The sequence below is a fragment of the Lepidochelys kempii genome, chromosome 4, assembly GCF_965140285.1.
Source record: "Lepidochelys kempii isolate rLepKem1 chromosome 4, rLepKem1.hap1, whole genome shotgun sequence".
NCBI lineage: Eukaryota > Metazoa > Chordata > Testudines > Cheloniidae > Lepidochelys > Lepidochelys kempii.
The window spans coordinates 99,206,377-99,328,272 of NC_136383.1; the positions used below are offsets into that span (position 1 = coordinate 99,206,377).

Consider the following 121,896-nt stretch of genomic DNA (forward strand, 5'->3'; position numbering starts at 1 on the left):
AAGGAGCTTAGAGAAACCTACTAAAAGACAAAGGAGGCAAATGGTCACTCTGGGTTAGAGCCCCATACATGCTGCTTCTATGATCAGCTGCATGGCATTCTAGGGGGGGACCCTACCACTACCCCATCACTGTCCGTGGACACCTGCAAGGGAGAGTCTCACGCAACATGGAGGAGGATTTTGTGGATGAGGAAGAGGAGGAGGAGAATGCGTAGCAGACAAGCGATGAATCCGTTCTGCCCGGCAGCCAGGACCTTTTCATCACCCTGGAGCCAATACCCTCCCAAGGCGGGATCCCCGACCCTGAAGGCGGAGAAGGCAGCTCTGGTAAGTGCACATTTAACTACAGTACAGGGTTTTAAAGCAATAGTGTTTAATGTTTGATTTGTCTTGAAGAATTGGGATGCATTTGCGGCAAGTACAGCTACTGGAAAAGTCTGTTAACATGTCTGGGGATGGATCGGGAATCCTCCAGTGACATCTCCATGAAGATCTCCTGGAGGTACTCTGAAAGCCTTTGCAGAAGGTTTCTGGGGAGGGCTGCCTTATTTTGTCCTCCAAGTTAGGACACTTTACCACGCCAAGCCAGTAGCAAGTAGTCTGGAATCATTGCAGCACGAAGCATGGCAGTGAATGGTCCTGGGTTTTGGTCACATTCAAGCAACATTCAGTCTTTATCTTTCTGTGTTAGCCTCAGGAGAGTGATATCATTCATGGTCACCTGGTTGAAATAGAAGAATTTTTGTAAGGGAACAGTAAAAGGACCCCGTTCATGCTGGGCTGTTTGCACTTGGCTAAAAGGGGTCATCCCAAAGCCACATGGGGGGGAAGAAGTGAAGGGATCATCCCAAATAGCCATGTGGAGGGGTGGGAGGAAGGTGTGTGCTGCACATCCACCCGCAACCCCTCCTTTTAAATGGCAAACCCAACAGGCATTGCTTGCTATGGGAAAGGAGGATGCTGCAGTTTGAAAACATTCCCACATGTTATGAAGGCATTAGAAGCCAAACCCGCATACCCTTTGGCTTACCATGGCTGCCTGGAACCCAAATTCTGTTGCTCAGCTGTATGTGATGTGTCACCATACCGGCAGGCGCTCAATATAAAAGGCAAAATGCGACCTTGTACCTAAAGCACATGTGCTGTCTGCTGTGAATTTCTTGATTCACTGTGAAAGTGTCTCCCTTTTGTTCTCAGAAATGTATCATCTTAAATTTTACTCTCCCTTTTTACCCCCCTGCAGGTGCAAATGTTTTTGTGCTCCCCCTATCATCTCCATCCCTGAGGTTATTGCAGATTAGAAGGCGAAAAAAACGCACTCGTGATGACATGTTTTCCAAGCTCATGCAGTCCTCCCACAACTGATTGGGCATAGCTTAATGCATGGAGGCATTCAGCGGCAGAGGCCAGGAAAGCATTAAGTGAGCACGATGAGAAGAGGCGGGACGCAATGCTGAGGCTAATGGGGGAGCAAACGGACATGCTCAGATGTCTGGCGGAATTGCAGGAAAGCCAAAAGCACAGGCTGCTGCTGCATCTACTGTACAACCGCCTGCCCTCCTCCCCCAGTTCCATATCCTCCTCACCCAAATGCCCAAGAATGCAGGGGCGGGAGAGGAAGAGGCGGCTCTGGGCACCCAGCCATGCCACTCCAGAGGATGGCCCAAGCAACAGAAGGCTGTCATTCAAACAGTTTTGATTTGTAGTGTGGCTACAATAAGCAATGTGCCCTTGTCCTTCCCTCCTCCCCCACCCCACGCTACCCCCCTGGACTACCTTATCAGTTATCTCCCTTTTTTTTTTCAATTAATAAAAAAAATGCATGGTTTCAAAACAATAGTGACTTTATTTCCTTTGCCAGCTGTGATTGAAGGGGGGAGGGTGGTTGGCTTACAGGGAATTAAAATCAACAAAGGGGGCGGGTTTGCATCAAGGAGAAACACACACATAGTCTGGCCAGTCATGAAACTGGTTTTCAAACCTCTCTGATGCGCAGCGCGCCCTCCTGTGCTCTTCTAATCACCCTGGTGTCTGGCTGTTCAAAATTGGCAGCCAGGCGATTTACCTCAACCTCCCACCCCACCATAAATGTCTCCCACTTACTCTCACAGATATAGAGCACACAGCAAGCAGGAATAAGAATGGGAATATTGGTTGCACTGAGGTCTAAGCTAGTCAACAAACAGTGCCAGTGAGCTTTTAAATATCCAAAGGCGGATTCTACCACCATTCTGCACTTACTCAGCCTATAGTTGAACTGCTCCTTACTACTGTCCAGGCTGCCTGTGTATGGCTTCATGAGACATGGGAGCAAGGGGTATGCTGGGTCTCCAAGGTTAACTACTGGCATTTCAACATCCCCCAACAGTAATTTTCTGGTCTGGGAAGTAAGTCCCTTCTTGCAGCTGCTCAAGCAGCCCGGAGTTCCTAAAGATGCGAGCGTCATGCACCTTTCCTGGCCATCCCATGTGGATGTTGGTGAAACGTCCCTTGTGATCCACCAGTGCTTGCAGCACCATTGAGAAGTACCCCTTGCGGTTTACGTATTGGTTGGCAAGGTGGTCCAGTGCCAAGATAGGGATATGCCTTCCGTCTATTGCCCCACCACAGTTAGGGAAACCCATTGCAGCAAAGCCATCCACTATGACCTGCACATTTCTCAGAGTCACTGCCCTTGATAGGAGAACGTCAGTGATTGCATTGGCTACTTGAATCACAGCAGTCCCCACAGTAGATTTGCCCACTCCAAATTGATTCCCGACTGACCGGTAGCAGTCAGGCGTTGCAAACTTCCACAGGGCTATCGCCACTTGCTTCTCAACTGTCAGGGCAGCTCTCATCTTGGTATTCCTGCGCTTTGGGGTCGGGGAAAGCAACTCACAGAGTTCCAGGAAAGTGGCCTTATGCATGTGAAAGTTTTGCATCCACTGGGAATCATCCCATACCCACAAGACATGTGGTCCCGCCAGTCTGTGCTTGTTTGCTGGACCCAAAATCAGTGTTCCACTGTATCAACCAGCCCCACTGCCGCTATGATGTCCCAATTGCCACATCCGGTGCTTTCAGGAACTGTCTGTGTCCATGTCCTGCTCACAATCATCCTCGTGCTGCCGTCTCTTACCCAGGTTCTGCACATACTGCAGTATAATGCGCGAGGAGTTTACAATGTTCACAACAGCAGCAGTGAGCTGAGTGGGCTCCATGCTTGCCATGCTATGGCCTCTGCATGGGTAACCCAGGAAAAAAGCACGAAATGATTGTTTGCAGTTGCTTTCACGGAGGGAAGGAAGGAGGGGAGACTGACGACATGTACCCAAAACCACCTGCAACAATGTTTTTGCCCCATCAGGCATTGGGAGCTTAACCCAGAATTCCAATGGGCAGCAGAGACTGCAGGAACTGTGGGATAGCGTCCCACAGTGCACCGGTCCGTGAGTCGGTTCTAGCCATGGTAGTGAGGACGCACTCTGCCAACTTAATGAGCTTAGTGGGGACATACACAATCGACTGTATAAAATTGATTTCTAAAAATTGACATATAAAATCGACCTAATTTCATAGTGTAGACATACCCATAAGTGTGTATATATACAATAATGTTAGGAGAAAACAGTTCAATAATTTTAGTGACTAATAGATTTTGAACTGAATTTTTCAAGACCTGTTTATACCCCTTTTTTGTATATATTTTCTATAAACATTTAAGTGAACAACTTCTGCTGCCTTAAAAACGAGTGGAAACTAAATTTAAAAGTTGCATGTACAAAACATTAATAGAAACCAAATTTTAAATTATCTTTGGTATGCATTTAACACAGACGTGCTTGTGTGCTTATTCAATCAGACAGCAGAAACAATCTGACTAGATTTAGCTGACTTGTCTCAAGTAAGCAACTTGATTTTTAAATCTGCAGTTAACCAGAGTTTAAAAATACTGGACAAATGTAAATAATGACTAAATTTAAGAAAATGGTCTTCTCATGGAATTCCGTAGGCCGAAAAAGCAGATACATTAAGCAAATATATTATTCTTTTCAAAGTTTGTGCCTAGATCTAACATATAGCAAAATATTTATTATCCCCTGTCATAAATATAAAGGGAAGGGTAAACCCCTTTGAAATCCCTCCTGGCCAGGGGAAAGCTCCTCTCACCTGTAAAGGGTTAAGAAGCTAAAGGTAACCTCGCTGGCACCTGACCAAAATGACCAATGAGGAGACAAGATACTTTCAAAAGCTGGGAGGAGGGAGAGAAACAAAGGGTCTGTGTCTGTCTGTAGTCGTCTTGGCCGGGGACAGAACAGGAATGGAGTCTTAGAACTTTTAGTAAGTAATCTAGCTAGGTATGTGTTAGATTATGATTTCTTTAAATGGCTGAGAAAAGAATTGTGCTGAATAGAATAACTATTTCTGTCTGTGTATCTTTTTTGTAACTTAAGGTTTTGCCTAGAGGGGTTCTCTATGTTTTTGAATCTAATTACCCTGTAAGATATCTACCATCCTGATTTTACAGGGGGGATTTCTTTATTTCTATTTACTTCTATTTTTTATTAAAAGTCTTCTTGTAAAACACTGAATGCTTTTTCATTGTTTTCAGATCCAAGGGTTTGGGTCTGTGGTCACCTATGCAAATTGGTGAGGCTTTTTACCAAACCTTGTCCAGGAAGTGGGGTGCAAGGTTTTGGGAAGTATTTTGGGGGGAAGGACGCGTCCAAACAGCTCTTCCCCAGTAACCAGTATTAGTTTGGTGGTGGTAGCGGCCAGTCCAAGGATAACGGGGGTAATATTTTGTACCTTGGGGAAGTTTTGACCTAAGCTGGTAAAGATAAGCTTAGGAGGTTTTTCATGCAGGTCCCCACATCTGTACCCTAGAGTTCAGAGTGGGGGAGGAACCGTGACATCCCCAAATGAAATACTTTAGGGGGAGATTAAAACAAAATCTTAGGAATAATTTGGTGAATATCTCTTACTTCTATATAATGTAGTTAGCTTAAAAATATGTTGACAAGTTTGTCATACAGCTAAGAGTTTAAGAGGTGCCACCCTGTGGTAACAAAGAATATTGCTCCACTATGGTTGGGTTCTTAAAAAAAAAAAATCTATGAGCTATTATTTCAGGACCATAAAACCCTGATCTAGAACCAAGAATAAATAAAAGTGGTGCCTACAGAGGACTCAGATATTTTCTTTTTGGATTATTATGGGCTAGATCATGCCCATCCTACATGCTGCGGCAAGAGAATAGATGGCATCCTGTACCACAGTTTCCTGAGTGTAGCGGGGAAGCAGGCTGCCTGGAGCCACTACATCTCTTTTGTGGGGAAAAAGAAGGGAATGGGTGAGCCTTGACTCTAAAATGCCTGGTGATGTAATTCCACTGGCATAACAGGGAAAATTCACAGTGCCAGACCCGATTAAGGGTACTCCCTCATATGGAGCAACAGAGTCACTGTTTCACCATCTCCCTTCCAGACTGCTCCAGGGAAAGCGTGACAGTGCAGAGGCAAGCAAAGAGTAGCAAACTGGAATGTCACAAGCTATCCCTTAATTAGTTATAGGCATAGTTTTCTCCCTACCTGGAACAATGAGGAGACCTGTAGGAGGGAGATACTGAATCACAATCTACATCTCAGCCCCTGCAGGCTGCTCTAGGGGAAGTGAAACAAGGTGCTGCCCTTTACTATGGACTAGATTCCAAATAGAGAGTCTATCCCTGTGCTTGCTGTTAACTGTTCAAGGGTTCCAAGCTAATTCGTGTGCGTGTGTGGGCGTGTGTGTGAGAGAGAGAGAGTCCATCCACCTTTTTTCTTTTTTAATTTCACACTTGACTTGGCCATAAAACCCTCTCTGAAATTTTCTCTACAGGCTTTCTGACCAGAGAGATGCTTTTAAAAATTTAAATTATAAATCAAAACAGAAATCTCTGCCCAAGATTTTTTAAAATGAGCATAAATTAGGGCCTTGTGTCCATATTAAGGCACCTACAGAAACTTTTTGAAAAACACTGAGCACCAATCCGTTCCCATTGATTTCACCCAGATGGATCCAAAAGTACTTTCCAAGACAGCATACTGTATAGGAATTATTTCATCGCTGAAATGTAGCCATCACCCAAACAAAGGAAAGGCTCTTTAAGTCAGAGCTAGAACTGCCATTATAGTATGTTCATAAATCACCTCATTGTGCACACATGATCATGTATAGTATTAACTGATACTAAAAACTTGCAATCCTTCACGTACAATATTGTAAGTAAATATAAAACTTTAACTGTGAAATGTCTTACTTTTCTCATTCTCAGTGAGAGGTGGGTCTCAACTCTCAAAATAGCTAGATAGAACTAGAAAACAATGGGTGAGATTCTCTGCATTGTTCTGGCCAATTTTCCATCTTCTTTTGTCCCACCAGTGATGCAAATCACTAGCTGGGAATTCCTCTTGTGCAGGGGAATCTATGTATGGTGTAACGTTGGCATGGTTGGCCTTATCCTTCCAGATCCTGGTCATCCCAGCTTAGTACGAACAAGGGGCATTTTGCTGATGCTGTGACACTGATATGGTCCTTAGGGGCTGTTACCAAGCAGTGTAAATTGGAGGAGTTCAGGGCTGCTGTAAATTGTGCTGCGGGCTGAACTGCCCCCGAAGTTGTCCCTAGGATCAAGGAAGAAGAGAGATGGCATAAAACCACCTCTGTGTCTACCCCCAAACCATGCTCCTGCACTGAACATAGATGGGCCTGATCTCAGGATCAGGCCCAGGATAGCAATACCTCTTAAATTTTACAGCACAGGCCTTTCAGAATCTGGACCCATGTATGAAAATGAATTTTGTGGTTGACTATATCGGAATCCTTTGGATAAGGATTTTCAACTTAACTCCACCTCTATTTCCAATTTTGCTTTTAATGTTATTTTTTAATAATTTTCTTTTATAGCATTTGAATGGAAATAAGACTAAATGAGAGTTTACCAAACTTACTCTCTGTTTCAAAGGTGAAAATCAGGAGTTATATTGCTGAAGTCAAAAGAGTTACAGGGATGTAAGTTTGGGACTGAGCCTGACCTACCTTGTTTGAATTTTTTCACATTCCCTTTTGTGTCTGTTGTTCTGGCAGGGTCTATCAGAAGCAAGCTCCCTACAGACGAGGGCACATCAACTCAAAGTGGCACCAGACCATGCCAGGACAACAGATGTAAAACCTGCAGCCACATCTCCGCTGCTACAAGGATCAGTACCACGCATAACACACCTTTCAAGACCCATGGATCCTAGATATCTCTATCACAACATGGCATACCTCATCCGGTGCACCAAATGCCCCAACATAGATGGGTGAAGCCAGACAAATCACTGTGCTCTCAAATAAACTCAACACAGAAAAACGATAAAAGGCAAAAACACTGTACCATCCATGGATGAAAACTTCAAAGTGATAACTCCATAGCAGACTTCTCAGTCCTCCTCCTCAAAGGAAACATGCACAATACCTTCAAAAGATGAGCCTGGGAACTTAAATTCATGATTCAGCTAGCCACTAAAAATCATGGTCTCAACAGACACTGGTTTTATAGCTCATTAGAATAATTTGTAGCCTACTAATTATCCACTGTCCTATGACTGCAGAGGTGTTAATTGCCCTCTTCATTTTAAGTGGTTTCTTGCAACATATGTTAACCCCTTATGCTTAACAATCTGTCCCTCCTTGTAATGAGCTGTGACATTATTCTGGTTACCTTTCCCAGACCTGAAGGAGAGCTCTGAGAATCTCAGGAGCATGTCTCTTCTGCCACCAGAAGTTGGTTCAATAAATGTTGCAAAGTCAAGCCCTCCCAAGTTCGGAAATGCCAGAATTAAGGCTGCCTCACGCAACTTTAATTCAGCCCTCTTGAGCATATAAATTATAATATAGACTTCAATTAATTACATGATAATCATACTTTTTTTCCTGTTGGGCCATTGCCTCATTTAATGCACATAATGGATGGTGCTCACTCAATGAGCAGCGGTTTAATATTTTGTTTTCTCAATGTGTGGTCCCATGGTTTTTTCACTGCACACTACTTGAACCTTGCTCTGAACACACTATTCATTTCTTCGTGGGCTTTTCTATCGCACTCATCTCCATAATAGCTAAACATTTCACAAACATTAACTTATTTTCATAACATGCGTGTGAGAGGAGGGGATATTATTATCATCCCCATTTTATGGATGAGGAACTGAAGGGAACCCTTCCATTAGAAAACTTTCAGCTGGCTCAATCCCTGATGCAAAGACCATCCCTTTGCCAAATTTCAAGTCCCTGTTAGATGGGGTGTTGATCCTAGATCTTTTAGAAGAAAAGGTCACTAACATTTTTAACATGGACAAAACAATGTATTTTCTTCCTATCCTCATTCTCAGAGATGGCTGGGTTGTTTTGGCTGAAATGTTTTAGAAAAAAATATGGCCTGAGGTAGACACCTGATATGGCAAATTTCAGCCCAAACCATTAGTCTGGCAAAGTTATAAGCAACTGAAAACACGGCCTTACAATGAGCACTGTTGGGCAATCTCACTAGGCAGGTGCTACCAGACCTGCATATCACCAGCTAATTCTACATTTAGTATTCAACTTCTTGTCTGCTATTGAAAGTAACCCTGAAGTTCATCTGTTTACTGAAGGCTATGATGATGGCTCTGGAGTACTAAACAAATGCCAGATGATAAATCAAGTAAATTTTTCTTTCATAGAGCCTTACATTTCTTACAGATCTCATCAATCCTATGACCTAAAATAAATAGTGTAGTCCAAGAAGGGAACAGAGGAGATTAGGTGATAAGAAAAATGATCATAAAGGTAAGAGAAAGTGACAAACAACATTCCTGGCCTTGGAGCAGTCCACACTGCAAGGCTCCCCAGTAGCTCCCCAGGACAATTGGCAGGGAACCAGACAGGATTCCAACAGAACCCTCGCTGCCTGTAATTCAGCAGAAGTTCATTGAACTCAACTGTTTTTCGTGAGACATTTTGGATATGACCTAGTGGCATTTTCCAACAAAATTCTGTTTCACTGAAAAATTTCCAACTGTCTGTAGTCAATAAGAATAGGTTCCCCATTTGTGTAAAACTATGTGTTTAGTGCATGTGATGGGTTGGCTGTCCCTCACTGGAAGAAAAGGAGTTTTTCTGAAGCAGCCCTAGGGAGGCTGTGCCAGAGGCAGCCAATTAGAAAGGGGCTGAGAGAAGCAGCCAATCATGGCCTGGCAGGCTCATATAAGAGAGGCTGCAGGGCTGAGCACAGTTCAGTAGCTGACTGGAGCTCTTAGGGAAAAGGTGAGGCTCCTAGCAGGAGGCAGGCGCACCAGTACCTGAGCTAGAGCAGCACTATAAGCAGCGACTAGGGGAGCTAGAGAGAGCTTCTGCCCCCCTGCCTGCTAGGGCCTGTAGGCTGAGGCCCTGAGGTTTGGGCAGAAGAGGGTGCAGTCCCAGGACAATGGACTGCAGTTGCCACTGAGGGAGTGGCTGGACAGAGATTGCAGGTCTGAAGTGGGGGAATAGAGTGTGGTGCAGCTGGAGGGCAGTGCCACTGAAGGGGATGCCACAGTCATGGGAGTGGTGCAGCTCCTGGAACAAAAGTGATGGCAGTGAGGCACCACCAGAGGAGGATGTCCTGGCAAGCAGGGCTAATTCCCATGACAGCTGCCAGGAGGTGCCTCAGTGGTGAGTGAACCAGGTCACACTCACATAGATTAAATTGCCAAACCTTTTCCCCTAAAGCTGTAGAAGTCCTGCAATTTATTTATATATATAATTATTCATGGAGCTCTATAAGGGTGGTGAGGGCTCTATCCTAAACAGATTGTTCAGCTCTTGTTAAATTTGATTCCATGAGGGCTAGATGATAGGACATATCCACACAATAGGTACAGTATCACACATCCTACCTTGATATCTCCAACGTTCATCGTTCTCATGTAGGCTCTTGTGCTTTATGAGCACAGATAACTGGTGCATAAGGTGAAGCAGTTTATACTGAAGAATGTTCTGTTTGGTCTTTCTTGTATCATTATGAAGTATTTGTATACAGGGGTATCCTTATCCTATTGCCTAGTTAATACTAATGGTCAGATTTAATGCCTGACTTCCGCTGGCACCTTATAGACAAACTCTTCTTAAGTTCAGCAATACCCCTTCCTGGGGTTGGATTTATTAATATAACAAAATATTCAAAATAAATATTCTTAAGTCCCAATTGAGTCCTGCTGTGGGCCTGCCTTGACTGGAGCCTTCTCCCTGAAAACTGAGGGTTCCATGCTGGAGCCTAGTGATGCCCAGAAGCCTCCCCCTTTTCCTGCTGCTCTTTAATGGGGGAATCAGCTGATCTCTGCCCAGGTGTGCCTCCTTAGTAGCTAGGGTTGACTGGTCCCAGGCAACTAGCCATTAAGGAGTAAACCACCCTGTTACAGTCCCCGTGGTGGAATGCTAAAATTGTATTCAGTGTTCATCCACTCAATGGTGCCATGATGCAAAGGCCACCCCATGTGTAACATGACTTACCCGAACTGGTGACAACCACACCTGGCAGTGCATTAAAGTCTTTTAAAAAGAACACATCTCTTGTAGCTCCTGCCACAATGGAAGCTCTGTAGCCAGTCCATATCTGGTACAGAAGCCTGACCTGCTAGTAGCAGCCCTGCTGTGTAAAAGGAATACAGACAGTCCCAAACAGAAGAAGGTATGCCTGGAGGAAAATAGTTAAAGAGCAAGCCTCCTATGATCCCCTACTCTCTCATGGGGACTGGTGCTGAGATTAACCAGAGGAGGGGAGTGTGACCCCAGCTATACAGAAGATTGACTTTTTCAGACCAGCCAATGGAGGCTCAGAGGATATTAATGCTTCCAACTTCCTGTTCTCCTCCAGGAGGGAATCCCTCACACCTCAACTGCACATGTACAGTTGTACAGATGGGGGGGTTGCAAATTGCCCCTTCTGTGCCTGATGAGAGGCATCAAGCCTGTGGAAGTTTCATTTTTCTCATGATTTCCTGTTTTCAGAAGTGACTTAGGCACCTAGGAGCCTGAATCCTACTGACTTTCAATGAGACTTAGGCTCCTAAGTAACTAAATTACTTTTGAAACTGGGACTTGGGTTCCTAAGTTATTTGGTACTTTAGAAAATTTTAGCCTTTATTAAATGCAACAGAAGGCATGTCTGTTCTAAACTCCTACAGTTAGAGATGAGAGGTGTTTAAAAATGTGTGTGGCCTGAAAAGTAAAGGAACAGGGGAAATGGAAAGAGTGTCAGTTTTTAAAGAGGCTTTCAGCTTTACAGTTTTCTAAAAGGCAAAACGCTATTTTTATTTAAAAACAAAATTAGACCCAGATCACCTATAAGATCAAGGAAATGGAACTAAACACATTTTAGTGCTACACTCAGAGTGCAGTCTCTAACCTGGGTAATTAAGGAGAGTGATTTCTATTTCCAGATCCTAAAGTAAAGTGAGATCACTGGAGAGATTTCACAGACTCACTGGAGAAATGTGTACTTTTTGAAATATTCCTGGCATAACACTAGTTATAGCTTCTGTTAATGAGTTCCATGATCTAGCTCCACTTCTCTTCAATGTTCTGTCCCTTGAGCTCAGCAGTCTTTCCCCTATTTGTCAACTGTTTCATTTCTCCATGGAACACGGCTATCATGGGGTCAGGAAGGCGGGGTGTGTGGAAGGAGTTAGGGTACATCTAGAGTTCTATTTCAGTAGGGAGCCAGTGCAGAGATCAGAGCCCTTTTAGGTTAACTTAAGAGCTTCAAACCTTGGTCTATGAAAAAATATGATCTACAATTTATTTATTATGTGAGATTTGGGAATTGAAGTTAGGTTTTCGTTTGCCTAGACAGTTTGTGTATGAACCAAATCAAAGCACAATTAGATTTTTGTTTTCCTTACTTAATATATCTGAACATTACATCTTTAGACTTCCACAACTCAACAATAAAGCTATAAACCAAGTTAATAGCCCTCATCTACTTTAACCAGTGCCTCTCGTGCATTATACACTTGAATTAGCTCTTGTCAGAACCCATGAGAACGCAAGCCGCCCATAACATTGATATTCATTCTAATAGATGGCAAATTGCCAGGTTTTGTCCAGTTTATGTAATGTATATAGTAAACACTTGCATTGCTACTGAAATTTACCCTCTAAACGTTTTAAGTCAGTTGACATTGACGTGTGTATTAAAAAAAAAACTGATTCAAAATTCTTTTTGAAAAACAACAACCCCAAAACCTCAAATATTCATCTGCTAAATGAACTGAAACACACTGAGGGGAAATGAAGTGAACTCAGTGCTGTTTCTCTTTATCAGGGCACTGCTTTGATCATTCCAGCTGCAGAACAGACATCCCAGGCATGTCCTTGATGGCAGTGGTGAGGGATGAACTGCTCCCACACTGTGTTCCACCAAGTAGCCAGGATTAGCCCAGGCTGGGCTCCTGTGGCTGCTATTCAATCCCACTGCTTAGTTCCAGGTGGAGATGTGGTCTATGCATGCCCTGAGAGACAGCGCTCCAGCCAGCCCAGTCTTTAATCTACCCACCTACCCTAACTCCATTCTTGGTGTAGTTTGTTCATGGACGTGGGGAATCTATGGTGATTCACCTGGAGTGCTTTGGCTGGTTACCTCTAGGTTTAGGAAGAATATATAATGCATTTTGGCATGAGCAGTCAAGCAATTTTTTTCATCTTTCCTAGAGTGCTCGGAGGCTTGGGTTTGGGGTTCTTTAGTGTATTATGTTTGTCATACCTTTGAGGCAGGCACACAGATCAGAATTGTGGTTGTAGGAGGAACCCGCTTATGGTTACCAAATCTCATTAAAGGGCTGAGAAGCTTTTGGCCAGGACTTGCTGTGCTGTGTTGACTTCAGTCTTATACAGGTTGACACACCCTTCATTGGGACCCTCAACTCTCACATGAGGCAAGTGTGGGCTGGTGTCTCTGACAATTGACTAAGTCTCAGCGCTTGGATCAGAAATGAGCCTCAGATAGCCTCCTCTTTGGCGATGTAGGTCCCATTGTCTATGATACATGCCTCACTACACTACGCTATACTGCTGGGTATTTGGGTTATGAGCTAACCCATATGGTTATTGATGCAGATAAAGACACTTGTAACTGTCATATAAACCATATCAAATGTGTGTTATTGGTGAATACTTACCCAGGTCATCCCATTTACCCTTCTTAGAACAATAGTTTTCTTCCAGTCCTCTGGAACTTTCCCAGTGTTTCAAGACTTAGTAAAAATTGATATTAACAGTCCAACGAGCTACTTATCCAGCTCTTTTAAAACTCTTGGATACAAGTTATCTGGACCAGCTTATTTAAAAATGTCTAGCTTTAGTAGCAGCCTGGAGCACCTTTCTGTGGCAGGTCATGACCCAGCAGGTGCACCTGCATCAGTTTACTCTCAGTCCAGCTATAAAAAGAAGAGTCTCTACCAGTGTCCATTCATCATGCCATTTTGAGCATAATTTATTTAGGTACCATACAATAATAAATAGAACCCTCCTAATAATTGTTCTCTTAATTCCTACAGTAAAACCTAAAAATGTACAGTGACTTTTTAAAAAGCTCCTCACCCAGGAGTCAACTAGCATTCAGTTCTCACAGCCCAATAACTCAGCCCTTTTCAGCCTCCTGACACTGGATCTCTTGCTCGGGAACATCTGCAGACTAGTTTCTCCATTGGCTCTTGTCTCCTAGCGGTTTTCAGCCACCTAACACTGGCCTTCTAGGTCCAGACAGTCAGCAAACTAGCCCCTCTGCCAGCGTCCTAGCCAATTCCTCCCTATTCTCAAGGAAGGCCTGCAGAGCTTTCTGCTCTCAACAGATTCTGTCTTTTCCAGGCAACTCTGACTCATTAGGGAGAATCTGAGGAGGGAGCCCCAGGTGCTCCCTTGTCCTCTCACTTGGCCAAATTGGGAACATGGGTTCTGGCACAGGGGAACTGGACCTACTTAATTTACAGGGGCCAGCCACTCTGTGACTCTGCTGTTTATCATCCTCCTTGCTATTGAAATAGGAAGTATTTCATCATCAAATGGTGGGAATAAACCAGATATAATCACAAATACAGAACAGAAATATGTATTGAATACTTCTGCCCCTTTTGCATTATTATTGACAATTCTATCATTTCATCTAGTAATGGGCAAATACCATTGTTAGGGATCCTTTCGTTCCTGACATATTTAAAAAAAAAAAACTCCTATAGACCTTAACTCTCATGGCCATGGATTTTTCCTGTTGTCTTGTTGCTTCCCTTATCCATTTGCTATAATCCCTAACTTCTAATTTATATACATTGGTATCAGCTTCCTTTTGTGTGTGTGCAAAATAAAAATTATTTTGCATTACTACTTTCATTTCCCCTCCAAATTAGGGTGTTTTTGTATTAAACCAGTGTAACCATTTTCTTTACTGTGGGATTGTGTTAAATATTCTTAAGCAGTTCACAGTTATGATTCACATTTTTCTCTTTAAATTCTTTCTCCCACCTGACTTGGCTGATTGTTTTCAGTTTGTGAAACTGGTTCATTTAAAGCATTATATATAAAATATTACCCGTTGGGACTTGTGCTATTTTCACACCAATTTAATTAGGTCTTGATTACTTGCACTTAAGCAACCACTGATTTTTAATTCTGTGATCAATTCCTCTTTATGTATCAAGGTGAAGTCTAATATAGTAGCCTCCAATGTTGAATGCAACACTTTTTGAGCTAGGAAAGTGTCACCTATAATTTTCAGAAATTCCAAGGACTTGTTAATACTGGCAGTATGAGGCTTCTAGCACGTCATTCAGATTGAAGTCCACCATGACAACACAGCTTTTTCCCCCCTACACAATATAGAAGATAGGTGCTTAAGGAGGCAGTCATCCTGTTCTCTAGTGTGACTTTTTTTTGGTGGTCTGTCACAGACGCTAACTAATACCCCCCTCTTGTATTTTACCTGTTAAGGCAGTGGTTCTCGACCTATTTATCATTGTGGGCCACAATGTTACCTGTGCTGCAGGTTGAGAACCTTAGTGTGCCCCCCGCAAACCTGCCCACACACCCTTATGCCCAGTGCCCCCTCCCAGAGACTCCCTCCACAGAATGGGGCCAGGAGCAGAACCTTGGGCGCAAGACAGGCGGCAGCACCGGACCTGGCCACATGAGAATGGGCGGCAGCCTTTAGCACACCCATGCAGGCTGTGGGTTGAGAACCACTGTGTTAGGGCATTGATCCACAATGAGCATTCAAGATCATTTACTTCTGAGTTGTCAGTGACTTGGAAATGGGTAATGCTGTGTTTGACTGAGGGCCACTCCCTTTCTGCCCACCTAATCCTTCCTAAATAAGGTTATAAGTCGTGATTTTTACATTCCAATCATGTTTATCTTCCCACCAGATTTCAGTCCTACCAACTAGGTCAAATTTATGCTTATAAATGAGCAATCCTAAATCCAGGCTCCTAGCACAAGCAATTCAAGAGTTTGAAAGAACTAAGGGCTGGATTGTGGCTGGCCCTTGCACAGGCACAAAGGGTGCATGAGGGGAAAGAGTAAGAAACCTCCATTCTTTGTATGACCTTTGTAATGGCCTGTTAGCCCCTGCACTAAAGAGAGTGCTTCCAAGATGCAAAAAAGCAGAGGGGGAAGTAAAGAACCCAGAAGCACTGCTACTCACTGTTTATATGTATTCTTATACATTTCAAAGGGTTCAAAGTCCATTAGAAATTCTCCATCTGATTTTATACAATCCAGTCTCTGTATATATGCTCAACAGTATTGAATATTGTGCAGTGAAGGCATCATGTCAGCTATAAGGAACAATAACGTCAAACATGCCCATTTGTCCATAACTACTACAAATGGAAATCTAGTCAAGTTATTATTTTTCTTGGAATAACAGCAGACTTCCATTTCTTGCAATTAAGTGGACAAACCTACATTTGTGTAAATAACACACTGAAGAACAATCTCATAAATCCAAGAATAAAGTCAATGGGCCAATTTCATCCCTCAAATAACTTCTGGGATGAATTTGGCACAGTAGCTTATGTGCATTGATTTAGAATAGTTTATGTCCTGAAATGACTGAAGATCTGATAGTGCATTCAAGTGACTTTATATTTATTCTGTGCTTTGGAGTTTCACTTTAATGATTGAATTTGGGTGGTTTTTCTTTGTTTATCATTTTGCTTCACTCATTTTAATTAGTCATAAATTGGTAGCTTTTTAATAGTAATAAAAGTCTTGGTATATATTGACATTGCAGTATGTATAAGATAAATGTGTTGCTCCACAAAGTTCATGGGCTCTAATTAGAAGATTGAATTTAATACATTTTTTCCCTAAGTAATATTGGATTTTATACATGATTTATAAGACCTGAAAGGCCAAAATAATGTACAGTGTTTAATATTCAGACTGCAGACTGATGTTCACTGACTTTTGGGAAAGTGCAGCTGAATTTAACTTGACTGTGTATTAACTGTTCAGAAACATCCCTACTATTTCTAGAAGTAGTTCGTATTTTCCTTTTTCTGAATAAGAATTTTTAAGATGACGCTGTCCTCTTTTAGCTAGCTTATTTCTAAGATATATCTATTACAGTTTCTTTAACCTGGAAGACTTTCTAGAATGAAAGGAGGATGTTAGAGACCCCATTTCAGCAATGCATTTAAGCAGGTGCCTACGGGGGCTACTTGTGTGCTTAAAGTTAGGCATATAACTGGCCAGACTGGGACCACAAGGTATGCTGGAGGTCAGTCTTTTCCAGTTATGGAAATCAGAAGTTTCATATGTTCAGTTGTCAGAAGTTCCAAGGACACTTCTCATAGGGAGAAATAACACATAAAATGTTACATTAAATATCTTTCTGGGTAAGAGCTCTTAAACTTCATTAATATTAGTTTGTTTTGCATTTCAGTGCAATTTTGAGATGTGTTATGGGTTGGAAGTGAAAGAGCTTTATTGTGGAGATGAGGAGCATGAGAGTCCATTTAGATATGTAGGACTGGAGGGGATCTTGAGAGGTCATCTAGGCCAGCCCTCCACACTGAAGCAGGACCTGTCTAACCTGTTCTTAAAACCTCCAGTGATGGGGATTCCACAACCTTCCTTGGAAGCCTATTCCAGTGCTCAACTATCCTTCTTAGAAAGTGGTTTCTAATGATACCTAACATAAATTTCTCTTTATACCTCCTCTTTATAACAGCCCTTAAGAGTTTTCAAAGAGTTATGTTATCTGGTCCTCTCTCAGTCTTTTCTCAAGACTAACTAAGCAAAGTTTTTTTTAACCTTTCCTCATAGGAGTCACGTTTTTTAAAAAATTTTGACACACGATTCATAAGACATGTCAACTGCAGTTGGGATGGATATTGGTGTTGTCTGAATTGTTGATTTTTCTTGATTTTTAATGATTGTGTTGATAGGAAAGCCATGTGAGTAATCGTAACTATAAGAAAGATGAAAGATACATGTACATGAAACAACATCTGTGAGGGTATTAGAAGCAAAGGACCCACAACTATATGAGACTAGTAGTACAGGGAATGATCTTACAATATGAAGGGAGACCCATCTTGGACCAGCTGGTGCAAATCAGCAGTTTCATTAAAGTCAACAGAGCTGCAGTCATTTGCAGCAGTTAAAGATGTGGATCCTTTTGTGAAGCCGCTATGAAGATTTAGTTGCCTTTTTTTTTTTATTTTTAGTTGAAAAGATTTTATTTCCTTTTGCATATGTTACATCAGTAATATGATGTCAGATGCAGGAAGGTTTTTTTTGTTGTTTTCTTTAACTCTTCAACTTCTGCATTCAGAACAAAGCAACAACTCAGGATGCTTACAGAAAGGGAAAATTACAAATTAAGTGAATGCATTTTAAGATGCTTTATAGTTTTATACATTTTTCTGTATTTGGTGGCTTAAATTGATCATTATTTTCCACTTTTCAAATCCGAGTTCTCAGAAAGAAATATGGAGAAATGAAGGAAAAAGACAATTTTTTCATGAAATTATTATAGTATCTCTTATGGACTTTAGTGACACATTTACTTCAAATTAAAATTGAACTGTATACCCAGTATCCTAAGTCGTCATGTATGTAATGTACTTCTTTAAACATGACTATAATAGAATGTCAGACGCTCAGACATGGTAGGGATACAGGCCTCCTCTATTGATTCATTCTGATATCAAATGCTTGAACTCTTCATAAAGAGGAAAGTAATGACTGCTACATCATAGTGGCATATGCATCTTGTTAAACTATAGCCAGAATATAAAATGGGTTTGTCAAAGTTCCTTCCCCACTCTGAACTCTAGGATACAGATGTGGGGACCTGCATGAAAACCTCCTAAGCTTACATTTACCAACTTAGGTTAAAACTTCCCCAAGGTACAAACTATTTTACCCTTGGACTTCCACTGCCACCACCGAACTTTATCTGGGTTCCTGAAAAAACGTAGTTTGGACATGTCTTTCCTCCCAAAATCCTCCTAACCCTTGTACCCCACTTCCTGGGGAAAGTTTGGTAAAAATCCTCACCAATTTGCATCGGTGAACACAGACCCAAACCCTTGGATCTTAGAACAATGATAAAGCATTGTTTCCTTACAAGAAGACTTTTAATAGAAGTAAAAAAGAATCATCTCTGTAAAATCAGAATGGTAAATACCTTACAGGGTAATTAGATTCAAAACACAGAGAATCCCTCTAGGCAAAACCCCTTAAGTTACAAAAAAGACACACACACAGGAATATTCATTCTATTCAGCACAGCTATTTTCTCAGCCATTTAAAGAAATCATAATCTAACACATACCTAGCTAGATTACTTACTAAATTCTAAGACTCCATTCCTGTTCTGTCCCCGGCAAAAGCATCATACAGACAGACACAGACCCTTTGTTTTTCTCCCTCCTCCCAGCTTTTGAAAGTATCTTGTCTCCTCATTGGTCATTTTGGTCAGGTGCCAGCAAGGTTACCTTTAGCTTCTTAACCCTTTACAGGTGAGAGGATTTTTTCTCTGGCCAGGAGGGATTTTAAAGGGGTTTACCCTTCCCTTTATATTTACGACAGGGTTGAAGTCTCTCTCACAGGCAGAGGTAATTAGGGGAGGGATGGAAGAGGTCATGCAGGGAAAACCCAAGCCAGGCCAAGTTTGGGGAGAGAACTTAACCCTATATTATCTGATGGTGTGTCATCACTGCAGAGGGAACCTGAGTTATCTAAATTCAAGTTATTTCTCTCACGTCAACCTAGCTCAAGTGAGAGCAGCTACACTATGAAATAACACTCATGGTGCTGTATCAGCACTGGTACTGTGCACACTCGTGTGTGATACTAAGACTTCTGAAAGCATATTCCGTGGCTCTTTGTGCAGCAGTGTCCTGAGCTGCCTTATTAATTCTTTGCCAGTGAATTGTGGGAGAACTTGTCCATGCTTTCTGGACACATGAGGGAATTGTGGGATGGCATTGGAGGACCAATGGCACTTGAGTGGAGCTAGCCTGCATACATATTGCAGAGCAGTCATGTTAGCAGCTGACAATCTGTGTTAACTCTTGCTTTAGCCTATGTCCCCTGACAGGCTAGCCACTGTACTCAAGGCAAGAGTTTTTGTGTGTGGATGGGACTCGAGTGGTAACTTAAGCTAACTTTGCAGTTAAGACATGCCTTGAGTTAGCAAAAAAACAAACTACTGGAAGAGGGTACATTTGGATTAGGCACGGTGGATTTATATTCTGTTCAGAGCAGAATGGGAAGTCCATTTGCTTACTATTACTCTATATTAACTATATTTAAATGGGGATTTTAAGGCTGCATTGTAGTTGAAATATTGAAGTAGAGATAAGATATGTAAAGTAAGAATGAAATCACTCCTCCTCACAAAGACAAGACAAAATTAGACTTTTGCTCATAATTTTCCAGAAAATAAGTTCTTTTCAAAAGAAACAATGAAACACATTTCTTGAACTGCTCTACTGATTCTCAGAGAAAGAGGAGTCTTTGAAGTGAACTCAGAAATATTCTAAAATACTCAGTGTTCAGGAAAGCAGAACAAAAGAACTGTTCACTCTAGATGGAGATTCAAAACCATGGGACAGAATCTAAATATTCAGAAATTAAAAGTAAACAGGGAGTTCTGGCAAAATTGTTCCACCCAGAAAATGGCAAACATACAAAATAACTTGAATTGCCAAATAAGACTATGATTGGTATTAGTGAGTCTGGGAACTGATGATAAAAGAGAATAGAATCTGGTTTTATATGGCAATTTTGATGTTCAATTACACTGCATTTCTTCATGATGGATACTCATAATACATTGCTGTATAGACCACATGACCACTATGTGTATATTTGGATTTATGTGTATGCTCAGTGCTCGCTGTCTAACGGTCACTGTTAATAATCCCTCTGAATCTATGCAGATTACATGTGGTGTTGTACAACTGAAATGACCATTCATAAAAATGATAGTGCTACTGTTAGACAATTGTGACAAATCTTATACAAAGTATGTCATGTAAGGTGTCAATGAAAGAGTTATGACTTGCTAAATCAGAATTACCCTGTTTAAATCTTTGTATCATCACTGTATCTGAAGTTATGAATATTGGCTATATAGCTATATCCCAAATGTATTTGTTCCTGGGACAACACCCACCAGGTAAAATCTACATTGAAGTCAGACAGTTTTGTGATGATGACCCATCAAAGACACTTAGCTCTAACAATGAGCCCTAGAAGAAACTTTCTGCCCAGATACTTCTTCCTGCAGATGCTCCAGGCTCCAACGGGCCAATGGCTACCTCCTGGGAGTCATCAAGCCATGTAAGGACATGTGATATACTCGTGTGACCCTGGATTCCATCTTGTGCCAGTAATTTTCCACAAGCTGGGCTATGAGCTTTGTTTGGGACAGTAAAATTCCAGGCACATGGCAAAGGGTATAAAAGACCCCTAAAACATCTCCATCTTGCTTCTTTCCTGCTCTTTCTCTGGACTGTGGATTTACAACTGGAAGGAGCATATTGATTAAGTACTGAGGACCTTCCAATCTTTTGGACATTAGCAGAGAGATTTTACAATCCAGCAATCTCTAACATCACTGCTACAAACCTGATATAAGAACATTGCCATTATTGTATGTATAGGATCGACTAACCATGTTAATTCTCTTCTTCTTTTCTTTGATAAACCTTTAGATTTCTAGTTACTAAAGGACTGGCACTAGTGTGATTATTGACTAAGATCTGAGTTATATATTGAGCTGGTTGTGTGGCTGATCTCTTGAGATCAGAAGAACCTTTTGTTTGAAATTGGTTTTCAATAACCACTCAACATAAAGTCAAGTGTGTGGGTGGTGAGATAAGGGCTGGGATGCCTAAGGAGACTGCATTTCTAACTTCTTGTTAACCTGTGTCGTGAGATAGAAGTTTGTTTGTTACTAGCTTGTATAGCTGGCCAGGTTCTCTGAGCACCTGCCCAGTGCTTAATAGGCTGCTGGGTGGCCACACAGCTTACAGGGAACTTAGCCTGTGACCTATCCGTGACTGCATAAAAATATGCATGACAAAATGGGGAGCTGCAGGGTACCCTCCACCCATGGCTCAGAGCTGCAGGGTCCCCCACAGCACCACCAGGAACTACCGGGTGCCCATGGCAGCTTCCAGGCACTGTGGGCTGAAATCACAGACATCTCTGGAAATCAGATTCTGTGACTTCCACGACCTCCATAACAAAAGCATAGCCTTACTCATAGTTAAGCTTTATTTCCATATTTGTAAATGGAGGTCTCTTAGTCCAGCACTCTTCTCTCTCTCACACACACACTACATTCTTTTGAGAGCATAGAAATATCTGAAGTGCCAGTGGCATCAGATTGGTGGTACTTCTAGTTAAGTGTCCTATGTCTCACAGTGTCCTGTACCAGCTGCTTTAGAGAAAGGTGCAAGAACTCCTGTAGCATACAGTGATGGAATAACCTCCCTGTAGGGAACTGTTTTCCTAATCCCAGGCAATAAGAGGGTGGTTTATGCCCTGAAGCATGAGGGCTCATATCCCTTACAGGATTTTTTTATCTTAATGTAACTGTGAATGTTCTTATGATTCATATAACTCTCTAATCCTCTTAATCCTGTTGAGTTCCTGGCCTCACTGAAATCTGACAGGGAGCTCCACTGTGGCAGTGAGGCTAATTTTCCATTCTCTCTTTTATAAAATATATTTCTTCCTCTATCAACTTTAATGTGTTCCCTTTTACTGCCACTGGTCTAGTGTTCTTAATATGGTAAAAAGGACATTGATTTACTTTCTTTATGGGCTAGATTGCCATTGAGCTCTAAGCAGATGCACAGAGGTCTAAGGGCACGCAGGATTTACCTAGATCTCCAGTCTTGGCACAGGGGACTGCTACTCTTCTCATATGTGGAGTGGGGAAGAACAAGGACAGAGCCGTGGCTCCACTCTTTCTCCATATCCTGCCTAGAAAGGTGCGTGTGCGTGTGCGTGTGTGGAAGTAAACTGCACCATGTAAATGGCTGCAATAAGTTTTCTCCTTCCACCCCTCACCTTACTCTCCCAGAGCAAGACAAGAACATGATGATTGTCAGTTTCATCCCAGGGCTCCTCCTGGGGTGGCACAGCTCTGCACCAACCCATGGCTCAGGGGAAACTCTCTCAAGCTCAAATGGCCCTCTTTATTTTAGAAAAGGTGGGTGAGGTAATGTTTTTTTAACTGGATCAACTTATGTTGGTGGGAGAGAGTTTTTGAGCCACACAGGGCTGTTTATCTCTTTCTCTCACCAACAAAAGTTGGTTCCAATAAAAGACATTACCTCACCCACTGTCAGGGTTCCCTCCCCACTCTGAACTCTGGGGTACAGATGTGGGGACCCGCATGAAAGACCCCCTAAGCTTAATTCTACTAGCTTAGGTTAAAAACTTCCCTAAAGCATAAATTCTTCCTTGTCTTTGGACGGTATCGCTGCCACCACCAAGTGAGTTAGACAAAGATTCAGGAAAAGGACCACTTGGAGTTCGTGTTTCCCCAAAATATCCCCCCCCCAAGCCCTTTCATCCCCTTTCCTGGGGAGGCTTGAGAATAATATACCAACCAAATAGGTAACCAAGGTGAGCACAGACCAGAACCTTGGGTTTTTGGACACTAAAAACCAATCCGATTCTTAAAATCAGAACTTTATTATAAAGAAAAAAGTAAAAGAAGCACCTCTGTAAAATCAGGATGGGAGGTAATTTTACATGGTAGTAAGATTTAAAACACAGAGGTTTCCCCTCTAGGCAAAACTTTAAAGTTACAAAACACAGGAATAAACCTCCCTCTTAGATTATCTTTTGTTTTAGCTTGTGAATTTTCCATATGCTAACGCCTTTCCTTGTTATTACTTACAATTTATAATCTTAGATGCTTATTTCAGGTAGGGTTTTAGGAGATATGTTTTTCCTGCCCTGGTCTCTTTGTTCTGGATAGAACAACAAAAGACGCCACAAACAAAACCTCCCCCCACAGATTTGAAAGGAGCTTCTTCCCTTATGGGTTCTTTTGGTCAGGTGCCAACCAGGTCACTTGAGCTTCTTAATCCCTTACAGGTAAAGGAGGGATTTTATGCTACCCTTAGCAGTATGTTTATGACACCCACCTTGTCTAATATCCTGGCATCGGCATGGCTACAACAACACTGCAAACAGTACTTTATCTACTTCTGTGTTATCTCTAACTTGTTTGCCTTTAAATGATCTGCTACAGAACACATTTCCAGCCCCTAATAACTTCTGTTGCTCTTCTGTGGCTCCTTTTGGCTATAATCTTTTTGAGATGGGGTGAGCAGGGTTCACCATCAATTGGTATATAGAATCATAGGGTTAAAATGGACTGCAAGGGTCATTTAGTCTAACCTCCACACTCATATATAACACTCAAAAGACAAAAAGAAAAGGAGTACTTGTGGCACCTTAGAGACTAACAAATTTCCTGTCAAAAGACAGGAAATGCTATACTAAATGTTAGTACATATTGCTGAGAAATATGGAAATACCATACTAATGTCCAGTACTATTCTCTGCCTCATTCTTATTACAACCTAACAATATTTCCTCCTTTTTTTCTGTTTGCTTTGTAGAGTCTCATGTCTCAATATTGAGATCAAATTTATAGCAGATCAGTGGCGGGGAAGGTGCAAAAGTGGCTTAAATCTCATCTTTGCTCTGCCTGATCCTGGTGCAGCTGTATGAAGGGCTGCTACCCCTGTTATGAAGTACTGCTGCCTGAGAGGTCCTGAAACTCATGGCAGCTGCAAACTGCCACAAGGGGCCAAAAATACATCTGAAGGATGGCATGATGCAGAGTCATCTCAGAACGATGACCTCTGTCTTCCAGCTAACCTGTGCCAGCAACAGGGATGGGGAATGCCGTAAGAGCTCTTCATCACTGGAAAATCACCCTTACATGGGGGTCATTCTCTTTGGAGGAGTTGCATCAGCTTTAGGGGTCCTTGTGAAGTGCACTGTGGCTGTTTTGCACTTGAGACTGAGGCCCTAGATATTTAAAATCTTCAGGTATTCTCTTTCAGATTGTGTTTATAATAAGGTGGGTCAGAACTCATGCCTATTCTGCTGCACTTGATGCTTTGACTGCCTTATAAATTCTGAATTGCTGACTGTCCAGGTGTCTAGTAGGCCTTACGTATCTGTCTGCATATTTGTGATGCAGGAACTACAGTTCAGAAGTAGAACCAACAGAGAAACCTTACTGGAGAGAAACTAAATAGGCTGCAGTCAGAAATGTATACAAGATCAAAAGAACCTGCAACAGATTCTTAAGCCCCATCAGTATCAGCTGAAAGCACTAAAATTTCAGTTAGAAATGTACTTTAACAGACTACAATAATAACTGAAAGTGTAAGAACTGCGAAACATGCCAGAGTCAGCCTTCTGCTATGGTTGACAAGCTTATTTGAAACATTTCACTTCAACATTTTTGGCACAGCAGTAAGGTGTTAAAATGCAAATTACATTTTGCAGAGAACAGGGGAGAAACTCAATCTTTAATTGACTTTTCCTTGATTCAGAAGGTTAGAGTCTCTGCTGGAGAGGAAGTTACATTGTTTCAAATCTGAATCTCCCATCAGACAAGTTTTTTGTGGCAGCGTTCTTCTCTCTTCCTTCATTTTGTGCAACAATTTACCTTAAGAACCCTTCTTGCTGCCTGAGGAAGTCGGTACAAAGATTCACGCAGACACTGGTTATTTTTATATATATTTTGTAATATGAACATGTTGGCTAACAGAAGAAAATAAGCACTTTTTACAGCATAAAGTGCTACCCTACTTTATTTTTGTATTTATCTATAGCTCCATATTCATTTTTTAAAGAATGATAAATATTTTCTTCCTCTTATGGATCAATGATAGTCCTCCTTATGCAGGAATTTAGCATACTGTAGTAAACTTACTAGCATGTGTATGCATCACCATCACCTTCTGGATGGAATCAAAACTAAAGAAATTATGCCAAAGGCATACTTACTGTTTAACAGCAAAAAGCGTTGGCTGAAGTGGCAGTAAACTGTACTTTTTAGAGCACCAGGATCTGAGTTCTAGCCCCATTATTGACAAAAAGTTCCAAGAGGCCATGATTTGGAACATAATGACAGCTGTAAATTCCCTGAGTGCTCATGGTTTTTACAGAAGACTGTGCAAGTCTCACTGGTATAACTATCAAATCAGGATTTGCATAATCTTTGGAGATGCATTTGAGCTGTTCTTGAAATTTCTACAAGACATTTTCATATCAACATAAGCATACTTTCTAAACATTAATCAAACCTCTTAACCTCTAGGAAGCTTCTGCACTTGTCCTCCCTTTGATCCTTCTCCACTTCACTTCTTTACTTATTTTCAAGACTTGCCGAACATTTGGATAAGGTTTCTCCTTTTAATGCATAGCCCCAAATGTCGCTAGAATGTTGCTACTTTGCTGTTTAATTTCTTTTCGCTTACTGCATATCTTCACATCCTGCTTCTGTGTTTCATTTCTTACTCCTAGTGCAAAGTAATGTTAATTGGTTTTAATATTCGTTCTTTCACAGCCAGCATTCCTCTCAGTGCTTTGTTCTCTCAGGCCTTCAAAACTGTTTTGAATTTTGTTGAAGGCTAAATTCAGTCATGAATAGTACCTGAGACTGGTGGTCTGTCATAACAATATGGCATTTCATTTGATTGTTTAAATCTCAGCGATTGTGTACTGGTATATTCAACTCTTGAAAAAGTAGCTGAGGTGTGTGTCGTGTATCCTCCCCTCCCCCCCCCCAGTACCTCAATCAAAAGCAACCCTGACAGGAGCAGATTCTCTAGCTGGTTAAGTCTGCTTTGTGCTGCTCTGCAGGCTCAAAGCAAACGTTAACCTTAGCTGGTATCCTCCTAAACAATTGTAGTGGCATGGAGCCTGTGCAGCAGTTCTTTTGCCACTTATCTGCCAGGAGCCAGAAAAAGGGAGCATGGTGGAGTAGCCCTGAACCCAGATGAAGTCTGGCTACTGAAATGGCCCAAGTGGGCAGTTGCTCAGTCTTGTGCAGGTGCTAATCTTCAGGTTTTGTGCTCCGTTTTCTGCTAGGGGTCAGACTGGTGTTACCAGCCATAGGGCCAGGAAGTCACAACGGTCATTTAGTACTACTTTTGCCACTTCATCACCCTGCTGCATTTCTGACTAGTGTAACTCATCAATCTGGAGGAACTGGACAAATATGTCTTTGGGTCTAAGATCGTCTTGCAAGGTTTTTTTTTCCGTATTTTATTTAATGAGGTGGCCTTCTTTCTATTCATCTCAGGAGCCAATTCAAAATTCTATATGTTCTTAAAATTCCCAATACCTTTAGTGGGAATGAAGTCGGGCACCTTTTCTGTCTCCAATCTTTTATCCATTCATTCCACTTTTCTAGCACTGGCATCCTAACGCTCTCCTTTCAATTTCCCACAGTTGCAGCATTGTTGGTGTAAGAGCCATCAGGAGTTCCTGCAATTTGGAACTTACTGTAAAATCATACCAGTAGAGCTAGATAAATAATTCATAAGGAATTTAACAAATTTCTTTGTTTTCTCCTGTTTACAAATTGCTCATGCAAATCTCAGTTTATTGTGTTTGAAATTTTCATGAACCTCTTCAGGGAATAATTACTTGTCTATAGATTGTTTGCCAGTAGCTTGTGTGAATAGTCAGTTTGTGCTGTCTATTGGTATTGTTTCAATTCTGTCAGGAACATTTATGTATCTGTCCAACACTACAATTTGAAATCCACTCTCTATTGGATAGCTATATAAATCTTCCAATGAGGGAATGGAACCAATAGCATGTGCGTCAATAACTGACCAACACGGTCAGAACTGCAATTCTCACAACTGAATATACATTTTAAGATTTTACTTTTGGTGAATATTTCAGCTAAAACTCACTTTTGGTTAAGTAATACTTGAGTACACAAATGTTCATGGAAAACAAACATGAAAGGGTCATGAATATGGATAAATTTTAATAAGTTGCTTTCAGATTCAAACGAACATTAATTGAAAATTATTTTCATTGTTCACAAAAGTCATCTTACTACTTTCACCATAAAAGTACTTTGCAAAATTAACTAATCTTTGGTATCTTATTACCATTTAACACTAAGCCTCCATCTCTATTACAGATCTATATTTTCTCTCCTTCTTACGCTTCTTAATTTTTTTCCACTGTAGTTATTGGTGTTCTAAAGGGATGTTTTAATTTATCAGGCAGTGTCTTTACACAGTAATTTTCCGTAACATCCTGTAGTGACCATATCCTGCCTGCTATGGCTGATGGAGTCTCCTGTGGGGCCTATTTCCGATCCTCGGTCTGTTCACGTATCTGGGCAGAGTTCCTCTGGGCGGCGTCCACTGACTCCCTTGACGCCTTTGAGGAGCAGTGGGCGCTGTCTGGGGTTCTCTGCTCGGTGTCCCCATCCGGCTCCCTTCGTTTGACCCTTTGACCGCACTCCTGTCCCTGTTATTTCATTAGTTGTCCCCTGGATTTATTTGGTGCCCAGGTCCTGTGGATCCCCCTCTTAGGCTGGGGGGGATCCTTTAGCAGTGGGCGGGCTTTGCCCGCCCACTTCCCGGATCCCAATAGGATCTGTAATCCTATACATTCCGAAGGCAGATAGTTTGTATGAACAATACCTATCTATATAAAATATGGACCCAATTCTGTACCTACTTTATGTAAACTCCCACTGAATCCAGTGCAAATTCAGTATGCAGAGCAGCTGCAGGTTTAAGCACAACAGCTTGAAGTTTAAGATACATTGGATGAAATTCTGACCTCATTAAAGCCAATGGCAAAATTCCCATTGTTTTCAATGGAGCCAGGATTTCACTGAATATTTTGGTTTACTTGTCTGTGGGTAGGATAACTAACTTTCATAGCTGGCTAGGCAGCAGGTGAGCTGAGACTACTGGTTATCATACTAGACTTTGCTCACCATTGTGCTACCTTGGCCTTTCCCTCTTTACTTCCTATTTCACTCATCCATCTCCTGCATTGTATCATAAACTAGCTGGTGAGCAAACTGGGGGAAGTGTCAGTTTCCTTCCATGCCTCTAGGGCTGATTTACTTCCTGTCACTCTAGGACCCTGCTCCTTCACTGATACCCCTAGGCTCTACTTCAGTTTAAAAAATAGTAATGAGAGGAATGTTTTGTGTGATACAGCAATATCTGCTTAATGTATCTGTGACTTGGCTTCAGAAATCCTGGAATAAACTGGAAAATATTACTAAAATCCAAAATTACAGCTTGTATCTTTTCCTAAGAGTAGTGTGGAGCTTTTAAGGATTTTTTTTCTAAATAAAGCATAATTTTAAAAAACTTTTATTTTTAAAAATTATGCTTTATTTAGAAAAAAAATCCTTAAAAGCTCCACACTACTCTTAGGAAAAGACACAAACTGTAATTTTGGATTTTAGTACTATTTGCAGTTTTATAAATAGCCTTATTTAGAAACTGCCTTTAGAAACCCAATAATATTTATTTCAAAACCTCTTAGGCCTAGATCTTTGGGACCAACTGTGCTGTGCTTGATACAGCACTCAAGGGGTGGGGACGCGCAAATTTGACTTTGACATTTATTCCCATTATTCTTAGGTCAGCCAGAAACCAGTTTTGCCCCAGTACATCTTAAACAACCTCAAGACTTCTACAATACCTTCAATGGCCGCAACAGGCTCATTATAGTAACCAGGGATTTTTGGAGCACAGCAGTACTTTGTCACACTCCCTACATCAGAGGTTGTGAGGGTGAGTGGTGTAAAGCCTGGAAATCTACCTGGAAATTCCCCTATGCTGCAGGGATACTCCCCTGTTGTCTTAAAGCAGTTTGACCCCTTTGGACTAATGAAGTGTCTCAAAGGAGCCACATCACGCTGAAGGATCTGATCCATTTTTCTCTTGATATTTGAAAATGTATCAAAACTACATTAAAGCCAAAGCAGTCAATATGAGTTTCATAACACCTGTTTTCCATGCTAATTATTTTAATAACTTCTTGGATTCCTGAAAGTAACTGTTCCTTACTAATTTTGTCCTTGAAAAAAATTGGCAAGGCAATTGCCCGTGTGTTTACTTTTGAATGGAGTTGCAATTCCTGTGTCTGTTTAAGCAACAAAACTTAGCTTGTTTAGTGGCTCATTATGCCCGTAGATACTCTTTGTCCACCATCAGCATGGATTAATGTTGTCATACCTATGTGAACTGTTTAGGCTGTTTCACAGCCAGTAGTAGGAGCACAACTGGAAATTACAGACACACCCAAACATACAAATAAGTTTTTTCTGAGGCTCAAAAAATGCCGATGAGTTGACTGGTGTGAGCTGGCTGTCTTATTACAGAACTGGCTCACCCAATCCGAACTATAGTTATTTAATTCATGACTCAGAGGGGGGGAAACAAGGCCAATATTCCCGCCCCATTCCCTTTTAGGACACAAGCACTTTCCTTTCTGCTTTCTGCTACTTACATACTGGTACAAAACCAGCACAGCTTGGCCGGAAACAAAGAGAGCCCATTTGGGCTCTGACCCAAGTCAAGGAGAACTTTGTTATTGATTTCAATGAGTGTACTTACAAGCCTTACCTTACCTTAAACTTTACCTAATATATATACAGTTACCATCTGGAGAAATTGAGTGATGCTGAAAATTCAGTCCTTTCTTTTCTTGTTATCTATAGGTCATGGCTTCTAATAAGTCTCAGATTTGTAGTGATTTTAATATTGTTGCCAATTGCTGAGCACCCCACTCTCTGAAAATCAGGTCCCAGTAATTGTCTCAAAGTGGATATCCAAGAGTTAAAAATCCCAATATTTTTAGTAATTTAAGTGTTGGCAGCCCAAATGATGGGAGAAAAGAAATATAGATTAAGTGACTTGTCTAAGGTCATGCAGAAAGTCTGTGGCAGAAATGGGAACTGAATCAGATCTCCTGTGTCCCAGTCCAGTGCTTTGACCACAAGGCCATGATAATTTAGCCCCATCAAGTAGACTGTTACCTACCTACTGCTCATTTGGAAATATAATCATTTTGTTCTTCTACCTTTCTTGGATGCTTCAGAACCATTAAATGCCTAACTTACAATAAAGTGGTCAGGTCTATTTAGCTAGACCAAGGAAATAAAGACCTTGACAGCACCCCACCTTCCTGGAACAAAATCAGCGATAACTGAAGATCTACCCTTTTATCCTCAGTCTCCAATTTAAGACTTCTAAGAGAAAAAATATTTATTAAGATTAAGAAAAAATTGCAGAGAATTCCTGTCATGTTAGGGGTGTATTTGTGCATATTTGAATTCTTGATTGTATTAGAAATACTTATTTTAGTAAATCTGTAATTTAAAAGAAAATGAAAAAAGTCATTTTGTATCCACCAAAAATTTAAATAAATTTAAAAAGTGTATGGGTGAAAGTATCACCACTAACAAATTCATTTTAGATAAAATGTTTTGAATGACATTGGAAAGTTCATTAAAATTAGTATGCACTAGGGCTGTCAATTAATTGCAGTTAACTCACGTGATTGATCATGATTGATCAATTGCAATTGAGTTAATATTTTAAAAGGATTAGTTTTAATCACACTGTTAAACAATAGAATACCAATTGAAATTAAATATTTTGGATGTTTTTCTTCATTTTCAAATGTCTTGATTTAATTTACAACACAGAATACAGTGCTCACTTTATATTTTTATTACAAATATTTGCACAGTAAAAATTATTTAAAACCCCCTAGTATTTTTCAATTCACCTCATACAAGTACTGTAGTGCAATTTCTATTGTGAAAGTGCAACTTACAAATGTAGATTTTTTTTATCATATAACTGCACTCAAAAACAAAACCATGTAAAACTTTAGAGCGTACAAGTCCTCTCAGTCCTACTTCTTGTTCAGCCAATCACTAAGATAAACAAGTTTGTTTACATGTGCAGGAGATAATGCTGCCTGCTTCTTATTTACAATGTCACCTGAAAGTGAGAACAGGTGTTCACATGGCAACTTTGTAGCCAGCATTGCAAGATATTTACATGCCAGATATGCTAAACATTCATATGCCCCTTCACGCTTGGGCCACCATTCCAGACGACATGCTTCCCTGCTTATGATGTTCATTTTAAAAAAAAAAAGTGTTAATTAAATTTGTGATTGAACTCCTTGGGGGAGAATTGTATCTCGTGCTCTGTGTTTTACCTGCACTCCGCCATATTTCATGTTATAGCAGTCTTGGATGATGACCCAGCATATTGGTTGTTTTAAGAACACTTTCACTGCAGATTTGACAAAATGCAAAGAAGGTACCAATGAGAGATTTCTAAAGATAGCTACAGCACTCGACCCAAAACTTAAGAATCTGAAGTGCCTTCCAAAATCTGAGAGGGACAAGGTGTGGAGCCTGCTTTCAGAAGTCTTAAAAGAGCAACATTCTGATGCAGAAACTGCAGAACCCGAACCACCAAAAAAGAAAATCAACCTTCTGTTGGTGCCATCTGACTCAGATGATGAAAAACAACATGTGTTGGTCTGCACTGCTTTGGATTGTTATCGAGCAGAACCCACTATCAGCATGAATGCATGTCCACTGGAATGGTGGCTGAAGCATGAAGGGATATTTGAATCTTTAGCGCATCTGGCATGAAAATATCTTGCGACACCGGCTACAACAGTGCCATGTGAACACCTTTTCTCACCTTCAGGTGACACTGTAAACAAGAAGCGGGCAGCATGATCTCCTGCACAAGTAAACAAACTTGTTTTGTCTGAGCAATTTGCTGAACAAGAAATAGGACTGGGTGGACTTGTAGGCTCTAGTCTAAAGTTCAACATTTTAATTTTTGAATGCAGTTATTTTTTGTGCATAATTCTGCATTTGTAAGTTCAATTTTCATGATCAAGAGATTGCACTACTGTACTTAGGTGAATTGAAAAATATTTTTACAGTGCCAATATTTATCATATAAAGTGAGTACTGTACATTTTGTATTTTGTGTTGAAGATTTGAAAATGTAGAAATCATCCCAAACCATTTAAATAAGCGGCATTCTATTGTTTAATAGTGCAATTAATCAAAAAAATTTTAATCGCTTGACAGTCTTAGTATGATCATTAAATAAGATTTGTCAGACTATTCAGGTAAAGAAATTATGCCATTCAACCAAGCATTCATATTTTATAAAACTGCCAGAACAAACAGTAATTTCATAACTTTAACTAGTAGCTAATTTTCCATTTCACCTATGAATTACTACTTGTCTACCTTTTTGGGATTTCATCTTAAAATCAGTTACAGTAAACAGACATGTTATAGAATCATTGAACTTAAGTTGAAGATCAATTTATTGTATGGTGTAACTATGTTTACCAGTCATTGGAAGAAAACAAAGATCAAAAGACTTGACAGCATTTTTTCCTGAGCCTTTATTTTAGAAACCATAAATCAATTAATCCATTTATATTTAGGTGTGAATTGATGCCACCATTTGTTTGTCAGTTTCAGGATATTGTTGGGAACACTGGGGCATGGCCACTAGGTAACTCGAGGGGATGGAAGACCACGAGTGTCAATAAAGCCCCCTCGCACTAGGCCCCTGTGTCCTTGCCCCTCCCCCTCCTGCCTGAAGGCACTCGCAGCAGCTCTGCGTGCTAGGCCCAAGTGTCCTTGGCCCCCCCGCCTGGAGGCACACACAGCACTTATGCTAAAAATCTGCAACAGTATGTTGCAGAGTCAAACTGCCTAAAACTAAGCAAGGCCAAACAAAAAAAATATAAAAAAACAATGCTAAATAAAGCAGCTTTATGTATAGTTTAACAAATAATACAAAAAATCAAAAAACTAGCTGAAAACTGGATTGGCTAGCTATATAAATACTTGGAGCAGCTTGCTATTAAATAAGTATGCTAAAAAAAAAATGTATAAAAGCCTGTGTAACTTCCTGCTCTGGTGTGCAGAATTTAAAATTTTATTCTCCCTGTACCTTTTTGCAGCTGCAAATAAACTTTTCTGCTTCTCCACCCCGTTGTAATTATTGGGTGTAGCACACCGGGTAACGAACCACTCAAGCTGTTGTTCAGCCTCTCGGCACTGGGTGCCGGCAACAGCTTTTGGCGTCCCTGGGTGGGCCACGAGGCTGCAATTTAGCCTTGCCCGGACCCCTCCTGGAGGTCGAGGATTGCGGCGAGAACCGACGCCCAGCGCGCACCGGTGAGTTCATCGGGGGCCTCGGAGGAGACGCGATTTGATCGACCCCAGAGGGCACAACGGTGCAACGCACTCATATAGTGGAGAAGCTGTTGTGGACCACGGTGAAGAACCGGTCCCTTAGACGTGGGGGAGGAGCAGCTGCAGGGCCACGGTGAAGAACCGGTCCCTTGAATCAGGTAGGATCCTTTTAAAATCCGGATTATATGCTCTGTTGGAACCTGGGGACGCCCAGAGTTACCCTGTAGGTATGGGACAGGGACAGAGCTCAGAGGTTAGGGCACGGTGTACGCCCCTAGAGTGCATTCTAGTAAACTGGAAGGTATTTGGTGCGGATCCAATGACTAAGAGCCAATTAAAACGATTCTGTACAGTTGACTGGCCTCAATATCAACTAGAGGACCAGGAGTTGTGGCCACCAGGAGGGTCAATTAATTACAACACGATCCTCCAATTAGTTTTGTTTTGTCAGTAAATGGGTAAATGGAATGAACATATGTATGCGCATTTGTTTCTGACTTTATGTACTCGACCAGATATTTTACAGCGCTGTAATCTGACTCCAACTGGTTTGGTAGCAGCTGATGTTAGTCCCCAGACCCCCACCCCCACCCCCACTGTAATGGCAGAGCCGGTGTCCCCTTCGGCCCCCACACCCCCACCTTATAAGGGTAGGATGCCTCGGGTTACAGAGATTGCCCCCTCGGTGGTACTCTATCCTTTGCTTACCGAGACTGTTGTGGCTTGCCCAGGGGCAGACGGACGTCAGGCTACCACTATGCAAGTTTAAACCCATGTGCCATTCAATCCAATAGACTTAGCAGCTTTCAAAGCACAGGCAGGAGAGTTTTCCACCAACCCAAGCAGGTTTATATCAGTCTTTGAGGGGTGCCTCAGTAGTCACAAGCCGATTGAGACAACTGTAATATCCTCCTGAGAACCCTGTTGTCTGAGGTGGAGAGGGATCAGGTTACAGCTAAGGCAAGGGGAGCATCAGCGTTCAAGCAAAAAAAAAAAAGAAATCTATCTGTCAAGTTCCTCTCCAAGTAACCGTAAGCGGCTCAGGGCATTTCTGGGTATGGCAGGCTTTTGCAGGATATGGATCCCAGAGTTTGGACTGTGGGCTAAACCCCTGTACGACTGTGTAAAAGGAGCAGATCATGACCCCTTTCTATTGGACCCCAGAGGCTGACAGGGCATTTAAAATCCTGAAAAGAAAATTAATGGAAGCCCCGGCTCTGGGCCTGCCAGATCTCTCTAAGCCGTTTCAGTTGTATGTACATGAACAAAAGGGGGTGGCCCTAGGAGTGCTTACACAGCTGTTAGGAGCATGGAAGCATCCTGTGGCTTATTTTTCTAAGCAATTGGATCAGGTTGCAAAGGGTTGGCCGGCATGTTTACGGGCGGTCGCAGCTACTGCCCTATTGCTTGAGGAAGCCGAGAAGCTAACATTGGGAGGGGTTATGCAAATCTATACTCCCCATATGGTTCGAGCCTTATTGAATGCAAAGGGAGGGCTTTGGCTCACCCAGGCTCGGATTGCTCGGTACCAGGCTAAGCTGTTAGAGAACTCTGAAGTCACCCTACAGCCTTGCCCCTCCCTTAACCCAGCCACTCTCTTGCCAAAAACAGAGGAACAGAAACATAACTGTTTAAAAATCATAGATGTCCAGTACTCCAGCCGTCCGAATTTAAAAAATGTACCTCTCCCAAATGCAGATTATGAGTGGTACACTGATGGTAGCAGTACTGTAATAAATGGGCAAAGAAGGGCGGGTTATGCTGTTGTAACCCTCCATGACACTGTGGAAGCTGAAGGTTTGCCTGCTGGAACCTCTGCCCAGCTTGCCGAACTAATAGCCCTGACCCGCGCACTTGAACTGTCAAAAGGAAAGTGGGTCAACATTTTTACTGATTCAAAGTATGCTTTTGGTGTGCTGCATGCTCATGCTGGCCTATGAAAGCAAAGGGGAATGCTGACAGCCCAAGGCTCCCCAGTCAAGTACGGGCCCCAAATCCTCCAGCTCCTAGAAGCTGTACAACTCCCCTCGGAAGTGGCGGTGGTACACTGTAAAGCCCATCAAAAAAAGAATCAAAATGTGGCCAGAGGTAACGCCCGGGCAGATAGAGAGGCTAAGCATGCTGCCACCCTGCCATCCCCTCAGGCTAAAAACGCCCATATGCATGCCCTTATCCCATCAGTAGGGGAACTTCCAACCCCTCAGTACTCTGGGGAAAAGAAACAGCTAACTGACAAACTCGGTCTCTGGGAAAAGGAGGGATGGCTCCATTCCCCAGAAAAAAAGGTCTTCTTACCAAAGGGCCTAATCTGGCCAGTGCTGCAAAAACTACATCAAACCACTCATGCTGGCAGGGAAGCACTTATCCAGCTAATGGGAAAATACTCTATCACTTCCGGACTCCGACCCCTGGCTGCCCAGGTACAAGCGAACTGCTTAGTCTGCCAAAAAAATAACCCCCGACCGGGACATCCTGTGCCACCAGCTGCCCTAGAACCCACTCCGGGCCCCGGACAAGTGTAGCAAATGAACTTTACTGAGTTTCCCCAGACTCAAGGGTTCAAATATCTCCTTGTTATAGTGGATCGGTTCAGCGGATGGCCAGAAGCCTTCCCATGCTGTAACTGCACTGCCAGGACAGTGGCCCTCAAGTTTGTTAAGGAGCTCATTCCTCGCTTTGGACTCCCCCTGTGGATGGAATCTGACAACGGGACACACTTCACGTCAAAAATCATTCAAAGCATCTCACATGCCTTACAGATCCCCTGGAAACTCCATACGCCCTGGAGACCGCAAGCCAGTGGTGTAGTGGAGCGTACCAATCAGACCCTTAAATGGCATCTCTCAAAAATGTGCCAAGAAGCCTCACTGCGATGGCCTGATGCTTTGCCCCTCGTCCTACTCCGTATCCGCGTTCTCCCAAAGGGTAGATTAGGGCTCAGTCCCTTTAAAATTATGTTTAAAAGGGCATGGCCCATGAATGGCACCCCGGTTCTGTCAGGGGAAGGGGAGTTGGGTAATGTTTTTTTGTCACAGTATATGTGTTCCCTGTCTGCTGTTCTCTTGTCTCTTCACAGGTATACCAAGGATTCCCAGCCTCTCCCCTTGGACTCTCCCGTTCACTCCTTACAGCCCGGTGACTCTGTGCTTGTTCGCACCTGGAAAGACGAGCCTCTCCAGGAAAAGTAAAAAGGACCCTATACCGTCCTGCTAATCTCCCATACAGCGGCAAAGATCGAGGGACACAAAAACTGAATCCATCACTCTCGTCTGAAGGCCGTACCTGCCCCCTCGTCAGCAGAACCGTGAACCGTCCAACCTGCTGACTCCTCATCTAGTAACAATCTCGGGCTAAAGCTACTGTTTAAAAAACACAAATAGCGGGCACCTTAATGCTAAAATGGGCCCACCCAGGTACTAAAAACCCTGAATTAAAAAAACTCTAGTAATAATTAATTGGGTAACATTGTTATTCTTTGTATTGGTATTTCCAAATTGTGCATATCGGGAACATAACTCCTTTGTTTTGCTTGCGCACCATGTTGCTACTTTAACAAACCAGACTGATTGCTGGGTGTGTGCTCCAACTCCACTATCCCCCAAAACGGGAATGCCCCTTAACATGCTGCCCTTAACCCTAGCAAAATTAGCCACCACCAAAAAGCAAAAAAAACCGGACTCACCGTTCTAAAACAAAACCTCTTTACAGCAAGCCACCTATCAGGACCAGGAGTATTCAGTTGCAGTACTCACTAAGGAAGTGTTATGTTTTACCCGAAACCAATCTAATCCCTATGGGCATCCTGTAAAAAAAAGCTCCTGTGTTATTACACAGTGAGCTAATAAATATTAAATAAAAACCAACAAAAAAGGCCAACAGTGTAAATGTAATAATTCCTCCCCTTTTAAAAAAACACTTACAAATAATCTTACCACAAAAAAAAAGTTTAAAAATGTAACTTGCCATCCAGTTAATATCTCCAATGTAGCAAGCCCAAGTGAGAAAACTCAGAGCCAAGGCTGTTGAGTGTTCTCAAAGGGGGGAGTTGTTGGGAACACTGGGGCATGGCCACTAGGTAACTCGAGGGGATGGAAGACCACGAGTGTCAATAAAGCCCCCTCGCACTAGGCCCCTGTGTCCTTGCCCCTCCCCCTCCTGCCTGAAGGCACTCGCAGCAGCTCTGCGTGCTAGGCCCAAGTGTCCTTGGCCCCCCCGCCTGGAGGCACACACAGCACTTATGCTAAAAATCTGCAACAGTATGTTGCAGAGTCAAACTGCCTAAAACTAAGCAAGGCCAAACAAAAAAAATATAAAAAAACAATGCTAAATAAAGCAGCTTTATGTATAGTTTAACAAATAATACAAAAAATCAAAAAACTAGCTAAAAACTGAATTGGCTAGCTATATAAATACTTAAAGCAGCTTGCTATTAAATAAATATGCTAAAAAATATATATATATAAAAGCCTGTGTAACTTCCTGCTCTGGTGTGCAGAATTTAAAATTTTATTCTCCCTGTACCTTTTTGCAGCTGCAAATAAACTTTTCTGCTTCTCCACCCCGTTGTAATTATTGGGTGTAGCACACCAAGTAACAAACCACTCAAGCTGTTCAGCCTCTCGGCACTGGGTGCCGGCAACAATATTGTGCATGCAAAATTGACAAGGTGTAATGTGAAGTCAAGAAAGAGGTCCCCAGAGAGCTGCAGAGCACAGTGATGTGGACTGACCAGTAAATAACGTAATACATACTTACAGAGGTACTACTGAGCCCACTCCATTTCTTTTTTTAGGGCTTAGCCCTATTCCCATTGATTTCTGTGTTGCAAGAACAGGAGTTTTAACTAAAAGCCACAAGCCCATAAGCTGTGTCTACCCTAGAGAACTGAAGATCTCTCAGTTGAGAAAGTGGTTAAGCACTTGTGCTTCAATGTATCCCCTGTCGCCATGCTGTCTGATGTTCTCAGCCACAGCAGTTTTGCCCGACTTTGTTCTAAGCCATTTCTATTGCAACGCCCCCTTGGTATTTTTCTGTCATTTCATGACAGTTTACACAAGTAGAGTCTTGGCGATTTCTAAATGTCACCAATGCACTTTAGGATAGCAGTGGGAGAAAGAGTTGAACTGTCATCTTGTCCCCATCTACACTAGCACTAAACTGGTTCAATTAAAATGTGGTTTATATTTCCTCCTCTAATTTGTTATTGGTATAGTACCCATGTACACTGTATTAAGCACTTTTGTGCGTGAATGTGAGAGGTATTAGAAGACTAAACCAAATGGTTCTTGAAACAGTAAATTTCTCTTGACTTTAGACTGAATAATCGTTAATTTCCCACTCACCATTAGATCTAGAAACTAATCCAGCACTATTTACTCAGGCAAAACTTATTAAAGGTTATGTGGTATTAGGGCAAAAGCAGGAAAATTCAAAGGTAAAAGTTCTGTGTTGTATATCAGAATTACATGCCAAAAAAGTTTCAGAACCCTATAATACATATAGCCTTTATACAGTAGAAATCTTAATCCAGAGTGTCTTTGGGTTTGTGCAATGAAGACCCATTTCTGTCTAAATTTCATCACATTGTGGGCCAAATTATGCTGTGACGGAGTAAGGGAGTTTTACTAGTTGTATGGGAGTTTTACTAGTTTGTCTGCATTAATACTAGATGGTGGTGGGATGTAAGGGTGTGATTCACTGAGGGATGATGATACTTGACAGCCAGCAGGTAAAGGATGGCAGCTGTCCTTTGTAACGTGAGTCCAGGAGGAGGTTGGGGCCAGGTGACACCTTCTGCCCAGGAAACTGGAAAAGGAGGAGCTGGAGGGGTGTGGCTGGGTGAGACTGCTGGAGGGAGATTCAGTTTGGAGCTGGCTGGGGAGACTGAGGCCCAGAACCTCCCCACATCCCCAGATGGACCTGACTGAGGGGTTCTGTACCTACAAGCTCCGTTTTAGACTGTGTTCCTGGTCATCAAATAAACCTCTTTTGCTGGCTGGCTGAGAGTCATGGTGAATTGCAGGAAGTGGAGGGTGCAGGACCCCGACTCCCCCACACTCTACCATATGCCCACAGAAGTGGAGGTAACCAGGACTACAAGTATTGGGGAGGGAGTGAAGAATAGTGAGATGTGAGAGAGCTCTTCCTGAACTGCATTTGTTTTCTCCTCTTAAACAAAAAGAAACTGGCAAGACACTGGGCAAAGAGGGAGCAGTTGGAGAGGATTCGGGAAGGAAGTGAAAAGTAGAGCAAATGAGCCTGCAGTTGTAAGCAGCAGAGCGAGTCAGGGAAGATGAGAAGTGAGACACAGAAAGAGAAAGGAGAGAATGAATTTGTAGAGGAGGAAGTTCGTGTTTTTTGTGCATTATTCACTCAGCTCTAATCTAAGGTATATTTATTTAGACATATGAAAGAAGAATATTCAAGCACCTCTGGTATTGTAAGTGGACTCTGCTGTATTGAATTTCTAGTTAATCACAGATTCCATGTAGTTCTGGAAATAACCAGCATACTTTTTTAATAAGATTGGTCTGGTATCTCTTTAATTCCTCTGACTCACTCTCTGTGCGCACACCAACAAAATGTCACTTTGTTTTACAGTTAAAATGTAGAAAGGAATTTCTACGCTGAAAGCAAGAATTTCACTTACTTAACTTGCTCAAAGAAATTACCTAATATCTAAATCTTCTGGTGCTTTACATTCTTCAATCTCCTATATTTGTACCTCTGTTTGTACTAATAACTATTTCACCCCTTGGCTTCAGAATTGAAAATACAAGGAAGCAATATTTGTCCAGAAGCCCTTGTATGACATCTGCTGGTGTGATAGGGAGTAGGCATGTATATTTTAAAGCTGTTAGATATGAATACATCCAATTGTGATCAGACGTCCCAATTTGGTTAGAATTCTATCCAGTTTTCTTAGACTATTCCAGCTTTCTGATAGGTGGTTACAAACAGTCTTTTATTACTTACTTCTTTTCAGCAAGAAGAGCTCTAATCTGACCACGAACCAAATTAAGGAGGATATTAATATTTTCATGTACCATGTTACTAGAAATACTCTCATATATTCTACTTATGCAAGTGCTATGACAGCACTTTCATATCTGTGTAAGCAGAGACAGGGTGGGCTCCACCCTGACATCTGGTGGTGAGGTGTGGCAAGTTGTGGAAAAGAACTTCAGGGGCTGATCTCATTTGCATAGGCACACCCACCCCGCCTAGAATGAGGCCATAACTGCCCAAATCGTCACTTTGGCTGCTGTGGGATCCCCAGTGTCTCTGTTATTGGGGCGGGAAGAATAAATTGTTAGTACCCTGATTATGGGAACTGTGCTTGGAACTGTACTTGGCCTTTTTGTTATGATGGAGGACTCACCATCAACTGAGTAGCACTCACTAGGCAAGGGATATGGGTTCCAAAACTCTGTGAATTGAGAGAGACTTGAGACAGGTATTAGTGCCTGGTGGTGTAGGCCCCTTTGTGAGGGCCTGAAGCACCAATTGCACCTCTGTCTCTCTCCACTGTGGAATGTCAGAGATAATTTTGGGTCTATTAAGAGTTTTGTTACAGGTACTGTGCTGAATTCACTTCAGCCTTATAGTGCACCAGCACTAAGGCTACCACTACTATGAGCTGAAATCACTGAGCACTGTGTCAAGTAGTGGGGAGCCGGAAGATCTAGTGTGCAGTGGAGCCGGTCATGAGACAGCGGTTTGTTCGTGAGACGGCGAGCTGAGCGGAGCCGGTCGTGAGACAGCGGTGTGTTCGTGAGACGGCGAGCTGAGCGGAGCCGGTCGTGAGACAGCGGTGTGTTCGTGAGACGGCGAGCTGAGCGGAGTCGGTCGTGAGACAGCGGTGTGTTCGTGAGACGGCGAGCTGAGCGGAGTCGGTCATGAGACGGTGAGCTGTGCAGAGCGGAGCCGGTCGTGGTGGAGCGGAGCAGAGCCCTGTGGGGCAGTCAGCTTCAGGACACGTAAGGTGCCCCTTACCTCTTTCCCCCACACCCAGGCACATTTTAGCCAGATTGGGGAGTAACACTCTGCAGGTGAACTTTTGAACTCCGGGGCTGGACTTTTTTTGGACTTTGGGTGATTTGTGGATTGCTGGACTCAAGAGACGTTTGGGTTCTGGGACTCAAGAGCCTGAGGGAAAGGATGTGGCCCAATTTTTCTGGGGTGGGTCAGTGTTCATGGTTTGGTTAATGAACACTAGTTGTGGTGTTTCCCCAATTTAATGCTGATTTGTTGTTTGCCTCATGTTATTAAAGATTCTCTACTACACCAAGACTCTGTGCTTGCGAGAGGGGAAGTATTGCCTCCTTGAGGCGCCCAGGGGGTGTGTAAGATTTTCCCAGGTCACTGGGTGGGGGCTCGAGCCAGTTTTGCATTTGCTTTAATGAGAGGGAACCCCTGTGTACTGAACCCGGCCCTTGCTGCTATCAACTTGGCCTGGCAGAAGGGTTACATTTGTAGATCTCCAAGTGCCTTACAAAGATGGTAACTATTATCCCAGTTTTTCAGATGGGGAAATTAAAGCATAAGAAGATAATGGGAAGATTTTTAAAGGCACAAAGGTGGTCAACTTGCATTGAAAGTCAGCCTCCTAACAGACTGACTCTCTCTCATTTGGGCCTTTGAAAATCTCCCCCATTCAACTGTCCAAGGTCACAAAACTAGGAAGAAACCCAATTCTCCTGACTCTTAGCCCTATACTCATTTCAAGGCCCTTGAAGGGAGGTCAGAGAAAAATGGAGTTCCTCTGAGGACAGATTAAAAGAACAGTTGTAATAAACAGGATATAACTCACCCCTCACTGGGTCAACCGCAGCATTTGAACTTCTGTGCTATAAGCATGAGTTTCTTCTATTTGAGCTAAGAAATACTTTCTGCTTGGAAGCTATCACAGATTTTTATCTATTATGTGGCCCAGCCACTAGATGTGTATTAAGACACACACTCTCCTAGTGTTGATTATAGGATCACTTTGTTATAGAATGCTATTCAAGGAGAGAAAGGGAGAGATGCTCTTACTTTTTCATTCCAGCCCCAAAAAATTAGTTGTGCTGGAATTACTGCCATACTGTATCACACTTCTAATTTGCAGCAAGACTTTTGTTAAGCTCCAAAACTGAAGGGGAAAATGTTTTCCCGCTGGGTTAAAAAGAAAGGGATCCATTCAAATTTCTAGGAGATAAAATGTTTTTTGATATTAACGTGGTCTAAGAGGAGTACGAATATACTGCTTTTTCTGTTAATCAGAAACCTGTTTTGACAGCATTAAACAGGTTCCAGAAAGTGGGTTGGAAGTTTAGTTGCTCTGGTTGACAGGGTACATAGTGGTAATGCAAACTGGGAAATACATGATGGAATATATAAAGTATGCTTTTTTTTTAAGCTGGGGAAACAGGTTTGTCAGAATAACCAAATGTAAGAAGACTACTTTTCTTATACAATTTTACCAAAATAATCTAAATGTCTTTGTTCCATATTCTGTCCTCAAATGTCTACAGGACTCCTATTAACGTTCCTGATGATCCTTGCACATTCTAGGTCAAAATGAAATTATTTGTAGGGAAATGTCAGAGGTGGGGCTGTTCCATAGCTTCCCTGTGGGGCTGTAGGCACTAACTACAAGTTGTGGCAACCTGCTTAGACAAGGGTGTCCCATACCCTGAGACAGCATCAGTCTCTAAACCACTAACTAAAACTCAAAAATTGGCATCTGCACCTTTAAAAAATAAAACGCAGCCATTACTTAGCTGCAATGCTTGAGCGCAAGGTCCTGACCTGGCCCTGTTGTTCTGGGCTAGCAATGAAGAGCATCTCCTCTTCCACTCTCCTGTCTGGCAGAGTCCTCGTTAATCCCAACAAGGCTGGGCCCAGGATTCCTGGGGGGCTCCACCCCCAACCCTGCTGTGTCAGGGAACATCACAAACAGTGTCTCTGGAATATCAGGGCAGTTCACGGTCTGTTCCTTGTAAGTCTCAGGCCCTGGCTTTGCTGTAGGGATGCTGTGGTTTGGACACTTGCTCTGGTGGTGGCCACACGCTCTCAGGCTCTAAGTGGTAGGACCCTTCTTCCCAGTGTCGCCCCCGCCCTGTCAGGGTTACGATCTAAGCCTGGCCTGCAGAGCCCCTTGGCTGAGGCGTCTTCCTGCGCTGGGCCCTCTGCCCAGGGTCCCCCTCGTTCTCCCCAGCTGCTCACTGCACCCAGCTCCGAACTGCTCCAGCCCCAGCTCCACCACTCTGTCTCTGCTGCTCTGCCTCCAGCTCCCTGGGCTGCTTCTCTGGCCTCTCTGCCTCCGGTTGCTGCAGCTCTGCTCCCAGGACAGGTCGCTCTGCAGGCTGCTTCTGTGACTCTGCTCCCAGCAGTGACCTGCTTCCTGGGCTGCTTTTCTGGCCCCTCTGGTTCTGGTTGCCGCAGCTCTCCTCCCCAGGCAAGTCTGCTCTCTCTGGGCTGTGCCTCTGGCTTTGGGGCTGCAGCTCTGCTCCCAGGACAGGGTCTGCTCTCTCTGGATCTGGCACAGCTCTGCTCCCCAGCTCAGCTTGCTCCCCTGCTTTCTCCTTAGCTCGGCCCCACTCTGTCTGACCCAGGCAATTCCAGCTCACATGGAGGACAGGGCCTCCCTGGCCTCCTGACTCTTTGATTAGCCTGCCCGCCCTGTCATTCAGGCCGACCTGGAGCATTGGCCTCTCCCCATTGTTCCTGGGGGCTGTCAGTCTCAGGTTCCTGATTCCCCATTGACCCTTCTCCCTTTTTAGTACTGGGAGCTAGCAACTAAAACACCCCCACTGAATGTTAGTTAGTAAGGGGGCAACAGTCCCCTTACAAATAGTGTGGTCCTGCTAAGTACATTTTGAAAATTGTATGTGGGGATTTAGCTATTTGGTTCTGATACATTAATAGGAATTGCATAGCAATTATACACTGCAGAGCAGTTAGACAATATATCCTATGATACCGAGTCCTCTTTACTGCACTCTTGACATGAGAACAGTGAAAAGATGCCTTACTGTAATGAGAATTCAGGCCTTGCATGCTCAAGCCCCTTTGTGCTGCTTTTAATCAGTTAATTGCAGACAGCTGCTGTTGTCTTGTTGACATGCCTGTCTGAGATGGGCATAACTGCTACTAATAGATTGTGTTTTACTTGTTTACAATTCACCCCAAATAAGAGTAAAGATTATGTGGTAGAAGAGGGCTGATTTCATGGGGGCCTGCTATCAGTCATAACAGAAGTTGTTGCTAGTCTGACATCAAACATCTGTTTCTTGTCAAATTAGCAACAAGAGAAGATGCATCATTTGCTGAAAAGCTTAGCAAGAGGGAACTTTAGTTTTGGAAAGTAAAGATAGCTTTGATTATTTATTCATATTCCAAAAATGAGTGGAGGCCCCAAATGAGATCATGGCTCCATTCTCCTAAGCACTGCACAAGTGTGTAGTAAGAGTCCCAGCCTTGAATAATTTACAATCTAGAATGACAAGACAAAGGAGGGGCAAAGGAAATATCATCACCCCCAATTTACAGATAAAAAACTAAGGCACAGACTAAAGGTTTGATTTCCTCCCCAGTGGCGTTAAGCACTTGCAGTTCCCTTTGACTATTGGAAATGTGGGTGTTTTTAGCATCTCTGAATATCAAGGCTCTGACTGGCCCATGATCAAACAGGTAGTCTACTGCAGCCCCAGGAATTGAATTTATATCTTCTGAGTACCAGTCCTCTGTCTTAACCTCCAGTCTGCCATTCTTCCATAATAGGTTACCTCTATGGAATAATAACTTTGGTGGAGGGGACTAATGGGGGGAAAGCTCTGATTAGGGTTCAGTGACTTCTAGGTAAGCTTCCACAAAAACATCTACCTTAATGCAGTGTCTTTACCTCTGCACACTGTATTAGTGAATGTATATTGTGTTACTGAAATTTGGTGTCCACACTTTCAAAAAGGATGGTGACAAAGGTATAACAAAATCCAAAGATTGGAAACTGAAGCTAGACAAACTCAGGCTAGAAATTAGGTGGAACATTTTAGTAGAAAGGATAATTAACCATTGGAACAACTTGCCTAGGAATGTAGTAGATGTTCCATTACTTACAGTCTTAGAAAAACATCCAGTCTTGATGTAAAAAGAGAAGCTGTAGCTCGAACAAAAGTTATGGGCTGGATGCAGATATAATTTGGTGAGGTTCTTTGGCCTGCATTACGCTGAGGTTAGATAGAAGATCATGGTGGTCCCTTCTGGTCTTACATCTATGAATCCAAAACTCTGTGTACAATGATTTGTTTTGAATGCCTATCTAGTGATTATAATAGCATATTACAGGTGTACTCATTTCATAATTGTTTGTCAATTAATAAAAATAAGGGAACTATCCTTATTGAAACACTTTTTTACCTGATTGTCCTTTAAAACTGTTTTCCTACTGAACCGTCTGGACATGACCTACGTCAGCTGAAGGTCAATGACTTGATATTTAAATTAGCAATGTTTAACTACCAGCCTTGCAAACACTACCAAGGATTTCTTATTTATTATTCTTTATATAATAGCAGCACCCAACAGCCCTATTATATTAGAAACATAAGCAGACATGACCCCTACCCTGAAGAGCTTAAAAATCTAATGTCCTGATCCTTCAAATTGTTCAATAAGATCCCTAACTTCCATGGGGCTCTGCATGGGCACTGGAGTCTACGCAAATGGGACAGATAGATGGACACCCCACACCAGAAATAAACTGGGAGGAAAGGCAGATACACTGGAGGGTAGGGATAGGATACAGAGGGACCTAGACAAAGAAGGATTGGACCAAAAGAAATCTGATGAGGTTCAACAAGGACAAGTGCAGAGTCCTGCACTTAGGACGGAAGAATCCAATGCACCGCTACAGACTAGGGACCGAATGGCTCGGCAGCAGTCCTGCAGAAAAGGACCTAGGGGTTACAGTGGACGAGAAGCTGGATATGAGTCAACAGGGTGCCCTTGTTGCCAAGAAGGCCAATGGCATTTTGGGATGTATAGGTAGGGGCATTGCCAGCAGATCGAGGGACGTGATCATTCCCCTCTATTCAACTCTGGTGAGGCCTCATCTGGAGTACTGTGTCCAGTTTTGGGCCCCACACTACAAAAAGGATGTGGAAAAATTGGAAAGAGTCCAGCGGAGGGCAACAAAAATGATTAGGGGACTGGAACACATGAGTTATGAGGAGAGGCTGAGGGAACTGGGGATGTTTAGTCTACAGGAGAGAAGAATGAGGGGGGATTTGATAGCTGCTTTCAACTACCTGAAAGGGGGTTCCAAAGAGGATGGCTCTAGACTGTTCTCAGTGGTAGCAGATGACAGAACAAGGAGTAATGGTGTCAAGTTGCAGTGGGGGAGATTTAGGTTGGATATTAGGAAAAACTTTTTCATTAGGAGGGTGGTGAAACACTGGAATGCGTTACCTAGGGAGGTGGTAGAATCTCCTTCCTTAGAAGTTTTTAAGGTCAGGCTTGACAAAGCCCTGGCTGGGATGATTTAATTGGGGATCGGTCCTGCTTTGAGTAGGGGGTTGGACTAGATGACCTCCTGAGGTCCCTTTCAACCCTGATATTCTATGATTCTATGGAGAGGAAGGGGTTATTGGAGCCCTCATGGGCCTGCCACTCCATCCCAGAAAGGAGCAGTGGAGAGGTGAGTCCTCCAAGCAGCCTAGGCTGTATAGGAAGCAGCCAATTAGAGGGTGGCTACATGGAGCAGCCATTGAGGGCCTAGTGAGATCACATACAAGGGAGCTGCAGGGCAAAGAAGGTGCTGGGGCCTTGGGGAAGTGGTCCACGGAATTGAAGCAGCAGAGACAGAGGTTAAAGAGGCCTAGCAGGAGTCTTCTATCCACAGAGTCCCTGGGCTGGGATCCAGAATAGTGAGCAGGCTCAGGTCCCCCCACCCCCACTTACCACTGGGGAAGTGGCTTGACTCTTGATGGAGATACTCCCCTCCCCTTCCCAGCAGGGGGAAAACATGGATGGTGAAATGGCTGGAGGGTCAAGTCATGAAGAAGATGCTGCGGTACTTGGACTGAGGTGGGTCTGCAGACAATGATGATGGGAGAGACACCACCAGGAGATGACACATCAGCTGCCAGAGCTAATCCCTATGAGGGCTAACAGGTGTTGCTGTGGTGAATGGACCCAGTGAGAGGAACTCATTGTAGGATCAAAGCTTAATTAAAAATATGATGCAACAAGTGATTCTAGCAAACAGGAGGAGAAGAGATGGAGGGTAACAGTACTAGAATCATGCTCATATAAGTGATCAGTGAGTACAACTTGATGATGCAGAATCAGTCACATATTTTAAGGATATTTCAAAATGATTATTATTAAGCCATAACCCCCTGCTCTCCTGGAACATTAGATGTGCTCATGTAAGCTGTTTTGTAAAATCTATTTTCTGGATTTTTTTTTTTAAATCTGAAACTTGAATGTCAAAAATGCTAGGCTCCCTGAGATCCATATTGTTAGTGGCAGCAGGATGTATTTTCAAGCTACTCTCTAGACTGTAGTTTCTATTCAGCAGTTTGCCCTGCCTACTGCCTCCTCTTATAGATCTGTCAGTGAGTCATTTTGATATTTCAGCTTCTTTTATAAAAATTATAGGGGGGAGGAATAATTGGGCTTTAGTATTAAAGTTTGGCTAAAGATGTGGAAATACAGTTAGATTTGGTGACTAAAGGGATGGAACTTAATGAATAGGGCATTGTTCTGCTGTCTCTCAGGGCCAGATTTTCAAAGTAACTCCAGCACTCACAACCAGGTACAGACATTTCAAAAATGCTCAGCTCCTGCGTAGGCACCAGTCAAGGTTGCTTCCCCACTCTGAACTCTAGGGTATAGATGAGGGTACCTGCATAAAAAACTCCTTAAGCTTATTTTTACCCCCTTAGGTTAAAACTTCCCCAAGGTACAAACTATTTTACCTTTTGTCCCTGGACTTTATTGCTGCCACCACCAAGTGTCTAACAAAATATAACCATGAAAGAGCCCACTTGGAGATGTCTTTCCCCCCCAAAATCCCCCCAAGCCCTACACCCCCTTTCCTGGGGAAGGCTTGATAAAAATCGTCACCAATTTGCATAGGTGAACACAGACCCAAACCCTTGGATCTTAAGAACAAGGAAAAAGCAATCAGGTTCTTAAAAGAAGAATTTTAATTGAAGTAAAAGAATCACCTCTGTAAAATCAGGATGGTAAATACCTTACAGGGTAATCAGATTCAAAACATAGAGAATCCCTCTCGGCAAAACCTTAAGTTACAAAAAGACACAAAAACCGGAATATACATTCCATTCAGCACAGCTTATTTTCTCAGCCATTTAAACAAAACAGAATCTAACGCATATCTAACAAGATTGCTTATTAACCCTTTACAGGAGGTCTGACCTGCATTTCTGCTCTGGTCCTGGCAAAAGAAAAACCAGACAGACAGAGAGAACCCTTTGTTTCCCTCCTCCCCCCAGCTTTGAAAGTATCTTGTCTCCTCATTGGTCATTTTGGTCAGGTGCCAGCGAGGTTATCTTTAGCTTCTTAACCCTTTACAGGTGAAAGGGTTTTTTCTTCTGGCCAGGAGGGATTTAAAGGTGGTTAGCCTTCCCTTTATATTTATGACAGCACCTGAAGTAAGGACCAGATTTTCAGTAGTGTTCAGCGCCCAGTAGCTCCCATTGTGACACTTTCTGTTAGATTTGTCAAGAGAGCTCAGCACCCACTGTGCACACAATATGCTGAGTTTTCTTGAAAATCTGACTGCAATTATAGGAGCTGAGAACATGTGCCTTAATGTTCCTATGTTCATGATACAGGATGCAGATTTCAAGGAGAAAATGTTAGATATTCATAGGGTTGTCAGTTACATTGACTTCGGAATGGTTAAATTTGAAGCCTTCCATCCAGTGTCCTGCAAATTTAGGCACTTTACATAAGGCATTGACAGGTTTTGCCACTGACACTTCTATGTTATTGTCCATGTTTATTTTCAATTTCACAATTGACCTTCTGTCACTGTGCCTCAGTGGCTCACAGCTGAAAATACCTGAATCAGGACAAATTACTGAGAAATGGCTCAGAGCTGAGAGTACCAATCTCAGGACACACTGTCAGAAAACAGGGCAGATGCCCCAAACTGTTGGCATATTCCAGAATTAGATTTCACCAAGCCAGTAACAACTATACACTCCTGAATCACTATGCCAGTATTACCATAATGTCACAAACAGTCCCCTTTGGGTTCTCCAGCACATCTTGCCTCCCAGACAAACTGGACTTTGGGGTCAGGAGTGATTGTTGGTTTTAATAACCTTTTATCACAAAGGCCCACTCATTTACCCCAGGTCAATGGATACTCAGGATCTCACACCGAAGACAACACTATAGCAAATTTCTCTAGTAAACTAAATATTTATTAGCTAAGAAAAAGAAATGAGTTATTGAGAGGTTAAAGCAAGTAAGATACATTATAGGTGAGTCTAAGTTTGTAGTCCAAATGATAGCAGAGAGGTGGTTTCCATACTTGCTAGATCTACATAACCCTGACAGACTTATCCAGAATAGTGTTGGGCACCTCTGTCCAATCACTCAGAATTTCCCTGTCAGAATCCATCAGTCCAGATATATAGGATCATTCCTTTAAGTCAGTGTGTATATATAGGTCCTGCTCACAGAAAACAAGTAGACAGGTGTCTTAAACCATGTGGGTCCTTTCTTTGATGAAGAATCAGCAATGCAGACAGTCTGGGAATTCCTTTTGTTGAATTCAACAGCCCATGGTTTGAAGTTTAGCATGCTTCTCATTTAGAGTTCTAAGGCTTCAATCCCAGTTAATGGGCAATCCAATTACAGAGACATACATAAAGTATTTAGTTATAGCCATCCAGACCATCTTTCATTAGTTTTTATGAATAAAGCTAAAATAAATAAATAAAATAAAATAATTTCACACAGGTCACTGATTCCGTGACTTCTGCAGCTGGGGCGGCCCGAGGGACCAGCTGAATTGGCTGCTGCTCAGGTGGCCCTAGGCATCTGCTCCTGGGCGCTGCCCTGGAGCAGTGGTCCAGTAGTACCAGCAGTGCCCTGGGCCACCTCTCTCTGCCCGCTCCGCCCGGAGGGCCCCCACAGACCAGCAGTATCTGCTGGTACATCCTCCCTTCCCCAACACCTAAGATTTAGTTACAGGTATTTTTTATTAAAAGTCATGGACAGTTCCCTGGCCATGATTTTTGTTTATTGCCCATGGCCTCTCTGACTTTTACTAAAAATACCCATGGCTAAATCATGGCCTTATTTATGAACAATGTGATAGCCAGAAACAGTCCTTCATTAGTTTTCATGCAGTTTTACACATTAAGTAAATTCTCATTTAAATGCTAATACCTTCTTTGATCTAGGGCTAGGTACAAAGATAGCATTCACATGAAAAACAATACTATAACATTCCTTTGAACTATTCTAACACAGAAATGAATTAGTACACTTAACACTACTTTGAGATTCACATCCACATGAATTGTTCTAACTCTGACCTGAGCTGGTCTGTCAGCATCACAGGTGCTATCTCTTGTGTCAACAAATGGTGAGCAGATTTAACCAATTAGAAGATTCCTGAAGATGATGTCTGGAATCACTATGGCTGCATTACTGCAGCCAAGACTTGAATGGGGACCTCCTGGTGCACTGACAACAACTTTGTCAAGTGAACCAGAACTGTAATAGTTGCTAGGATCAGTTTCTCTTGGCTGTAAATTAAAACTTTATAATTTTTAAAATTTTCCTCTTTGTCTGCGGGCTGCATGTTGAAGCTAATCCTATCCTTGTTGCTTGTCAGCTGGTGGCTGGATACGCCATCTATCTTCATGAATTAATAGTCTCCTGGCAAGTGACTGGATTAAACTTGTATGGCACCTGCACATTCCCAAAGATGAGATTCAAGCTGCTTCCAGGGACTCTGTAGGCAGTGTGTAGCTGGGTATTTTTAAAAAGGTGGTAAGTTTTTTTGAAAGATTTTTTTTCCCCACATTTTTCACAAATTGAGAGAATTTTTCAAAAATCTCTAAGAGGTAACCCAAATACATAATCAAAAATGGAATCTTTTTAAGACCAATTGAGTAGATGTGCTAAGTTTTATCAGGTGAAAGTCACTCTCTTTGCATTCCTTACAGTACTTTTAACTAGAGGCTTACCACAATTGTTTACTGGGGTCACGTGCCATGATCTAAAACAGGATGTGTGTTTGAACAGACATGCTGAGTGGATGACATTGAACTTGGGTCAAAAATTCAGCATGCGCTTCTTTAGGACACCTGTTTTGAATGCTATCCAAAATTACCATTTTGATTAGTTATCTATTTTTGCCAAAATATAACAATGCCATCCTGTGAGGAGAAAAAGGAGCTGTTTAAGGGTAGTAGACAGAGCCAATTCTCCCAGTTAATGTATAGTGGTATATATTTTTGTGGATCAGATTTTTTTTTTTTTAATTTAAGGCATTAAGTACATTCACATGCAATCATATTCTACATCACATGTAACCAAAATGCATTTTTCAACAGTTTTGACTTATTCATGGATCTCTATCTTTAGTGACTGATTGTAATATGATCAATAAAATGGGAACCATTGGTTATTAAACCCCTTCATTAACAAGCACGTGACTTATATAAGAGGAGCTGCTGTCCTAATTAGTTCAGGTATACAGCTACTTTCCCTTAGTGTCTGGGCAGAAACTTGCAATAACAACCTCTCATTAAGTGACAGCACTATTGTTCTTCCTTCTTCAGAGTAAAATAAAATGCTTATGATTTTGTGGGAAACAATGTCCTAATTTCAAATGAAAACATTCTTACGTGTTATGTTCTTTCTGATAAGTACAAAAAAGTCATTCCAAAATTCTGTTAATTGTCTGAAGTGACATTATTGTGAGTCATCACAATAATCCCTTGAGATAGATTCCTCTTCATCCCTAAAGGCATTTGGCAGACAGGTTTATAAGCATGATGGACAAGTCTGCCACAGCAACTGCACCTAGCAATTTCCACTCTGTGGCCCAAAAAGGGGATCCACTCTCCGGTCCAGGCTTTTCCGCCATCACTTCTCTTGGTGGAGATCTACATCTCTCTCTATCCCTCCTGACTGGGATATTTCCAGGCTGCAATCACTATGGCTGCATTACTGCAGAGTCAGAGTCAAACCAATGGTCAGAGCTGGAATTGGAAATCAGGGGTAGGGACCAGGAGCAAGGAAGGAGAGCAAGGCTCAGGGGTCGTGCAAGAAGGCAGGGTCCAAATGTAGCAGCCAGATAGGAATTTATCCAATTCATGGACAACTTCCTGTGCCACCTTCTGACTTAAGTAGCACAGCTGGGCCAATTGGTGGGGCTGGATGGTCCTCAAATCAGGACACGCATGAGTGGTACCACTGGTAGGGTCAGGGTTCTGTTAGCTACTCAACTCACTAGTTACTAGCAAGCCTCAGAAGGGCTGCCAGGACATGAGAGTTGCCTAGGACCCATGGATCAGGTAAAAGACCCATGGATAGTCTCTGAGGGCACTCCCTACCCAGGGGACTTTAAGGGAGTCACTGGACTGGGTTTTTAGGCTGTCTCTTATCACAGAATCATTGTGTTAGAAGGGAACACAAGGGTAATCTAGTCTAACTCCCTGAAGGATTTTTGTGTCTAAACCAGCCAAAAAAGATAGCTACCCAGCCTCCTTTTTCCTTCAACATTCTCTGTGTAAAGTTGAAGTACTTATTCCCACAGCATTTAGTTGTCAGTTGTGTAATTTGGGCCCCTGTCACCACCTGGTTGTCCACCTGAAAGCAGGATACCCATTCTGGTGATTCCTGCACCCCTTGGAGAACGGGAGCTCTGCTGGTCCCATCTTTCCCCATGTATTCCACCCGGAAGGCAGTCATCTGTAGTGGTTGGAGCAGGAGTTAGAGTCAAGAATCAGCCAAGGATCAGAGCTGGTATCAGTCAGAGTCAAGGCAAGGGTTGGTGCTAGACTTGGAGACCAGGGGCAGGGGGCAGGAACCAGGTGCAAAGCTGGGGAGTGGGGCTCAGAAGTCAGGCAAAAAGGCAGGGTCCAACATAGCAGCCAACCACAAACTCACCCAGGTGCATAGATGACTTCCTGTGCTGCCTTCTGGGTTAAATAGCACAGCTGAACCAGTTAGTGGGTACTCCTCCAATCAAGACACCTGTTAGCTGTGCCTGTGGAGGAAGCTGGAGTTCCATCAGCCACTCAGCCTACCTGTTACTAGCAAGACAGGATACAAAGGTTGCCTGTGGACCTGGGTTCAAGACCTGTGAATCCTCACTGTGGTCTGTAACATTTTGGTCAGTTTCAGCAATTGGATTTAGCGTGTGGGTGCTGAGTGAGGTTGGTGGTCTTAAACTCTATGGCTGTGTGAGCACTACACATCAGAGGCGGCAGTGTGTAGTGAATGTATAGTTATGAACAGCAGGCTACAACACTAGGGAGGTGGTGGGGCACTACCTGGCTAGTGGCAGTGTAGATGGGGAGTGTAGTTGGGTGAGTAGAGAGTCATGTAGGTAGGGTATACACAGGTACACACCCACAGGCTTCTGGCATGACTTTACTCATCTATGCTGCTATTTATACCCATGCTTTGGGGCTCCCCATGCATGTACTCTGGATGCTGCTGAAATAAGTATGCAGTGTAGACATGCCTTATTATTTCATTTCTCTGTACCTCATTTATTTATATTTTTATGAGGACAGTGCTTTCCTATATTAGAGGCCTCTTTTGAGGATCAAATCATTTGTTTTTGTGCATTTGGCTAGTGGATGATAATTGCCGTCTAAAAAGCCTATAAATAAATTTCAAAACCCCATATCCTTTATTAAATGGCTCACTGACACATTTTATGAGGCAAAGGGAAAGGTGTATCACAACAATGTGTATTTAAAATGTCCTTTATGTCAGAATAGTAAACAAAATTGTAGTGTTCTGTAACCCCACCCCCCAAAAAAAAATTATACAAAACCATTTGTGGAAGTTCTAAATACAATCAGTAACTCTTTCTGTAAAAAGTCAGTGTTTGGGCATTTCTCTCAGTCTGTCTTGTATACTTAGTTGTTTAGTACTAAGTAACTAGCTTCTGCCTTAGCTCAGTCAAATTTCACTTTGGCATGGCCGTTCACTCACAGTTACATTCCTCTGTCTGGACAGTAACTCCTCTTTGTTTAGGGATAGGATTTTAATTTATTTCTGCTACTCAGTAAAACTCAGATTCTGCTTTCAGTTAAATGTATGCTACCCCACTGCAGGCAAGGGGGTTACATACATACAACAGAGCAGAATTTAGCCCTAGGTAGACTCTGTACCCCTCAATGCCCACCTATTTTCAGTTCAGTGAGTCTAAGCTCAGTGTGCACTCCTACTCAAGAGCTAATATTTGATTTGATTAGATGATGGTAAATCAATATCTGGAGGTCAGTATGAGGAATGGTTATTACTAGGGAAGCCCAATGTCATAGCAACCAGGGCCGGCTTCAGCATTTTTGCTGCCCCAAGCGGCAAAAAAACAAAACTAAAAACCTTGCCGCTGAACACGGGTTGCTACCCCAGAGCCCGATGTCCTGCTATCCCTTTACATTTGCCACCCCAGGCACCTGCTTGGTTTGCTGGTGCCTGGAGCAGGCCCTGATAGCAACCTACGGGTGACACTTCTTAAATACGAGTTTGAGTAGTTGGTCATTGCTTTTTCCTATAAAGATCCGAGCACTGTGGCTGTCATGTTTTCCTCCATATGGTCAATTTTGATTTGACTGTGGTTTGAATTTAATCATCCATGGCTATAAATTGCTAAAGCATGGTTTTGAATGCTACTGATGGAGAAAAGCTCACCTCATCCTTCTGGTGTAGGCTATGCTTTGACCTGAAATTTGTTTACTTGTTTATGTTCTTACATCACATGGACATGAAGTGTAGGTGAGAGAGGAAACTTTTGATATCTCCCTGCTCCAAAAACTGGAATTGAACTGGGGAAAAATCACATCTTAGTCTCATGGAGGGCTACATTTTTGTGTGTGCATTTTTATGAAACAGAAAGGAAGAACCATGGGATGATGGGAATATGTACAGAATTTTGCATATGTAGAGCCCTGGAAGGAATGAGTCCTATGGTGTGTTTTGCTCTAGAGTAGAGTTATATTCATATTCCTGTCATAGAAACAATATGAATTTGAGTGTTCAAAGGGGAAGTTAAATGGGAAGTATCATTCCAATATGGACCTTCAGCGGAAGCTAGCTGTTTGTTGTTCTCCCATCTCATAGTCCGGCAGCACACTTCTGGGAAATACAACAGGAGTGAACTGCATGGGCTAAGGAAGATGTGGAGAGAAATCTTGGCCAATGCCACCATGGGAGACTTTCTCCTATTTTGGCTAAACTGTTGAACAATCTAAAGGAGACTCAGTACAAAGTGAGGTTTGGAAGATCTCTGTACAGAAAGGAGAGCCTTGGCCAGGCAAGTTAAGGAACAGCTTCAGTCTCATTGCAATAATGTTCTGCGTGCTAATCTTAAGGGAGTGTTTCTGTATCAGACAAATTTTCCATCCATTCAGAGTCCAATATATTATTGGACTGTTACACCCTATCACATGGCCTACGGTAATTGCTATTCTGTTATACAGTGATAGATGACGTTTTAGCATTTGAACTGCATTAGTCCTCCTAGTTTACTGAAAGTGATTGAACAGAAATCCTAAGCATTGGCAATTGATGTGTGGCAATTTTGCCATTGCTGGATAAGGTTTGGCTTGTATCCTTTTGTTGCAGAACTGTAGGCAAAGTCAGTGAGTTAATAACGGTAAATTAGGAAGAAGAAGGATGTGAACTTTGCTTCACACTAATTCAATTAATTCTGTCCTATTGATCTTCATAAATGTAAGCAATGGCTCTTCTGTCTGAGCCCTCATGTTGGTATCCTTCCCTCTCTAAGTATCTGAATTTGGGTCTAATTTGTATTTTGTTCAGTTGTTTGATATTTATACACCTCTGAACTTAACTTGAATGAAACCCCTAACAACAGAAGGGGAGACGCTGAAAAAAAAAAAAGTATTGCTAGTCAGGAATTTTTTGACAAAGTGGTGGTGGTTGGAAAATACTGAATCATCAAAAATGAAACATTCTGGGAAAGGGCCAGTTTTGACAAATTTATTGTTTCAAATATTGCCTGGAAAAAGTTTTGAAAATGTCAGAATGTCCCATTTTGACTTTCAAAATGCAAAATTCCATTTTTTTTATGTGAAACTATTTTTCTGTTTAGAAATTTAAGCTAATTATAGTAATAAAATTTTACAGTCAAAACTGAAAGGAAACAGAAATAATTAAGCAAAATATTTCAATTGACCTGAACCTAAATTTTTATTTTTGTTTGGATGGTCACTTTGCAAAAACTTTCAAAATTTCAAGCTTTCCAGACAAGAAAAACTTTCCAAATCTCAAAAATGTTCCTGGAATGGGAAAACAATTTCCTGCCCAGCTCTAGAAATACATTCTTTGTTCTCCTATTTCTCAGCTTGTTTCACATAGATTTCTCTCAGCTTCCATTCAGATAGATCTCATATGTATTTTTCATGTATATATCTAGTCTTTACTTTCATTTCTCATGCTCAAGACTTTTGGAGTGCCCCAATTATAGTATATGAACTTTATTAGTGATGCAATGCTGTTACAGCAGAAAGCTAGAGAGACTTAATGACAGCCACTTCACCTGTGTCTATTGCATGTACTTCTTTAGCCCTCAAGCAATTCTCACTTTTGTCATAATAGCTCCTAAATCTTCTGACCTGGGACACAGAAAGAACACAGCCACCTAGTGAACTTGCTAACAGGAAGTCCTCCAGGAAAGATTTTGTTTAGAATCCTCACTAGTATGTAGGGAAAAAAGAAAGTTCCTTATCTTATCATTCTGTTGTATGGAGATGGATTATCTTGTAAGATTCTCAGTCCTGGGTCTTCTGCTCCTTGGCATTAAATAGGTGAAACTCCCCGATCACTAACGGGTTAAAGCATGAAGCTTGGAGAATTCTGCTTGTCTTACCCTAGGGAACACAAGATTCAAGGAGTGATAATCCTGCCCAGCTGGTATCTTTAGAAAATCTTTCTTCCTTCTCCGTGTACCACAAACAGTGTGGAGTTGTTTGATTTTGCTGTTGAAAGTAAACCTTTTGCTCTCCAAGTAACAATTGAGTCCATATTTATACCTTTGAATAGCTAGTCCTCCAGAAAATCCAAACACATTATAGTAGGACATTTTTCTGAAATTTCCCACTCTCTCCTTAGGTTTGTCTACTAATGTATTAGACAGTGGATAAAGGCTAATGTCAGAGCTGATCCTGAGTCCACTGTTTATTGATAATGCTCATCTCAGCTACTGGGTATTAATACTGTGTGGGACTTTAGGATTTGTTCCAAGTACTAGAAGCTGTCAAAGTGTAAGGAGCTCAGAGATGACACTGCAAAAGCAACATTTATTGGTTCTAATTATTGAGACTTCTTTCTTTGCCTTGGAAATAAAATTAAAAGTAAACCCATCCAACATTACAGTAAGTTTTTTAAAACAACATAAAATGTTTGGCTTTATTCAATACACAGAATAAAAGTTGAGGCAAGCTTCACCATATCTGAAATTTTTGATAGGCTAGTGCACCTATTGCATTGTTGTCTAAAGTGGATTTTTTTGTTACAGTAGAAGTTAAAATAACTATAGCTAGCACTGCGAGTAGCTTTTCATTCATAGATTTGAAAGAGATTAAAAAAGCAAGGTAAGCATTATTATCGAAATGTAAGAGAAGCCCTAAAAACTTGCATAGCATTATCTTGTTTATAAATGGTTTGAAGACCTACTCTAAGTCCAAAAGTCAGAATTTTATCCATAAACGCAATTTAGGTTAGAAATGACACATTGTGAATTTATCATTGGTAAATTTCCCAATTGATTACAATGTGCAGATGGTTTATACAATGTAATTAAACTATACATCTGTTTGAAGCCAGCCTACATTACAAGTTTGTAATGGGCCTGACTCACCATTGCTTTGCACTTTCGCTAGTCATACTTGTGAAGTGCACACAAACCAGAACCACAGCATTTTTTTACATCAACTTTCTATCCATCTATCCTCAGTTCTGATATGATGCCCATTGCTGTACTGTCTGAGCATCTGAGGATGTAGTTATTCTCACAACACCCCACTTAAATAATTACCACTTTTTTACAGCAGGAGAACTACGTGACTTGTCTAAGGTCAAGGACGAGAAAGGTGGCCAGGAATTAGGGCCCTAGCCTAGGATTTGGGAGACTCCATTTCAATTGTGTGCTCCACTTCAGACTTTCTGTGCGACCTTGGGCAAGACAGTTAACCTCAGTGTCTCAGTTCTCCAGCCTTAAAATGGGGATAATAGTACTTCCATGGATAACAGGGGTGTTGTGAGTATAAATACACTGGGAGGAACTCAGATACTCAGGCAATGATAGGTTTCAGAGTAACAGCCGTGTTAGTCTGTATTCGCAAAAAGAAAAGGAGTACTTGTGGCACCTTAGAGACTAACCAATTTATTTGAGCATAAGCTTTCATGAGCTACAGCTCACTTCATCGGATGCATACTGAAATGGCCCAACTTGATTATCATACACATTGTAAGGAGAGTGGTCACTTTAGATAAGCTATTACCAGCAGGAGAGTGAGTCTGTGTGTGTGTGTGGAGGGGGGGGAGTGAGAAGGCCCAACTTGATTATCATACACATTGTAAGGAGAGTGATCACTTTAGATAAGCTATTACCAGCAGGAGAGTGGGGTGGGAGGAGGTATTTTTTCATGCTTTGTGTGTATATAATAAAATCTTCTACACTTTCCACAGTATGCATCCGATGAAGTGAGCTGTAGCTCACGAAAGCTTATGCTCAAATAAATTGGTTAGTCTCTAAGGTGCCACAAGTACTCCTTTTCTTTTTTTTTTTTTCAGGCAATGATGCACATGTAAGTACCTATGATAGATTACAGAGGGAACCTGTGGAGGAGCAGGAAATTGAAACCAACCTTATCACTTCTTTGCATAGATGTAAATGACTGCACAAGGTGCAGAGCACTGGAGAATCAAAGTTCTTACAGAGAAATTGCACGTTATCCTTTATTACTGTATTCTTCTGCAACTGAAGCTTAGTTGAATAAGCTTTATGCTAGACACAGAGGCCATCTTGTGGTAGAATGTAGGTAGTAGCACAGAATGCTTGTAATTTGGAAATAAAGTTCTCTCACAATAGTTTCATGATTGTGATTACGATTTATATTTGTATTACTGTAGCACCTAGGAACCCTCATCATGGACCACTCCATTATGCTAGTTTCAGCTATGTATTTTTACAATATCTGGATCTAGAGTTGCTGCAGAATAAGTAACTAAAGAGAGAAAGTACTCAAAATAATTGCTTTTAATGGACGACTAATGTGTTAGCACAGTATGTATTTGTCATATGTTGAACTGGAATTCATTTGCAAATTGGATACAATTAATTTAGGCTTGAATAGAGACTGGGAGTGGCTAAGTCATTATGCAAGGTAACCTATTTCCCCTTGTTTTTTCCTCCTCCCCCCCCCCCCAGACGCTCTTGTTAAACCGTGGATTTGTGCTGGAAATGACCCACCTTGATTATCATGCACATTGTAAGGAGAGTGATCACTTTAGATAAGCTATTACCAGCAGGAGAGTGGGGTGGGGGGAGGTATTTTTTCATGCTTTGTGTGTATAAAAAGATCTTCTACACTTTCCACAGTATGCATCCGATGAAGTGAGCTGTAGCTCACGAAAGCTTATGCTCAAATAAATTGGTTAGTCTCTAAGGTGCCACAAGTACTCCTTTTCTTTTAGCACAGTAAGGGACCTAAATACAAGATAGCTAGATTCAATTGCTATTGACAAAATGATTGGCACCACTTAAATGTAATCTGGTTTTAGTGGGCTTTTTTCTTTTTAAGAAAAAAGAGTGCATATTTTTGCACTTATGTCTCACTGAATGGACCAAAGTAATTCTTTTGCTGTTTCTAAATTGCTTAAAAAAAGTGGTGGTTGACAGCTTCAACCTGAAGAATTAATAAATTGTTTCTCTTACTTCTATTGTAAAGCTGTAGTTTTCTTACATGTGATAGCTACTTCGGGATAGTCTAATAACATGAGCTCCAATAACTGGATATCCGGAACCAAGTTATACAAGTTTCCTAAGGTGAAAACATCTAGAAATCTGTCTTTCAGTTGTCCATCTCAAACCAGTGTTTTTGCCAAGTGAATGCTTTATTCTCCCACTTGAACCTGAGCTCTTCTGAAAGATCACTTCTGCCACTCTTACGAAGATAACGAGATAGGAGTCGCTGTTTATCAGCTGATCTTGGAAGATTCTTTTTCCAGAAGCAAAGAAGCTCATAGATCTGATGTGTGAGATTATCAGGGCACTTCAGTCTAACAAGCTGAAGAGTGCTCCGACGGATAGGCAGGTGCAGAGAGAGCAATGATGCATTATCTTCTGAGAGCTCCTCCGCAAGCCAGTACAGCAAGTTATCCCACAGGGCCTCTGTTAGTCAAAATGTAAATACTTGAAAGGTGTTATTTAGACTTTTTAAAATAATATTACAAATATATTTTAAAAGATCTATAAAATCATTTATTCCTGATGCCTTCTCCTAGACAAATGTTTAATTTTTAAAAAGATCTCCAAAGCTGAACATACTGTAGACTATGGGTGAAATCCTGTTCCCATTGAGGTCAGTGGGAGTTTTGCCACTGACTTAAGCAGAGTTAGAATTTACCCTGTCTATGCCTGTAATTTTGCATTCTAGCACAAACTTTGATTATTAACTTCCCTGACTCAGTAATGATCATTATACTTTAATTGTGTAGAGGAAATCAGCAATAAAATGCAGCAGCTCAAATATTTTCTACAACAGACCAGGGAAGAGAACACACCTTCCCGAGGAAAGGGCTGAGGGAAGGCAGGAACTTCTTTGACAACCACTGCCTGAACGTTCCTCCCAGAGGGCCACGTCACTGGAAGATGCAGGCCACTGCAGAGATGGAGCAACGAGCGGCAGCAGACCTCTGTGGCAAGAGGGCTGCCACACCATGTTGAGCCGTGAGGAGGCACCAGTGATGAGCTGACCCCCTTCACAGGACTATATAAGCTATTTGTTTCCCTGCTAAAGTTTCTCAGTAACCTTTTTTTTTTTTCATTTCCTTTAATATCATTTATTTACATTCTTCTGACTATGAAAGGGTCAGTTTAATAAATGAAAATATTGGCACCAACTAGATTAGTGTAACTTAATAAAAATAACTTTAAGAATAACTCCCATCTAGTGCAAAAAATAGCTCTTACCTGATGAATCAGTAGAAATTCTTTTTGTGCTTTGTGGCCGGTTGATTGATTTTTCATGCTACCAAAGAAAAAGTATTTAGGGAGGGAGAATGAACAAATCTGCCTGGGGAAGGGGATATGGGGGTGGAAAACAGTAAATCAACGTTTCAAGCAGAGTGCTGCTTATGCCATTACCACATACTGGGCCAGATTCAAAGCTACTGTAAATCAGCATACTCCAAATGAAATAATTGAAGCTATGTCTCTTGCAGCAGCTAACAATGGGCCCACTGTACTTGACAGTATGTCTACACTGCAATCATAAGGTGTGATTTGGAGCTTGTGTAGACATGCCCAATTTAGCTTTAATCTAGCTAGCTAATCCAGAGGTGAAGGTGTGGCAGCATGGGCTTCAGCACTGGCTAGCTACTCAAGTAATTTTCCAGGGTTCTTATGGGCCTCAGTGCCCTGATACTCATGTTATCTAGACCAGCGATTCTCAAACTGTGGGTTGGGACCCCAGGGTAGGTCAGGACCCCATTTTAATGGGGTTTCCAGGGCTGGCTTTACACTTTCTGGGGCCCAGGGCCAAAACCCAAGCCTCACTGCCTGGGGTCGAAGCGGAAGCTTGAGGGCTTCAGCCCTGGGTGGCAGGGCACAGGTTACAGGCCCCCTGCCTGGAGCTGAAGCCCTTGGGATTCAGCTTTGGACCCCCGCCACCATTAGGGGGTTCAGGCTTTGCGCTCCTCTTCCCCCTCTCCCCCTCCTGGGGCAGAGGGACTCAGAGGAGGGGGGAGCTTAGGCTTTGGCCTCCCTCTGGGAGTCATGTAGTAATTTTTGTTAGAACGGGGTCATGGTTCAATGAAGTTTGAGAACCCTGATCTAGATTAAAGGTGTGTGTGTGTGTATATATATATATATATATATATATATATATATAGCTTGGGGTATCCTTTATGAACAAGTTGCTGCATTTGTGCAGATGTGCACAGTAGCAGATGTTCTAAGATATGATTCACATTGCCATCTATGTGTCATATGACAAATCTATTATGAAGGGGTGTGTGTGTGTGTGTGTATATATATATATATAATATGTGTGTGTGTGTATATATATAACATGAAGGAATGGAGTCTAATTTCAGATACTGAAAGAAACGTGCCGGTGCACCTTGAACTTCTCTAATCTGGCACTTTCTGGTCCAGCAACATCTGTAGTCCAGCATAGGTGCCGACTCTGTGGGTGCTCCAGAGCTGGAGCAGCCACGGGTTAAAAATAGTGGGTGCAGATCATCCACCGGCACCAAGCTCCTTGCGAGCCAGTGGCCCTGTGCTTACCAACTCCTCTGCCTCCCTCCCAGCGCTTCCGGAGCACCATAAACAGCTGATTCACGGCGTTCCAGCTCTGGGAGGGAAGGAGAGGATCTGGGGCCAGCGGCCGGGCCCCCAGGGAGGGGGCTATTCTGGGCGCAAAGCCTGGGGGCTGCTGCAGCACTTCCTGCACGTATGGAGACCTGCTGGCACTCTGCATTGACCTCCCGTGGTTCAGCAAATTCTCTAGTTCCAAGGCTGCTGGACTAGAGGTTCAACCTATACATGCAAGTGTCACTGTTTACAAAGATGATGATACCTAGCACATACCTAGAAATTGTTGGCTTATTAATTTCATAGCACAAACTTTAGGAAGGGCACACTCTAATAAACATGTTTTGTGGGTTTCACTGTACATGAGGAAATGTGTGAAACTTCTCAGATGTATAGATTAATCAATAATTCTACCATTGCAGCTACACTTACTCTTTTATTGTCTGGTGCAATATGTAATTTTAACACATTAAAAAGATCATTATAAGCAATGGTCTGTATTCTCAATGATAAAGTGCAGTATTTTTTCCTACTGCCCTTGATTCACTGAGTTGGGGAACAGAGCCAAAATATTGCCTGCTTTATTCCCCTTTCCCTGCTCCCTTCTACCTGCTTGGGATGGGGAAATTAGAGGTATGTAGCCCCTACTCTTACCTCCCTCTAACAGCAATATGGGGACTACTAACATGGTGCTGCGTGACTTGGCCTCCACCTGACCTTACGTTAACAACCTTTTGAAAAGAGAGACTTCAAATGTTGTTTAAAAATTGGAAAGAAGGAACTGAGGTCCATGGGTATTGAGTTATGTATTCTAAAAGCCACCACAACCATGAGTTCCCTACTCACCTAAGGTTTAGCCTCAACTCTGAGGCTGATTGCTAGCAGTCCAGAAGGTAGGGATCCTAATGTGGATTTTGTGCATGGCAGTGCAAAACCCAATCAATCTTGTATGCATCTGAGGGCCTAATTCATCATTGTAATACACAAGTTTTACAGCAATGCAACTCCCTTGCAGTCAGTGGAGTTGTACCAATATAAAATGATCACAAAGTGCTAGAAAAATAAAGTATTAAATGAAATGGGATGAGAATCTCTTCCAGAGGGGGCACTGTTCTTCTTTCAAGATGACAATGGTCTTTATTTTTGTCTTGCTCAAATAGGCAGTTATATTTAAACATGGAGTTTAATTTGCTAATGGGGATTTAGAGCTAATGGGGGGGGAAGGAGGGGGGGAAAATCACCTCTTGGAATCACTTGATTGTTTTCTCCTCATATTTACTCCACTTTTACACTCGTGCAGTTAGTCCTGATTTATACCAGTAGACTTGAGTTCAGAAACAGGCCTATTGTTTTCTCTTTGAGTTAAAAGGAAAAAGTTGAGGTAGATGTGACGGGGTATATCTGGCCCTTTGAGGCTCCCCCCTGGAGGCCCCATGGTCCTACCACTCCCTGCCCCAGGAAAGGAGCAGTGAAGGTGGATCCTCCAGGCCTGCCTAGAAAGGCTGCACAGAATCAGCAAATCAGAGCCCAGCTGGCTCAGATAAAAGGAACTGCAAAGCCTGCCCAGATCAGTTCCTGGGTTGGTGTGTGCTTGCTTGTTGCTGGTCACAAGAGCTCAAAAAGAGAACCAGTAGATGAATTTTGGTGATATTTGCATTCAGTGAGGAGGAAGAGGCTCTGAGAACTTCAGCACTGAGGTACGGGTGAAGACAAAGGGGATACATGGGAAAAGGCCCAGAGAATAGTATCAGGTAACCAAAGGAAGCAGTATGTGGCTGCTGTGAGGAGGGTCCCTGGGCCCAGGTCTCCCCACCGGCCACAGGGCAGTGGCCTAAGCCCTGAGAATGGGACAAGTCTCCTTTAGAAGCCCAAGCAAAGAGCTGGAATTAAAGGGCCCAGAAACAGGGCTGAACATCCTGTTGAGGGCCGTCAGGTAGTTGGACTTTCCCTACCCTGGAAGGGGTTCATCCATTTTACACTCTGGCTTGTCTGGAGGGCTGAGCTACTGAAGACCTACCTAGTGAGGTCAACAACCTACAGAGGTGCCTGGGGCAGGAGAGCTTGCAGCATCACATCCAGCTGACAGGAGGTACCCACTAGAGGTGAGTGTCACAGTAGGCAACAAAATTCTTAAATGCAGTTAAAACAAGATAGCTCCATCACTGGGTAGCGCTGCTGAATACCAATGTGATATTCTGTGATATTGTGGCACATAAAAATATAAATGTGAGGAGAATGGTCATGGTTTGGACGACACCATTATTTTTTTAGAAACTCATTTTTCAGGAATTTTATGTTGAAAAATAAGAAAAAAATGAATATAACACTGGAAAGTCCAAAACGTAACTTAGTTTGCAAACTTCTGCTTAAGATTGGATTTATCAGCAACTTCTTTTGATAATATTTTAACTTATTAAGGCTTGGAATATGGCCAGTTCTCAGTGTCATTCTGACTAAAATTGAGAAAATAGCTAATGCTCAGAGCAGGCAGGGGTACATGGAGTATTTAATTTCCACCATTACTGGTTCTCCCCATAATGGAGGTGCCAAAGAGGTCTGCTGTCAGAAGAGAGAAATTAAGGCCAAGGTTAATTGTGGAGGAAGATACTATTCAGTGTGAAGAAGGGGTTACAAGGTTTGGATCCAACAATTTTTAGGAAGAATGATTTTGACATTTAGAATTCCAATGGTCAGTGTACGTATCAAAGTTATCAAAGAAATCTGCTGAGGGTATGCTTCCTATAATAAGGAAGACTGAAAAGGGGTCTCTGTAGGTTTCTGGCTGGCTGGGTTCCTGTTGAATTAACTATCTAATGCTACTGGAATTTCATTTTATTGCATGTATTTTTAATGGTGTATTACGGTGCCTACAGCCTTGGATAAGCATCTCTTTATTATTTTGAATCTAAATAAAATAAGGCCGAGTAATATCTTTAAATAAAAATACATTAGGTGGGTGTAAAAGAAAGAGCTCTCTCGGAAGTTATAATAATTCAAATTGGTTTGCAGTCCAACTTGGTGAAAATAATTTTGTCCTATGCAATTATTCTCAATGAGCATTAAGGTGAAATCCTGACCCCAGAGAAATCTCTGGAAAAACTACTGGCTTCAGTGAGGCCAGGATTTCACCACTAGCATCTAAAACACATAAGCTTTTGCATTTCTTGGGGGGGGAGGTGTGTTTTTTTTTTTTTAATTGGGGGTGAGGGTTGGGGGACATAACTATTTTTCAAAAAGTTAGCTATAGTTAAAAGTCTCATAATTTAAAAATGACACGTAATATTAACCTTAAACTTTCAAAAAATATTCTTTTGGGCAGAGATTGCACAAGAAGCATTCTGGGCAGTAAAGAGCTTTGTGTTTTTTTCCCAAAGTTTTACAGGATGCAGATTGGCCTTATAGGGAAAACTAGCTCACCACATACTAACTCACTATCATATCACTGTAATTAAACACACTTAAGGGGGAGCTGAATACAAATAACTGAAAATATTGTCAGGTGGGTAAGTAGTGGGTCATTTTAAAAGAGATCCCATTTGTTCATGTCACCAAACAACCAAACTGTCTGCTTAGGGGATATTGTTGGCTGGTATAAAGTGTTGTGGGTCAAAATAATGGTGGCTTCTGTACTGAGATAATTGCTCAGTGTTTTCCTTTATTGTTGCTATTGGTCTTTCACTTTCATGAATATGAAGCTTAATCCACAAACAACATTTAAATTAAATTCAGAGTTTGTGAGAGCAAAGTGGTAATTATTTACAGTTCCAAATAGTAATTATTAGAGAAAAATACATGAACTGAGGGGCCAGATTCTCATTTTATTTACACTACTGCAATTCTGGGGTAACTACATTATAGTGGTGGATGTGAGATGTTTTAAGTGTTGTTAAATTTAACATCCTCTAGATGCCAGTGTCATGTCTACATTTGCCTTATGTGAAACATGCTTTGAGAAGAAAAAGTCAAAAGCCTGTGGTTAAAGAATAAGCAGTTATGGTATAGAAGGAATGCTCATTATTGTAAACTGGATATTTTTTAGCTTGGATACACTGATCTAAGTGTAAGAAGAGTTATGGTCATTTTAACAAACTATATTTTGTTGTAGTAGATTGCAATGCATTTTATTTGTCTAACTGGAAGAAAATTGGCCCTTTATTATCCCATAAAGGCGAAAAGCCAGTGTTGTTAGGACTGATCCTGGATCTCAAAGAGGAAAATTTTAGCAGAATTTGGGGGATGGGTGCACGTGTGGATTTAAGAATATATAAGCCCCTCCATTTTCCATTTAAACTGATTTTTTACTGAAAAATTCTTGAGCTTTTAAAGAAAGTATTCCATTTTTTGATTTTTCACCCTACTTTAGTATCATTCAAATATATAAAAATATTTTTTTAGGAAAATGCAATACATTGTATAATGTATATATTACAATAATGCATTAGTCTGTGTATATGCAAAGCTGCCTGTTGAAGTAAGGCTATGTATTAGTCTAGAAGATACACACAACAAACTGGTTTCAGAGTAGCAGCCGTGTTAGTCTGTATTCGCAAAAAGAAAAGGTGTACTTGTGGCACCTTAGAGACTAACAAATTTATTTGAGCATAAGCTTTCGTGAGCTACAGCTCACTTCATCGGACACATCCGATGAAGTGAGCTGTAGCTCACGAAAGCTTATGCTCAAATAAATTTGTTAGTCTCTAAGGTGCCACAGGTACACAACAAACAGGCATGCTCACAAGCTCTGAAGTATGTGTGCATCTGAACGTACTAGCAGTGGTGAGCTGGAGCCGGTTCGCAAGAACTGGTGGTTAAATTTAGAAGCCCTTTTAGAACTGGTTGTTCCGCGTGGGACAACCGGTTCTAAAAGGGCTTCTAAATTTAACAACGGGCCAAAAGTGGCACCTTAGGCGCCGACTCCATGGGTGCTCCAGGCTGGAGAACCCAAGGGGAAAATTTGGTGGATGCAGAGCAGGCCACTGGCAGCTCCCCACCCCGGCCCCAGCTCACCTCCACTCCATCTCTGCCTCCTCCCTGAATGCGCCACCTCACTCTGCTTCTCAACCCCACCCCCCCGCCTTCTTCCCGCAAATCAGCTGTTCGTGTGGGAAGCCGTGGCGGGCTGAGAAGCAGGCGGCGGCTTTGCAGTCAGGCCCAGGGAGGCGGAGGTGAGCTGGGGTGGGAGGGGGGCAAGGAGGGCCACCCGCGCCACAGCAGGTAATCTGGGGGGGGGCTGCGCGCAGGGGAACCACTTCCCGCCCCAGCTCACCTCCGCCACCCTCGGACTGAGCGGGAAGCCACCGCCTGCTTCTCAGCCCTCCCAGGCTTCCTGCCGAACAGCTGATTTGTGGGAAGCTGGGAGGGGGCGCGGAGAAGCAGAGCTGGGCGGTGCGTTCAGGGGGGGAGCGGAGGTGAGGTGAGCTGGGTGCGGGGTGGGGAGCTGCTGGTGGGTGCTCTGCACCCACCAAATTTTCCCCGTGGGTGCTCCAGCTCCGGAGCACCCACGGAGTCAGCGCCTAAGGTGCCACTCGTGATGTGATCAGTGGGGGAAGTGGCTGCTCCCCCAACCCTAGGAGCCAGAGGGACCTGCCGGATGCTTCCTGGGAGCTGCCCCAGGTAAGCACCTCCGGGACTCCCCACCTCACCCCCCAGCAGGTCCCTCTGGCTCTTAGGGGTGGGGTGGGCACCCACTATGGTGGCCCATGAGACCATCCTGCCTGGTTCTGGGGGCAGTCGGGGGACAGGGGATGGGGGTGGATGGGGCAGGGGCCCTGGGGGGGCCTCAAGGAATGTGGGGGGTTGAATGGGGCAGGAGTCCCGGGGGGCGGGGATGGGCAACGACCCCCTCGTGGGGTGAGGAGGGAATCGGTTGTTAAGATTTTGGCAGCTCATCACTGCGTACTGGTGAATCTCACACCCACTATGTAAACATTTCAAGCTGTTAGCAGATAATGGTTTAAAGGTTTGACACACTAAAATTGGAAGAAAACAAAAATCTGTAACAGAATATGTTTCAGAACACAAGGAAGCATTTGAAAGTTTTAAAAACAAAAACAGGAGAAAAGGATTAAATTGAGTGTATGCACTGCAAATGGTGTGGCCCAATTATTAAATGCAAACATTTATTTAAATGTTTTTAAATAATAAAAAACAGAAAATGCTCTAAGTGCATTAACTCGGTGGAGTGCTTCCACAGTACTGAGGCTAGAGTTGACTTCCGGAGCATTGCACTGTGGATAGCTATCCCACAGTTCCCGCAGTCTCCGCTGCCCACTGGAATTCTGGGTTGAGATCCCAGTGCCTGATGGGGCTAAAACATTGTCGCGGGTGGTTCTGGGTACATATCGTCAGGCCCCCCTTCCCTCCCTCCCTCCGTGAAAGCAACGGCAGGCAATCGTTTCGCGCCTTTTTTCCTGAGTTACCTGTGCAGACGCCATACCACAGCAAGCATGGAGCCCGCTCAGGTAACCATCACCCTATGTCTCCTGGGTGCTGGCAGATGCGGTACGGCATTGCTAACAGTAGCAGCAACCCATTGCCTTCTGGCAGCAGACGGTGCAATATGACTGGTAGCCGTCATCGTCATGTCCGAGGTGCTCCTGGCCACATCGGCCAGGAGCACCTGGGCAGACATGGGCACAGGGACTAAATTTGGAGTGACTTGACCAGGTCATTCTCTTTAGTCCTGCAGTCAGTCCTATTGAACCGTCTTATGGTGAGCAGGCAGGCGATACGGATTGCTAGCAGTCGTACTGTACCATCTTCTGCCGGGCAGGCAAGAGATGAGGATGGCATGCAGTCCTTCTGCACTGTCTGCTGCCAGCCAAAGATGTAAAAGACAGATGGAGTGGATCAAAACAAGAAATAGATCAGATTTGTTTTGTACTCATTTGCTTCCCCCACTCCCCTGTCTAGGGGACTCATTCCTCTAGGTCACACTGCAGTCACTCACAGAGAAGGTGCAGTGAGGTAAATCTAGCCATGTATCAATCAGAGGCCAGGCTAACCTCCTTGTTCCAATAAGAACAATAACTTAGGTGCACCATTTCTTATTGGAACCCTCCGTGAAGTCCTGCCTGAAATACTCTTTGATGTAAAGTCACCCCCTTTGTTGATTTTAGCTCCCTGAAGCCAACCCTGTAAGCCGTGTCCTCAGTCGCCCCTCCCTGCGTCAGAGCAATGGCAAACAATCGTGCATCTGAGTTGAGAGTGCTGTCCAGAGCAGTCACAATGGAGCACTCTGATGGGGCTAAAACATTGTCGCGGGTGGTTCTGGTTACATATCGTCAGGCCCCGTTCCCTCCCTCCCTCCGTGAAAGCAAGGGCAGGCAATCGTTTCGCGCCTTTTTTCCTGAGTTACCTGTGCAGACGCCATACCACAGCAAGCATGGAGCCCGCTCAGGTAACAGTCATCGTATGTCTCCTGGGTGCTGGCAGACACGGTACGGCATTGCTACACAGCAGCATCAACCCCTTGCCTTGTGGCAGCAGATGGTACAGTATGACTGGTAGCCGTCATCGTCCTGTCCGAGGTGCTCCTGGCCACGTCGGCCAGGAGCGCCTGGGCAGACATGGGCGCAGGGACTAAATTTGGAGTGACTTGACCAGGTCATTCTCTTTAGTCCTGCAGTCAGTCCTATTGAACCGTCTTATGGTGAGCAGGCAGGCGATACGGATTGCTAGCAGTCGTACTGTACTATCTTCTGCCGGGCAGGCAAGAGATGTGGATGGCATGCAGTCCTTCTGCACTGTCTGCTGCCAGCCAAAGATGTAAAAGATAGATGGAGTGGATCAAAACAAGAAATAGACCAAATTTGTTTTGTACTCATTTGCTTCTCCCCCCCCCCCCCCCCGTCTAGGGGACTCATTCCTCGAGATCACACTGCAGTCACTCACAGAGAAGGTGCAGCAAGAACAATAACTTAGGTGCACCATTTCTTATTGGAACCCTCCGTGAAGTCCTGCCTGAAATACTCCATGATGTAAAGCCACCCCCTTTGTTGATTTTAGCTCCCTGAAGCCAACCCTGTAAGCCATGTCATCAGTCGCCCCTCCCTCCGTCAGAGCAACAGCAGGCAATAGTTCTGCGCCTTTTTTCAGTGCGGACGCCATTCCAAGGCAAGCATGGAGGCCGCTCAGCTCACTTTGGCAATTAGGAGCACATTAAACACCACACGCATTATCCAGCAGTATATGCAGCACCAGAACCTGGCAGAGCAATACCGGGCGAGGAGGCGACGTCAGCGTGGTCACGTGAGTGATCAGGACATGGACACAGATTTCTCTGAAAGCATAGGCCCTGCCAATGCATGCATCATGGTGCTAATGGGGCAGGTTCATGCTGTGGAACGCCAATTCTGGTCTTGGGAAACAAGCACGGACTGGTGGGACCGCATAGTGTTGCAGGTCTGGGACGATTCCCAGTGGCTGCGAAACTTTCGCATGCGTAAGGGCACTTTCATGGAACTTTGTGACTTGCTTTCCCCTGCCCTGAAGCACATGAATACTAAGATGAGAGCAGCCCTCACAGTTGAGAAGCAAGTGGCAATAGCCCTGTGGAAGCTTACAACGCCAGACAGCTACCGGTCAGTTGGGAATCAATTTGGAGTGGGCAAATCTACTGTTGGGGCTGCTGTGATGCAAGTAGCCCACACAATCAAAGATCTGCTGATACCAAGGGTAGTGACCCTGGGAAATGTGCAGGTCATGGTGGATGGCTTTGCTGCAATGGGATTCCCTAACTGTGGTGGGGCCATAGACGGAACCCATATCCCTATCTTGGCACCGGAGCACCAAGCCGGCGAGTACATAAACCGCAAGGGGTACTTTTCAATAGTGCTGCAAGCTCTGGTGGATCACAAGGGATGTTTCACCAACATCAACGTGGGATGGCCGGGAAAAGTACATGACGCTCGCATCTTCAGGAACTCTGGTCTGTTTCAAAAGCTGCAGGAAGGGACTTTATTCCCAGACCAGAAAATAACTGTTGGGGACGTTGAAATGCCTATATGTATCCTTGGGGACCCAGCCTACCCCTTAATGCCATGGCTCATGAAGCTGTACACAGGCAGCCTGGACAGTAGTCAGGAGCTGTTCAACTACAGGCTGAGCCAGTGCAGAATGGTGGTAGAATGTGCATTTGGGCGTTTAAAGGCGCGCTGGTGCAGTTTACTGACTCGTTTAGACCTCAGCAAAACCAATATTCCCACTATTATTACTGCTTGCTGTGTGCTCCACAATATCTGTGAGAGTAAGGGGGAGACATTTATGGCGGGGTGGGAGGTTGAGGCAAATCGCCTGGCTGCTGGTTACGCGCAGCCAGACACCAGGGCGGTTAGAAGAGCACAGGAGGGCGCGGTGAAAACCAGTTTCATGACTGGCCAGGCTACGGTGTGAAAGTTCTGTTTGTTTCTCCTTGATGAAACCCCCCGCTCCTTGGTTCACTCTGCTTCCCTGCAAGCTAACCACCCTCCCCTCCTCCCTTTAATCATTGCTTGCAGAGGCAATAAAGTCATTGTTGCTTCACATTAATGCATTCTTTATTCATTCATCACACAAATAGGGGGATGACTATCAAGGTAGCCTAGGAGGGGTGGTGGAGGAGGGAAGGAAAATGCCACAAGGCACTTTAAAAGTTTACAACTTTAAAATTTATTGAATGCCAGCCTTCTTTTTTTGGGGGGGCAATCCTCTGTGGCGGAGTGGCTGGTTGGCCGATGGCCCCCCCACCGCGTTCTTGGGTGTCTGGGTGTGGAGGCTATGGAACTTGGGGAGGAGGGCGGTTGGTTACACAGGGGCTGTAGTGGCAGTCTGTGCTCCAGCTGCCTTTGCTGCAGCTCAACCGTACACTGGAGCATACTGGTTTGGTCCTCCAGCAGCCTCAGCATTGAATCCTGCCTCCTCTCATCATGCTGCCGCCACATTTGAGCTTCAGCCCTCTCTTCAGCCCACCACTTACTCTCTTCAGCCCACCACCTCTCCTCCCGGTCATTTTGTGCTTTCCTGCACTCTGACATTATTTGCCTCCATGCATTCGTCTGTGCTCTGTCAGTGTGGGAGGACAGCATGAGCTCAGAGAACATTTCATCACGAGTGCGTTTTTTTTCTTTCTAATCTTCACTAGCCTCTGGGAAGGAGAAGATCCTGTGATCATTGAAACACATGTAGCTGGTGGAGGAAAAAAAAAGGGACAGTGGTATTTAAAAAGACACTGTTATAAAACAGTGGCTACAGTCTTTCAGGGTAAACCTTGCTGTTAACGAAAGCACATGTGCTATGTATGTAATGTTACAAGGTCACATTTTGCCTCCCCCCACCGCGTGGCTACCCCCTCAACCCTCCCCCCTCCCTGTGGCTAACAGCGGGGAACATTTCTGTTCAGCCACAGGCAAACAGCTCAGCAGGAACGGGCTCCTCTGAATGTCCCCTGAAGAAAAGCACCCTATTTCAATCAGGAGACCATGAATGATATCTCACTCTCCTGAGGATAACACAGAGAGATGTTGTTTGAACGCCAGCAAACATACACTGCAATGCTTTGTTGTACAATGATTCCCGAGTACGTGTTACTGGCCTGGAGTGGTGAAGTGTCCTACCATGAAGGATGCAATAAGGCTGCCCTCCCCAGAAACCTTTTGCAAAGGCTTTGGGAGAGAGCCGCGAATGCCAGGGCAAATTAATCCTTTCACATGCTTGCTTTTAAACCATGTATAGTATTCTAAAAGGTACACTTACCGGAGGTCCCTTCTCCATCTGCCGGGTCCAGGAGGCAGCCTTGGATGGGTTCGGGAAGTACTGGCTCCAGGTCCAGGGTGAGAGAGAGTTCCTGGCTGTCGGGAAAACCGGTTTCTCCGCTTGCATGCTGTGAGCTATCTACAACCTCATCATCATCATCTTCTTTGTCCCCAAAACCTGCTTCCGTGTTGCCTCCATCTCCATTGAAGGAGTCAAACAACACGGCTGGGGTAGTGGTGGCTGAACCCCCTAAAATGGCATGCAGCTCCTCATAGAAGCGGCATGTTTGGGGCTCTGATCCGGAGCGGCCGTTCGCCCCTCTGGTTTTCTGGTAGGCTTGCCTCAGCTCCTTAAGTTTCACGCGGCACTGCTTCGGATCCCTGTTATGGCCACTGTCCTTCATGCCCTGGGAGATTTTGACAAAGGTTTTGGCATTTCAAAAACTGGAACGGAGTTCTGATAGCACAGATTTTTCTCCCCATACAGCGATCAGAGCCCGTACCTCCCGTTCGGTCCATGCTGGAGCTCTTTTGCGATTCTGGGACTCCATCATGGTCACCTCTGCTGATGAGCTCTGCATGGTCACCTGCAGCTTGCCACGCTGGCCAAACAGGAAATAAGATTCAAAAGTTTCCATTTTTTTTCCTGTCTACCTGGCTAGTGCATCTGAGTTGAGAGTGTCCACAGCGGTCACAATGGAGCACTCTGGGATAGTTCCCGGAGGCCAATACCGTCGAATTGTGTCCACAGTACCCCAAATTCGACCCGGCAAGGCCGATTTAAGCACTAATCCACTTGTCGGGTGGAGTACGGAAATCTATTTTAAGACCCCTTTAAGTCGAACTAAAGGGCTTCATTGTGTGGACGGGTGCAGGTTTACATCGATTTAACGCTGCTAAATTTGACCTAAAGTCCTAGTGTAGACCAGGGCTAAGTCTTATACAATGTGAACTAGCCAAGGGAAACAAGAACCCCTCTGCCTTCAAAGAAAAGAATGAATTCCCTTCCTAAAGACAGCTAGCTGAGTGAACTCCAAATTAGATACAGCTGTGCTCAAGGGGTGAGGCTCTGATTCTGAAGTGCTGTTAAGTGATAGGATAAGTGACTTACTTTCCTGTCTGTCTTCTACAGATAGACTCTCCTTTTCACCATCTGAGAGGGAAGAGGTTTTTTTGTTTTTGGTACTGAAAAGCTTACTAATTTTAATTGCTTTGCAAAATTGAATTATCGTAAGATCAGGAACTATGGCTGGCGTAACTCTGCTCCCATTGAAGCTGGTGGGAGCAGTATAGGGCTAATGCTGAATGCTTCTGAAAATCTCATCCTAAAGCAAAGGAAGTACAAAGTACTAATAGTTTAAAACAACGTTCTGTATTGACTACTAGTGTGACTCTTGTTCCCAATCAACCAAAGAGGGAAGAAAGATGCATCTTGAAAGCAAAAATAAACTCCACGTATATAATAGTGCTAAGGGCTTTAATACTTAATGCATGCTAAAAGGACAGACCCTTTCAGGGGGGCTATGACAACCGGAATAGTAGTCTACAAATAGACTGGGCTGTGTTGTTATCCCTATACCAATACCATGCACACACTCTGCGTTATCAATATGCCAGAGATGAACAGTACTAAGTAGAATGAGCATTGTGTTTACTGTGCCTGTGAGATACATGGTAGTATAACCACTGTACAGGATTAACATAAACCTCATAGAACTGGGTAGAGAAGAAACAATGTGGCTTCAGTGTATCTGATAAACAGAAGTGGGTTACATATTCTGAAGAAACAATGCTGTAGAAGTGTATTATATACTTACTGTAATATGGCAAGTGTGTAATATAGGCAGGAAGTTAATTGTGCATGGGGGGAAGTAACTGATTAAATTTCTTGATGAAATGACATAATTTTATTCTCTGCACACTAATGTGATAAGGGTATTGTAACTGCTTCATTAAGTACATCAAACACTGTGTATTAACATCACATGGAATTTGAAATTGCCTGCAGTAAATTATCAACATTGCTATTGTAATTGCATTTGTAAGCATATGAAATTGTATGGCGGGCCATGAATGCTCACACAATTGGGGTTGGGGTGCAGGAGGAAGTGAGGACTCTGGAGTGGGGCCAGAAATGAGGGGGCTGGGTGGGGATGGGAGGTGAGAGCTCTGGGTTGGGGCTGCGGGTGAGGGGTTTGGGGTGTAGGAGCATGCTCCGGGCTGGGACCAAGGGGTTTGGAGGGCAGGAGGGGAATCAGGGCTGGGGCAGGAGGTTGGGGGTGGCTCAGGGGTGCAGGCTCCAGGCAGGGCTTTCCTCAAGCAGCTCCTGGAAGCAGTGGCATGTCCCCACTCTGGCTCCTACATGGAGGTGCAGCCAGGCGGCTCTTTTGTGTGCTGCCCCTTCCGCAGGCACCGCCCCTGCAGCTCCCGTTAGCCGTGGTTCCTGGCTAATGGGAACTGCGGGGGCAGCACCTAGGGCGGAGGCAGTGGGCGGAGCAGAACCCCCTTGCTGCCCCTAGGTGTAGGAGCTGGAGGGGGGAGATGCCACTGCTTCCAGGAGCTGTGCGGTGTGGCCCCCAACCCTACTCCTCAGCTGGAGCGCCAGAGCAGGGCAAGCCCCAGACCCTGCTCCCCAGTGGGAGCTCGAGGGCCGCATTAAAACAGCTGGCGGGCTGTAGTTTGCCCACCCCTGACTTATATGCATACCTATCCTTGCTTGTCTAGTTTTACTTGTTTTATTAAGATGCTTTTGTTCTTTAGAAGCCAAAATCAATGGGAAGGACCTCTATATAATTAAAATTTGTGGATCACACCACTGAGCTTAAAACTTAGGATGAACGTTTTATAACAACTTGGCCTACAGACCTTTTTGCCATGTTAGTAATTTTAGATCAGGTTATAAAGCACCTTAGCTAATCAAAATCTTCCTTTTAGCTACTAGAATATTAAACTGAGTAATCCATATTATCAGACTCATGGAACCCTTGTCCTTTGCTATGCCATTCTGTTTTTGACTCTGTTGCCCTCACTTCCAATGGCATGAGTCAAACTGTGCACTCTCGACCTGTGCCCACTGACTTCCCTGTAAGCTCTTCTGGGCAGGGGCTGAATCTTTCTTTTTAATGTATTTTGTTAAATGCCTAGCAGAATTTTTGGTGCTATAAAATAACAAATCATCCTAGCTTTGCTATGCTATCCCAAATCACATATAAAGATCAAAGAATTATGACACAAATTGATAAAAAATACAAAAATGATTGGCTTTCATTGTAAGCCAGATTCTGACTTTCAGTCAAAACAAAGTGGAAGGAAAGGCCTGGTGCTTACCCAAATTCAGCATTGCACAAACTATTGCAAGAGTGTTTCTTTCTTTGGCTCATATCTCTTTGTAGCAGACTCTTGGATGGGGTGTTAGCAGGGACTGAATCCAGAATCCAACAATCAAAATGTAAGTCCTGTACTGCTTGAACTAAACCTATTAGCTGGAAATAGCAGCAGCCTCAAACTTCACATTGACAAGCCAGTAAAGGAGGACAAAAACTCTTTGGATTATACTTCCCCCATGCTTGGGACTATGAATCCCAAATGTCTACAGTTCATAGCAGTGGAATTCCCCATATGGAACATAAACTCATAAACCACTCACGTTGACCAGCCAAAAAGAAAGGACAAAGGCCTGGTTTACACTACAAAGTTAGATCAACGTAAGCTGCCTTGTGTTGACTTACTTGTGCATGTGTCTACACTTACATTTGTTTCCCACCAATGTAAGTACCCAGTTATGGCAACCTACTAACCCTGAGTAGCACTGATGATCGATGTACTGAGGTTGACGCAGCACAAGTGTACAAACTGTTAACTATGTTGACCCTAACAGTCCTCCAGCAGCTGTCCCACAATACACAACACTGATCGCTCTGGTCTCTATTGTAAACTCCTCTGCCCAGGGATTACATAGACTGGAAGGCCCCCTCCCATTTAAAGCCCCGCATATTTTTTAAGTGCCTTTTCCTAAGTGCACAGCTTGGTGAGCACACCTAACAACTCTCCATTGTTTTATGTAATTTCCCAACCCTCCATGTTGGCTACATGCCCCAGCTTGGAGTAGACAGGAGATATTGGATCCTTTGGGGAGAAGAGACTGAGCAAGCACAGCTCTGGACCAGCCATAATAATGCTGACATCTATAAGCAGATCTCCTGGGGGATGCAGAAGAAGGGATATGAGAGGGACCAGTAGCAGTGCTGTGTGTAAGTGAAGGAACTGAGGCAGGCATACCAGAAAGCCAAGGAGGCCTTCTGTCAATGCTGTGCCAAGCTGCAGACCTGCCACTTTTATAAAGATGTATGTCAGACTTGGTGGAGACCCTACCACCACCCTGCATGCCACTCTGGATTGTTTCACTAAGCTTATTACCGAATAAAATTCTATTATTTGGAACATAATTAATCTTTATTAGTTCACAACATATGTTGCAGAGTGCCTACCAATTCTGAAGGCACCCACTTGTTGCTGTACAGTGTGACACATCTCATGGGATCAGTGACAAACACACTGTAATAACCATAAATCAAGCACCACACAATTCCTAACAGGCTCCCAAACAGCCAGGCCAGATACAGCACAGTGCACAACACAATATTGTGGTTCACTGTTAAAGTAAGAGCTCCTTCAATGCTTCCCTAAGCTGCATAGTTCTGCATTGAATTCTTCTAATATCCTTTGTGTCTGGCTGTTCAAACTTAGCAGATAGCCACTTTCCCCCTTTGCTTCACACATATTATGCAGCACACAGCAGGTATCTATAACCACTGGGATATTTTTCTCACACGGATCAAATCTTGTGAGTAAACGATGCCAGCAGCCTTTCAATCTACCAAAAGCACATTCAACTCTCATTCTGCACCTCCTAAGTTTGTAGCTGAATCTTTTCTTGCTGCTTTCAAGGTGGCCTGTGTACAACTTCATGAGTCAGGAGAGCAAGAGGTAGACTGGGTCTCCCAAAATCACTATTGAGTGACATTTCAACATTTGCTAATAATCATCTGGTAGTTGGAGGGGGGGTGGGGAAGTCCCTGCTTGTAGCTTTTTGTGTTCTTAAAGATACAAGTGTCATGCACTTTCTGTGACCACTTCACCAGGGATGCATCACCAACATCAGGGTGATCCACCAATGTTTGCATAACCATAAAAAAGTAGCCCTTTCTGTTGATGTACTCTGTAGCAAGGCGGTCTGGTGCCAAAATATAGGGATATGCGTGCCATCTGTCACTCCACTACAGTTTGTTGAAAATCCATCCAGTATCCATCCAAGGTTTTTCGCCTTCCTCTGCAGCATGGGGGACGGGTCACTTGCTGGAGGAGTCTCTCCTTCTTGAAGTCTTTAAACTACGATTTGAGGACTTCAATAGCACAGATATAGGTGTGAGGTTTTTTGCAGGAGTGGTGGGTGAAATTCTGTGGCCTGCGTTGTGCAGGAGGTCAGACTAGATGATCATAATGGTCCCTTCTGACCTAAATATCTATGAATCTCCTGCATGTTGCTGAGAGTCAGTCCTGCCTAGCAGAGTTGATTTAACGGCCCTGCATACTTTCATGACAAGAGCCCCACAGTGTTTTTTCCAACTCCAAAGTGATTGCTATCAGTCAGTGGGTAATTGGGCATTACAAGTTTCCACAGTGCAATCACCACCATTGATCCACTATTAGTGAAGCTCTCATTCTGGTGTCCCTACACTGGAGGGTTGGGGTGAGCGTGGCACACAGATCCAGGCATGTGGCCTTTTGCAGCTGGAAGTTCTGCAGCCATTGCTCATCATCCCAAGCCTGCATTACGGTGCAATCACACCAGTCAGTGCTTGTTTCTCAGGCCCAGAAATGGCACTCCATCATATGCAGCTGCACTGTGAAGGCCATCAGTGACCTTGAATTGGTTCTCCAAGAAATCATCATGTTCCCTGCTGATTCATTCTTGCAGCTCAGCAAATAGCGGAGGATCATGGATCCTGTGCTTGCAATGCTTATGACAATAGTGGAGAGCTGTGCAGGCTCCATGCTTCTGTCAAAGATAGTGGATAGTGAGGAGGGCCATACAGGTTTTTGGAATTTTGAAAAAGTTTTGACAATTATGAGACGGAGACTGTTAAACACTGAGAAGTTGACACCTTGGTTCCAGGCCCCCCCTGCATGATTTGTTTCAACCCCACCATGCATTGCCAAAACTTCCTAAAAAACTATATGCTGGACACTGGCAAGTTGCACACTGGGATACCTATCCATGGTAAACTGCTCTGTGCATCGATATAAGCACTCTTTGTGTGGATGTGCAGTGCTGACGTAAGGAGACAAGTATGCCCATGCAAGCGTGATATGCTAATTGCGGTGGCTTAATGACGCTGTAACTTGCATCAACCACAGTTTGTAGTGTAGACATGGCCAAAGTCTAACCCTGTATTCATGAGGGTTTCATTACCACTAAAATGCATATGACATTCCCATTGCCCTTTTGCACGTAAACCAGGGGTAGGCAACCTATGGCACGTGTGCCAAAGGCGACACACGAGCTGATTTTCAGTGGCACTCACGCTGCCCGGGTCCTGGCCACTGGTCCGAGGGGCTCTGCATTTTAATTTAATTTTAAATGAAACTTCTTAAACATTTTTAAAAGCTAAAAAAAAACAATAGTTGAGTTATATATTCTAGACTTATAGAAAGAGACCTTCTAACAACATTAAAATGTATTACTGGCACGCAAAACCTTAAATTACTCGGCACACCACTTCTGAAAGGTCGCTGACCCCTGATGTAAACCAATGTCTTTTAAGAGACCGAAGTTGAATTAACTAAAGTACTTCCAGTATTTGTCCTTTTTCTTGCTAAGGTTAAAAAGAAGGACAGAAGGCAATTTAAAATGGCAATTCTTGCCAACTGTTTCTAAACAGATGTTGGTTCTGTACACAAAAAATATTTGCAAGAGAGAGAGATCTGATTATGATGCTATTTATTCTACTCAGTCTTTTGTAGAGAAGCATTTCATTTTTTAGGGGGGAAGTGAAGTGCAAATCTTGCCATATTTGAGCATTTCTAAGAAATTACTTTTTTTTTAAATATTTTCATTCAGGGCAGAATCTGATCCCTTTCAGTCTCTCCTAAGTTTTTCTCCTAAAAACTCATCACTACAAACTAGAGGAAGTTTCTTTGGAAACCCAAGGCTTGCACTGATCCCCTGAAGTTATGTATTACTTCATACATACTTCTGTTATATATTTCCTATCAAGAAACACATTTTGAGAGTAATAAGGCCTATCTTGCTCAAGGGAATTTTGAAATTGCTATATTCAATATAGAAACTGCATAGCAGAAAAAAGGTTAACTTATTCTAGATCCACAGAAGAACTACAACTCTGACATTTCATCAATGCTTACAAATAAGCAAGGAAGACCCAGACTTATTCCTGGTCTATTCCATTCTAATCTGTAGAATAAATGCGCATACTGCAATTTCAGAGTTATTTAAAGCAGCCTGATACACACTTTGAATTCTGAAGAGGCAGGTATAGAATTAGGACACTTTGAGCCATATGGTGGCTGGCCCTGTGCAGACTTTCCCATCACTTGTGCCCATTTGCAAAAGGCAAGCCACAGTGAGGCTAGTGAATATGGTACCTGTTAAATGACTTGTGCTGCGAGCACCCTAAAAGGGAGATGGCTCCACGCCCCACACAAGCTAGCTCTGCTGGCCAAGCAGGAAGGGGGAACGCATGCTGCACCTTTTCTGAGGGTGGCAGACATTCTGCTACTGCATGTGTTTATCTGGGAACTCGAGGAGAAATTGTTTGCTGCTTCAGCCAGAATTCCCCATGATGGCATCTAAGAATGGCGTGTAAGGAAACCACTCGAAGCAGACTGTTTTTTCTCTACCTCAATTCAGGCCCCTCTACTGAAATTATTCAGATTGAGCGGGCTCATTTTTAAATATTGAACCCTCAAAATTTACTTCCAGGGATGTGTTGGGGGGGGGGGGGGGGGAGTCTCTCCAATAATAGAAGTTTTCCAGTCACTACAGAGCAACTACCAAATTACCAGTGTTCCCGTGCTTGCTTCTTTCATAACCATTGGTATCAGTTCAGCCTTAACTTCCTCACCACACTGGGATTGGAAGGTTGTATTGATAGCAAAGATGACCGTACATTTAAATGGGGCGGGGGGAGCAGGGGCACATGTAATTACTGCAAATTGATAGACTGTCCCATCAGGACATATAAGGGCTCATGTTCTTTGCAATAGAATACAGAAAGCAATAAAAGGTCTTGGCAGGTGATTAAGTACCAAAGCAAAGCTGAAGCACTTGATACCTGCAAATGTGATTTGTTTCAAGTACCATCCAATGTCATACATAACATGATTCTTATGCACCAAGATGAAAGAAGATGGAATAAACCACAGAACTGGGGTGGGAGGAGGGAAGGAAACAAAGTGAAGCCTGGGTCCAAATAAATAGATTTTCTTTAAGTATCCCCTTTGACTCTCCAGGGAAGTGCCACATATAACTGTTGTAGATCACTTGTGAAGGAAGGCTAACTTTTTGCTGAAAAATTAAAATAAATAAATAAAAAAGGAAAAGGAATATATTGTCTTTTATAACGGAATTTTGAATTATATTTCACTTAAATAAAACGTATCCTGGTGCAAAAATGTACACAACTTAATTCAGTTTCAACCTTTAGATAGCAAAAAATAGCAGAGGGAGAGAGAAATAAAGAGAATGGTAATGGGGAAACAACAACAAGGAAGGCTGTTTCAGATCTGCAGAAAAGGGACTCATAGCAAGAGTGGTGAAACTACGTAAAGGGACAATGGTGGGAGACTAGTGCTATAAACATGGGAGGAATACAATGGGAAATGGAGACATTGACAGTTGATGTAAATTGGCCTTGACTTTGATGGAGCTATGGCAGTTTACAACATGGTTCACAAGGTCTTGCAGCAAATCTGGTGAGGATTTTAAAAACAAACAGAAGAGTTCTGTAATAAATTGGGAGATGGAGTAGAGATGTTTGAGGCTGAAGGTGACACAATTGGTATTGGAGGTCAATTGGCATTTCTTTATCTGGAGATCTGGGTCTTGAGGAGGCAACCAGTGACATTACAATGGTCAAAGTGAGAGAAGATTGTTGAAAATCTTATGCATGTCTTAGAGATGGAGACAAGCCAATAACGCACATGACAAAGTTACAGAGACTTACCGGGCATGCAAAGGGATGGAGTATTCAGGTTCAAAGATAACCATATATCTATGGATACTTAAGGAAAATGGATAGTCTAAATTCTTCCCTGAGCTCCCCGTGAAATTGTGGCTCTGCACCTTCCCAAACACTGGTCTCTGCCTTAAAGGCATGGTCCAGCCCCCATATATTTAATAATAACTTCCGATACTGACCACTTGTAGCCATTCCATGGTATGTTTTGGAGAGCAGGGGGCGAATTGCAGTGTCCTGGATAAACTTCAACTGGGGAATTCTCCCCACAGTTTCAGCTGAATGAGATTCTTTATTTCCAGTCCTAAATTAATACCCAGTGGAGCTGTGCAAGGTGAAAAAGCTACTATGTTTCACCCCCGCCCCCAGTAGTGACATTTTATAGATGGGTTATTTCTGTGTCTGACTGTAGATTGTAAAGCAAATTAGGATCCTTACTGATAAAGGATATATCAATCTCACAAAAAATGTCTGGAAGAGAGAGACTTCAAATAGTAAGGAGTTGTGGAACTTACCTTTGGTAAGGTTAGTGCTAACTTGCATAAAGGTGACTGGTCCTGATAGTCATCAGGCAGAAGGGGTTGATCCCACTTCTTGGCTATTGTTTCTCTGCTCATTTTGTAAAATACTGCAGTTCCCTTGTAATGAGGTGAGCTGTAGTTACCAAATTCATCCACTTCTTGGAGTTGGAGCTCCAGTCTGGGCTTTCTTTGTGAATGAAAAGTAAGCCTGTAGGCTTTTCCAAAATTCTTCCCATCATCTGTATTCATTATAAAAAGATGTATTTCTTAGACTGAGTTTTAATGTCTGATTCTCCGGTATATAAATACAAAATCTTTTGCGGAGCAAGATAAGTCAGTAGGACTTATACAAATAAAATCATACAAAACAAATTGTATTCAGGCCTGGGACCTAAGTATGAAACACAGAGCAACAGCTACACTTTCCTGGCCACTTAAATTAACGGTTACATTATCTTTTGCAGTTAGCTGCCTCATAGTGCCTCTAAGGAGAGATGTCTTGCTGCTTGAAAAGCAATGCACATGGAGATGATAAAATTAATGAAATACAAACCATGGAGAGACAAGAAATGAAAGTCCATGTTGACAATGAAATTAGTACGAGCAGAAGAAAATATTGTATCTAAGGCTCTAGGAAACAATGTGTACTATTTTGTTAAATGTTACACTTTTTGAGGTGAGCAGCTGGTCAAACTTCAGGACCCTTGAGGATGTTCCAGTTGGGAGGGAAAATTGATGATGGAATCAGGTACCTTTGATGCAATCTTGTTTATTTACAAAGAATGGACAAAGTCCTGTTTCCCTGAACACAGGAGAAACCAAAAAACAGGAGACACTCTCCTTGCACACTGGTGCAAACTCCTTCAGCCTGCACTCCCTCCATCCCTCCCTTACCACTCCACCCCCCCCCCAAATGTTTTCTCAGTATGCTTTTTCCAGGGTTGTCTTACCAGCTGCTTGTTCAGGCTATGTTTGACTCTCTCTGCTCCTTCTATGTCACTCTCCTGTTTCTGGCTCTCTCAAACCTATTCTTGCCCAAACAATAGCCAGCAGAGTTCTCCACCTACATAGCTCAAATTTTTGAGTAGCCTTGGATGCCCCTCTTTGAGACTGCTATTGTTTCTTATATTTAACCTGAATGAAGGGAGGCTGCTATACTCATCAGTTTAAGGGACTTTAACCCAACTGATAACATGACTATTTGAGATGTGTATTGTCATGTAAGTAAACCTTGTATTATAATGACTACAGAAAGGGGGAAGAGTTGCATGTATATCCATAAGTTTTGCATTTCCCTGTTTTTTGAGTACTTAACTCTGCAACCGTAACATTTTCTTCACATATTTTGTATAACTATGCAATATACTTGCAAAGCTAATACTATTTTTTTCACACTGATTTTCTTTGGATGGGTTTCCCTGGGAAGAATTTATGTAATGTGTACAATGTGACCTCTGAAGGTGGTAAACTACACCCTCATAATTAATTTTAAAACCTGGCAAAGAAGAGCATAAATATTTTGGGTAGGCTTTTCAAAAGTGCTTAGTGTAGTGAATAGTTTTTACCATGGCAATAGTGAATGACAGCAGTTAGACCAACTGTGAGCACTTGTGAAATTTCTAAACAATAGGCTATCATCACATGAATTAATTCAGAGGGCCACCAGCAACAACATTAATATGCCCTAGATGCCACTATCCCTTAAAGTCAATTGAGTTACTCCAGATTTACACTGATGTAAATGAACAGAATCTGTCCTTTTTTATTTAAAATCCATTTAACCCCAATGAGATGTTCTTAAAATGACCATAAAAGAAGATTAGTAGAAAAGGGAGGGCTATGGGTAAAATATTGACCCTATTGAAGTAATTGACAAAATACCAATTAATGTTAAGTGGGCTAGGATTTCACCATATGAACTTCTTTTCATGTAATCAGAGTGGAGTGGTTGCCTATCGAATTACAAGTTTACAAAAAATAAGGACTGAATGACAACAGTGAAGTGTGCCGTTTCAAAGAATTACCTAAATGCAAGCTCACTATTTGCAACAGGTGGAAGCAAGACAAAGTTCTATATTATATGAGATCCGTTCACTTGATAGGTTGTATTTATGTACAAGAAATGGCCAGTTTACCTGAGGCAAATATGTTGCCACTAAATCTAAAATGAATCTGCTCTCCTTCTCTTAGTTGAAACTGTTGCGTTGGTTCTGGAGGACCAAAGTATCCCTCCTCATGCAGGTTTTGCAGCTCCCAGTTCAGTTCTTTGGACAGAACCAGTGAAACAACTATTTTATGAGGGTTTTCTTTTTTCCGATATAGTACGACATTAGCCATGGTGCTGCGAATGGCTTCCTCCAGAGCCTGCATAAATAGAACTAGATGTGTATTGTCCATGGCAAATGAGAGGCGGATGACAATAAAGCTGCATTAAGAAGAAAAGAAGAGAGAAGAAAATAAGTAGTCCCTGAGGTGACACTTAATTCTTTATTGAATTATAAATCGTTTTATTTACCTTTTGCAACTTATCAAGCAAGATAATATAGTGGTTCAGGTAACTGATGACCATTCTATAACATTTTTCCTCCTCAAGGTAGGAAACAAATGCTCAGATTAGTTTTCTGGAATATGACATCAGGCCAAAAGTCAAGCTGTTCAGGATTGAAAGCTTTATTGAAACATTCCCCTGTTGTACCTCATTTTTCTCCCACTAAAGGCCATAGGTAAAATTTTCAATTGTGAGTTTGGCACTTACCTTAAGTCCCACTGACTTTCAACAAAAATCCCATTGATTCCAACTGGGCCATTTAGTAGTAAATTTGAAAGGGAAACAAAACATCTTTTGTGCTGTGTACCTTTTGGATCTTATTGCCAGAGGATATTATTGAGTTAAAACAAAATATGAAAGGCTAGATATGTATATGAATAACTCATGCTTCAGAGCATAAGATAACCACAACTTGGGGGCAGGAAAGAATTTTCTTGCTGTCTTACAATACGCTATTGAATAACTAAATGATCTTGGTTGTAATGGGAAGGTTATACCTCCATCTGAAACATCCACCAGTGGCACTGACTGCTGTTACACAGAATATTAGAATAAATTCTCAGTGATCAGTTCAAGTATGTTAATCCCTATGTTATTTCAGTTCTCATGAAGACTCAAAACCCAGCTGATGAATCAAAATATTGTAATTGGAATAAGAGGGTAACTGGTTTTGAGGGAAGTAGAATTAATGTGTATCAAAAATGTATAGAAATGATGACTAATATATAGTATGTAGGATCTTCAGCTGAAATATATATTCTCATATTTGATCAACTATATTGTAATTGCAAAGTATAGTATGTACATTACAGAGAATAAATACAAAAGCCGTCTCATTTCAGACCTTTATATCATACTAAATTAAAGATTTTAAATAAGTATTTAAAACAACATGAATTTATATATTTGTTTCATTTTATATTTTTAAGATATGATGAAACGGAGGCAATTTTTTTACATATTTTAATAGCAGTATATTTATGATTCAATATGTAGGGAACTGGTTTTTTTCCATGTTTCTTCCTGATGTGTTTACAGAGCTTTTCACTTCTAGAGCCATTTAGAATATTTAGCTGGATGGAACAATAATGCAAGATACGATAAGCCTCTCTAACAACAGACTCAGATGTAAATCTGGATATTTGACATGAGTAAGATACACAACTTGTTGCTACTTGTATGAAACTTGAGTGTTAGGTGTTTAGTATTAGGGCATATCAAAATATCCTCTATTTTGCTTTCAAAATGATACAGTAATAAACTACAGTGAATGACAGAGGTAATTGCTGCACATGTACATAGTAATCTGCACTTTCACCAAACTCCCAAATACTTCCCAGTTCAACACAATAAGGTCTTTATTCTAATGTTCATGGTTTTGAGAACACAGTCCTTATTTTTGCAGAACTCCCATAGACATCAATAGGGATTTATCCTGCATAAACATAGCAGCACTAAACCCAATATGTATGAAATCATGTGCATAAATTCTGGGGAAAACAAATCACAAATTGATTTTCAAAGGTTTAAATGCATTTGAGTCAACTGTGGTTAGACTCAGGTTGTTTTGGTTCCCAGGCATGATCTATCATACAAAATTTGTTGGCAGAATCTTTACATAAACAGAGAATTTTAAGTGAATACTGGAGAATATATGTCAACCTGAAATCTTAAAACTGACAGTTATGCTCATCCAGCCAGGGAGCAGAAATACTGTCCAATCAAAATTAATTACTATAACTTAAATTTCAGATGTCAAGTGCATTCTGTGTTATGTTTGTGCACAATATGCAGATGAAAAATTATTTACGAAAATAATTTTTGGCATAATTATTCATAACATACAAATCTAAGAAAGTCATCCGTATCTCATGAAACATTTACAGACTGGAAGAGCCAAACTTTGGCAAGTAAAATAATTCTTAGTGAATGATTTCTCAACTCTAGTAAGTTCCCATTCATTAATTTCTTTGGATATGACTCTTTTACCTAAATAATTGAATGAAATTATTTATATGTTACCTTTCTAAATACTCATCTACTTCAAATGATACAAGTCCGTTTCGTGCATTCCGCACAATAACATCATCAAACACAACCCACTCCTCTTCTTTGCTTCTGTAACCCAATACTTTCAAGGATTCACCAAGATTCTCTCCATGTTTTCTCACAGAGGCACTCATTGCCCTGGACAACCACAAGACAGGAGAAATCATTACAAAGGTTAAAATAAAGCTCTGTGGATATTAAATACTTGTGTTGTAGCAGTGTCTTTTCCCTTCTCTTTAATCTGCCTAGCTGCAGACCATCTGGGATGGTTTGTCTCTTACTGAAAAACTGCATCTAGAAAATGGCATGTATGGACTGGTTTGCGGGTATACTCAGGCTCTGTAGTTTGGAAAGGTTCATGTCCAAATGAATGTAGTTAACCTCTAGTCTAATATTGAGCAAAACTTATATGAAGGTTTGCTTTTGACAAGGTCATCTGATTTACACTGATTCACCAGAAGTGAAAATACACGTTAGCCCTGTGTAAAACCAAAAGTCTGATCTTGGGGAAAATAAAACTAGCCTTCCAAAACTAGTTATAGTTGTTACGTGAACCAAAATATAAACTCATAATAAGACAGTTAACAACAACTGGGGAAATTACAGACAATTACACACTAAGATGCTGTCTATCGGAGCCAGAGAAACACAGCAGCTAGGAGACATGGTTTATTTCTGACTTCTTCAGCTAGATCAGAGACCTCAGCAGAAAGGCCACCTATCAAAGAAGAACAAAATTAAAATAGTTTCTGCTGAACTGGAGTGAACAGTCTGATCACATGGGACAGACTCAATCAGGGTCACAAAAAAACCACAATGTGACTTCCTCCACCCAGCCTATCCCTATAAACAAAGCTTGAATTTTAAGGGCCCAATTTTCAAAAAAGCTGAGCTCCTTCACGTCCTGTGGTCTTCAACTAGTGCTGTGGGAAATCAGGTGTTCTGAAGAAAGCCTAAATATACTCTAAAAAATGGCCTGAGAAATTCTGCAGATATCCAAAGAAAGCAAAAGAGTTTGCATCAAGATTATATGGACACTGCACAGTATTTCATGAACATGTATGTTCAGTGGTTGAGCTTTTTGGACAAACTACCTCCCTTCCCCCGCCCACCATACCTGTGTCCTTCAGACGTTTTGTTTTAGTTTGAGCCCTGTTTTGTATAGATCCTGAGTCTCTTTCTGCTCTACATTACATGTATGTGGTATAAGATTATGCTTTAAAGAGTTCCAAGACATTTATTGGTTAAATATAAAATGGTTCAAAGTACTAGGAATACGTGAAAATAAGTTGCAGTTTGTTGTTTTATTTTGTGTTAATCCAGGCCTTGAACACTATGTAATGTATAGGAGCAGAAAAGCTTAAAACTATGTGGCTCACTATTCTTAGGCCATTGAATCAAGTTATTCAGCCACATTTAATTGTGTTTTGAGACATTTTAGTTTGACCCCTGTTTTATACTCTTTCTCCTCTGCATTACAGGTATATTTGTACTAACTGAAGTAATGAAGTATCCTGGGTCTTCAAGGAACAGAATCCATGTTACAGGCACACTTCAAATTAGAACCTAGCATAAATTCAGGTACATCTGAAGTTCAAGTCATGTACTTTACACAGCTCTAGGCTGACAGCATTGCTAAGTGTGGGCAGGTGAGATGCAAGCATTTGTGCACTATCGAACACCCGTGGTACAGGATATCAGTTTAGAACTTTCTATAAGCAGTGATGACCAACCTTGCCAAATCACAGGGTGCATCTATGATGAGGATGAGGGTCTACAAGGGATTAGAATGAGACTTAATCCTTTTTAAAAAGTGATCTAAGGAGGTTTCCAGAAGTGAAAAATTGGAACAGTTATTCCCTTTACCACCTAAACCCCTGCTTGTGCGGCAGCCTATTTGATTTTACATGATGGAATATATATTATAATTTTCAAAGGATCAGTAGGATTGGTTAAACCATCTCTTTGGGATTTAGAGGAGCAACATTTCTAGGCTGACAGCAACCTGCTCCAACTGGCCCCTAAAAAGAAATCCCACTACCTCTGTTCCTACTACAGGGTTTTATCCATGCTTTCACCTAGGGAAGCAGACAAGTGGGTTTCGTTGTCAGGAGCACTTCATTAACCTGCCAGTTAAGAACTACTATTAGGAATTGTCAACAAGATTACCAAAAGTGACTAGTGATTACAGCTGTCTCTATTTTCTAAGGGGGAGGGGCTGATTTTCAGAAAGAACTTGGTGCTGTACGTCCACCCTCTGATCAAGCTGAGCATAGGCGGCGAGTTATATGGGCCTGTGGTGCCTATACTCCACCACTATTTAGGAACATGGGCCCGGCTCCACCAATGTTTGGGCTTAGCGCACTTTGGGGGGCTCTGCGCTTCAGCAGGATGCTGGGTCCAGGGTGGCCTGAAGGGCTAGCGGGGAGCCTGGTGCTGGCAGCAGCAAGCGACGTGACCCAGCGCCAGCATGGCCCTACTCCACCCCCTCCCCATTCCACCCTTTTCCCCCAAGCCCCCACTGCACCTCTTTCTGGCTTCCACCCCATCCCCCAAGCAACACCGGGGGCTGGGCAGAGCAGGCTTGGGCCAGGTTGCGTCGCTTACTGCTGCCAGCACCAGGCCCCCCACTAATCCTCCAGGCCACTCTGGACCTCGTGTCCCCCTGAAGTGTGGGGCCCCCAAATCACGGGGGCCGGGGTGGTTGTCCCAGTCCGTTCTATGGACGGGACAGCTCTGTTTGGATCCATTCTGGGCACCACCAAAAATTATATAAACCTGGCACCCATAAAGCTGAGCAGTGCTGGGCACCGTGAAATTAAGGCACTCAAAAAATCACTAGGTTTTGGAACTCTTGACCCATATAACCTTCTGACCTTTTAGAGTAGAGCCCAGAGACCAGGCTGGCCATCTGACCAGGCTGGCCCAGAGACCAGCTGACCAGGCTGGCCCATTATAAGGTTGTTGTCCTTGATCCTTCTGTGCTTTGAACTATTTGTTTCACATTGTACTTGATGTCATTAATGGCCATGAAGAAGCATTGAGTAGGAAACAGAACTTAGAGTGAGTGGGTTTTTTGGTTTGTTCTGCTAGGAAATAAACTCAGCCATCTACAGCAACGAAGGGTGAATCCTGGACATGATCGTAGCTGCCACCCTGACTAACATTGAGTTGTATTCTGGACTACTCATGGAATAAAATACTACTCAGTGTGAGTCAAGCTGGCAAAATCTGGAGTTAAATAAAATGAAAACAGCAAAATTCTTCTTTACTACATATGTCTCAATTTTTCCCGATCTTCTGTTAAAAACCCTGGGTGAGATCCCCAGCTGGTGTAGGTCAGGGTGGTTTCATTGAAGTCAATGGAGCTATGTTTTACATCCGTTGAAAATCTGGCCAATTATATTTTTTGAAGAGGACACCTTCAGAACACTTTAAGGTGAAGAATATATTTTAATATAAAACTAGTTTGGTCAGGGCTATTTGCAATTCCATTGATGCCTTGATCTTGCTGGATTTGTAGGTAGAAGTTCTCACTTACCAAAGATGATATGCAGTTGTAACCCTGGTTACAGTGGCACTAGATGCTCTTCCATGTTCTGTTGCATCTCCCGATCTCTTTTTTTCTGGATTTGGAGGACAGGGTAGAATAACACTGACTGACTTGTTAAATGGCTGGGATGAAGGATGCTGGATATGAACCAGTGGGCTAGTAGACACTACTGCATGGTACATGTCATATTTTGCCTTTAATATGGAAACCAGTGATGGCTCAATTGGCTGGACCTATGTATAGCAAGTAACAGAATAATTAATGTACAAGTACTTAAATGTTGCTTTTTTAAAAATCATTTTAGTTTAACTTCAGGAACTGGAGGAGAGTTGCATTTCACAAAATCTCTTCCCATTTTTTAATTGAGACCGTCTAGATTTTTTTCTTTAACTCTGTTGATGAGCTCTAAGATTCTTCCTTTCCCAATCATTTTACCATATGCACAACCAAGTGCTTTGTAACAGTGTCATCAGAAACTGCTGCCATTGTTAATTAAATAATTTGGACTCCTGTTAGTGTGTGTGATTGTTTTAAAAGGTAGAATTTATACACTACCTTTTTGTCTTTACTCTTATATTCATTTTTATGACTCTTTTAATACACATTCTGCTTGCCAAGGATTTTAAATTCATGCTCTGATTTAACTTGTTGTTTTCATTTACATATTACAGCTAGGTCAAATCTTGAGGTTCTTAGTCAGAGTAAACTCTCACTGACTACACTGGGAGTTTTGCTTGAGAAAGGATGGAGGTGAAGACAAGAGTATTCATCTCATTATTAGTAAAAGTAATTATTTACACATATTTGCAAAAATAGGGTCAGATTTTCTGGATGCACCACATCAGGGAAGCTATAAGGTAGCCAGTTTTCTCTCCCAGATTCTCGGTCCCTAGTACAACAGCCTTCCAGTTCTCTAACTTTGGACCAGCTGGTTATAATCCCCTAGGATCAATATATTATCTAGGAATAGCTGAAGCATATCATAGTCCAGCCATTCCTGACCTCCCAACTCTAGGAACACCCTCTGTGCTTGTGACTCTAAGGAGGAAGGAATAGGAACAGGTTTTATAGGCTCTATTCCTGCTGGGGACATCCACACAATGAGGTATTCCCAGCATCGGACTTATAGCAGCGGTGCCCAAACTTTTCCTATCATGCCCCCTCTTACTAGTAATGGAATCTGTCTGCAACCCCCCTCTATTACTGCACAGCTGGGGGCAGAACTGGGGCTAGAGGCAGAGCTGGCTTTGGGGCAGAGAGCGAATGAGGGCAGAGCTGGGCTGGGGGTGGAGCTGCGGCTGAGGTTGGAGCTGGGCTGGAGTGGAGCAGGGGATGGAGTAGAACTGTGGCTGCGAGCAGAGCAGGGGGGTGGAGTAGATCTGCGCCAGGCCTGGAGCTGGGCTGTGAGTGGAACGGAGCTGGGACGTTGGAAGAGCAAAGGGTGAAGTGGGGCTGGGGCTGAGAGTGGAGCAGCGGGGAGAGTGGAACTGCAGCTGGGATCAGAGCTGGGCTGGGGTTGGAACAGGGGTGAGAGTGGAGCTGCGTCTGGGGACATCATGGAGCTGCAGGTGGGGTCGAAGCTGGTCTGGGGGCACAGCAGGACTAGGCAGCTTTCAACCTGCCCCCCAAGGGCTGGCCAGGGCTCCACCAGATGGCCTGTCCTGCAAAAAATATTCCTCTGCACCCCCCAGGCGAGCATGCCCCACAATTTGAGGACCACTGACTTATAGGGAGACAATGACTCTTTTGCACTTCCAGATTAGCTCAAAGGGAATGGATCAGAGCGGAGAAAATTTGCCTACAGAATACACCACTGCCTGACCCAAAGACTTCATGTACTGTGTAGATTTTTTAATTATAATTATTAATATTGTTGGAGACAGTCTTGTTTCCCAGAACATAGCAAGCATACAAATAGCTACTGCTTCATTTATATCTGCTGTGACAGGGTCAGGCTAGATGGCTATAGGAGAGTAATAGAAGGCAGATATATTAGCCCCAGGCTAAGTAGGTCCCTTTTCCCTGGGTAAGGTAACAGGGAAGGTTCCAGAACAATCAGGAACCTTCTGGAGACAATTAAGACAGGCTGATTAGAACACCTGCAGCCAATCAAGAAGCTGCTAGAATCAATTAAGGCAGGCTAATCAGGGCACCTGGGTTTTAAAAAGGATTTGACATGAAGCCCAGGTCTGTTATGCATAAAGGTTGCAGAGTCCCTCTTAATGTCCACTCCATATCCACCTAGCTGTCTATGCAGTGGAACCACAGTAATAACACTGTTTGGAGGCCTTCATCATTATGATGGGTTTCTCTTTGGAACTACTCATGTGACATGGACATGATGCGAAGAAAAATATGAATATTTCACACTTACCTTTAACTGCATGGTCACTGGAGAACTGAACGTTTCTGGAGGGTAGTAGAAAGAGATTCTAGAATCCATGCTTAGCTTTTGTGAGAGCCCTTTCTTTGGAATGGTGAATGTTTCTTTTTTTAAGCATGAAACCACAGAAAAAATACCAAGCTGGCAAATTTTCACCTCTGCAAAGGTCCCCTTTGGGAGAAAAAGGATGCTACAATTGTTAGTAGATTATCATTTCCAGTGGATGAACTAACTGTATTCTGAGAAGCAAAATGAAAATAACTTAAATGTTATTACCATTTTGACAGCCTGGTTCTCTACTGTGTTACTCCAGTAACTTTCAGTGGTGAATAAGGCTCAGTGTCATTAACAAGTTTTCATCCTATGTTTAGTCAGTGGGAGGGTGGGTATATGCAGATATAAGTGTTACTGTTCTTTAGGTTAAATGCAAAATAATCTCTCCTCTGTTTCATTTACCAAAGAATTGTCAACTTCACACGCATGCTCACATTTAAAACAAAACAAAACTGTAGAGTCATCTGTATTCTGGGGCAAAGTACTTCTCCAATTAATGTTTCTGAAGAGATGATGTTAATTGGGGAGTTTTGTATCCAATCAATCATGGGGAATCTTGGAGAGAGAAATACAATTGAGTCTAGAAAAAAATCAGGTTAGATCCACACTGAACCAAATTATACTCTGAGCCACCTGTGGGAGGAAGGGAGGATAGGCAGCTTTAGGTCACCTTTATGCCTCCCTATCTTGGGGGTTGTTCTGGGGGCGTGAATTAGCACCTGAAGCTTAAGGCACCCAAAACTAATGGTCACCTTAGAAAATGTGGGTCTTCGTATTTAGGTAACCTTGGCAATATATGAAATTCATGATGGAAAGCATGGCTTATTAATCACTTCTTTAATTGCAAAATTTAACTCAACCTTAACTGTTCAGCCACAATAGACCCTGTCATAATACTCAAATAAGAATTCACCAACCTTCTGGTTTCCCTGGTACCCATCAAAGGAAATGGGAGTTAAGTAACTTGATTGAAAGTTCATATTGGTCACCTTCACCATGATGTCTCGATAATTTCCTCTGTAGCGTGCAGTGAATGGGATTGCAATGTTGATAGGAAAGGGGATTAGTTTCCCCTGGTCTAAGCACGCAACACTGATGACATTGCTGACCAGCGCCTCAGAATCTTCCACCACCAAGGAACTCATGTCATTGATGATCCTGCATACTAAATTTTCGAGAGTGATGGAAGGTGCTGTAATATAACAGGCAACTTCAGGTTCAATATTACCACTCACTTCTGCTAGAAATCTGCAGAAAAATACACAATATTATTCTCTGGGCTTTTTTTGTCCTATATTATGTAAGCAATAAACCAATTTATATATGCATTTAATATATTTAAATAATAAATATATCCAAATTATCCACCTATCTTTTCAGTTTTTATAAAGCAGAGGGAACTGATCAGTAATACCTTGCATTAACTAACAAGTGCATAGGACCTAGAAAAATATCAGTAACACTGATTAAAAATGTATGTTACAAATTATAGGAAAGCTGCCTAATTTTGGGACCTGATCCAAAGCTCATTGACATCAATCAATGAAATCTTTCTACTGATTTCAATAAGTTTCAAATCTGACCTTTTATGTGCTCAAGATTTCAGGAAGCTACATTAAAATCTTCAGTGCAGAGTTACATTTTTATTTAGTGTCCATACTAAAGGGTGAACTGCCCTTTATGCACGTCCAATGGCTGGAGTGCACGCAGATGTGTGTTTACAAATAGTCAACTTTTTCATACTTACTCTTTGTTCATCCAGGGACTTGATCTTTCCACTTCTTCTGAATCATTTGTTGAAAGATTCATAGCAGGTGTATTGCATATATTCTCCGACCTTGCAGACTCAATTGCATTGTTTGTGTTGTTCCCATTAATCTCATAAATTTCCTCCTTTTTCTCATCATCTTTTTCTTCTTCACATGAATTCTCTGTTGGTTTGTGATCTTCATATTCCATCTGAGTTGGAGGTTCTTCACTTACTGCCTGTTCTTGATCAGAAAGATTGATTACAGATCTATCACAGATATCTTCGGACTTTCCAGATACAATTATATCATCTCCATTGCTCCCGGGAACTTCTTGAAAAGCTCTCTTTGGGCATTTCTTATTATAAGGCCTTGCTCCATGACTTTCATCCTTTCTGTTGCAATCTTTTTGCTCTGTATGTGAACTCTGTAGGAGCTTGTGATCTTCATTTTCCATTAGCTTTGGGAGGTCTCTGCTTACTGCCTGTTCTTGATCAGAATTTTTTTCACTTACTGATATAGCAATTTCTTTTTCCACTGTTTTGTTTTCACTTGACTGGACTTGATGAATGTTCGGACTTTTCCTTTCATTCATGGGAGAAGTTACCTGGAGTCGCTGACGTACACCAGCAGATACTTTCCCAGAATGTGTCTTTTCTCTTTCGCACACAACTATTTCATTGGAAACATCTTGAACAATCTGGGATTGAGATTTATCATCATGTCTGCATCTAATATCATAAAATTTGTTTTTTGCCTCTTGAAGATGTGTAACTGTATCCAGAAAGAGTTCATTTATTTTCCGAAGACAACCCATAAGAGCGATGATCTCTAGAAAAAAATGTAATTAATTGAGTGTCACTGAAATATTAGTGATAGTATGCAAAAAAAAGTCAATACACACACGAGAGACAACACGGGTAAAGTAATACATTTTACTGAATCAACTTCTGTTGGTGAGAGAGACAAGCTTTTGAGCCCCACAGGGATCTTCTTAGGTCTAAAAAAGGTACTCTGAGATCTGAAAAAGAGCTCTGTGTGGCTCAAAAGCTTCTATCTCTCTCACCAACAGAAGTTAGTCCAATAAAAGATATTACCTCACCCACCTTGTCTCTTTAATATCCTGGGACCGACATGGCTATCACTATATTACCTAATACATACACAAGGAACTGTGCACAGCTATGCAAATGGCTTATGTATATGCATATTGGATAATATATTCTGTTTCTTTTCTTTCATTTTTTATTTAATACACAATAAAATATTTATTTCAAAAGCAAAGTGAATTTGAGTGACTTAGTTGATGAAGAACTGGATACTGACTTATAAAACTATAGTCTCAGCCCTCCCAGAACTTCTAATTAATACTAGTTTAATGATCAGACAGTAGCTAAATTCTTGAAGACAACCAATTCAAATCAGAAAACTGCTGCATAATAGCTGTAATTAGCTCAGGAGCAGTCCAATATTCAATCTTAATTATTTTTCTGTCCAGAAGGCCTCATTCTGCAAGGCGCTGACCACTCTGACCCTGATCCAGCAAAGCAATTAAGTATCTGAGTAGTGACAGAGACTTCCCACATGGTTAAAGTTAAGTGCCTTGTCGGATCAAACCCTAGACATGGTGGAGATTTCTTCTAATGAAAGCTGAGAACACTCCTGTGCGGAAACACAGGAATTAGCTGCTGTTTCTATAACAACTGTGTGACAGGTATGGCAATTTCTTGCCATATCCTTGGGAGACCTTACTGAATTAAGTTTAAGAATCTTTGAGGTCCTTTGTATTACATTAATTGTTTATGTAACTTCTGAAAGAGGGAGAAGTGAAAGATGTGAGACTTGGGGGTTCAAAGGACTATACTCAACAATGTGCCAGACAAGAATGGATTTATGGAACAAAAAGTGTTAAGTGGTTTTACTGGGGAATACCTAATGGAAGTTAAATGCAAATCCCCTACCTCCAGTTATGCCAAAAAACCCAACAAACCAAAACCCAGCCTTTTGAAATTATGCCCTGAGGAGTGGGCCGTTGTCTGCTGATCACCTCATACATGAAGCCAGAAAGGCCCAAGCTGTGTAAAAGAAAGACTGAACTATTCATAGCTGTACTCATTCTGAAGCTGAAATAGTTATGAACTTGTAACCACAAGGAAAACCCAGTTGCAGGTGTTGAAGGACTGACACCTACCAGAGATCGAGGTTGGAGTTGGGGTGACCTTTTAAAGCAGGTTTGTAGGTTCTTTTATTGTTTTGAATATGTTCTCTATAATTCTTTCACCTTAAGAATGAATGTGCTTACTTACAGAGAGCTGTATGGTAACTTGTAACTGAGGGCAATTATGCTGTTCATAGCCTCTAGAGAGAAAATAAAGCATTGGTGCTGGTCTGTTTAGGCAGTCTGGCTTGCTGGGAATATCACAGTGTTGGCAAGGAACTTTGCAGCCTGGAAAAGCCCCTGTCAGGAGGGGGAGAGATGTGCATCTCTATTCAAGAGAGGTGTGACAGCTGAGGAGCTGGGATCCCGGTGTGGTGCACTTAGTGGACGAGGGAGGAAGGCAGGTGTAGTTCTCCTGAAACTGTCATATATGATGGCAGTGTATGAGGGAATCTATGACAGGGTGAACTGTCAGAAGTGCTAACAGCAGTGAAAGCAAATACTGCGTAAGGAAATAGCACAGAGGAAAAAGTCTCATGCTGTTTTAGGGAAAGGAATAGAGAGAAGAGAGACTGGGTGAGGGGGGAAATGGGTTAAGAACAGCTGAAGAAAAGTCAGCAGCTTGAGTTATGTAGCGAAAGGCAGTGCAACCCTAAGGAGTGGACAAAGGTGCACCTTGTTGACTTGCTGTTTTCTGATGACGGGAAGAGAAATGATGGCTCAGGTTTGCAGGGAACATCCAGCCCATTGAAAGAGGGTCCAACAGATGGGGAAAATCTTGGAGCCAACTCCCTGGAGATAAGCAAGGAAGAGGCTGCCAGAGGCAGCAACTATGTCTCATGGGGATTGAACGCCTCACTGCAACAGAAATTGTGGACAGACTGACAGAGTACAAGAGGCTGGAGAGGGACAGAGTGCGACTGGAACTCTAGCTGTTAACAGACCAGGAGCGGCAGTGCCAGGATGAGAAAGAAGAGAAGAAGAACCAGAGCCAACAGGAGGAGCAGCATGAGGAAAGAGGACAGGGAACATACCAGCTCGAGAAGGAGAGACTGTGCCAGGAAAACTAAGCTGGTAGATGAAATCAAACCCCCTGTACCTGTCTCTGTGAGTGGCACACACTTCAAATTATTTCCTCATTTCAGGGAGGGGGATGACAATGTTTTTGAAGTGGAGTGTGAATTGAACAAGGTGGGAGAAAAGAACATGATGTGGTGGGTTGCTTCACTACTGTCAGGGACAAAGGACTTGGACATTTTCACCCTTATGGACAGAGAGGACTACAAAGACCAAAGGCACTCACACTAGGCTACCAGCTCCTCAATCAACATCTCTCGGATGGAGACCCTCTTCTCTCTTCCTTCTATCTGGGGTTTTTCCAAGCTGCACAGTTCTCTGCCCACACTGTGATATTCCCATGAAGCCAGACTGCCTAAATAGGACATTGTCTGCATTTTGCTTTCTCTCCAGAGGCTATGAACAGTGTTTCCCTCAGTTACAAGTTACCACACAGCTCTTTCTAAGCAAGCACATTTATTCTGAAAGTGAAAGATTTACAGATAAAACAAATTTAAAACAATAAAAGAACCTACATGCATGTTAAAAAGCTTATCATACCACCTGAAGTCTCAAGTTCTGGTGTCAATCCTTCAAAACTCATAACTGGGTCTACCCTGTGATTAGAAGTTCATAACTTTCTCAGATTCAGAATCAGAACAACCATGAATAGTTCAGTCTTTCCTTTACACAGTTTGGGCCTTTCTGGCTTCATGTATGAGGTGATCAGCAGACAATGGCCCATTCCTCAGGACATAGTTTCAAAAGGCTGGGTTTTGGTTTATTGGATTTTTTTTTGGCATAACTGGGGTAAGGGATTTGCATTCAACTCCTATTAGGTATTCCTCAGTTAAACCTTGGGCCTTAGATCTTGGCCTCATATACAAGACAGTCAGTAGACAATGGCCCACTCCTCAGGACATAGCTTCAAAGGGCTGGGTATTTTTGCATAACCAGAGGTGAGGAATTTGCATTCACCTCCCATTAGGAATTCACCAGGAAAACCACTTAACACTTTTTGTCCCAGAAGTACATTCTCAGGCACATTGAACAATATAGTCTTTTGAACCCTCGGGTCTCACATCTGTCACAGCTCCATCCGTCGAGAGATTACATACTATCCCAGCCCACAATAATACAAAAACCATGCATGTAACACAATGGATTCCAAAGATACATAAACTTAATTCAGTAAGGCCTCCCAAGCATATGACAGGAAATTGCCATATCTGTCACAATGTGACCTTATAAGAAAAATGGATTATTTTATTTTCCTGATTTGTCTTGTCTTATGCCCTTTCCTGGAAATTCTTGCAAAGAAAAACGTTCAAGGATTTTAGATGTATTACTTTTACAGCAACCCTCAAGCCTTTTGCTGTCAACTCTGTAGCAATTGGAGAGTTTTGGAACTGTCTCTCTTCATTTATTAGATGCATTACAAATCTCTGGGAGCATTTCTCAGCATATTTCTGTTCAGTACTGTGTGATACTCACAGGCTTGTTTTTGAGGTTAAATCCAGTGCAAGTCAAAACAAATAAAAAAGTGATAGAGATGAAACACCATATGCAACACTTACCACTTGCAAAAGATTGAGAGAGAGGGGGGAAAGGACACCAAATAGGGTGATTCTCTTCTGAATAGAATCCAATGACTCACTTTCACTGCTCCTTCTTTCACACCTAATGAGGAAGCTGTCTAGATTAATCAATACCTTATTGTTTTCTACATGGAAAAATAATTGTATTATATGATAATGTTATTGGTGTGATGCGATAGATTAGATGGGCCTTTTCTTTCAGTCCTAGTTTTCAGAGGCTTATATAAATCTGTCTCCAAAAATTACATTTTCAAGAAAGTTTTTTATATTTGTCCTCAGCCAAGGAATTAACATTTGAAAGATCCAAAGAAAACATATTTAATGGTTGTTCAATTACCAGAGTATGAAAAGTATATATTTTTTTATTTCTGAAGTTTGAAAAAATGCATCTGCACAATTTTTTTCCATCTAGCAACTGTAAACTGCCTTGGATCTGAGATTTCAAACTTCAAAAAAAATGTAGATTTCAATAAAGAATGAATGATTTCATAATGTGAAAAAAATGGTTGAAGAATAAAGAAATGAAGAGAGTGGATATAGCATGATTTGCATGCACCCTTACTGGCTTAAGTATGTGCCATTATAGGGCTAAATTGTGCATGTTGTTTACTAATGTAAAGCTGAGTAAATCTGAATTTTACTAATGTAAAAATTCCACTGTCTTCATTAGAAATGCTTTGCATTTACAGATTTACTAGAAGAATTTGGTGCGTGGTTTGTACCGTAAATATAATTGATTCAAGATATCTTACCTTATGGACCAGCTAGCATATACTTGGTAAGGTAACAAAGGGAATCCCAAAATGTCCCTATACCATTCTGGCCTTAAAGAGGGCTTCATTTAGAATAAAGTCCTATTCTCCTGTACCTGTCCCTACTTCATTATCTACACCAGCTATTTCCAGCCCACCACCACACTAGCAGTCAGAGGCGCAACTGATTCCTAACCCAATGCTCTTCCAATATCTGCAACTCAGCCAATATGTAAAGGTCATGTATTCTGTCCATTTACAACAAAAAAAGTGGTTTTATTTATATGTATTTTGATTTGTAATGTGTCTAGTCTTAGAGCTCTATGCACTTCTACCGGATGTAAAAAAATCAGTTCATACCATAACTCACAACAATTAAAAATTAATACTGAGAAAAGGATCCTCCACTAACTTAATTATCAGTTTGGGGGCAATCATTCTGAGAATATCCCAATGGTCATCTCAGGAACGTGATATGGGAGTAGCTCAAGTGTGGTTTCAAGATGCCCGACTAGGGTAAAAATTCCTATTGTTTTACCAATCCTTTGAGGTAAAACCGAATAAGAAAGGCAGAGGGGGATGTGCTCCATTCCTTCCTCTATTTGTCCAATACTTTCTCAACCCTCAGAGTAGATTTCAAAAAAAGCACCTGAACTGCTAAGGTTTAGTGGGTGTATTCCTCTCCCTCACCCACTTGTGAAAATTGCCGCCAACGTGTAATTAAATTATGGGATTTTTTTAAAATTTAAATTAATCATAATCTCTCTCACACATCAGATACATGTATATGGATGCACCTAGTGCCATCTGTGGGGGAGTCTACATTTTGGATCCTAACTGTATGGAGAGAGGGATTCCAGAATGGATGGATGGACTAAGGGGCTATGAGGAAGATCAGTTTCCAGTTGCATCTGAGATCCACTTGGTGTAACAGAGAAGGGGAGCAGTAGCTGGACACAAACTGGCTTCAGGGGTTTAAGCAAACAGTTAATACTGCTTATATCACCTGACAAGGCTTGCAAAACCTATTGAGCAATCTTAAAACTATTTAAGTGACCAAACTGTTACCTAATACTATAAGTAGGATCCAGAGCATAAGACTATTACAAAAACATCACCATGGTTGCCCACTACAGCAGAAACTATTTGCCTGCATCTAGGCGGTTTCAATTTGTGTGTTATTTACTAAATAAAGTTGCAGCCATTAAGCCATTTCACCTTAAATTTGTCTCATATTTTCCTTACAGCCTACACACCAATTTATGTACAGCGAACATGCATATTAAGGCTTTAAAGCTGACACTAGATACAGTAATACAAAATATTGTTACAGATGCTATGGATATTACATGTAAACTCCAGTTATGCAAACCCCCATTACCTGAAATTTGGAAATAAAAATGTAGGTTTTTATTTGGAATTTTCAGTTTTCCCCAGTTCCATTTTTTCCATATATTCTTGAGCCATTCTGAAAACTGAGGTTTGCCTATCCTATGTACCTTTGAATTTCCTGACCTGTATGTGTTTAAAAGCTGAACCACATCACTGCATAGTAATTTTAGACTATTCACCAACATTGTGTTAAAAGAGCCTTTCCGCACGTTGTTCCAATGTTAACCTTGAAATTTCCTGCTGTGCATTTTTTAAAAGCATGTGATCACTTTAAGGACTGTACTTTCCTTGTTTTTCTGACCTGAGATAACCCAGTTTCAGAATACAGTGGCAGTCTATGTTTAAGTGTCTCCTAACTTCTTTACTAACTCGTTATTTTATATGAAAGAGAGAGACTATGGAAAAGAATTTTTTTGGAAAAAGAGAATCAGAGAGTTCTGAATGAATGAAAAGTAGCTAATACAGATCAGATATACATAGTTGGGAAAACCAAATTGCAAGCAGGTCTTTTCTCACTAGAAAGCTCTTGTATGATCTTGGATATCTTACGAAAACCATAGAGTTAAGACTCATAAGTACGGGCATAGCTGAAGATCTGAGTCAGGAAATTGTATCTCTGTCTCTTAATCCTGGTGTGCTAAACTAAAATATTATTAAATGCAGAGATTGTATTTTTCTGCTATATTTTGCTAAATATTCTTGATGTGGTGGGATTTGGGGGAAATTTTTGGTTTGCAAAAGCATGCTATCCTTTGTTCAGGATACTATTTTTAATGTGAATCCCACATGAAAGCACATAATTGACCCATTAAATGTAAATTTATGTAATTAAATACTATTAGCAGACCAGTTTAACAGTACATTAAGAAGGGGAAAATCTAGAGTAATTTAGTTTCCTCAGGAAAGACTGGAGGAAGACTTTCTGGTTTGCTTGAGCTATGCAGGATCAGAGGGCAGAAGAGCCAAGAATTGGCCCTTACTTGTTTATTTTTATACAAATAATAATACAAAACAATATAGATAAGGAAACTTTATATTCATTCAGTTTAATTCATTATTCTACATGGAAACCTTTTTTAAATCACTATCTCTTCAGAAAAATACATGGAGAGAATAAAAAGTAAAATATATTCTACTGAAAGAACAAATATTGAAGTTCCAATTAATGTAAAATGTGACTTCACATGAGCATCAGAGGGCAAAATTTGCCTTACTATATATTAAATAAATTCTCTTTATGGTTAAACTCATCTTTACTTGCCTTGACTTGAAACCAATTGCTTGTGTTTGTTTTGAAGAGTATTCAATAGCTGGCAGGTGTCTTGTAGGATCTCTGTATTGTGTTGTAGCTGTTGGCTGAGGGAACTGCTGAGTTCTTGCATGAGAAAGATCAATCTAGGCATATGCTCCGCTGTATCTTCATTATCTTGAAGGTCACCCTTTAGCAGTGTTTCTCTTGTCATTAGGTTTAGATGCCAAATCTGTTCCAGTACTTGACTTGATTTATCTGTACCAGGTGTTATCTTACATTCAGCTACTTCCATTTTTAAATATAAAAATATTATTGTAACTTCTCACATTCAGAACACTTCCAAAATATTGTAGCTTCAGTTTGTAACTTAATTAGGGCATAAGAAAAATGTTGCATCGTAGTCCTACTGAAAAATCAAGTACCTAGCTCTGAAACTCTGAGCTTGATGTTGACTATTAAAAAGTTACTAGGTGACAAAAAGGAGTGGCTTTCCAGGAACTAAAAGGACTACTGTACAAAGAGATGTCAGTGTGTACCAAACTGATTTCAGAACATAAATGTGGCAAGATTACATTACTGGAGTATACAGCAGTGCTGTGATTTTCAAGGGATCTGAGCACCTGCATTTCAATAAAACTAGTTCAGTAAAATAAATAAAAAATAGTTCAATAAAAATGGTCAACCCCTCTGAAAGTCAGACCATAAATTTCTGTTTGTGATTTTTGCAGTGTAGAATGTGGATAGCATACCTCAATGAGTGACCCGAAGCTCTTGAGAACAAACTGGCATTAACAACTACAAAGAGTCCTTAGGCATGCCAGTTTATAAATTTCAGGTGAATCCATTTAATTTATAATTGTGTTTTATCAGTTGGTGGGATGAAGTATATGCCACCCAGGCCCCGAATGCAGACCTGTGAGGTCAATTATGTTATTTACTGCACCTGCAGGGAGAGCCAGGCTTAGCTGAACATGAAGCCTAGCTGGGCAGGCCCAGGCTGGGTTATTATAAAGATAGGAAGTTTGTAGTAAAAGAGGGGTGTAGATAGAGAGGGAGTCTGCAGTTACTCTCTGGGAACAGAGAGGAAGAAACAGAAATGGAAACCTGAGGATTCTGAGCCTGAAAGAAGGGTCATCTCAGAGAAGCTGTGGGGAAGAAAGGCTGGGTAGGAAGAAGCCCAGGGAAACAGTAGCAAGTGTGCAGGCCTTGGCTGGTTATAGGTTGCTGGGTTTGGACCCAGTGTAGAGACACTCAAAGCCCTGAGCCAAGAGGGTAAACAGACAGTGGGGCCCAGAGTTGGGGCTGAAGACCTGTTTTAAGGGCTTTAGATTGTGATGTGTGGAACTCTGTTATGCTGGAAGAGGAGGTCTACCTACATAGTGACCTAGCTAGAGGGATAACTCATGAAGAAAGAGTGAGGGATCATGTGTTGGTAACTGACAGAAGGGGGTGCCAGATGGGGCAATAGCTAATCCCATACCCAGACGTGAGTAGGTGCTCCTGCAAGAAGTGAATCTTTTAAAGTTGGCGATATTGTAAAGATGTTCTGGGGTCTAAATAGCCACACATCTGGTAACAGTACTGAGTTTGAAATATATACTTAATGGCTAAAAAGATCTGCAAACACACTTTTCTAATGGCAGTGAACATGTAAGAAAGTGTGGCTTTGTATCTATCATGCAGTGAAATGCTTTATTTTAGTTGAAAAGGTAAAGAAAAAGCACTAGAAATTCAAGTAACTGAATTACTAACATCTAAAGCTTCATGTAAAACCTGAGTAACAGTAGTGTGAAACCTAGGGTAGACCTTTTATTTTAACTAATACCAAGCCATGAAGAGTCAACTATGTCTCTTCCACAGGGGAAAACTGTCCTTATGAGAACTTATGCACAGATGATAGGAGAGCTGAGCAGTGCTGGTGACACTTGAGTCCTCCTGCTGAAGCAGAGCAGGACGGCTGACAGTAGGTAATTCTGCTGGGGGGTGGGGGGCGTATGCTGCTGCTCCTTCAAAGAAAAAGGCAGGCTAGGCCTCTACTAATGTGTGCTGCAGAAAACCAGTCCTGGTGGGTATGTTTTTAGGTGGTTAGCCTGAGCATCTGCCCATGCCATCCTAGGTACAGTGCTGTCTTTAGCATGCTAGTTCAAGGAGAGCTAGTGCAGGTAGTCTACCAGAGCTGGAAATCACGCCTCCCAAATGTAGATGTACCCTAGAGGTTCTAATCCAAAGCGTACTGAAGTCAATGAAAAGATTCCTGTTGACTGCGGTGGCTGAAACCCTGGCCTCCCTGAAATCAATGGCAAAACTTCTACTGACTTTAATGGGGCCAGGACTTCACCCAATGAGATTTAGATCCAGACCTACCCGAATGGTAGTGGACAATACCCCTAAAATAGCAGATTGCTCTTTTTCAAAATCATGGAGTTGGCCACCACTGTAATCCTTGGTTCTCCCTTAACAGTAGATTAGAATCCTGCTATGATGTTGAAGGGGAAAGAGGGGCTTTAATCCCCATTAGCACAGCATACGATAGTGCTGGGTTTGACCCAAAATGTATACTAAAGACTCATCAAGTGTGTCTTATGCAGTCATTCTGTATAGTTTTCCTTGTAGGGCCTGCTATTAATACAATTAACATAGCTCCAATTGTGGTTTGTTTTTTTTGTAAATACAATTTCAGTATAAAAGTGAAGGGAAATTTCACATGGGGTATTGTGTAGTTTGAAGATGTCAATCACCATGTGAATGCTAAGAATTACTATTAAATGTGAAGTTGTCTTAATCAAATTGAAAGGATTGGCTATAATGTAAAACTGAAAACAGCAGTGATACTACATTGAAAAGGAAAGCTAAAGAAATCATAATTTGCTTGATTAGGCTGACAAATGTAACACTAACGTTCAGAAAGATGTAAGGAAGTCATTAACCCATTAGAAATTCGGATTATCCTGGGCTAGTTAATAGCTGTACTTTCAGTGGGAGGAGTTTGATTGGGAGAGCAAGGAACAGTTTCTATGATAGTCATACAATGTTATGTAGATCAGTCATATTTTGTTAGACTAGAAGTGAATGATTTCCTCTTCCAAGACAAAATTTTAGGAGGTATAAGGAACAGACTGAGAAATCATACCACTGATCTACATAATAGCATTGCATTCTGTCATCCATGCTACTGGGCCAGATTCTCAAGGGTGGAAATCGATGTAGCTTCCTAGATTTCAATTGAGTAATACCAGGTTACATCAGGTAAGGATCTGGGTTAACTTCTCCAAAATATGTTGCTTAATTAGTGGGTGTTCAAATATGACTGAAGAGAATAGCCATTACTTTTTTATGTAAAAAGAATCAGGGGCGCTGGAACAAATTTTATAGAGGGGGTGCTGATGATAAAAACCATGTATTTGGTGTCTGTTATTACAACTTTAAGCCAGGGGTGCAGGAGCACCCCTATTTCTAGCATTGCTGAAAAGAGTAGATGAATTTAAACTCAAATTTTCTTTCAAAACTTGTATAATGAAGCATAGTTAATTAACCTGATACTAGAATAAACTCTGCTGAATGTAGGAGATCTTATTAGAATCCTGTGATCTATCATATCCCTCAGAAAGGACAGTGTTATACATACAAGTTCTTCCAGAAGGTGGAGGCTCTGAGATACCTAATGTCTATTTTCCTGATTTGTCAAAGAATTATACACCCAACTACTGTTTGCATTAATGCATGCTACCTTCATGAATTCCCTATGCATATTTGGGAGAATACATTAGTTAACTTAGAAAACACATTTATCTAAAACCTGTTCAATAATGCAAGGTGAAACAATTTGTTTTTCCAATATGTGGTTGAATGAATAAATAATATTATACCTTGGAATTGAAAGTTATATTGGCTCTCTCTGTAATCTTGAATACAATATGGAAATAAGGAGACCTTTGTGAAAATGTGACTTCATGGTTGAAAGGTCCATAATCGGAAAGTTCTCTCTAGAAATTTATCATTATATATTATAGGAACAGTTAAGGAAGTTACATGCTTATTACTATGCTTTTTGTCCCTTAGAGCACAAGGAAATTACAACTTTCTTGTTGGACATCTGAATTCGAACACTAGATTGCTGTTGAAAAATATCTCCTGCATGAAGATGAAGGAGCAATGTTTTCAAATGTAAGTCAGCTTTCACAGCTTGTTTACAATGCAACAGTAGTTGCTATGCTACAGCAAGATCTATACAGGCTGTACGATAGGCAGTTTTAAAGAATTTGTTGTATTTAGGTATTTATGTAACACAAGCACAGTTTCCTTTTAAACTAAAATAGCCTCATGCCCAATTAATTTCAGCGGATGAATTATATCTGTGGCAGATTGTTCCTTGTGATACTGTACTTGTGCCAGAATAATTCCTTGTTTGAAGAGATACAAATAATGAAGAATGACACATTTAAGACTTACAGGATGTTCTTATGGAGGGGAGAGATTTAAGATTTGTAAAATAATCCTGTACTATACTAGCAAGGTTTGGACTAGATGACTACACACTTTGGGGCTTGAACTTATTTAAATGTTTATACAGTGCCTGTTATACATATACAAACTGTTTTTGGACTTTAGGTGCTACCACAATATAAATAATACATGATGGTGTCGTAGGGCCAGACTCAGCCCTCTTATTCTTGCCAAGTATTATCTTACTGCAGCAGTAGTAGTCTGACTTCTATATGTGGGTAGTTCCTTACTCCTGAGCTACTCCATGTGAGTAACAGTAGCAAGATCTGACCCTTAGTAAGTCTTTTTCCCTTGCAAGGAAGAGTGATAAAACTTAAATTCGCCCTCAGATTAACAGCAGTGAGAAGGAGAAATCACTTTAAATGGTTATTTCCTTCAAAACTATAGGAAGAAAAAGCTGGTTTCTGCATTGCTTAACCCCCTGAAATGTTTTGCAGAGATCCAAAAACCATAGACATAGCAAACAGACACCTTAACACGGTGCCTCTTTTATGTTGAAGAAATTACTTCATCACAGCAATATAAGGGACTAGCAAGGCCATATTTGAAATGTTCTGAGCAATTGTAGTCCAGTATTAAAATAAATATCACTGAAATGAATAAAACTGTAAAACTGAAACAGGAGGATAAAGTAGATATTACAGAAACTAGGTCTGTGATCTCTGGAGAAGTGGAGTTTAAGGGGAACTTTGAGATACAACATTCTGAAGGAAATAACATTGAATAGACTATTTGAGATTTTCAGATACAAGAAAGGGGAAATTGTATCAAGCTAATTTTAAAAACAGCCTTTTACTAAAGGAATGTAAAGAACTTCATGCACGGAGCCTGTTCCTCAAATCGGAGAAATGTAAGTCTGGAAAGGATCTTGAGAGGTCAAGTCCAGCACACTGTGCTGAGGCAGAACCAAGTAAATCTAGACCAGGGGTCTCAAACTCAAATGACCAAGAGGGCCACATGAGGACTAGTACATTAGCCCGTGGGCCACACCATTGATCCCACCCCAGGGGGTGCTTGGGGCAGGGGGCTTGGGGTCGGGGTGCAGAAGGAGTGTGGGGTGCAGCAGGGGGCTCGGGGCTGGGGGTCGGGGTGCAGGAGGGATTCGGGGGGTGGGTCTGGCCCAGCGTGCACCGGAGACATAGCCAATATGCCCTATATTTGCATCTCAAATGTTTGTTCCTTAGATAACACCTACAAGGTAGCTTACATCCAGTCTAGCCTGCCTATTGTGAATGGACCATTCAAGCTGGATGGCCTATTAGAGACACTTAGCTCTCATAATGGGCCACTGAAGAGACCCAGATGGCTCTTCCTGAGGATGCTTAAGCCTCCAAAGGGCCAGCGGCTACCCCCTGTGGGAGTCATCAAGCCATGTAAGAACATGAGACCCTGGATTCCATCTTGTGCCAGTAACTTTCCACAAAATGGGTTGTGAGCTTGTTTTGAAACAGAAAATTTCCAGGCACATGGCAAAGGATATAAAAGACCCTGAAATGGCTCAATGTTGCCTTTTTCCTGCCCTGATTCTTTGGATTGTGGATTTACAACTAAAAGGAGTATATTGGACTGAGGAGCTTCCGATCCCTTGGAAATTACCAGAGAGACTTTACAAACCAGCAGTCTATAACCTCACTTTTACAAACCTGATTAAAAAACATTGCCATTATTGTATTATGATTTATTAACAACTTAAACATTTTTTATTAATAAACCTTTAGATTTTACTTACTAAAGGATTGGCAGCAGTGTGATTATTGGGTAAGAGCTGAGTTATATATTGACCTGGCTGTGTGGCTGATCTCTTGAGATTAGAAGGCCCCTAAATGTAGTGAAATAAATTTTCACTAAACAACTCATCATACAGTCCAATGTCTGAGTGGTGAGATAAGGGCTGGAATGCCTAAAGAGACTGCATCTCTGACTTCTTGTTAACCAGTTTTGTTACTGGCTTGGTATATCTAATGATAGAATAACCACCAGTATGTGGTAAGTCTACCCTATTTCTCAACAGTTTGTCATGAATCTGGTATTCTCATATGTGACCCACTGAAGCATGGTGAGAGCTGCCTTCTCCCTCTCTCTCCTCTGCCACCCACCCCCTGCTAGGCCCTGGAGTTCTTATAGTGTGTTGAGGGGGCATCAAAGAAAAAGGTTGAAAACCCCTCTCAAGGTTCCTCCCCCACTCTGAACTCTAGGGTACAGATGTGGGGACCTGCATGAAAAACCTCCTAAGCTTATCTTTACCAGCTTAGGTCAAAACTTCCCCAAGGTACAAAATATTCCCCCCGTTGTCCTTGGACTGGCCGCTACCACCACCAAACTAATACTGGTTACTGGGGAAGAGCTGTTTGGACGCGTCCTTCCCCCCAAAATACTTCCCAAAACCTTGCACCCCACTTCCTGGACAAGGTTTGGTAAAAAGCCTCACCAATTTGCATAGGTGACTACAGACCCAGACCCTTGGATCTTAAGAACAATGAACAAATCCTCCCAACACTTGCACCCCCCCTTTCCTAGGAAATGTTGGATAAAAAGCCTCACCAATTTGCATAGGTGACCACAGACCCAAACCCTTGGATCTGAGAACAATGAAAAAGCATTCAGTTTTTTACAAGAAGACTTTTAAGAAAAAATAGAAGTAAATAGAAATAAAGAAATCCCCCCTGTAAAATCAGGATGGTAGATATCTTACAGGGTAATTAGATTCAAAAACATAGAGAACCCCTCTAGGCAAAACCTTAAGCTACAAAAAAGATACACAGACAGAAATAGTTATTTTATTCAGCACAATTCTTTTCTCAGCCATTTAAAGAAATCATAATCTAACACATACCTAGCTAGATTACTTACTAAAAGTTCTAAGACTCCATTCCTGGTCTATCCCCGGCCAAGACGACTACAGACAGACACAGACCCTTTGTTTCTCTCCCTCCTCCCAGCTTTTGAAAGTATCTTGTCTCCTCATTGGTCATTTTGGTCAGGTGCCAGCGAGGTTACCTTTAGCTTCTTAACCCTTTACAGGTGAGAGGAGCTTTCCCCTGGCCAGGAGGGATTTCAAAGGGGTTTACCCTTCCCTTTATATTTATGACAGCCTCAACTGGAGTATTGTGTCCAGTTCTGGATGCTACATTTCAGGAAATGTGGACAAATAGGAGAAAGTCCAGAGAAGAGCAATAAACATGATTAAAGGTCTAGAAAACATTACCTATGAAGGAAAATTGAAAAAAAAATTGATTAATTTAGTCTGGAGAAGAGAAGACTGGGGAATGGAAGGCATGATAATTTTCAAGTATATAAAAGGTTGTTATAAGGAGGAGGGAAAAAATTTGTTCTTCTTAAGCTCTGAGGATAGGACAAGCAGCAATAGGCTTAAATTGCAGTAAGGGCAGTTTAGGTTGGAGATTTGGAAAAAACTTCCTGTCAGGGTGGTTAAGCAATGGAATAAATTGCTCAGAGATGTTGTGGAATTTCTGTCATTGGAGACTTTTAAGAGCAGTTTATACGGTCACCTGTCAGGGATGGTCTAGATCAGGGGTTGTCATAAATATAAAGGGAAGGGTAAACCCCTTTGAAATCCCTCCTGGCCAGGGGAAAGCTCCTCTCACCTGTAAAGGGTTAAGAAGCTAAAGGTAACCTCGCTGGCACCTGACCAAAATGACCAATGAGGAGACAAGATACTTTCAAAAGCTGGGAGGAGGGAGAGAAACAAAGGGTCTGTGTCTGTCTGTAGTCGTCTTGGCCGGGGATAGACCAGGAATGGAGTCTTAGAACTTTTAGTAAGTAATCTAGCTAGGTATGTGTTAGATTATGATTTCTTTAAATGGCTGAGAAAAGAATTGTGCTGAATAGAATAACTATTTCTGTCTGTGTATCTTTTTTGTAGCTTAAGGTTTTGCCTAGAGGGGTTCTCTATGTTTTTGAATCTAATTACCCTGTAAGATATCTACCATCCTGATTTTACAGGGGGGATTTCTTTATTTCTATTTACTTCTATTTTTTCTTAAAAGTCTTCTTGTAAAAAACTGAATGCTTTTTCATTGTTCTCAGATCCAAGGGTTTGGGTCTGTGGTCACCTATGCAAATTGGTGAGGCTTTTTATCCAACATTTCCCAGGAAAGGGGGGGTGCAAGTGTTGGGAGGATTGTTCATTGTTCTTAAGATCCAAGGGTCTGGGTCTGTAGTCACCTAGGCAAATTGGTGAGGCTTTTTACCAAACCTTGTCCAGGAAGTGGGGTGCAGGGTTTTGGGAAGTATTTTGCGGGGGGAAGACGCGTCCAAACAGCTCTTCCCCAGTAACCAGTATTAGTTTGGTGGTGGTAGCGGCCAGTCCAAGGACAACGGGGGGAATATTTTGTACCTTGGGGAAGTTTTGACCTAAGCTGGTAAAGATAAGCTTAGGAGGTTTTTCATGCAGGTCCCCACAACTGTACCCTAGAGTTCAGAGTGGGGGAGGAACCTTGACAGAGGCCTAATCAGCATAGAGTAGAAGAATTACTACTTGTGTCTTGCTTACAACACTCTGCTAATACATCCCAGAATATCTGTTTGGTGTGTTTTTTTTTTTGTTTTTTTGTTTTTTGGAAACAGTGTTACACTTTTGACTCATGTTTAGCTTGTGATCCTCTATGACCCCCATATCCCTTTCCACACTACTCCTTCTGAGGCAGTCATTTCCCATTTTGTATGTTGCAACTGATTGTTCTTTCCTAAGTAGAGTACTTTGCATTTGTCCTTATTTAATGTAATCCTATTTACTTCAGACCATTTGTCCAGATCATTTTGAATTTTAATCCTTCCCCCAAAGCACTTGCAACCCCTCTCAGCTTTATAAGTGTACTCTCTATGCTATTCTCTAAATCATTGATGAAGATATGGAACAAAACTAGACCCAGAACTGATCCTTGTGGGACCCCACTCGATATGCTCTTCCAGCTTGACTGTGAATCACTGATAATTAGTCTCTAGGAACAGTTTTCCAACCAGTTATTCACCAGCCTTATAGTAGCTCTATCTAGATTGTATTTCTCTAGTTTATGAGAAGGTCACGCAAGACAGTATCAAAAGCCTTACTAATGTCAAGATATACCACATCTACCACATTTCCTTCCCTCCCCCACAGGCTTGGTAACCTGTCAAAGAAAGCTATTTCGTTGGTTTGACATGATTTGCTATTGACAAATCCATGCTGACTGTTAATAAGGTAACAAGTATCTTTTAGGTGTCTGCAAATTGACTGCTTAATTATTTCCTCCATTATCTTTCTGAGTACTGAAGTTAAGATGACTGGTCTATAATTCCTCAGGTTGTCTTTATTCCCCTTTTTATAGATTGACATTATAGTTGCCCTTTTCCTCTCCCATCTTCTATGACTTTTCAAAGATAATCTCCAATGGCTCAGACATCTCCTCAGTCAGCTCGTTGAGTATTCTACAATGTAGAATGCTCTTAGATAGTATACACCAACTGAGCCCCCCCTAATGCCAAGTAAAGCAGGATGATTGACTTTCTTGTTAATACACCCCAGAATATGAGCCTTTCACAGCTGCATCACACTGATGACTCATGTTCAGTTTGTGAACCATTATAACCCCCAGATCTTTTTCAGCAATACTATTACCTAGTCAATTACTCCTCTTCTTGTAGTTGTGTATTTGGCATTTGTCTCTATTGAGTTTAATTGTGTTAATTTCAGACCAGTCCTGAAAGATCCTGAGTAACATTTCAGGGTGGATTGCACAAGAGGAAACTTATTCAGGGGCATTGCCTAGTGTGGGCAGCCCTGAAGTAGATGCAGAGGGGCGTTCTGCACCCTCTGCATGTGACAGATAGTGGGACAAGGATATGCCCATGTTGTCTTTACATGAATATAGTGGGCACTAACTAGTAATAATCATTAAAAGGGCTGTACAATAATGGGCAAGATGCCTGAGGTCCAGTTGCTAAAATAGCAGCCTCAGAAGAACAGAACTGGCCTATTCGTTACATCTGGTTTGGTGGGAGGTTTTCGTCCTGAGAGACTAGCTGTTAAAAATAATGATAAATGCTGAACAGGTACTCAGAAAATATTTTTAGTTTTAGTTATAAAATCTATTGATTTGAAAAATGTAGTCATAGGCAAGTATGGAACTGATTGTATGGTGTTTTAAACTGTAGATGGCCTCTCAGTTTTACTACAGACATCAAACACTGCTGACTCAAGCATCACCATGATACCCAGCGATGCTGTTCGATTTGAAAAATCAAAGCAGTGCAAGAATGAACACTGAAGTGGATAGGGAGTTGCTCTTTAAAATGGTAATTTTTTTTGGTATATTTCTCTATAATACATTAATTGACTTCAATGGGGCCAGGGTTTCACCCGAAGAACTTAGTTCTCCATTCCATTTTGGCAGTTTTACAGTATTGCAACTCTGATTTCTATGAATCTACACCAGTGCCAAATTGGTGCAACAGAATAGGCAATCAGCTCCTCTGTGTCTTTGTTTTCCTTTTGAAATAACATGTTTTATCTGGATATTTCTTATTCTGAATTCACCCCAAACTTAATTTTCATAAACTGTATGAGGTTTAAAGAGACCAAATATTCATCAGAGTGAATAGCAGTGTATATTCAGGTGAATATGTAAACAAACATTCATGTCAACTTGTGTCTGAGGAATTAAAAATAAATTACACCATTTTTTTTAAAATGTAGGGATCAAAATACATAGCTAGATCAAGGTACTAGCATTTAGAATACCTTAACATTAAAGCATTGCAGATCATAAAGGAAGTGGACTTTGTGCTGGTTGGATGGTAGATTACAGCATGCTAGGGAGAGACAAGATTTATGTTTATACTGCATCTTTTAAATGCAAAGTTCAGTGCTTGGTTGTAAACAAAAGCATTCTGCTGAGTTCATAGATCAATTTGTGTCTGAGTATATTTGTAAGGACTTTTCTGTCTCTGGTGTTAAAATGCTCTATGCTATATGAAAGCAATTCATAGTAGCACAATGAGACAAGCAGAGACCTTCTTATAAAGGTATTGCATAGGAATTTAAAATACCTCATCAGACCAGTAGTCCATTCAACCTACCATCCTGTATCTGACAGTGGGCAGTACTAGATGTTTCACAGGAAGCCATAAAACCCCCATAATGGGCAACTGTCCAATAATATGGCCAAAGAGGAAGCTTCTTCCTAACCCCAGGCAGTAGTCAGTTGATGCTCTGAAGTATGAGGATTTATATTCCTTTTGCATTTCTGTTCTAGCTAGTGTAATCATAGCTTATTAACTATGGTTAATATTCTGGTAGTATCAACATTGTGTTCAGTGCTATCCAAAGATGCATTTTCTGCCCCCACAAGCTTACTCTGACTTCTAGTACTCCAGTAAACTCTGCAGGGGCTGGTATGGAGCCCCATTGACATCAGTGGCTCTGAGCAGTTACAGTGGAGTTCGCAGCAGAATCTGGGCCTAAGACAAGCAACACAGTTAGAGTGAAGGAAGAAGATGAAAATCAAAATTATACTATCCTATTTGGCTTCCTACATAATACCCAGCCCTGATCTACCTGAGCACCTGTACACATACTTGTTTTATGAAATAAATATGCATCGCTGTACCCTTGCTTCCATTCCAAAGGCTAGTTTCTTTCAGGTGTCAAAAGTGGGTTTTAAGGAGGGATCAGTGGTGCAAGTGGAATCAATTTCTTACTGGTACAGGGTGGGGCAGCAGCTAATGGGGGGGCACGTAATCTCCTCACATGTCCTTCCATGAAACTCCTCCCCACCCTGCCTCCAGCCCGGGGTCCCCCCGCTCTCCCTGTCCCCTTCCCATTATTCACCCCCCCTTACTTGGGGAGGGGAAGGCTCTGCCCTCCTCCACCGTGTCGGGGACTTGTCAGATCAGATCTCCTGTTCTCACTTAAAGAAAGGCGGATAGCACCACAGTGAAACAGTCAAGCTTCTTAGTTTCCTATCTATTTAACTGGAGAGGATTGTTATTCCCATTTAGGAATGAACTTTCTTTGTTCATGTTTGGCTTTCTTAGAGTAGGTACAATATTATGTTCTTTTGGAATGGACTTATTCCTGATGGATCTCGGTTTGCCTTTTTGATGAGGTCATTGGTAATATTTTCTAGTTAAGCATGGCTGATGTTAGTGTTACTTCATTTGATTATGTAAGAGAAACGTTGGCCTTTTCTATCCAGTTATTAGTGTAGTGCTTTATTTAATTATGTCTTTAATTAAATTTTGCAATGGGATAGGGTGTGGAAGCCTGCTATAAAAGTTTTCAACTTGTCAGCACCCTTTTTTCCAAGTGCAATGTCTAAAGGCCAAATTCTGCTTGCAGCAATGCTATTGTCATCAAAAATGGAGTATAGCCCTTATTGTTGGTACTGATACCTTTAGTAGGATACAATGTGGGAGGAAAACATGACTCCTCTTAATCTGTGAGGAGAGGTAGAAGAAGAGATGAGAGGCTAGATCCTGAACTTGTCAATTGGTGTAGCTCAGCTAAATTTTCGTGGAGCTTTAGTGACTTCTGCCAGCTGAGGATCTGGTCCTAATAAGTTTGAAACTCCTCACCTGAGGATCATCAGGATTTCTTAAATGTTAGCATAACTCAATTGCAATTGGAAGCAAAAAAATTACAGTTGCTCTTTGACTAAAATGGCTTCCTTTAGTCTGTTCTGAATACACAAGACTGAAAATGGCTTACCCTCCCATCAGCAGAACAGACTTCAAACTCAACATGATTGCCTATCCCCTGCTGGGGCATCAGCCTCTCATGCTTGCCTCCAGCTCTGCTTCCCAGTTGGTCTGGGTTCTTCTCACTTAGTTCCTTTTTAGAATCTCACAGTCTTAAAGACCAGCTGCTTTAAACCCAGCCACTGCCTCTCCAGCAGCTATTCATGGGCAGAGAGTTTGTTTTAAATATGAATCTTCTAGTAAAGTATAACTGGGGGATACAGCAAACTTCCTATCTATCCTTTTGAATAGGAACATCATCCTCTGCATTCCTGAGGTTCTTCTGTGCAGGTGAAAGGGATGGGAGAGGAGGTGATGTATAATGGATTCGACCAAATACAGTCTCTCAAGAAAAAGGTCTATTATAAGGTTAATTATAAGTATTATACTTTAGAAAGTATTTCTATAAAACTGGCATTACAAGTTTCTATGTTTACTGTGTCTCAAACCTTTCTATACAAAGTTTGCTCAGTCAACAAATAAGATGGGGCTTTGTCTCTACCTGCCAGCCTTGCAGCCTCTTTGAGACCTGGAGGTCAATCTGGGTTCTTACTGGCTCATGCATCATCAGCAGTCTGTGGTTTAAAAATAAATAAATAAATAAAAATTACTAAGTCAACTGTTGCTCCTCAGTTATATCTATGCAACCCTTTATCCTTAGCATAGGTACTTGGTCACATTTAAGTAACCCTATTGCCTTCAGAGGGGTAACTCTGAGTGTAATTTAGAGACAAGGGGGGTGAGGTAATATCTTGTATTGGACCAGCTTCTGTTGGTGAGAGAGACAAGCTTTCGAGCTCATACAGAGCTCTTCTAATAAAAGATATTATCTCATCCACCTTGTGTCTGATACCCTGGCACTAACATGATGACAACAACACTGTGCAATTTAAAGACAGTTTCTTCAGTTGGTACTTGGTTAACAATTCTGCTAATGTATAAGCCAGAAGATAACCCAGTTCACTATCCCGGAGTTGTTTTAGGTCTCCAGGACCACAAGGAGGAAAAAAAAAAAAACAGTAAATACCTATCCTGGTTCTCTACTCAGGCCAATTTTGTCATTGATTTCAACAATTACATAGGTATAAAGAGGTGTAATGGGGTGGAAGTATTAGTTCTGAATACACCCAGGAAGAGATGTAGCAAGTTAGAGTCCAGTCATGGGATGGTTTGCACATCTAAGCAATGTTGGAAGGGGGTAAAACAGAGCTGCTACGTCATCCTACCCTAGAGAGATGATAATGAAGTGATGATTTTTCCCTAAAAATGTTCACTTTTATAATGGGAACCATGTTATGATATCTAGCAATCAGCTTGAACATTGTACAATTAAAAAAGTCTGAGCCAAGTAGGGGTGATGGAACATTCTCCATAATCGTCACTTAAAAAAAAATAAAATAAAACCCTGTGGTTCACTAAGAGCTCGTTTCCTAGAGGATGTTATTTTAGGTAGAAGTCATACTATAGCTTTTATAGTGCAGGGAGCTAAATTATTCACTACCTCCTTATCAGTCTTTTACAGCTCAGTGTCAACAAGTGAGTTTGAAACCCCTCCAGGGGAAGGCTGATCAGTCCCTTCTGCTCTGCCATAGATACCACATATTGTTCCTCATTTGCTTAATCTCCTTATAAAAAATGATGAGAAGCCATCGAACTAAATAACTGATGAATCCACTATAGGTTGCAGACAAGCTGATTCATGAGTGCCCACAATCTGGAGTAAATCCACGAGGGTTTTGTTTTGGTTTGTTTTTTGTTTTTTTTACTTAAAGTAGCTTGTGGCTCTTCTGAAGCACTCTTGACAGGCTCCTTTTTTGTCCAGTTGTATGAGCACTAGAATCACACACCATGTACAAACTTTTCGCAACAATCTGGAACACCATAGAGACTTCTAATTCACAGCCCTTCCCTTAATGCATGCTGGCTTTGAAGCACTAACAGATTGTAGGTTCCATGTGATGAAAACGTGTGCTCTCATGATCAAATGCTCTGTGCAATTGCACTGATCTGCTTACCATATGGAGGGGACAGGAAAAAACAAGCCCAACACGGGAAAAGAAAAGTTACTTTTCAAAACTGTAGCGTATTCATGAACATCCTCCATGCCACTGAAGGTTTCTATTTTGTTCCCTGTCAGGATGTTTTGGATCTTGTCAGAGCATGTTTTTCAGTCTGCCATGGCTCAATGTGTGACAAAGACCAAAAAGGAGAAAACGTATATAATACCTTGGGATTCATTTTTTTTAAGTGTCAGGGTCTCTCTATAACCTCCGCTGCATGACTCTGTTACTGAAAAATAATAATATTCACCAGTAAAAGAAACAGAACTCCAAATTAGTGTGAAACACAGATAATATGGGGGATTAAAATGAGGATGCTTCCAAATTGAGGGACCTGTGAGAGCCGAGCCTCAGACTGGAGGGGATAGATTCTTACTAAAGGAGGAATTTTTACAAAGGATAGTGTCAACAAGCTAAAGACAGTTGTATTCCATTCCTGCAGAATCAGTTGTCTAGCAAAGGAAAGACAGGTTGATAACGAAAGCTTCATAGATTGTAAGGCCACAAGGGACCATTGTGATAATCTATTATGGCCTCCTGTGTAACACAGGCCATGGAACTTCCCCAAAATAATTCCTAGAGCAGATCTTTTAGAAAAACATCCACTCCTGTTTTTAAAAATTCAGTGAAGGAGAATTTACTATGACCCTTGGTAAATTGTTTCACTGTATTATTATTTATTTATTAATATTACATAGCACTTCGAGGCCCCAGCTGAGATCAGGACCTATTGTGGTGTTGCACAAACACAATAAAAAGAGACAGTTTGTGTCCTTAAGAGCTTACATAGACAAGACAAAGGTGTGTGTGGGGGAAAGGAAGTATTATTAGCCCCATTTTGCAGGTAGGAAATGGAGGCATAGTAGATAAGGGGGCAGATTTTTGAAGGTATTTAGGCACAAAGATGCAGCTAGGCACCTAGTGGGATTTACAAAAGCAACCCAGGAGAGTTTGGCAACTAACCAGTTTAGGCACTGTCAAGGTTCCTTCCCCAATCTGAACTCTAGGGTACAGATGTGGGGACCTGCATGAAAACCCCTTAAGCTTATTTTTACCAGTTTAGGTTAAAACTTCCCCAAGGTACAAACTATTTTCCTTTTTTCCTTGGACTTTATTGCTGCCACCACCAAGCGTCTAACAGATATATAACTGGAAAAGAGCCCGCTTGGAAACGTCTTTCCCCCCAAAATCCTCCCCAAACCCTACACCCCCTTTCCTGGGGAAGGCTTGATAAAAATCCTCACCAATTTGCATCGGTGAACACAGACCCAAACCCTTGGGTCTTAAGAACAAGGAAAAAGCAATCAGGTTCTTAAAAGAAGAATTTTAATTGAAGAAAAAGTAAAAGAATCACCTCTGTAAAATCAGGATGGTAAATACCTTACAGAGTAATCAGATTCAAAACATAGAGAATCCCTCTAGGCAAAACCTTAACTTACAAAAAGACACAAAAACATGAATATACATTCCATTCAGCACAGCTTATTTTCTCAGCCATTTAAACAAAACAGAATCTAATGCATATCTAGCTAGATTTCTTACTAAGTTCTAAGACTCCATTCCTTTTCTGTTCCCGGCAAAAGCATCACACAGACAGAGAGAACCTTTGTTTCTCCCCGCCCCCTCCAGCTTTGAAAGTATCTTGTCTCCTCATTGATCATTTTGGTCAGGTGCCAGCAAGGTTATCCTAGCTTCTTAACCCTTTATAGGTGAAAGGGTTTTTCCTCTGGTCAGGAGGGATTTTAAAGGTGTTTACCCTTCCCTTTATATTTATGACAGACACTTTTGAAAATACCACTAGACACCTACCTGGACTTTTAGGTGTTCAAAGGAAAGGACAAAGGAAATGCAGTGGATCTAATTTGCCTCGATTTCAGTAAGGCATTTGATACAGTTCCACATGGGGAATTATTAGCT

The 121,896-nt window shown here is 41.9% G+C and overlaps 1 protein-coding gene across 1 annotated transcript; it reads right to left on the minus strand.

The window, feature by feature from the left end:
- Nucleotides 1-61,164: 61,164 nt before the first annotated feature.
- On the minus strand, nt 61,165-104,972 carry DTHD1 (death domain containing 1). The gene is made up of 10 exons (XM_073343200.2): nt 104,690-104,972; nt 96,472-97,303; nt 95,642-95,972; nt 94,662-94,841; nt 92,276-92,520; nt 88,708-88,872; nt 86,273-86,562; nt 84,132-84,376; nt 62,286-62,343; nt 61,165-61,484 (listed from the first exon to the last, which is right to left on the minus strand). Exons 1-10 carry the CDS (start codon nt 104,970-104,972, stop codon nt 61,165-61,167), a joined length of 2,949 nt encoding a protein of 982 aa, XP_073199301.2.
- Between the last annotated feature and the right edge of the window lie 16,924 nt (nt 104,973-121,896).

Excerpts from the sequence above, each read along its gene's own strand:
- DTHD1 (XM_073343200.2), bottom strand. The coding sequence starts at position 104,972 with ATGGAAGTAGCTGAATGTAAGATAACACCTGGTACAGATAAATCAAGT. Across the intron at positions 95,973-96,471 it reads AGTCCCTGGATGAACAAAGA|ATTTCTAGCAGAAGTGAGTG; the intron begins GTAAGTATGAAA and ends ATTTTTCTGCAG. Across the intron at positions 86,563-88,707 it reads GTAGATGAGTATTTAGAAAG|CTTTATTGTCATCCGCCTCT; the intron begins GTAACATATAAA and ends TTCTTAATGCAG.